General features: G+C 40.0%; 4 protein-coding genes and 1 pseudogene across 8 annotated transcripts; 2 read left to right on the forward strand and 3 right to left on the reverse strand.

Moving 5' to 3' along the window:
- Positions 1-27,845: 27,845 nt before the first annotated feature.
- On the forward strand, positions 27,846-52,833 carry KLF3 (KLF transcription factor 3). Of its 4 annotated transcripts, none has more exons than XM_080639293.1 (7): positions 27,846-28,899; positions 32,263-32,301; positions 38,673-38,766; positions 45,629-46,124; positions 46,582-46,732; positions 51,214-51,374; positions 52,534-52,833. In XM_080639293.1, the coding sequence occupies exons 1-7, from the start codon at positions 28,883-28,885 to the stop codon at positions 52,713-52,715; spliced, it is 1,140 nt and encodes a 379-aa protein (XP_080495419.1). In that variant the 5' UTR covers positions 27,846-28,882; the 3' UTR covers positions 52,716-52,833. The 4 variants fall into 4 exon arrangements, with proteins under 4 accessions (XP_080495419.1, XP_080495420.1, XP_080495421.1 ...); XM_080639294.1 differs by having other exon boundaries at positions 27,917-28,055; positions 38,673-38,769; XM_080639292.1 differs by having other exon boundaries at positions 28,762-28,899; positions 38,673-38,769.
- Positions 52,834-60,667: 7,834 nt separating this feature from the next.
- LOC308222237 (toll-like receptor 1) lies at positions 60,668-63,124 on the reverse strand (the record flags this gene model as incomplete). The annotated part of the gene is made up of 1 exon (XM_080620006.1): positions 60,668-63,124. One exon carries the CDS (start codon positions 63,122-63,124, stop codon positions 60,668-60,670), a length of 2,457 nt encoding a protein of 818 aa, XP_080476132.1.
- A 6,707-nt stretch (positions 63,125-69,831) lies between these two features.
- Positions 69,832-76,967, reverse strand: LOC308228814 (toll-like receptor 1 pseudogene; annotated as a pseudogene). Its single transcript, XR_013958979.1, has 2 exons — positions 76,866-76,967; positions 69,832-71,992 (listed from the first exon to the last, which is right to left on the reverse strand). The product of XR_013958979.1 is annotated as a toll-like receptor 1 pseudogene (transcript).
- A 911-nt stretch (positions 76,968-77,878) lies between these two features.
- FAM114A1 (family with sequence similarity 114 member A1) lies at positions 77,879-108,968 on the forward strand (the record flags this gene model as incomplete). Its single annotated transcript, XM_080634509.1, has 15 exons — positions 77,879-77,909; positions 78,734-78,819; positions 80,304-80,657; positions 81,962-82,042; positions 91,271-91,384; positions 91,545-91,651; positions 93,415-93,549; positions 95,258-95,410; positions 96,847-96,970; positions 100,173-100,258; positions 101,422-101,589; positions 102,839-102,978; positions 104,243-104,315; positions 107,242-107,295; positions 108,867-108,968. Exons 3-15 carry the CDS (start codon positions 80,312-80,314, stop codon positions 108,966-108,968), a joined length of 1,683 nt encoding a protein of 560 aa, XP_080490635.1. The 5' UTR covers positions 77,879-77,909; positions 78,734-78,819; positions 80,304-80,311.
- A 16,697-nt stretch (positions 108,969-125,665) lies between these two features.
- On the reverse strand, positions 125,666-142,957 carry TMEM156 (transmembrane protein 156; the record flags this gene model as incomplete). Its single annotated transcript, XM_080627602.1, has 6 exons — positions 125,666-125,778; positions 130,962-131,066; positions 134,104-134,211; positions 136,338-136,595; positions 138,123-138,401; positions 142,858-142,957. The coding sequence occupies 6 exons, from the start codon at positions 142,955-142,957 to the stop codon at positions 125,666-125,668; spliced, it is 963 nt and encodes a 320-aa protein (XP_080483728.1).
- Between the last annotated feature and the right edge of the window lie 1,222 nt (positions 142,958-144,179).

The following is a 144,179-nucleotide window of genomic DNA, read 5'->3' on the forward strand; positions in this document are numbered from 1 at the left end:
AAGAAAGAAGCTTTGTACTTCTGGTGGTATAATGCCACTAAAGGTCACGTTAGAAGAACCAAAGAACTCTGCATTAGAAAGTTATAAAGAACCCTGACATTTCAAACTGATGGCAGAGAAAAATTCGACTGTTTGAGGCTACCACACAGTCAGTGTATGAGGCAGCTGCAGCTTCACAGTCGGTCAGGAAAAGGTTAAGATTTTCTGGAAGTGGCGTGTCCACAGATGGCAAATTCCTCTTTCTGTTCAAATGAGACTGTCAAAACCAAAACAACCTCTTTCCCAGAGAAAGAAAACTAATTTTCCACAAATTCAACCCTTGCTTCTTCCTCCATTTCCTCTGCTGTTGGTTCACTGCCAGCTCACTGCATCCTCAGCTTCCAGTGGTTCTCAGAAAAGATCGTGCTTGCTGCTGTTTCCCAGGCCTGGTTACCTTACTCTTGTAGTGGACATTACATCCCCTTTTTCCATGTTCTCATCATTGCTTTTCCCTCTTGCCTTCATGGTTCCATTCCCAGGTTGCAATATCATGCCCTGTTTAAGCAAAAGACACTACCTCTCCCTATAAAACCTGACTCATTCACACCTCTGAACTCCTGAAGTTAATTGCCTCAGGGGTTTATTTATCTCGACAGCATCAAGTTAAGCCCATTCTCCTGATGATTAAGCTTCAGATCTGTGTATTACCAGCTGCTTTTTCAGATCTTCTCTTGGTTTTCTGTGATGGTCTTCATTTGCTTCACCGGGATCTTCTTTAACCTCAGCAGAATTCAGGCTCCAAGACTCAAAAAGCTCTTAGTTTCTCCCTGTTTTTCTTATCATGTAAGAAGAATTAACCTCACAACTGAGCTCAACCATCAGAGTTAAATGTCCTAACTAACCCCTACATACTTCTCTGAACTCTCATCTGTGAGAATGTGGATGTACAAATTTGCCATTTCTATGAACTTGAAACTTTCACAGTAGCAGGCCCATTTCTCTACGAGGTGTTCTAATTCTGTTCATATTCTTTGGTTCTGGAGCATCAATAACTTATACATTACTGCACTGCCGGTCAAAGTTTCATACTTCCACACAGCTATACAAGTAGAGGTTTTATATTCTAATGAATTATGTAAAAATCTGCCCAAGAATATAAATAGCCTTTATTAGGTGAACAAGCCAGCAGGAAAACAAAATTTTGCTTATCATAACTTAACACATTCTTATGAGAAGGCCAAATTTTCCATGAATTTCCAAGAAAATCCTGAATTTCAGACTTTTCTGCATGCAGATGGGCACTTAGCTCATATCTACATCCATGAATCACATGGCAAAACTGTAGCTGCACACTGGTGTGGCAAGGAGGGTCTACTATAGTGTTTTCATCATTTTCAAGAAATACAACCTCAAATAATTGCTTTGTTTTGAACACACACAAAAACTACAGCAGAGCTGATGAAGAAAATCCTCGGCCTCTGAACAGCCAAACAATTTGCTTCTGCAAAGCAGGCATAGCAGACAGCCACATACACAGCCTTTCAAGCCACCTCATTTCAGTCCTGTGCTAACCCACTGGATATGCCGCTTTCAAGCATTTATTCTGCCTGTAATTCCTGTGCACTACACTCACAGTGGCTCCTTTTCTAGTCTCTCTCTCCAGCTAAATACAGCCAAATAACAAAGTCAAGACAACTATACTATAGGAACCATGTAATGGTTATGCACACAAAGGCTTATTATTTGTTTTAGCTCAACATTGTACTTGTTCAGCTGATAAGTAACTTAGGGGTGGACATTTACAGAGACTATGTGTGCTTCAGAGGTCAATTAAACTGTAGGACCTCTCCAAAAAGTTATGCTTAGAGTATCAGGAAGCTAGGGCCAGCTCTGGTCTTAGAGCACCTAAGGAACTTGTAACAGAATCTTCTGTGAGAAGATCCTGCACAAGGCACCTACATCCAGGAAAAGATAAATGCTTTCCATAGGAAACTTGTGAAATCCTTCTGTGGTGAAATGTCATCACGTATTTTCTAAGTATATGGCACATGAAAATTATTCTTTCATCATGTTTTCCTGCTGCCTGTCCATGCCTTTAACTGCTCTTTCACTCCCCTCCTAATTCCCACCCTCCCTAATCAGCACCTCTCCCAAAATCAGTGATCTCTGCCAGTGCCTGACCACCCAAAGTGCCTGACCACCCGAGGTGCCCTGTGTACCATGCCTTAGCTGGCTGGTTCACTGATGTCTGTGACAACTACTCCCACTTAGCGGGCAAAAGGAAGGGAAAGTGATCTCTTGTTTTGCTAATAATGATTCCAGTTATGCAAACAGGATCCACCAGCATTTCTCTTGCGCATGTTTTCATAGTAATAGCCATGAGTTTTCACATAGCCTGTCAGAAAGCTGTGCTGGCTAGCTGTATTCTTTCATTATAAGTACCTTCTATAGCTGTTGGTACCTGGGCTTTCCCAGCAAAATCAAGGGTGAAATCTAGCTTGCTCAGTCTCAGCTAAGGAACAACCTGTTTGCCTAGCAGTCAAATGAAGTCAAGCCAGTCAGTTTTTACACCAGGAAATCCTTACAAAACATGCCTCTAGTAATTCCGAGGAGTTTCTTGGTTGTTAAATCGAACTATGCCATGACAAATTGGCACTTTTAAACAAAATGCATTCTCATAATTCTCACATTTCTGTAAGTACATGTTAAATGAGAACAATGTGGTGAAATTCCAGGTAGCTTGCTGGAAAGCAGGAAGGTTAATTAATCCTCAGTGTAGTTTCAATCATGAACAAATACAAATGTTTAAAGAACTCCAGGGTTTAGGCTTCAGCAGAGGCTGCTAGGGCACAGCAAGGCTACAGTGCTGTTCTCCAGCATCTGGCTCCCCAGAGATTTTTCTGTATAAATCTGAAAATTTAGAATTTGAGTTTTATTGACATGATGGGGCTTAAGCTGAAGGGCTGAGCCAAGCTTACCAAGATGTCAGGGCATCCTTCTAGCTTCAGCTTCTCATTTCTGCCCTCTTTCCCATCTCTCCTGCATCTGATTTCTTCTCGGTTCAGGGATCCCTGTTGTCAATCGTATGCCAGACACAGGCCATGACCCCCAACCAGCATTTCATCCCACTGCAGACCCAAGGGTGTGCTCCATGGTAGGAATTTGCCTGTTAAACAGTGTATCCAAAGAGACCTATGACATGAAGAGGCCTTACTCACTCTTCTGCCATGGTTTGCCATTCTGGGCGCTATATTTTCACAAAAATCTGATTTGTTTATAGAAAAAAATAGGCATTTTGCTCCTTATTATAATTGGGTAAACATTTAGTGAGAGATCATAATTTCTAGGAGACCCCCATATTGATAGTTCTGATCCTACATCTATCAGAGGAGCTTTTTCCTATTACTTTGATGGGAATCAAATCAGCCCCAGAACCACTCAGGCATGTCTGTACCCACTGCTGGTTGTTGAGGAGTGTGGCATATGAGAAATCAGACCCGCAGCTCCAGTACCGGAGCTCAATACTGAGTACGTGATTCAAGGACTCGTGCAGTGAGTGTGACAAGCACAATGACTTACAGGACAAGGCGGCACACCCAGTATCAGTGTTTAAAGAGCTGAAACCCGATCTGATACCTTTGCAGAAGGACAGAGAGGTAAAGGACTATTAATATGTATTAGGAGAGGGATGTAAATTAGAGCTGTGAAACCTTCCTTGTGGTATAAAACTGAGACAGCCCACAGCCAAAACCATAGAGCTGAGTTTTGCATTTCTCTGCTCTGGGAAACTAGAACCTCGGATACAACTGCTCCTAAATCCAGGAATTAGGACTTTGGACCTGGATCTAAACTCCATCTTTGTAGGTTTTTCAAAACAGTGTTTAGATGTGATCTAACATAAATTCAGACCCAGACACAAAATCTCAGTTCAGACTCAACTCTACTGAAATGAGTTACCCAACTTAACACCATTCAAATCCAAATTTGTCCAAATTCCTAGGAAGTTCAACCTCAGCTAAACTGATTTTGAAGTTCTACGGTGAAGTGCAGATTCAGATGCCTGAAATGTCTGAAGAAATTAGGATACCTCGATTAAGAGGGAACATAAGGATGGAAATAAGAAGCAAAATAGTGAGAACAGCTGACTGCCAAGAGGTGAAAGACACACTGAGAGGGGAAAGGAGACACCTGCATAGCTCTGTTCACGCTATATCATGTAGAACACAGAAGCCAGCTCTAGTGTGGAAGCCATGGCTTAGCCTAATGTCCATTTCAATAAATCTTGATTTTCAGGTAGACTTGCTGGAATGGGAACACTCCCATCCTAACCAGCAAGGCAACTCTAGGACTGGGCTGACTTGCACTTCTCTCAGAAACAATGGCACCTGACTGCTTCCACTTTGTGAGCAGGTATCTGGTATTTTAGATAGCTGACACACTGACACAATTGTGTAGATATAACACGAGTCTGGGGTAACAGGCCCAAGCAGAAGTAATTTAAATCCGTGCCGGTGACATCTCTTAAGCTGATTCTCATATCAAACAAAACTTTGGGTTAAATGTGGCACTTCTAAACTGAAATGGTAAAATACTTACTGCAGCCCTGAGGTCATTTCCATAAATGGACCCACATGTGGAATATTGCTGTTTCAGCTTTGCTATTCTTGATAAAGAAGAAAGCCACAAATCCTTGCTTGCTCTGTACTGCAGAAAGACAGAAGGAAAAACACGTGGCAATGCTAAGTGGCCACTTGATCTGCAAGCACAACCTGAGGTGCATGTAAAAGTTGGTAAGAAATAAATCTGAAGCAATGCTGTTCCATTCTTTGCAAGACCAAAGGAATAAACCTCCTCACACACAGCATCTTCTTGATCTGCAAGATCCACATGGGTTCTTGAACTCAATAGAAACTGCTTTGTGTTAATGCTCACTCTTGTCTCCCATGTACTCACCATTGAATGTAACTCCTTTTGGTGCTGCACAGAACCAAAAAGGTCATTATTCAAACAAGAGAGGTATATCAGAGACAAGTGCCAAAAGCACCTTGCCACTACCTTTACAATGGCAGTGACATTGCAGAAATTACGCAAAATTATTGTGCCAAACTCAACGTGATTTTGTGGGGCTTGTCCTTTTTCATTATCCACATTTTTGTTTACCTACTTATCATGTGCACATGTGAAAACTGCACATACAGCCACGGGTGCAGTTACAGCTCTGTGCAAAGCTTTGACACACATGGGCCAAGGACAGACTCCAGTGAGATCCACACAGAGCAGTGGTGGTTGCACTGCAGAAGCACTCAGGGGTAACAGCAGGGCCATGTGAGAAAAGGGAGCTCAGGCTACATGACAGAGATGCCTGATATAGGGTAAAGAGGTTGGAAATCGCAGGCTGGCTCTGAAGTCAGCTGAGACTTGCGTGGGGTTGCAGTGAACAGAAAATTGGACTGGATGAGGTCTCTCACAAAAGAGAAAGGAAATCCTAGCAATGTTTAAAGACTTCATGAAAAGGAGAAAGCAGGAGCAGTAGCTATAGAAGCAAATGAGATTAATGGTGGAGAATTTTTTAAAGTGGAAGATATAAAAGCTTGCTTGCATTATGGGGCAAAAAATGGCACAGCAAAAAGAAAAGAGAAAAGCAGAAGAGAGTAGGAATGGCAGGGGTTCAGGCAGAGATCTGCCTCCAGCAGGAGCATATGCCCTGCCTCTTGCCCTATGCGCCCTATTACCAGCCATAGGGTATCTGTAGCTTGTACAGCACGACCATCTTCCCTAGACAGCAGCTTAACTACTGCCTGATCATATTCCTCATTAACCATTCTGGAATGTACTTTTAGGACCTTTTGGCTGGCATGATCTACCCACATAACATCATTGCAGCGGGCCAACAAGCTATAATGACAAATCTGAGCTTGGCTCTTGCATCTGTGAGTTTAGGCACAGAAAGACTTAGGGCACGACAGCAGGCCCAGGCCTGTGCTCAATATACACTAAATTTTTAGAAGCATTTTTTCCCAAACTTCATGGCATAGCCCAGGAAATGAACACTGGTCTCCAGGGCATTGTGCTGGGACGTACAGCGCATTTTTTCTTCCCTGCCACAGGCATGGTGATTTGTAGATCTATGCATGACTGCTCACATAGTGAGCTGCACGGCTTGACATTACCCACACAGCAAATGCTGGGAAGCATATTCTGAGTTAAAACATTAACCATTCTTTGACAGGCCTGGAAGAACTTAAGGTGAAGTTTTCTTTATTTTCGCAAGACATTTAGCCCTTGGCTCAAACACAATATTATGTTAGATGTACTCGATGCTCACTTGGGTATACAAGACTTTGAGGATGTTGGGCATCCCAGAAGACTGGGAGCACAAGTCCAAGCATAGACCTTCCTTAGGAAATCATTTCATGTTACCTTTAAAATTATAGAGCAAAAGGCAACAATAAAACAGGTAATAAATTACTATCAATCAGAACCAGAGCCCCATATCTTCCTGTAAGCGAATATCTGAGTGAGAGCAAACTACCGGCAGTGCAATAAAACACAAAGGGTGTGGAGTTTGTGTAACATGAAGACATAATTTCTGCTTCATGAATCTACTTATAGAAAAGAGGAATGAATTTCTGGGAAGTAAGCAAGTTTGTTTAAACAGAAAATAAACTTCAAAGAAAATCATAAAAAGGGGAGGTTAAATGCAGAGATTACTTTGTTTTGAAATCTGTACAATTGTTCAATAAAAGTGCCTGCTATTCAAATTTCATTTTTGGTTTAAACATTATAGTTTAAACATTATAGTTTCTTTTGCTACTCTTGGCAAAATGCGGTCCATATCCTGGAGGCACTTCCATTGTTACTCTTTTCCTTAGGCTCTGAGCTTGAGGCTCCACAGGGACACCAGAGTTCATTCCCACAGATTAGCTTCCAGGACTGAGGGTTGCTTCTAGCTTATCAGAGGGTGTGGAATGATGTTTTTCAGATATGGACACCAAGGTTTTCCTGCAAAAACACTACAGGTTAGCTCAAAGCTGGAGAAACTGGCTGTGTCACTACTGCAGGATAAAAAATAAAACCTCATTCTTCATTATTTGTTCTAAAACTACAGTATAAATTTCAGCTATTTTTTTATTTAAAATTGTACATTTTTAGAGTGGCGAGGAGTAGCTGGCAAGTTCAACATTGGTTTTTCTCTGCCTCTGATTGCAATTCCTCTTTTAAAAGACTTCTTGTAATCCTCTTCAGCAAGGCGTATCAGACATTTACCAACCAAAGAGAGAGACATAGAGGCAAAAGACGCCGTTTCTATTTACTCACATCCTCTTTTTTGGGAAGGAGAAGGTGAGATTCTCTGGAAGGAGTTACGCTTCAGCAGTACATACCCTTAAGTCCTTCTTTTTAAACTGATATGATTTCAATTTTTATCAAATGCCATAGCTATATTTTACCCACAATTTCCTTATTCTCCTGAGAGCTGAACCAGCTGACATTTATGGCCTTAAGTGTTAGCATGCTGTATGTGATACATCTTAATTCACATATGTACTCTGCACACAGTGGCAAGGATTGACAGAAGGAAAAGCAATTTTTAACAATTAAATTTCTTATGGCTTTTAGTGGAACTAGCTCCCATTGGGGACCTACCTTCTTCCCCTACCTTTGAAAATCCAAACAAATATTAATATTTAACAGTTTTTATAGCAACCCTTATACTAGGCTTTTAATGTTCTTTAAGCAGATTAATGAATCAAACCTTTTAATATCCAAGAAAGACAAGTGGTATTTGCATACAACAGATCCCAAAGCCCTCAAGAAGATTAAAATCCAAAGCCCACTGGAGCCAGAGGAAAGACATGGACTGACAGCAGGGACATCAGGATCATTGTTTTGGCCAGCCACTGCACTGAAAGCTGGAAAAAAAAAGGGAAGTTCCCTATCTACCCACAGACCTCTCCTTCCCGTACGAACATCAAACTTACTTGGAGCCTGTCCTGGTTTCAGCTAGGACAGAGTTAATTTTCTTTCTAGTAGCTGGTCCAGTGCTGTGTTTTGGATTTAGTAGGAAAATAATGCTGATAACACACTCATGTTTTAGTTGTTGCTAGTAGTGCTTACCCCAGTCAAGGACTTCTCAGTTTCCCATGCTCTGTCAGTGAGGAGAGGAACAAGAAGCTGGGAAGGAGCAGACAAGACACCTGACCCAAACTAGCCAAAGAGATATTCCAGACCATACAGCATCATGCTCAGTATATAAACTGGAGGGAGGAGGGTTCCACTGATTGCTGCTCAGGGACAGGCTGGACATAGGTTAAAGGGCGGTGAGCAATTGTATTGTGCATCACTTGGGGTTTTCTTGTTTGTTTTAATTCTCTCTATTTCCTATTATTACTGTTGCTGCTGTTGTTACATTTTATTTTATCTCAAGTATTAAACTGTTCCTATCTCAACACACAGGTTTTACCTTTTTTCTGATTTCTCTCCCCATCCCACCTGGGAGGGGGACAGTGAGCAAGCATCCATGTGGTACTTAGTTGCTGGCTGGTATTAAGCCACAACAGAGCACAAAATGTTTCTGGAAACTTTCGCATTGTTTTGGTCTGGTTAATATTGCTTTTTAGAAAGCTTTTTATCATGTTTTTCAACCAGTGTTAGCACCAGAATGACCTGCCACCAAAAGGTTATTTAAAAATAACACTTATTTTTAAAGAAGTGTTAGTAGTCAGATTCCTAGGAATAACTATTAAAGCCAGAGGGCATGTGGTAGCCAAAGATCCTCTACATTTATAACCAAGTACTTCTATAAAATATTGTTTCAAGTACAGAAAATGTGGCAGATAAGGCATTGCTGGATGACAGTTACATTTTCCTCGAAGTAGGAAAAACAATGCTGTAGTTCCCAAAGGCTCTATCTCTGTAGGCTTGAAATGGGGGGGGGGGGGGGGGGGAAATGTAAGCACTATCTTCCATTTCTCAAGAGCTGCCAGTAATAGAAAGACAATGGATAAGCCTTTCTTGCACTGTATACAATGTTTTTGCATCTTCATGAATGTTATGTACACAAAGTACACATGCACACAAATACACAGAGATGTCAAAAAAGGAATGCCATAAATGCAACCACGGAGTTGAGAAATCAAGTGTTTCAAAGGCAGGAAAATGCAGTCTTAAAATAAAATGCTCTCCCTGAACTTTACTCTCCTGTATTAACTCTAAGATATTGGATTTTTTATAAAAATGAAATACTGGTGATTCCAACAGCAGGAGAAATACTGGTGATTCCAACAGCACAAACAACATAAACCCACTTTTTGTACAAGTCAGCATAATATCCTCTACCAAAAGAAATGTCCAGATCTATAGGCTGGTGAAGTTCAGCTCAGCTAGTTTTCTGCAACCTTGTCATACTTGAATTGCAAAGGTCTATTAATTCAGCTGACTTTGGTTAAACTGCCTTATTGCTCAGCTATCCTTGCACAAAAAATGTGGTTTTATCTGGGGAAAAGTTACTCAATGCATTTGGAATGAAAAATGCAGTAAATTAATGCATTCTCCTTGCTGCAATGAGAAAAACTATGAAATCAAATTAAATTTGGCAAAATTGTGCACAGCTAGCACAAGGTTTTAAAAATCTGAGCTAAAGATCTCCCTTTAGTACTCAGTATTATTACTAATATTTTCTTTAACCCACTCAAATACTAATGTACTCATAAATTAGGCAACATACACTTCAAATACATCCTATTTTTCTTTATGTGAAATACAAATAATAATAATGAATTAATTAAATCTCTGCATTGTATCAAACCCTGACATTTCATGAAATGCTTTACAAATTCACCATTGCACAAAGTGCTGCTGTAGGTTTAAATTAAATGAAAGGTAATATTAATTCCTGCATCGAGGGATTAGAAACAAGAATTTCTGCAGCATGGTGGAGGTTATCAACTGGAAACACAGAAGAGAAGACTGAGGATACTGGGATCACAGGATGCCCGTTAGACCCAAATGTAATTAAGAATTAAGTAATGTAGTCGTGGGATATTTCAGACACAACGTTTCCATTAGAAATTGAATAACATTATGGCAATGTGCAAAGCACTTCTGCACCTTCATCTGAAATATTCTGCATACAATTCTGATCACCCATTGTTCAGAAGGGATGAATTGAGGATGCAAAGACACTGCAGATGACTGGCATGAGCCAAAGAACAAATAGGCTACCATACATAAGAATACAATAGCCTCATTTGTTTAACCTAGTGAAATGAAGGTCAAATAGGGATACAGGATAAAACCCAGAAAGCTAAAACAACTTTTTCAGCTACTGGGTAATGCCGACACTTGATGGAAATTGGAATTACAAAAATTTCACAATAATCTGTATTTTTAACAAGCAAAGAAATAGAGTTCAGAAACAGATGATAGGGAAAGTGGAAATAGAAACCTGACTGGTTTTACAGGGAAACTCAATTAACTTGTGAAAGGGATTGTATAATACAATTATCTGCAACAGGTGAGACACAGACTTGATAATCCAAAAGGTCCTTTTGAATTCTATCATCCTACCTGATAGGTATTAATCCTAAGGGATAGTATACCCCACAGGTTTTCTGGGGTTCAGGCCCCCCTAGAAGACTGAGCATCACTAATGTTTCAAGGACTGCAAGAGATGACAGAACTACTACCTCAACACCACTTTTTAATTTAAATCAAGAGCTCTCAGCAGTGCCTACTCACGTTTACTATTTTCCTGAAAACACTCTGGGTTGGTACAGCTACAGACACACAGCTAGCAGTCATCACTGCTGAAAGCACCTTCGAGTTCATAGGTTATCCAAGCCCATGTCTAGTCTTGCCCTCATCCCTGCCCAGGCTCCTCTGCTGAGAGCCGCCCAGTGACACATCCCTGCTGCAAACTGCCATGTGCTGAGAACTCAGAGAGCTTTGTGCAAACCCAGAGGACTGTGCGAGGAACCAGCAGTGTTCAAGCAGACAGGATTTGGAAATCTGGCTCTCAGTAACAGGACAGTTTGTTAACATGAGCTGTGGACCCCGGTCCAAGCCCGATTCTTTGACTTCAGACTTTTCATCAAAGACCATCTTTTCAGATGGATGGGATGGTCCCACCCGGGGGTTGCCTTCAGGTCCATCTGCAACCTTGTGATCACAATGATTTGGAAAACTGTAGCTATTGCGTACTGAAAAGAAGCCTTGCCCACCTACAGCCATTGCCTGCTATTCCTCCTGCAGCCTCATTAAGCCGTGTTTTGCTTTGCTGACACCAATGCTGCCAGAGATCAGCTGGCGAAGGAAACTGTATTAGTAATGTGGCTGGCATTTTGCCTCCTGCAGCTGAGATCACTTCTGAGCACAGCCTTTCTACTGGCCTACTCAGACTGATGGCCTAAAACTCTCTCCCACTCTTTAGCTTCCCAAGATGTACTGTCCTCGCAACTGGGCTATTGCACTGGCCTTGCTCCATAGAGGTGATAATATCTATAATTACTATTTTTCTTGCCTTATGTCTTCTTTCCCTAGCCAGCTACCTGAGTTGTTGAAATACTTGGTGAGGCTGTGTACCTGTTCCATTCCTAAAGCTCCAAGCAGCCCTGTTGCCCATTCATCTTAACTCATGGCAACATCTGCACTTCATTAGAAAATTTTGACTTAAATTGTTTCTACTTTGGGTTAGAATCTTTGTTTTCCAGGCATTTCCTTGTGAAACACTAACATCTCTCAGTCACACAGACCGTTTTATCTTGGAGATCAGAGATGTGTAGTGCAAATGCTGTCTTCTTTGCACAGTGTATAAACAACCCTAACTGTAGCAACCAGGATAGGATTAATTTCACTTCATCTTAGCCACCTAAAATTCAGCCTCACTCAATCATCCAGATTCCTTATATAATGACTGGAAAGGGGAAATTCCTTTTGGAAATGAAATTTCACTCACACTGACACATGGGAAGGTCACACCCTCAGGAGAGGTCCCTCTCCCCCAAATGCAGAGCATGTCTAGGAAACCTGATACTCAGAAAACTAAAGGTAGATGAGACTGATGATGGATGTTTTACGTCTTGACAGTATTTTGTAAACAGAAACTAAATATTTCTGGCTCTTAAAAGCTAAGTAAAATTTCTAGCCCATTTCAGAGTAGGTAAATAGAAGCACAGAGAGAATATATGACCTGTCAAAAGCCAGACTGGCAATCATTGTCAAAGTCACAGGAAGAACACAGGAGATCCTCAGTCACAGTCCTGTACTAAGACCATTAAACCATGCCTCTTTCAACAAACATCTTTCTACTTGTTGCCAGCAAACATCTCAATAGCAGTTTTATATGGGTTATTAATTGCTTGCAGTGCCTTGCCTTTGAATAGCAATAAAAAGTGGTCACACACAAAGGATTCTCTGGAACTGGATGGCCGTCCCCTAACCCCTTCAAGCTGTCTTGAAGAAAGGAGCCAAATGCAGCATCCAGAGCAGTTCCAAGTGATCCTACACTCCTCTGAATTCAGTAAAATTCCCCTGGAGACACAGCTGTACCAGAAGGTTTTGGGTTTGATTTTTTTCCCCCCAGGAAAGAAGGGGTATGAGCAAACCCAGGTTTTCCTCCAATCGTAACTGTGAAAGGCTTACCAGCTCCAATAATATTTTCTAGTGTAGAGCAGACCTCCAGTCTTCACAGGTACTATGTCATCTCCTATCCATAAAAGTCAAGCCAATGAACCTTCAACTTCATAGGTTATCCAAGCAGCTACAAATATATATCTATGTGTGCATCTGTATTAATATATGGACATACGCATATTTGGGTGTACCCAGGAGTGTTTGCACGTGCATACACACAATTTTATAACTTTTAGGAATTAATTTTTGATATTTAGATATTTGCTTTTACTAATACTGTATCACCTCACCAGAAATTTGTATGTACCTATACAGGAACTCGAGAGAATTTTTTCACTTTAGGAAGCCGGACCCAGCCTTCAGAGCACTGAAGAGACCCACAAGACCAGGAAGGGAGAGGTATGGCTACAAAGCCAGGGTGAATAATTAGTGGTGCAGGGAGGTTGTAAATTCACTGGCAAATACCCACTGCCTAGTCCACTGAGCTGGTGAACTTCCCATGGGCTAGGGAGGACATGCATGGAGCAGTTCAGCTGCATCATACAAGAGGCTGCAGCCTATCAGAAACAACCCTAAGAGAAAGAGAAGGATTTGCTCTTTTTCAAACAGTTTGGTAACTGAGAGCAGAAAGTAGTGGGTTTGTCTGTGGTGAAAGTAGCCGTGTATCCTGCACTCTGCTACTGTGCAGAAAGAGAAAACAAAGCAATAGCATTTTAATTTCAGGTTGTTAATGCTATACCCTGCTCTGCACACCCCATGCTTTGTGCTGAGGAAAAGCTACAGCATGCCAGAAAGGAGCTCTTTTCAATAAGCAGAAACAAAACTGAGGAAACTGGAAATCTACATTATTTACTGCATCTAAACCTCTTTCTTATGGTAAGCAACAGCCCCGGCCAGCAAGCCGCAAACCAAAAGACACCTTAATAGTCCAGGAAGTTCAGATATCTTTGAGTTAAATATTGAGCAATGCAGGTGCAGGCTGCAGATGGGAGGTTTGGTTGTGAAAGCATGCCAAGTGCATAAACAAAACTCTATTGAAGGAAGCCAATTTTAAGGTCTCAGTCTGAATTCGTTGCACATAGATGGCAGGAATGCCACAGATACCCTGCCTGAGAAACAAGAGCTTTCAAGGTTCCTCAGGGTGCAAACCACTGGCATAAAAAGCAACCTGCTTTGCTTTCTCACAATTAGTTATCATTAGGCATGCCCAAGTATACCTTCTGTTAAATGTGCGGAGGAAAATAACTTCTTCGTGCAACTCAGCTAAAGTGAGCAACGGACTTAGTCTGTATTCAGGGAATCAATGCTTTTTCAAGATTTGTGTCTAATTATTTGAGACCTAAGAACCAAAGATTTTGCTGAAAGCAAGGAGGTAGACCATCTGTATTTGAATTATTTCCACCTTACTTCTTCCACTCAGCTTTTGTACACTTTGTGTTCCCCCATCCACCGGGATATGCAAGCCATTTTTTAAGACTGAAAGAAACCCTGGTTTAGTGCATTCTTCTCTATCTATACAGAAACAGGAGCTCTAGTCTGTAAAATGTACATGAGTTCAAGCAATAAATGAAATTACAAAAAAATGCTGGAAGGGGGGTACTTGGAGAGAAATCAGCTTAAATCTGATCTTTTCAAAGACTGGATGCTAAAGTGCAGGCAGACTTTACCATGCCTTCAAACCTTGAATTCTCCTCATTTCTGCAAAACAGCCCAATTAATAGTCCACCATCTAAGGAGAAGAAGATATCACAAAGAAAATACAAAGGTGACATAGCATCTTTTTAAAGTAAATGATCCTTGCTTGGCTACACAGCAATGTTCAAGCAATGCCTACCACAAGTCTTAAAACTGGCAACTACCCCTGAGAAATCCACCTTGCCTAACATATTCCACTGAAGGCTCAATAGCCTTGTGATGAACCTGCTGGATTAGAGTTTCCTTGAACAGGATTTTTAAAATTAATCTGGACATTTTCTTCTTCCACTGCACAATGTATCTCTATTTAACATAAATTTTAAGGGGAAAAAGCCGTAACACCAGCTTGCCTTACTAATGGCTGGCTCCATAGCTACATAAAATGACTTGTTCAATCCTCAAGTTGTTTCTCTTAGCTTTGTTGAGATATTTACTAAGATAAAAAAGAAGCCAATATCCAGTTGTTACTCCATCATGCTATAGCTGACTATAGGTAAACTACAGGTGATAACAACATAGGTGACTGCTGCATGTAAAGCTTAGTGAACAACAACCCTACCAAAGTAGCCCCTTGAATTTCCTTGGAACCACTGACATGAATATTGTCATTTTTGGATCTGGACAGTTGTTCATACACTGCTTTTGATATAGAAAGGCTTATGCATATGCTAACTATTCTGTTACTGTTGACGCACACTTAAAACGTAGATCTTCTGATGTATTCTTTATGTCTCACATTTCTTTGCTTAGGTTCCAATTCTACCTAACCTTTACATCCAGCATTTTAAGTATACACATTATTAGTTTCTGTGCCAGAAACATTTGCAGTATATTAGGTTAGGCACATACATAAGTTTTTTACAAAATCCAGGATAGTTATTAATTCACAAAGACTGAAATTTTCTCTTCTCAGGTATGCCTTTGAAATTACTCCTAAACATTTACTCCAACTTAAGGATGTAAACGGGACCTATGCAGGAAATGGGCAGTTGCTGGCTGTTTACACATGGGTGAATTTTGTCCAGTGGGTGTATATGTTGATTTTCCACTCTAGAATTTCTGTTCCTCCCAATTCTTCATTACTACCTGCCAAAATCACTGTTGTTAGTTTTGGTTTTTTGTACACTTCAAGTCAGATTTATGAACTTCACGGTCAAAACATTCCACACCTTATCCTTTTTCCATTCACCTTTAACTCTTTTCCCTAGCCCTGATCACAACTGCTTAATCAATCAGTGAATCAGTGACCTTTTTATTAATTACTCATTTAACTGAAAGCTAATTTGTTAATAGAGTAAGTCTTGGAGTACTGTGGAGTAACTTTCTAGAGTACTGTGGGAAAAGTGTGTCACTCCTCTGAGTCAATGGTGCCTGTATAAGAAGTTCTAACTTTCTCAAGTGCTTATTTCTGAGATCTTCCAACCCCAGAGGACCAATGTTTATCTCTGCAACAGTTTTCTTTGGAAAGATTTGAGGATTTAAAGACTTCAGATTTAGAGTCAAAATCTGCATGAAGTACAAAGCAATAAAACTCAATTGCTTCTGAACAGGAATGCTACTTTACCTGACATAATTTTTAAAATATTATTTCCTCAAAGCTTGACCCTTCAGTTTAAGCAGATTTTTGATTTCCACTTTACATCTTCAATAACTGGCACATTTTATTGTCCTCTCTGAAAGCCAACAAGTAAAAATCTGATTTGAGACTTCTGTATTCTGAATTTATACTTAACCTGCCATAAGCACACTCTAAATAGGGATTTAACTTTGTGCCAGAATGTAATCCTACAATTATATCACATTTTCTTTTCAAATGTCAAGCATTCAAACATGGTAGGTGAAAAAAAAAAAGAAATTAAAAATTGCAAATTGCATTGGAAGTGACATCCATTGGGGTTATCCAAGAAAAATACCTCTTTTCTGTAGAAAGCTGGAGGTTCCACAAGCCCCAAACTCTAAATTTCCGACTATTCGTGGAATACATGGCTGACCAGTAGCAGTTTATCCAGGCCTTTTATTAGAAGCATGCACAACATATTGTCCTCTCTTTATGCTCCCTGCAAAGGCTCCATGAAGAGGAGAGGTGGCAACAAACACAACAGGTACAGGCCAAAGGAAGATTTTGGATATTATATGTCCCAAAGAGACAACAGCGCAGTCTGGATGGCTGCAGAAATAAAACCAGCACAAATGCCCTTTGAAAGTATGGTCAAAGAATAAACATGAAGAAATATAAATGGACACTTATTTGTACTCAGCGATGAATACTGAGTATTTACAAGTACTGTAAATCATGGTTCAGAATTGCTAGAGCAGATTTTTATGTGGTATCTCTAAATAACTGCTCACCAAATGTTGAATGTCTCCACTGATGTGAACCTGCTTTGGCCATGCCTCACAGAAGATTTTGCTGAAGGAGCTCTTTTGAGAGATGATCACCACATGAGTAGCTTTGCTATTCATAAGGGATCCAAAGAAGCCTGAGGAAAGCATCCTTCAGTGTAGACAGAGGAGGGTACACTTGACTGAAAAGCTGTCTTCATATTCTCCTCATCTTGGTCTTCTCAGTGCCATGTAATTCAGACATCCCAGACTGACTCTTCAGCTGGCATGTGAGCAGCAGTGCTCTCCCAGCACCAATACACTTTAGATTACAGCCATTATTAATGTCGCCATGGCTCTTCCCACTCCCATCCCTAGTAAAACCTCCTACCAAGCTTCTGAAAGCATGTTTGGAAAATGGCCATCTTCCCCTGTTCCCATTCCAGATCAATTGTCTCTTCTCTGAAGACCTCTTCCTCTCTTCCATCTCTCTTGCAGACTGTGAAAGGAGACAGTAGGGATAAGGATCTCATCTATGGTTTGTATAGATCCAGCAACCCATGTTTTGCTGTCTGTGTGACACAGGAGAGGCAAGATCTCATTTCTGGATAGTTTTCAGTAACTTTTTCCTGTTTTGGGAACTGTTTTATTTCTGTTTAAATGTTACTATAGATACTGGAATTCAGCCTTGCAAAGTTACATAACCAGCCTCAGCAGACGTGAGGGCAAGGACATAAGGAGGGACATAACATCCTCCTATGTGAACCCTGTGCAGAGGAGAGCGTTCAGTGCAAGAGCACTGGGAGGGAAAGGTACCCTTCACACCTCTCTCCAGACCTGGGAGGCTGTGTGGCTGCCCTCAGCTCCATCAGGGACTGAACATGGCTGAAGCATCTGGAAGTGATTGGGTGAAACTAGTCATAGGACAGTCATTAAAAATACTGAATGGGTAACAGCAGATCTTGTTCAGACATCGAGAGATGGCAACACATACAAGCAGACGTTCCACAGCTTGGAAACAGGAATGAAGGTACACTCCATTTATCTGGACTGTTCAGGGATGTGCACAGAAACCAACCCACCTTGGAAGAAGCTAACTCCAGGCCCAGAGTGCCAGTGTGGCCACGCACCCCCTCTAACTAGCCCAAAAAGCAGAGCTAGTCAGTTGTCATGTCAACACTGTTTCCATGCCCAAGACCTACAGTGGCGGCTGGCCAAGCACAGTTCAGAAGTCACCAGCTTGCTCAGAGCAAACTCTGAGCAGTTACCTAACCATGGTAGTATGCTCGTGGTGTCAGTGCTTTTTCTGTTACTCATGAATATTTCTTTCTCATATGGAAGGGAAATAGAAGTTTCTAAACTGACTTGCAAATGTGTGAATATGTTTGGTTTTTTCACGATCATGTTCATAATTTTGGAAATTACTTAGGAAAAGTCCACTGTTCTCAAAGCCTATCTCTATTGCTCCACCAAATACAACCGAATTCCAACTGGACACCTGCATGTAATAAGGCAAAGGGTGGTTCAGTGATTTCCCAATGTTTTTGAGAAAGCTGGGTTCAGATCTTGACTCCTTGAAACATCAGTCTATGTCCATATTTTCAAAACAAAACAGGCATTTGAACATTTAACAGAGAATCTACTGATTCAGACACTGTAATTTTTACCCTTCCCTGCTAATACTACCTCAGTTTTCCATGAATGAAATGGTGATCATGCTTCCCTATTTCACAAAGATGCAACAAAGAGAAATTCCCTTACTGAATATGTGATACTTATCATCAGTTTGATGAAAAAGACAGCTGAAATGGAGATTCCCTACATCGCAGCCACATAAAATGCCCAACTGCTTTTTATTTAAACTAGTGTCAGTTGTAATCTCACCTTTCTTGACAACTACTACAAATGCTCCTATTACAGCCAGTACAGATGCTGATGCTGCTTCTTCAGTGAAACAAGGAGAGAGCTCAACAAGGCAGAGACATCAGGCAGTTATTCAGGACTAGAAGAGAGTAAGAGTTAACATCACACAGCAATATAGGAAGGGAGATTTTCTGAACAGAAGCCCTGTTTCATCTTCCCTGGTTTTTTTGCATATACCTGCCACCCCGGTTTTATATCTCACTCAAATACTGGATACTGGTGCAGGTTTTAATTAAACAAAGCCAAAAGATACTCTGATGATCCAAATATTCGCAAGCTACGTGTGCCAGTACTGTACTTGAAATAATCTCTGAGACCATTCTAAATAAGTGTACAGTTAGTCCACTTAAGTTAGTAGAGTCTTCCCAAATCATGTAAAACAGGTCAGACACAGGTCCATCGCATTTGCACACTTAAAAGACAGGGTTTATGCAAATATAGAGAGATACTAAATGATCCAGCACTGAGAAGGCAAGTAGGTGGCCATGACTCCAGTACTTGTAGTGAATAGATATATATACACATATTTCAATTCTATTTCCTCTTTCAGTTACCAGCAACAAATAAAAACAAACCCAAATCAGTTTGCCTTGAGAGATGCCAACAGAGAACAATTTCTAGGATGTACTGACTCCCACACTTTCTCACAATCTGATTCCTTCAAAATCATCCCAAGATGCACACTAACAAGCTGAAGACTTAAAAAGGACCTGGTCATTTTTGAAAATATAATGCTAACGTGAAGTGTAGATTAAGAAACAGAAATGGTTAAAACCTTAAACCTTAGACTGGAAAATGTTTTTCTGGTGCTGTTTTTATCTGATTCATGAAAGATTTCGAAGGTGTTTGGCAAAACACATTGTACAAATGCTTTTCCTATTGTATTGAAAAAACTATGAGCACAACTGGAAGACTTGCACATATTGTGAAATAGTTCCTTTGCTTTCACGTCATTTTAATGTCACTCAATGTTTCTTAATGAAATCCTGAACAATAAACTGAGCTGTAGGGAGGATATCTACGTAGTACTCCCCCTGCCTTTGGATGTTCTGAATGCCACACCCTCTTCTATCCCAGCACCTTTTCTTTTACAATCCCATAGACTTTGCTTGAATTCTAACTACTATCAGAGAATATCAAACAAATTCAGGCCACTTTAGCTGATCAGCTCAGTGTGGCTCTTTGCTCAGAAACTCAGTGTGACCTTACCATTTGCTGAATCTGTAAATAAGTAATTATTTGCCTTACTTATTAAGGTAACACACCCTAGCTAGGATGAAAAACCAGACCTACAAGATAGTCCTCATCTCAAGTTTCTGCTGGCTGTACCGTCTCAAAGTATTTATCCATATTGTAGTAGTGAAATTTCATCTACCTTTCATGCTGTAGTTGGAAGTGTGAGGCACGGGTGGTCAAAGCAATAGTCATCAACAGTTGTTTTCTCCCATTAATTTATGAGATTACAATCTTGTTCTGCAGATAGAAAGATATCTGTTCCTTACTACAGAAACTGTATTGCTAAGTTTGTAATTAAAATTTTCTGTCAAATCACTTTTCATTAAAATATGTAGATCAATAATGGTGTTACTAGGTGTCTGTGTAGAAGGCAAATAATTACATTTCACACAAGGGGACTGTATTTCACACTACAGTTGATATCACCCACAACATTCATCTTCTTGTTTATACATTGAAATTCTAAATAACATCCCTTTACAAAAGTAATTTGGGAATATCATGAAAACAACAGTTCCTTTTAAAAAAATCAGACATGTGAATATATAAAAAAATGCATTTTTGAAAGGATGTATTTTCTCAAACACTTCTTGCTTTTAATACTTAGAATAAGCAGTAAAGGAAAAAATAATAAAAATTGATGGCATTGCTGACAAAAATAGAGAACAGCACTTGTTCTCTGTTTTTAACCAACAGATATCATTCTTGCTGGAGTACACAGTACTACCTACAGGTATGCAAACGGTAGTCACCAGCCATTCCTTTGCTTTGTTGTTAATGTCTGCATTGTGGTGATTTTAACTTGCAATTTGTTTTCATTCAGGTTTTCTATTTAACAAGTACAACATTTTATAGGTAGTGGTAGCCATGAACAGCCTGATTTTAAGGCACATAATGATCCTTATCTTCCCCTAGAAGTGGTAATTAATGCAGCATCACAGAATCACAACATTGGTCAGGTTGGAAGGGACCTCAGGAGGTCATTTAGCCCGATCTGCTGTTAAGTTCAGCTCTGAATTCAGAAGAGATTTGTCTAGACTTTGTCCAGTCAGATCCTCAAAGCGTTGTTGAAAAGATTTAAGAGTCCCTGTGGACAACCAAAAACTTCATGGCAAAAGACTGTTTCTTCTTGTTTTGCTGGAACGTCCTGCCCCCTCGCCCCCTATTTCCATGGCTTTACGACCACAGTCTCCCATTCTCACACTGTACTCCCCAGATTCAGCTTCTCAGTAACCATCCTGTAGGTGCTGGAAGGTTGCTGTTAGGTTCCCCTGATGCCATTTCTTCTCCAGGCTGTCACACCATTTACTGAAATACATTTCTTAATACAGTGATATTTTTAATATAAGAAAACCACCAAACCGAAATAGCTAAAGATGGCAGCTAATCTAAACTGACCAGACTGCAAAGCTTCTTTCAAACAGCAAGGGAAGGAAACAAAATCTTACCAACTTCAGTACATCTCTTCACCAAAAGGAATTAAATTCTACACTTGGTCCAGTAAGTCATTTCAGGACCTCTCAATTTGGCAAATAAATGCGCTAACTTTTCAGTAAGTATTTAATGACATAAAAGCGTTTCAGTTCTACATTAAGTTTTCAAATTCTGCTAGTATACGTTACGTAGCAATACCAGCTTGGGTGGGGGTGAGGGGGGAAGCATGCTTTCGAAGGCTGTTTTGAATATTGAGCATTATGAGTCACTTGTGACTGTGGAAATTACAGTAAGTCAATGGAGTTATGTCAGACCTGAACTGGACCCTTGGCAGTACATCCTATCCTACACAAGCAAACAAACTCCCCAAATGTAGAAGGAGAAAAAAAATGCAAAACTGGGTGTTAGCATCTTCCATATTTTAAGACACCTCTTAATCATCCAAATTAGACCCAAAGTTGTTCCTCCATTCTAGCAGAACAACTAAAAACCTGTGATTTCAGGATATATGAGACCTCCACAGGTTAGTCTGTGTCCTAACCAAGTTATATAATACTGAAGCCATACATAATAAAACATGACAAAATGGGGAAAGAAATGCTTTAATTAAACAAAGAAAAAACCCAACAAGAAAAACCCACCCAAACCCAGAACATCTTAAAATTTATCTATTTTTCCAATCTGTCAAGCAAATAAATAAGAACTGGAGGTACAGCAACCTTAACTACTGGCTAGTATAGTTAGCCTTAACTATCTCCTGGAAGATCCAAGATCTGTTTTTCTCCTAGGAGTAACCTCACATTATATCCACTGAGTTGCCTTACTAAGCAAAGTCAAAGTGACTTTTACATTATATGGACCTTCTACAGACATAAACAGATACACCCATATTACTTTTTGCACAGCAAAGTCAACTATAATCTGTTAATGATTTGACTTTCTGTCAAGATTTTTTGGGAATAGCAAAGAGCAGAATTACTTCTCTGGACTTCCCATTGATTCAAGACATTCACGGCCTATGTTGGAACACAGATCAAATCTTTATACAGTGAAAGTCAACAGCTATATAAGCAGACTACTTTACATTTTATATCCAGTGAACTGAGATGAACAAAGTAGCTCACTTCTTAGCTACATTTCCCATTGCTTTCTGTTGGGAAGGAACAGTGGACTAAAAGCAACATAACTTTTATAACCAAACCACTGACTGCATTTATTTTGTGACAAATCACATCATCTTTCTGTTTTCTGTTCCACACTCTGAGGAGAAATTCCAGTCCCAGTACTGAGGAAAATGTCATTGTAGTAATAAAGCTCAAGAACAGTAGTAAGAGACAAAGCATCTACACAGATGGCAAGACTGTTCCCAATTACATCAACATCCACACATCCTCTCGAGTTCACATCAGTACAAATTTGATGAGAATTTGGTCTCCATACCCAACAATTTTAATACATACATATCTATACATATATACATATATATACATACATATGCTATTACTTCCAAATTTGCTGCTATTCTTTCTGCTATGGGAATCTCAAATGTCTCTCAACTACATTTGAACATCATACTTAATACAACAATCCTTCTACACAAAATTCAAGCCCAGCAGCCTTCAGTAGCAATTACACCTGCAACAGAAACATCCTTGCTCTCCAGCATATCAACTTGTAACAAGAAATTCAACACACACGCACCCCAGTCCCCAAATGTTGTCGCTGTAATTTTGATTGCTGCAGCGAACTCCAGGGCTGACTCTCAGAGGGTTGTTTTTTTATTAAAAGCAGCCATGTGTGACTCAGTGGTTTTTAAGCAGAAAGAGCAGCCGTCCATCCTTTCCTTGTGTGAGGCTGGGAACACAAGAGCCTTGTGTTGTGGCGGCTGAAATTTGTTTCTGCACAAAATGAGAATTCATTTCAGGGGTGAGGAGCTACAGCAATTGTCTTGGTCCTCGGGCCACGGGAAGGGGCAGGCAGGGAGGAGGAACATGGTCCAGGGCAGTCAGCAGGACTCATCATCCAGCGTGCGGGCAGGCGGGAGGCAGGGAGGAGCTCACGCATCCGCCTCTGCCCTAGGCCCCATGCATCTCAACACCAGCTCTGCCTAAGCTCTGCCAGTGGTTTCCTCTTGCCCGCACCTGAGCAACAGAGCTGTGGAGCCTGGCAGCTCGCCACTGCCTTGCCCTTCCTTCCAGCAAACAAGAAGGTCCCAATTATGCAAACATGCGCGTTGACTCATGGGTTGCTCATGTGCCAAGTGGCTACAAGATGAGAGCCACTGTTCAATGAGGGAAGATCCAGTGCAATAAAAACACATCTTATGTGGTACTGTAAGGTTTTGAATACCTGCAAAAGCCTTTCCTGGGGACTAGAGGGTTGATACTACCCACACAGCTCCCAGAACAGCAGGGGAATTGTCTGCCAAAAGACTGGGCTGAGTCACAGAATTCACAGGAGGGTATGTCTATGCTATAGTCACAAGTGATGGGACTGCAATACCACATAAACATAGCTGGGCAAGCTTTAAATTAACTAGCTTCGACACCAGGAGTAGTCCAGCCACTGAGTTCAGGCCAGCCTAACCACTTAAGTATTTACTCAGCTTTTTGGGCATGTTTTCCAGCCAGCCCTGAGTTCCATGCTGCCACAGCTGGATTGGTACCAGCTCCTCAGTTGACTAGTTTAAAACCAGCTCAGGTATGTCTGTGACTGCAGCATAGACATACCTAAGCTTCCAAATCATTTAAATTCCTATTTAAACTCCTACTGTCTCAACTTCCACATTTCTAGAAACTTGGAATTACAACACTGGCCTGTATCATCACTGTATTGTTGAGATTAAACATTTGGGGTGCAATAAACAAGTACCATTTGAAATGTGAAATTTATGGTTCTTCCAAGACGTGAACTGTGTTTAACAAAAATAATGAATATTGCTGGCTATGTGATGACCTCTCTCTCATTCATTCCAGAAGCAGTTCATTGAGCACCAGATGCATGAGGCGACTATCTGACCTGAAAATCTGCACAACACAGTACGTGTATACATGGATATCCAAATACCTCAAACATGTCTAGGCCTTACCCTCTATCCGTGGAGTAAGGGAAAAGCCCACTGATACCAGTGGAGATTTTCACTGCATAAATACCACTCACTAGCTATATAGTATATTTTCTAATGCAGAGCAACTTGGAAGAAATGCCAGCTTAACGCTAGCACTGCTTAGGACCAGCAAACCACCCCAACTTCACCCCATAACTTGAACTAAGGACTGAAAAAGTACACAAAATTCTGAACTACTTTAATTTTTAACTGATTTTTGAAAAGCAGAATATGTTTTTTACCTTTAAAAGCTATAAATTTGTGTACAACTTAAGTCACATTCATCACAGTGGTAGTACAGCTGATTGTTCATTTCACCATGGCTGTATTTGGTCCTTTAACAGACACCTGAATATATTAAACCTTTTCATTTACTACTTTAATACCAATTTGTTCATGCCAAAGATCTATACACTCCTCTCCACCCACTCTATGTACTGTCTCCTGTCTGCTTATACCAGAAATTTGTATGTGCCAACACACTCCCTGCCTGAGAGTGCAGATCCTCAGGGCCTCGTCACATCAAACACTCCATCTCATGGCAAGAGCTCATGCCATGTGCTACAAAACAAAGGACAGCCAAGCAATATCCTTTATTTTTTCAATACCAAGGACCTGCATACCACTTTTCTTCCTTCTGTTTTGAGAAAGAAGTCATTCAGCACAGCAATATTTGAAATACTGCAGGGATAATGGGCAGAGCAGAAATGGAGGAGGTGTTGGGCTGGAAGATGTTAAAGGCTGCCATCAGCTAGCCCTTTGATCTAGAAACACTTCCAGACCTGGTTAAAACTGCTGGGTCTGCTAACCAGATGACAAGGACTCCCTGTGTTCCCAGCTTCTCTCTCCTGGATTTTCAGTTCCCATTAAAATCAATTATATTCTGCTCCCTTCAGAATTTGAACATCCCTGCAAATATTTTACTTGTTAAAGTATGAAAACCAAGCACAGGAAGCCAACGAAACACTGAGAGGTGCACAGTCGTGCTTGGCACCGCAAAAGCATCATTCACAACCCTCCCTTTCCTCGCATTTGCCAATATGAATGCAAAGTGACTTCACAAGAAGACAGTAAAATTACACTGGATTAGAACAGGTTCATCTGAGGCCAGAACTAGGTAATAGTTAACAGGAAAACTTGGGGACTTCACCAGAAGCGGCATGATAGCTACTACTAAATATTTTGGCATTTCTCATGGTTTGACATCAAAACAGCTCTGCCTCTGACCTAAGGGTTCTAGTTAGCTGTGGAACCTCTGCTAGTTCCCAGAGTGAAAGAATGCAAAACTCGGACACAGTCACTTTATCTTGAGCATGTTCATGCAAGAAGACTACAGCATCTCCTTTTCACAGCCCCAGTGAAGTGTTTTGTGTCCGTCTGTATGTTCTAACACAGCAATTCTGTTTATTTTATAGGCTTATAATAAAAAAAATGACACTTTATGAGCTACATGATAGTATTTCAATAATACCTTGTTGTGACATGATATGGTGTAACTACTTAGCAGGAGATACTACGATTTATTGTTATGTCATTGAGTCATACCCTTCAGGGCTTCAGACTGGTGTCTTAGTTTGCTTTTTGAAGCCATACAGACTTCAGCCTACAGTCAAGGGAAGCATTAAAACATCCTAGAAATAAAGACATAGACCAAACATGCGCCTGCACACAGCACCGTGCTGGAAAGCACTTCCCTGGTCCTTTCACCTTCTCTCTTTGTTTTGCTTTAATAGCACTATTCACTGGGCTAATCATAATGAAAGAGAACATAAATTTTGACTCAAAAATGAAAAAAAGGAGAAAGGTATGTTACATTAGGGTACTATTCAGGCAGCTAAATACACAGACACATCCTATGAAGCTAGAGATGCTCTGCACCTACTACTGACTTTACCCACTGGAGGAAGCATGTAATCGAAGCCCCAAAGGATGACCTCTCCACCATCCACAAGCATCATTGCTGGCTTTTCATCTCTCCACAGTTTGTGCTGCAGGACAGGGCCTTGCCAAGCACAGCGTTATGCCTCTTCCTTGGTGTCATTTTTAGGTACCATACATCAGTCAGGAAAGGACATCACTGTATATGGCACGCTGTAACAACTGTAAGTACAATACAGTGAATTGGTGCCATCACCTTTCCCTAACCACGGGTGTTTGAGGCAGTAGGGTAGGATGTTTGGGGGTTTTTATAAAGCATTTCTCCGAGTGAATTCCCCCTGTCTAGAGTGGGTACGAAGATAAGCAGCTCCGCTTCACAGGCGGTAGAAACTCCGTGTCGAGCAGAAAGCGCAGCCTTGGACAAGCTGAGCCACACCTCCTCCACGGCGTGCCCAGAGACCCTGCGCCTCGGGAGCGCAGCGAACCGTGCCGCGGGGCCGGCCCCTGCCTCCTCGGCCCAGCCACCCCGCAAGGAGGCCGCCGCTGCCCCGCTCCTGCCCCTCCAGCTGCCAGCGGAACCCGGGGAGCGGGAGGACTGGGACGGACACACACAACACACCTGCCAAGGTGCCAGCCGCGGCGCTGGGCAGGCGGAGGAGCTGCTAGGGGCCGGCCCAGAGCCGGGGACACCGCCTCCTCCTCCGGGAGGCCGAGGCGAGCGGAGCTGACAGTGCCTCTCCCCTCCTGTCCCCTTCCCTCCCGTGCGGAGCCTGTCCCCGGCGGGAGGCGGGAGCGCACCCGGGCACGACGGACTGATCATAACCCCCCCGGCGTGGGCCTCAGGCAGCCGGCAGCCTCAGTCCCGGCGGCCGGCGCGGGCGACCCGCCAAGCTGGGGAGGAGGCGCGCAGGCACCTCTGCCCCACGCCCGCCGCGCTCCAGCCGCCGGCCCGCAGCACGGTGCCTCTCTCTCGCCCGCCGCGCCTCGCCCGGCCGAGGCCCGGCCCCGACACCTCCCCGGCGCGACGGGGCGCGGCGCGGGCAGCCCCGGGGGAACCGCCGCCCGGCTCCGCGCCGCCCCGCTCCCTTTCCCAGCCCCCGCCGGCGAAGCCAGCTCGGCGGCAGCGCCCCAGAGCGAGCACCTCCCTTCCTTCCCCCCGGGCGCTGGGTGTTGCTGTTGTTTTGCTGCCGCCGCCGCAGGTCGGCCGGGGTGGACGCGGAGGGAGGGAGGGGAAGGGGTGCGATAGGGGCCGAGTGCCAGGCGCACGCCTCTGCCTGACACACGGGAGGGGAGGAGGAGCTGGACGGGCAGGTTTGTCAGCGGGGCGGCGACGGCCCCGCTCCTCTGCCCTGCCCGCGCTGCTGGGGATAATTAGTATGTGTGCGAGTCTGTCTGCCCCCGGGAGGCAGGGCGGGCGGCGCGGAGTCAGTGCGTGCCCGGCTGTTTGTGCGCGGTGACTCGCCCCGGCCCCTCGGCGGAGCCTCCACCCTCGGGCGGGGAACCGCCCCGCCGCGCTCCCCGCCGTGACCCTCCCACCGCCACTCACCCCGCCGGCCCGGGGAGCCTGGCAAGGCGAGCGGCGCCGGCGTCATGTGACAGCGCGGCCCGGTGCCAGCAGCCCGGGGGGAAGGCAGGCGAGCGAGCGAGCGGGCGGGCGGAGGGCTGGAGGCAGGGCGGCGGGAGGGCGGCTCCTCCTCGCACACAGACCAGGAGCCACCGCGGAGGCGCTTCAGCCGCGGGGACTCGGGACACGCCGGCCTCGTGCCTCGGTGCCTCCGGAGCGCCCCCAGCCCCGCCACCCATCGCGACTCCCGGCACTGCGGGAGTCTCTGCACCGCACCACCCGCTGAGCGTAAGTGTGAGGGCGGCGAGGCGCCGGGCCGGTCTGTGCCGCCTGCGGGATGGAGGTGCCGGGGGAGGAAAGTTTCCAGGCGCTCCGAGCGGCGCGGAGCCTGGGGCAGCGGGGAGCGGGACGCAGCCGGAGGAGCGGGAGCTGCAGCCGGAGTGGGGAGCGGTGGGGACAGGGTGTCCGTCGGGCCGCAGCTGCGGGGAGCAGGACGGGTGCAGGAGCTCACAGCGGGGTTCTCTCTCCGCGGTGCCTGTGAAACTTCCTGCGTGGTCGCCGACGCGGTGAGGCGGCGGGAGCTGGGGGGGGGGGGGCAGCTGCTTTCCTGCTCCCGCTCGAGCGAGCAGCGCACCTGTGTGGCCGGCGGTGCCGCTCGGGTCCAGGGCTGCCACCCCCGCGGCGCCCTCCCCCGTCGGCCGCTCTTCCTCCCTGGCGGGGGCGCCTGGGGCCTCCCGACCGCCGGCCCCTGGCGGGAGGGCCTGCGCGCCGCCCGTCCCTCGGGGCCAGCCGAGTGCGGCCGCGGCCCCCGGCCTCCCGCCGGGTGTGACAGGCTCGTCTTCAGGTAGGGCTGAAGTGTCATCGGATCCCGCACGGGATGTCGTTCTGGACGAAACTGAGGTGGAAAGTATAGCGAGTGCCCTCGGCTCCGAGGGCGGCGAGGAGATGCCAGGGCAGGAGCTCGCCTCTTGGCCGTATCCCACCAGCGGCGCGAAGGTGTCCGGCGGCGCCGTGTCCCCGGTTTAACTCCCGGTCAAGGATGAGTCAAGTCGAGGATGAGATCGGCTCTCAAAAATCTATCCGTCGTACTGACATCTAACCTTAGAACCACTTAGATGTGGTGCAGGCGAAGGTAAAATGCATAGCTCCTAGGACAGCATGGCTAAGTCCACTCTAGTGTGGAGTTAGAAGCAACGACCGTAATTAGCTTCCTTTTTCTGGATGCTGTTTGGGCTTTTGCTTTTGGTATTTTTGGTTTTTTTGTTTTTAAGCCGAAATGGGAATAGGAGTTATTTGCTTCAGACATTTGTGAGGTGAGTGCCTGGCACTGCTAGGGGATCCCTGAAAAAGGAAGGTTCAGCAACAGGAGCCCACACTGGCAGATCACAGCACCTCACCTGAGGTTGGGAGAAAGGCGTATTTTAGAATAGCTCAAGTGGTCATTCAAGAAGTAGATTAAAAAAAATACATCACATTTGCTCACCTGGTGATTTGGCTACTGTACCTGCACTGTCTGCTGTGTTCTGTTTGCTTCCTCGCCTTTGAAAACTCAGGAACTGTCGCTGTTTGTGGAGCTGAACTCTGAAGGTTTTATTGTTGGGAAACCTGAATTTGGGTGGCTGATAGGACAGCTCTGAAGACTTGACTTTATTTGAACTAACATCCATAAATGTTCATTACTTGTATTGAAAACAAAGGATTACTTGGCTGCTCTTTGGTGACTTTTCTATAGAATACTTTCAAGATACACTCTCTTGATAATCGCATGAGGAGCTGCTGCTTGTGTGAGAGGTATCACATCTGGATTTGATATTCCTGCCTGACCCAGAAGAGACTTACTTCAAACTAACTTTCCTTTTGTATTTTTAAGAATATTTTGTCTAGTATCAAAATACAAAAAAACCTGAAGCTGACTTGAGTGGATTTTTTTTATATTTTTTCCCAAGCAGGCACGTACTTCCCTCTCCCCCACACACACCCTATTACTGCTGTGTCCTACACCTCAAGGGAGACTGGGGTTAAGGGCAAGGGAGAGAAAACAAAGATACTAAATGGTGTCTCTCACTTCCCTGAGAAATGGAGCAAAATCTCCTCTTACGTAGCAGAGCTGCAAGTGAGCCCTTAGGTACTGTGAGGATTTGACCCAGGCAGCACATGTTTAAGCCAAAACCAAGAGTCTTCAGGTAAATAACTAGGTAAATGTGAGTGAGGTTAGTCAGAGGCACAGAGATAATAGAGGTGGGAGTTACACAATCACCAAATTACTTATATTTCTAGATATTCAATGTGAAGAGAGTAAGGAACTGATACAATCAGCATAAAACCTATACCCACATGTTGCTGTGTAGATGCTGTAGTAGTCAGTTGTCACCTCATGCTCATTGTTAAACTCCAGCCATGAACCTCATAGCAATTATTAGCGTTGCTGTGGTACTTGTCTGCATAATTTGCTGTAACACATTCTCACATTGGATAATATTAGATGTCTCATCCATGGTATGTAAATAAACAATGCAAAGGATGTAAGAGAAGAGAGAGTATTTGAACTAACAGCTTTGAAGGAAAATGGATATTGAAGTTACTCTATTGTATGACATCTAGACAAGATATGCTTTTCCCCTGCCTCATGTTGACAGCTTATTTCATTTATTCACCTGTATATTTGGGTGCTTCAAAATTAAAAACATTCTGTCCATGGAAAATCAGGTCCCAAGATGAAGTCTGAGTTAGCATGAAACAGGGATGTAGAAGGCTAAGCATGCGATGGGTTAGAAAAATATTCGTGAGTGCACTGAGTGATGTTGGTCCTCAGCTACTGAGCAGTACTGAACACAAAGTGAGACATTGTCTAGGAGCAGCCCCTAGCTTTAGAGGTCACTCCTGCAGTGGTCTGATCGCCTTGGCTCTGTCTGTGAAGATGCTCGCTGTCGAGCTGTGTGCTGCCTGTTTGATGTCGTGAAGCTGTAGCTCTGTTTAGCTTCCAACATTCTGTACAACCCAGTAATAAACCAACTTGTCTTAGGGAAGGTTTCAGCTAATCGTCATGACCAGTGGTGTCTAAAAATCTCCTGCTCCTTTATGTTAAGGGAGCGTGTTTGTAAATAGGGCAGGTCCCCTGCATAAGGACAGTGTTTTTATTCACACCCAGTGAACAAACACCTCCACCCACTGTTGTTGTTTTAAAAGACTCCAGCTGCTCATGAATATAGGGTCAGGGAGGGCCGCCTAAATGTTTCTCTCTGCTTTCTCCCCAGCGCAGCCAGCAGAGCTGTTTCCTGTTCTTTGTTTCAAGGCTGGGGTTTGCGTCACACATTCCAAGTGGCATATGTGGTGCTCTTTCCTGTTTCAGGCTGTTTTCTGGCAGATCGGTAGCCTCATCCAGGCCCCTTGTCACTGCCCCTCAACTCCCAATCCCCACCCAATGAGTTATCATGTCTCTACACACTCATGATTGCTTAAGATGCCTGTGTTATGTCATAACGAGGTTTCCAAGTTAACCTTTAACGCACACCCTCGACTCCAATATAGTTATGGGGTGAACTGGAGGGCTTTGCTGAAAATTTGTACTCAAGTCCCCAGAAAGTTGTGAGCCAGTTTTATGCTCTCACTTGCTCATCAGCTGGTCTGGAATTGCTCCATTAAAGTCACGGGATTACACTGGTGTAAAAAGAGTATGAGAAGAGAATCCACATCCTTGTGTAGGCTCATACATGTAAGAGTCTTGGCTTCTGACCTTACTCAACCTGAATGGCCCACCATAAGCACTTTGTATTTCCAGATCTCAAAAGGAATAGGTATTTTCTTCTTACACAAACTAGCAGATTTACTGTCTTCCAGATGTAATACAGAAAATGAGGCACTGCTGGCTAACTTTTCTTTGGAATAAATAGGTATGATTGTCCCACGTTTTGCATTTTTGAAGGCATAAAAGTATTTTTTTTTACTCCTGTTTTTATATTTGTCTTTTCCCCTGACCCTGTTGCAGGCAGACATAAACACTGAGAGGAAATTCAGGAAGAGAGCATGAATCTCTCTGTCTCTTTGGATCTGACAGAAGAAGAGCTAGAGGACCTAAGCCAAAGCTCATTGAAATCAAGAGAAAGACTTGCATTAGCTTCAGTGGGCTTGAATTCAGCCCTGGATGAAAATGCAAGATGGAGTGTTTATTCTTCTCTGTCACTTAGGGGCTGGGATATGCATGGTTTCTGTATACACAGAAATATTTCCATACCTTCATTTTACCCATTTTTTTATTTCACTCATCTTTAAACGAGTGAAATAAAAGATTACATTTTTAAAGTAATTTTTTTTGTTCCTGCTGTTGCTTTTTTCTAATGCTAAAAGTTAGCTGTTTGTGATTATTGCAGGTATCTTTTAAGAAGTATTTGAACTACATGCTTTAAACTTCCTCTTTCAGGACTTAATTGTATGTGAAAAACAATTTTTACTGAATTATGTGCACATCCTTACATCAACTTGTTTTTTGTCTATTCAGAAATCCAGATAGCAAGAAGTATTTGGCCACACAGTTTTGGTAAGTTATTTATTGATTATTTTCATTTGTCACTCTCTTTTTTTTTTTTTTCTAATACCATGGATTAGTTTATCCATTAAAACCTGATTAAATATCTGAATTCCAGTACTGGTAATTTGCACAGGATTTCAGACATACTTGATTTTCTTTTTCTCCATGACAGAGGAAAAGTGTTGCATTTAACTGCTTTTAATATTGGAAACTGGTGTATAATAAATGCAGTGAATTTTGTGGTTCACACTTTTTTGTAGCCAGAAGTTCTACAAAATCAGGGACAGAGATTAAAGTTATAATAGTTTTGCAAACCAGCTTTTTAATATTAATTAACACTGCTAACAGGAGGCCTTTTAGAGTTCTTTTATGCTGGCAGCATTGAAGCCCTGTGTTTTCATTCTGAGGCTAGCTGCTTCCAATCCAGAATATGAAGTTTGGCAGAGCTGGTTTTACAAGAGATTTAACCCTTCCTTCTTTAGCATTCACTTGATGCCTAGGCTTCCTTTGAGGGTTTTGTAGCCACAGTTGGTATCTCCCAGGGGAAGGAAGTGTAAGTGTAGATCAGCCAAATGGAAAGATAAAACTCTATCAGGTTTTTAATAGTAAACTAAGTCAGAATGGAAAGAAGAGAACCCACCAAACGTATGGTCTGCCTATCATCCAGTCAGCATGTGTTACCTGAAGACTAACTTGATCCACAGAGGCATGACAGACTTTCCACTAAGCAGCTTTGAAGACTGCCTGATTTGTACCTACTACCCCATCCAGCTCTTCTCTGTGTTTTTATTTATTCAACTTCTATAGGTACATAGAAAGTACCTACATGTTGATGTAGGTACATCAACATTTGCCCTGTATTCAAACCCTCAGTCAAATTAATCCTTTAGGCTATTATTCATAAATGTATACTTCCTTTTTTTAGGATTAGATTTTTTTTCCTTCTTCCCCATACTATCAGAAATATTAATTCTCTGTTTTGTGGTTCATGATATAGCAGAACCCGTTACATGAGAGAACAGTATTTTCTGTCATTTTTCCTTCGTAATAAAAAGATAGGGTTTATATTTATATTTTTAAATTACCTTCAAAATTAACCTCTTGAGAGAAACACAACAAAAAATGTTCAGTTTGGAAGGGAAAGATTATCATACCATTCCACATACTTCACTTGTTTTCAAAAGTCTGATCTTTTATCCTTACTAGACTGTTTCTCCTTCTAAGAAGTAGCCTGAAACAGGAAACCAGACAGCAGTCTGCTGTGATAAGGGAGAATATTGTCTAATCGAGGTGCCTGGAGCTTTTCTTTCTCTCTCCCTTAGGTTCAGTAAATGTAGAAGTGAAGGTTGAACAGGTTTACATGGGCCCCATTTTTCCTTAACAGAGAAGACATTTTCTTAATGAGCGCTGCAAGAACGTTTTTGCCCCAAGTTTTACATACAAGAAAGCCATTTCCAGGCATGTGGCTTCAAAGAACCTGCAACAGTATTGTAAATTTAATGGACATACTGATTGGTCTGCTACACAGCTGATAAATTGTGTCAAAGCAGTTCTAGGTCAAGGTGAAGTCAGCAAAGTTACGATGCCCAAGTTGTGCAAAAAAGCCCAGATTTTTCAGCCTGCTTGCAGTTCTGAAAGGAGAAAGGTAAAAGATTTTCAAGTCAGTAAAAAGCAAAAATAGCTTCAAATACTGAATAACAGAATCCTATACAAATGTGATTTTTCTTCATGCCTATCAAGTAAAACTTTCAGCAGCAGAATTCTGCCCATGTAAAAAGTTTCTTTTTACATGATATCGTGAGTTTTTCAACCGTTATTACCGTTTCCCAGTGGAAATCCAGTGAAAAAACACAGAAGGCTGCCTATCAGTGAAACGATTTCTTGATGTACTACTTCTTCATGATTCTCCCACTGATTGGTTCTTCATGGGCTAGCTGCTGCGGTCCCTTCCCCCAGAAGCGTGTCTGGGCCTTTGCTCCTTCCCCTGCTCTTGCTTTGGCTGAGTCTGACTGCTGTGCTGAGCTGGAGAGTTTTTTTGCCGGCTGCTATTTTGGGGCCCATTGCAGTTAAGCGCTTGCTTACTTCCCATTAAAGTTAATGAAACTTTAGAAACACTTTTATGCTGACTCAGGTCTTGATGAACAACTGGTACAGTAAGTGCAAACACATCTTGTTACTCGCCCTGGAAAACACTTTTTGTGCCTTTTCCAGGGAATCCTGCTCTCAAAAACTTAGTTTTTCTCTGTCAAACTCTCTTTCAAGCTTGCACTGAAGAAGACTTTTCACTTAGGTTCAGAAAACCTCCCCACCCTCTGGATTTCATCAGTGGAGAGTCTTCTGATGTTATCATTCTCCTTATTATCAGGGGAAGTTTGACTCCAGGCTCACAGAAGTAACAGTGTTAGAGCAACAGCGTAAGTCCCAAAGGTCTTGGACTGAAGAGCTTTGGCCACATGGCTTATGTTGGCTGCTAGATACCAACAGTGCTGCAAGAGCTGCAGTGTCTTTGCAGAAGGCACTCAAGCAGTGCTAATTTAGCAGATATCATTACATTATTCTGTAATTATACCAACAATAACAATCATACTGTGAAGCTTCTAGGCAAAGCCTCACTGTACCACGAGGCAGCATTACTTGCTTCCCCCAGGCACAAAGACTGAGAAAGCAAGCCCTGTGCATGCTTTTGTGCAGAGTGAAGAGAGGCAGAATTTATGGTCACCACCCTGCTATCCGCAACAAAAGTCAGGACACTGACTACTTTTCCAGGTATTTAATGAGAGCAAAGGCTCTATGTCAGAGGGAGGCTTTGTAGTTGTTGGATGTGCACAGTGAAAACTAGCTCTCGACCCCACCCTTTCATAACAGGTTTACAGAGTTGGTGGACCTTGAAGGTAGATGTATGAAGCTGTCGGGAATAGCTGCAGTGCAGTTGCTCTTCTCCAGCTGCTCTGCAGTGTAGATGTGTAGTCTGTCTCCATTCTTTAACAGCTTTGCTTATTTCATCCAGGGTAAATAATATGTACAAGTCCTTACTGTCAGAATACACCTTGAATACTTTAAGCTTCCATTTACTCTTAATTATGTCTCTGAAACAGTAAACCATAGCTGTCAGGAAGTTAATAACACAAACTCTTCAATCCTGACAAGGCAATGAGCCCTACCGATGCTGAACTTCCCTTTTGGAAGGGATTCTTCCCTTGCATATTGGATCATAAAGGCAGAGTTCATGTTTTTTCTGGCTTGCTGTCTTCACTGGACTTAGGAAAACACTGAAGGACTTTGCCTGGACTTCACCTTGCACCTGTCCTTATTTGCATACAAAACCCAATTGCTTCATTTGTCTTTCTGAAGTACAGGGTGTGAGCAAAATTTTATCAAAAGCCATGTCCTGTTTGGACAAGTTGGGCTGACTTGGCAGAGATCCACAGGGTGGAGTGAATGGGAGGAGGCAAGAAAGTAAAACTGAGTGGCTTGTTAGCAGAAAAAGAGAGGGAGAGCAAAAAAAAAGAGGGTGGAATGTTTGCCTACCAGATTGTAGTTAATTATTTAGTTTCAGATTGCATGCATTTTAAATTCTTCTAACCCACATGAAAAAAGCCCTTTAATGCAGAACAGTTTATCTAATAACATGGAAGACAAAGGCCCTTATTTTTTCATACACTTAAAATGAATGTGGTGTTTTCCCCTCACTGTTTTTTCCAGGGTACCTCAGGAATGAGATTTGGTATTTTGATTTTCCAGAAATTAGTTGTATTTACTAAACAATTTGTGGGCTTCCAAACAAGTACATTGTGAAATCAGTGTGTAAAGTAGAACCCAACTGTTTTTTCATTCCTCTGTAGTAGAAACAGATAAGACTGTTTACTTTCTGTGTTGCCCCCTTCTCAGATGTTTAGGAGAGAGAGCTGGGAGGTTTTGAGTTAGCAGGCATGATTTTACAGATAGCCTAGGAAAAACTACTGACAACTTAGTAGAATTAGCATGCTTTATTTGTGTGTGAGTTGGGTGTGCATGTAGTTATTTGTGAGTGTGGTCCAAGCAATCAATTTGGAGCATTATTTTTAAATACAGAGAGAATTGTTTTGTGAGTTTGTTTGCAGCCTTTGGGAAGTGTATTTCTGAGCTAAACTTTAAATGCCAGACCCAAAGCTGGTTTATACTGACTTTGTAGCAACTCCACCAGTTTCCACCAGATAAGAATCTGACCCTCTGCTCTGGACCAGCATTGTATATTAATTATTTTTGCTTTCTTGAAAATCGGTTTCCAGTCTCTATCAATGGGGAAAAGAAACACTTAAAAGTAACATGATAAAGAAGTGCTTGATTTCTGTACTATGGTGCAGGGATAAAAGTTAACATTTTCTTTTGCTGTTCTTCGATGACTACACCTGAGAAAGACTGGGAATTACTTTTCACTTTTATTTCGTGCAGAACACTTTATGTTATCTATGTCAGACTAACTCCTACACAGTAATTTAGAGCTCTCTCCAGAAGCACTCAAATGTATAGCATGACAGTGAAATGTATATCAACTGTCTTTCACACACTTGCTTTGGAGTAAAAGGTGAAAAGGAGTAACTTAAACTGAAGAAAATAAATCTTAAAACAGCAATGGCAAGAAGAATAGCCTGGAGCATGACTCCTTATGTAGAACAAACTCTTTCCTTTCTTTCCTTCTCTTTCTTTCCTCTCTTTTCCTTTCTTTTCCTCTGTTCTCTCACCTCTTCCTTCACTGAAGTACAAATAATCATATCACTTTATCTATGCACATACAAACTGAAAATTGGAACTTTCTGGAAATCTGAAAGCAAGTAGTTCCAAATTCTAATCTGAGAAGCTACGTTTTACTGTAAACGTTTTTATGTCTGAAAGGATAACTTCTTTCCTGTTTTCAAAATGCATATATATATGTGTAGGAACATGTGTGAAGTGTATTTCACGCATAGATACATAGATGTATTTCTGGGAAGACAGTCTTCTGGAACATTACTTCAAGCTATGTGAAGCGTTAAAAACCTGTAAAATCACCGTTCAAAGAAGAACAGTATAATCAATGACCTTCTCTCAAACATACTTAAAGTATTAAATTAAAAATTTACAAAATTATCACAACTTTTAGCAGATAGTGCCATCTTATTCAGCTGCTTCTAAAATAAAACGGTGTGTTAAGTTTAAGCTAGAAATTGCGTTGAGCTGCTGGGTTTGTTTCACCTTTTTCCTTTTGTTGTAGTTTGGTTCTGTCAGGTCTTTGACCTTTGTAAAAAGAAGGAGGAAGATACTTTAATTTACTTGTGATACTTGTTTGTTTCAATTATTCAAAATGTACACTGTGGTAATATGTTTCCAGAAGTCTTTAAGCTTTATTCATACACCTGCATAATTAATGAGAGACTTGTAACAACTCGTGCCATCTTTCTCTGGCAGCTCTTAACAAATTCTTATCTATAAGTACACAGGATTGTTAATTGTAAGATTGTTCATTAGTGCGGGCTTATTAGAATTGTTTTAATTTGAGCAGGTACATCGTGAAATTTTCATTTAGATCTCTGGAAGAATTTTCCAGCCACAACTACAGATCCGCTGTTGAGCCTGTAGCTTGCTTCCGCAGAGTGAAATTGGATGATGTGCTCTGGCTGTATTCGTTTCTTTCCAGTGCCATCTACTGGTCAAAATTGATTTGTGTATTTCTTACTTTTTTAAATAAGCTAGAATTGGACAAGTGAGGTTGAACACAGTGTAGAGAAAACAATTAAAGCTGCACAGAATACAACCAGGTCTTTTGAAGAGCTTTTCTTTTGCACAGTGAGCACAAGTTGTTACTGAATTGTCAGTGAATCTGTCATCTCAGGGAAATAACTGATTTTTTTTTTTATGTTAAGTCATTGCGGCATGTTGAATGTACCCTCTCCAGTACATTAGTCCTGGATTTTAATCTTTCTTTTGTGTTAATTTCAATGTCACTGTATGTGGAAGTTTCGGCTTCTCTATTGGAACTCTTATCCTCTCCAGAATCGGTTCAGTTTGTTTACATAAGATAGCTCTGAAGTTGTAATGCTGATGAGAAATGCCTAGTCTAGACTGTGATGGCCTTACACGCTGATACTAGTGAAAGTGACAATTCTGTGATCTTGGTATGCTGACATGCACAATCAAAATACAAATTCACTTCCATTAAGGTGAGCAGATGTCCCTTTGTTTCAATAGCAGTTGAGAGAACAAACAACAAAAATATTTAAATGAAGCCCAGTCAAATATTTAAGATGCTATTCAGAGATGGGTAAATATTCACATTTGTCTGACAAAATAGTACTTTCTCTACAGTTCTCAAGTTGACTAGGGGATTTCCTGTAGTTTTCTAACACCTTGTCTTTCCCCTGCAGGCCAGGACATCAGAGGCATCAGAACAGGGAAATAAAAAAGATGCTAATGTTTGACCCAGTCCCTATCAAACAAGAAGCCATGGAGCCTGTTTCAGTGGTAAGACTTTTATAATACATTAGCCTTTGTAATGACTCCACAGTTTTTCCACCTTTAAATGAATCCTAAGACTTCTCTTAAGCTTTGAGTTAGCTTAGGAAAGGCTGTGAAGCTGTATTTTGCTCTTAGGGCAATGGAATTCACATTCTAGGAAGACTTTTTCTGTAGTTTTTGAGCATATTGCCCCTAAATGACGTGCCTATTACCTCTGCTGGTGTCCCCATACCCAGAGCAAAGGAGATAACATCCAAGTTATCTCAGCCATTGCAGTGCAAATATGATCTCTGTAGTTCATAGAGCTGATGGAGGTAGGTTGAAATTAAGTTACCAGACTTCACAGTGAAGTGGCAAGAGCCTGTGTTTTTAATGTTACTCCTTTGAACTAAATGAACAGCTTCTCACTGTCCCCTTTTCTGTTTCTCTCTTGGTCTTGACAGCATGCTTGGGGCTAACTCTGTGTTCTGAACAGCAGAAAATTAATCCTGACCAAAAAAAGAATGGTTTTGGTTGTTTGGTGGTTTTGGTTTTCTGGTTTGTTTTTTTTTGCTTCGCTGGGCGGGATGGGTGCATTACCTACCATGTGAACAGATGAGAGCCAGGGCAGTAGAGGAGGAATGGGGAAAAAAGGGGATGGGGGGACTTTTTAATTGGTTTAATTTTCTGTCAACTTGGTGTGTAGGGTCATCTCAGAGGAGTCTGACAAGAAGAGTAGCAGGAACATGTAGCTGGGGGTGAGACAGTGGGAATTGTGATGATTTAGTCTGCCAGGGAAATAGAGCCTCAGAAAGCAGTTTCATGTGTATTTCACCTATTCAAACTGCTGGCTGCTGCTGAAAAGCAAGGTTCAGGGTTTTTTTCCTCCTTTCCAGCTTTGTGTCTCCTTTGTATGACATGAAGCAATTGTGTGGCCACAGAGTGAGTTGGATCCTTTGGGTCAGCTCATTCAATGATCAGAATTGCTAACCCACCAAAAATACCCTTATTTTTCAGTCAGATCAGGAAGCTGATCTGACTTACTCTGTGCAGCCGCTCAGTGCTGGAGAGAGGGGAGGACAAGGGAATGGGACCTCCCCTTTCAGCAGCCCCCTGCAATAAGATCAGGTTAAGTGTAACATGAAACCACACCCCTAGAGAGGCTGATCAATTAAAAGGGTAAAGTCAGTGTGCATAAATAGAGTGCATTAAACTCATGCTCTGGATGGCATCTTCCAGTGAAGAGTTTGCTTCCTGTTTTATTTAAAATGTGGAGTAATTGTCATCAATTTAAATGCATCTGTAAGCAGTCTGTTTTCTTCAGTGCTATTAATAACACTTTTTGAGAATTAAGTATATGTGCATTTTAAAGTTACAGTGTGGCTTTCATAGGGTTTATTTACTTGAGAGACATGACAGAAAAGTAACTGATCTATCACTAGGAGCGTGTGACAGATTACAGTATATGGGTCAAGAAAGAGCCTTAGTATTGGACAGTGTGTCTGTCACTTCAATCACAATTATTGCATAACTTGATTAAGATTAGTGGTGATTACCTACAATTATCTAAGGGTATCTAATGGTATCTATCAAAGGCAGAAAATGGGCCACTTTTACAACAGTGTCATTATGCTAACAACAGGAAATCATTATAGAGACACTGCGGGCTGTCTTTTGTACACATGTGCCTTCATCTCCCAAAAAAGGTTCTGTAGTGGCTTGGATAATGCACATGAGTGACACAAGATCCTGCCCCATACAGTTCTGTGCTTCTACAAGATGGGACAGGGTTGATCCTTCAACAGGCTGACGAGGAGAGGAGTGAGCAGTCTTCCCCAGACCAGCAGATGAAGGAAGAGCTGCAGTGGGAAGAACAAAGGAACATTTCTGAGCCAAGTGCATTGCAAGGCTTATTCTATACCACATGCTTCTTTCAGAGGTGTGGTACCTTCCATGCGTTGGACCTCTGAAGTCGTCTTGTGTGTTCTTATAGCTGAGTGTCATCACTGTGACCAGCCAATGGGGGGGCTATTCAGAGCATTTTACCAAATCTGTATGCTTTCCTTTTTGTTACTGCATAATGAAAAAAAAAAAAAAGCAGGAAAGGAAAAGCAGAAATTCCAGAGGAAAGGACAGTTTTTGAGCAAGGTCCCCCTCATGGAGATTACTTGTTTCCCTTGGGCTGACAGCTTGTGTACACACACAGGCTGTTCAGCCCCAAGCCCTCAAGGTCCTGGCTTCCCCAGCAGTTCTTGGTCTTGCAGCTTCCTTGGAGCCCTTGCCATCACAGCTCCCAAGCAGAAACTACTCTGGAGACACCTTTAAAGGGAGGAATCATGGTGTGTAGAGAACATAGGAAAAGATAGGAGCCACTGAGTGTGTTATTTTTCTTGACCTTCTTTTCAAGGAGGTGGAAGGTAAGAGAAACGGTTAGTGTGATGTTTTGGAGGTGCTGAGCATAGCATTCATTTCTCTGCAGGCTGACAGAAATCTAAAATCAAGATTTATTTGTATTATATCTTTCATTCTGATAGTATCATTAGAGAACAAACAAAAAAACTAAGCCCCTTGGAATTATTCATTATATTAGCTGAGCATACCCTGACCATAGGTATAAAATCTGTCTTTAAAAAATCCTGCTGGTTGGGATGGGAGAAGGAAACAAATTATAGTTTTGACACTGCTGTATTTCAGGGTGTGTGGCTGAAAGGATTAACTATACTTCTCAGATGACTGAAGCTCGCACCCACAGTATTTCATCACTCTACCAACAGCTCATACTATTTACTGAGTTATCGAACACATCTTGTGATCGTTCTTAATGAACTAGTGACAAAATCATCTGAGCCCTACCTAAATACTTGCTGCAAGGACTTTTTAAACATTTGGACTAAAACCAGTTGCCATTAGTGAAAGAAGTTGCTTTTTGATGTGTTACTATGTCTCTTTGGATTGAAACAATCAGCCTTTCTCTGTGCTTCCATCAGTCCTGCAACTGTTTGTTTCACCTGTTTTTAAAGATAGCTGTGTGCTACATGAGGAGTTGAGCTCTTAAGTAGTGTATTGGAATACAAATTTTACGTGGTGAGAATGCTTTTTTGTGTATTAGCTACTGTTTGGATTAAATACAGTTCATCCTCTTACATGATACTGATTCAGCAAATAGTGTAAGTAGGTAAGCAGGTTCTTCACCTGTTTATGTTTTTCTAAGAGGCTGGGTAAATTTTAAAGTCAAATTCATAGGATTATGTGGTTTATAAAAGACTTGGTGAATTGCTTCAAAATCTGTTTGCCTGTACAACAGAGATGATGTTTCACTGGCCAGTATTATCGAATTTAGCAAATTATATCAGGTAAGTGCTTGATATTGTCTCCTTGTGGAAGCAGTGGTCTTCTGGGTGCTGATAGATGTGCTTGTGACATATGTGTCCAGTCATTATCATTGATAGATTGTCAAGAGAAAAAGCATGGTGATTCTCTCTTTTGGATTTATTGGTTTAATTGTATGAGCCACATGGATATGACTCAAAAATATTAGAAGTTCCTTTGATTTATTTTCCAGTTTCTGTGTGACTTCAGTACTCTGAATTTTATTATGGACAAACAGCTAGGAAAGGTAAATTAATTGCTTTGTAAGACCCAAAGAGGGAAAGTGATGATGACAAACATAAAACAAGAGCTAGATGGAGACTGTAAAGGAATGTATGTTGAAATACAGTCCTGCATTTTTGTGGTGATCTACCACAGTGACATGCCCCTCTGCACAGGGATGTTTAGGAAAGCAGAATTTACAAGGAAGAGGGAATTTATTGGGGTTTTTTTTAATCTAAGTCAGACCAAACTGCTGCATACACTGTTAGTTCCCACAGTAGAAATCCAAGGAAAATGTATGAGCTTAAATATTTTAGGTGAATAAAAGAGCTACACAAAATTTTCAATTGTTCCACCAGAATACTTCACATAAGTTCTAGGACAGGTGAGGAAAGACTGCTTCTGCAGGCTATGAACTACAGTCCTGCTTCCTACAGTTGGTGGCATTTAGAAAACCAGAGATAGTTGGGCTTTTTTTGGTTTGCAGTTGTTAATACCTCCCTATTTACATGGAAGTGTGAAGTCTTCCTTATTTTCCCATCCTATATGCCCAATGGAGTACTTCCCTGGCAAAGGAAAGGAAAGTGACTTACCAGATTTGAAAACAGTCAACCTCATGGCAATTGCTGTGTCCCAAGGATGTAGAAACAGAACCTTTGCTATGCTAAAAGATAAGGAAGCTGAGCTTCAAAACCGGGGCATAGATCTAAGTGTGACTTAACTCCAGATGAACAGGATTTCAGCCACATTTCGTTGTCAGTGAAGTGAAACCTTTCCACCAAACAGTGTCTGACTTAGAGCAGATAGTCACCTTTTCATTGTTCTAACATCCTTCTTAAGTTTTTCACCCTTTTTCTTCCCAACACAGATAATTTGTCACACTGCATTTTTTTATCACAGCTTTATCTGCAGTTCAGACAGAAACAGCAATTCAAATCACAGAAGGAGTTTAGAAAAACGATTTAGCTTCTCCAGACTGCCAGAAAAATTAGCTGAATCTGTGCCAAACTTCTTTGCAAAATAATGCAAGGCATATGGGGTAGAATACTGAGTCCCTAAAATACTCAAGTATTTCTTGCTTGTCTAAACATGCTTTACTTAACTGTTCTAGTTTACAGTTCTCTGCACAACATTTTAATAGTTTGATATTTTTTCAACACATCTGGTGTTACTTGAAGACTTGAAAGAGGATAACTTTGTATAGAAACGCTACAGCTTGGAGATGGTTCATTCTTTAATGGACGCATTGCCCAAATCCCTATGATTTAAATTGCAAAGTCTTTTTCCTTTCTAGTATTCTTACAATGGAAGAAGTGTTTGTAGGTAGTGACCTTGTGATCATCCCTGGCAAACCTGCAGCACTATAAATGCACTGATGCTGAATGGTGGAACACTTAGAGTTTGTTGAAGCTGGGTAGACTTTGTACAGTAAACCAATAAAGGCAATTTTAACAGAAGTATTTAATACCTCCTAAGTGTTTAAACTTTGATCTTTTTGCCTATGCCTGTAACTTGATCAGATTTAGTAAATATTAAATACTGTTAAATATTAAACTCTATCAATATTCAGTTGTCTTCATCACTTAGAATGCTAATAATTTCATTGCTTGCCCCAGCAGTGGTGGCATATCTGTAGAACTTACTTTAGCTGGCACAGCTTGCAATAATTGCATTTTAATAGAATTTTGAGGTATCAGTTACAATCAAAGATGAACATTTGTATAGATGGAATTTGTAAGACTAGTCAGAAAGAGAATAAATAAAAGTTTCAGAGGTTTTAATGTAATATTTACTGTTTCAAGATAAATCACCATTGTGTATGCTGCTTTACTTGAGCACTTTATGGAATAGGTGACTCAGCTTTGTTGTTTTACCATAGTGTTATGAATGCGGCAGGAAAATGTAATATTTTCCAAACTCACTGTTTCAAACAGTAACTGAGAAGAAGAAAAATGCATTTGGGTCATTTTGCAAAAATATTTTTAGTTAACATTGACATTTAAAATCAGCTGACTGGCTCTCACGGGGAAGGCAGGTGGGAAAGCAGGAAGGCGTATTTCTACAGGTTTTCATCCCAGGAAAAAATAATTGAAATGTCATGGAAATGATTGTATAAAAATATAATTGGTTTATACTTCTGATCTCTTTCACTTTCTACCATGTGAATTTATTTTTTTTCAAATCCCCTCATCAGAGTCTTTTTGGTGCCAAAGAATTCAGCAGGTTTTTGATATTAGTGCGAAACTGCTGAGCCTTCATGTGAATTCTTACTTACCTGGGATCCAAAGGCAGCATTTTATTTCAAAAAATTTACAACATCTAAAGGCTAAGAAACTGTGGATTGCATTTCCTATGGCTATCTCCTGTGTTAGGACATCACATGGGTTTCCATTGGAAGTTGCCTGTTACTAAACAACCCCAGTTTTCAGCTGAGTTTCAAATGCAAAACTGATCTGGATAGTTGTTTAATAACACTGTACTCTGCAACGAATGGGAGTACTTTTTGTTTTGCAGAAATTACTGCCACTAAAATGTGGAGATTGTCACATAGGTCAGGATTAGCTTTCCTGATTATATTATCTTGTAGAGAGAAGTGATAGCTATCACTAACAAGAATGTTCTTCAAACACACCAAATGTGTATCCTTGTAGTGGTTGCATAAAATCAGACTGGCTGGTTAGCTGCTTTCTTCCTTTAAGAAAAAAAAAAGGGGGAGCAGTGTTTAAAGTTTACCTTTTGCACTCTTGGGTTTCTCACCTATTGCTTATGTAGTGCAGCTGTGTATTTTTCATTGCTTGTAGGGTTCAGATACAAAACTTCTTGCTTTAGTGATGATTGTTTTCCAATTAAGCTGTTGATTGGGACCCATTACTTGCAATTCTGAGTCAAATTTAGCTCCTGTCTTGCTTGACTTCATGATCCTTGGGATATAGTTATATACTGACATAGCACCATGTATCTCCCTGGTCAGTTAAGTGTCAGTGTCAGTTAAGTGGTGTGCAGCTTAGTATATAAAAATCAGTTTTTAAGGGAGAAAGAGTTGAGTAAGCCTTGAGGATTTCTTTTCATCATCTGTTCTACAGTGCTTCTGAAACAGTGAATCAGTACTTGAATAACTTCCTTTGTGTGAAATCCTAGGCTTTATTTAATTCACTTTTATTTAGAAAGTACATTGAAGTGCTTCCTTGAAACTCTCTCATTTTACTCAGTTTTATTAACTGCCTTTCTTTTTCAGCAGTAATTGTGTGTGTTGATTTATTATTTTCTTTAATTCTTTTTCCACTACTTCTGACAGTCATACCCATCCAATTACATGGACCAAATGAAGCCAAACAAGTACAGCGTCATTTATTCTACACCAGGTATGTTGCACAATAAATTCTACTCAAGCCCTGAAGGACTATCAAATGGAATCCAGATGGAGCCAGTAGACCTTACGGTGAACAAACGGAGCTCACCACCTTCAACTGGAAGTTCTCCTTCACCTCTAAAATTCCAGACTGTGCATAGGAGAACTTCACCTGGATTGACTCTGTCCTCACCCAGCTCACCTCTCAGTAAATTTACACCGTCACCCCCAGGAGTACAGCCTATTTCCATGCCAATAACCATCCCACCTGTAATGGCCGCTGCTCTTTCACGCCACGGACTGAGAAGCCCTGGAATACTCCCAGTTATACAGCCTGTTGTGGTCCAGCCAGTTCCTTTTATGTATGCTCCCCATCTTCAGCAGCCCATCATGGTGTCAACAGTTCTTGCAGATGAGATGGAAACTCCAAGTAGTATGCCAGGTTGGTGCTGTCAGAGTTTTCTTCTTGCACCATTTCATCCTGGGAAAATAACTGTATATCCAAGCATTTTTTGGTGTGTTTTTCAGATTTTAGGAACTGAAACATAATTCCTGTTGTTCTAAAATATACAGGCATAGAATTTACTGTGTAAATATTTTATCAAACTTAATCAAAGTTGTATTCTGTTCTAATTTATACCTGCAAAAGCTGTTTATCTGCTGAGATTTGGACTGATAAAAATGCTGGACTGATGAAAATGAACAGAATTATTTTGAATTACAGTTCATCAGGAGATAGCCTAAAACTGGAAGATTTTGTACTTTAGTATAAATTTTTGCACTAAATATCAAGATGGGGGATTTCTTTTGTTTTAACTGTCGATTTTTACATATATTATTTCCGTAATTTTCCACGGTCTTGATGTCTTGCCTGCCTTCTCCCACCCTCCCCTATACAGTGCCTGTCATTGAGTCTTATGAGAAGCCTATGCTGAAGAAGACAATCAAAGTAGAGCCAGGAAGTGAACCACAGAAGACTGACTTCTATCCTGAACAAATGTCACCTCCAATGATGACCTCGTTGTCTCCCCAGCAAGTAATGTTGCAAGAGTAAGTAGCTAACAGTAGTCCCAACATCAGCAGAAGAATGAAAAGCAGTTCATTGCAGCAGTTACCAATTTTGAGGTGTGGGAGGAGATGTTGCTGTGCTTTAGAAAATGTGATAAAATATAGAAAAACATCCTTTGCCCACCACTGCCACTGTGAAATGTGATTTCAGCCGTTTTTTCCTCTCTTTAGCAATACAGGAGCTGATACATATTTATACATTGCAACCCCATAGATCTGCCATTTATATAATCTGTTTCTAAAGTAATGCTCGTCCCAGTCCTGCAGTTCACTGAAGGTAGGGCTCTCCAGTGATACCTGTTTATGTAAAACCAGCAGCAAACTGGAAAGAAGCTGTAAAGACATTTCCTATTGATCCTGTGTTGCCTGAAATACCTTTCTCTAAAAAGATTCTTGTGACTTTCTTTTCTTGGAGGACTTCTTTGTCTTCTAATAACTTTTGGCTGTTTGGTGGAAACAACCTGCTCAAGCCTACAGGTTCTGCATATATCCAGTGAAATTCCATGTTTACCTGAGGCCATTGTTCTGTGGGTGGGTTTTTCGGCAGCTCAAGTAGTTCCTGAAGCTTGCTTTCCTCCCAGCCACTTAGTTCCACCCCAGCACCAAGTCATTGTGCTGGTACAACTACTACTGGGGCAACTGCATGAACTGGATCACAGATCTTTAGGCATTAGAACTGTTCTGTTTGCAGAGGCGGAGCATGGGCTAGAAAGAGGTGAGGTCTGGGCAGCCACTTTGTAATTGGAAATACAAAAAAATTCTCAGGAAATACATGAGGAGCCATGGGCACCCTTCCTGTTTTCCTAGGGAAAATTCTGTCAACTTACCAAAATCATGGGATGGCCCAGAGCCCACCTCATCCTTCAGCAGGCAGTGCTCTGGGCAGGCAGGTAGGCTGCTGGCGTGGCTCTGGCAAGAGCTGAAGTTTGGAACTGAGCTGGATTAATGATACATGACCTCATAATCCATTTCTACCCTTTTTTCCTGCTCACCATCACCCTCAGAGCAGTTGTAGGAGACCTCAATGCCTAGAGTGGGGAAAAAGGGCTCCAAGTCAGACTCCCAAAACCAGCATGTGGGTGTGGAGAAAGCATGGAACAGGCGGTCTTCTGCACTTCTGTCACAAGTCAGCCAGTTCCTGCTGCTCATGACCATTGCAGGTTAGAAGGCACACCATGACTCCAGGGCTAACTACGTTCTGTACAGCCGTCTTGTGGGCACCCTTCCTTGTTTTCAGGTCTCTAATAACCAACTTAGATACAGCTTATAGAGTGCATGCTCTTTGTAGTTCAACTAGTGGCCAGCTGGCTTTTATAAACTGTATGCTGTTTATTTTAAAGTAACCTTACGTGTTTTATTACAATAAACATAAAATAGTAAGCATCCGTTTACTAGATGGTTACTTATCTTCTGTAATGGACCTGCCACACAAGGGAGTCAGGTCTGTATGCACTTGGAACTAACTTCTGGTAGGTCACGACTATCAAATAGTTCAGTTTACTTCTGTTCTTTGTTATAGGCCTCTTTAACAAGAGCAAACCAGTAAGTGCTGTTCCTTGCTGATACCACACCCTTCCTCCAGGGCTGAGACTTCTGCAGACTTCTCACCTGCGTTAGTGACTTGCATTATTTCCCAGTGAGTCCAGTTTCTACAGGAAACCCATCCGCTGAGCAAAGAATATAAAATTTGGTATAACATGTAGGTAGTGTTGAATAGTCCATGTTCCCAAAGCATCTCCTCTGCCCATGCAGAACAGTAGGTTTATGGAGACCCTGTCCTGGTTAGTGGCTTAAATTGCTTCCTAGCTGTCGGGCAGAGCTGCAGTTCTTGCTGGTTCCTAAAGTCACCTCGTTCAAGTTCATGTTCTGTATTCACAACAAGAAGTTTGTAAATAACAGGTTTTATCTTTCTATCATTTAAAAAAAAAGGCAGACAAATCACACAAGTTAAAGGCGAGACACCTAGACCTTTATAAAATTTCCTGTTGTCTCACAGCTTCATCAGCCTCTCTGCGTTCTGACCTATGATTTGGCAATGAATTTTTTAGCATTTCTCATAGGTTCCAACTGCCCAAAGTGCATAATAAGCTACAATAAAGGGACATAAGAAACTTTCAGTCTCACTTTTAAGTGACTAATCTAGCTTTAGTGTTAGTTTTAGGCATACACACACATATATGTGTTTGTGTGTGTGTGTGTATGTATGATGGTGGTAGTATTTTTGTAGGGATTGCTGGACTTTCTAGTATGTCTGATAATAGAAGTAACTATGCAGTTATTTCTGAAATCAAACTTGAGGTAGTAATCTCTGACCAGATATCAGAAGCCTCATGAATATTGTATTTTCTTGCAAGTGCAAGTGTTGAAGCCTAACTTAAGCTGACAACATAGTGTGGTCTGTTGATAAAGAAGGAGGAAATTGTAACATGATTTTTGGAAAACACTCTTACTGATTAAATAATGACTCTTAATTGGTTAGACTTACATGAATTTGTATCTGGTTGTGTAAGAGGGAATGAAAGAATTAGAGCTGTGCTTTTATTATTGGCCCTTACTTCATTTACCTCTGATTTTTGACACTGCCTTAGCCATTTTTTAGAACTGCCATGCCCTGCCTGGTTGTTGATAACACTCTGTGTCTTGCTGGCCTCCTATTCTCTAAAGGCAAAAGGAGATAGAGACAAATCCTCAGCACTTTTCTTACATACTCTTAGATTGAAAACCATCACAAATGTTGTGCAGCCAGTATCCTCTTTTCTCCCTTTCTCCAGATGTTACCCTGTCCAGGACTAGCCTCTGCACACAGGCATTTAAATCAAATCTGTTTGCTCTCCTAAGCCAGAGCTTCTTCAAAAAGACTAGTATGCAACAGTGTTAAAATGGAGTATTGCTTTAGAGAAGCATTTCTTTGGAAGCTGAAAGCTTTCCTTTCTTATGTGAGAGTACGTACATCTGTGTCTTAACATCACCGTCTGGGCTTTCCTGCCATTACAGTATTTTTAGCTAGATTTAGCATGCACTTGAAGAATGCATCACTCAACAGTCACAGAAACTCCAAAGGAAGAGGATTTGGCTCCCAATTTGAAGCTTGTAACTCTAGTAAAAGAATTAATAACAGAATTTAACTTTACCCACATCAGTAATTCCCATCCTGCTGCTGTGGAGAACAACAGAATTTTTTTTCTTGTTAAACCATGCACAGATTTTCTGTCTTTAGCACATGCCTTTCATTTTGATGAGAGAAGTAGGTATTCAGCGTTTCTGAAAATGAGGCCCTAAAGGAACTTGGTTTAAGTAACTGATACAACCTAGTGCATTATATTGTTATAAAATGTAATTTGATCAGCAAAGAAATGTGAAATACAGCAACTGGGGGAAAGATGGGAATTCTAGAAAGCTTATTTCTGTCATATGGAGGAGCTAGTTTTGCAATAAGGATGGTAATACCTGCACATCATATACTAAGTTTCAATTAAAAGCTAAAAAATACATTAAAAGCGCCGATACAGATCTGCTAATGGGTAGAAAAGTGCAGGTTTGTAAGGCTGCAAGATTTGTAATGCCATGTACCATTTTGATGAACTTACTTACTTAAGGTCCTTTCCAACCCTAACTATTCTATGATTCTATGATTTCCTTCTGTAACGTTGACATGGAAGAAAGGACCAAGGTTGTCGCTGGTTCTACAGTAGGGGTGTTGTTCAAACCTGAATATCCATAACAACACCTGTTGAGAAGCTGGATGGGTTTTCACATGCGTGAATGTGTATAGTTTTGTCTGTTACAGGAGTCCATGTGTAGTTGGTACATGTCTTCCCTGCAGCATACCTGTGGGCTTCAAAAGCAAAAAATGATGTTTGTGAAGGTGGAGGGACAACTGCAGACATCCTGTGGGTGTGCCACTCAGGCTGAACTCTACTTTTAGGAATTGACGTCAGTGGTACAGGGAGGCCGCACCCTCCTGCCAGCACCAAACAGGAAACTCTTAATTACTCTCTAAAGGAGTGGCTGGAACAATAAAGACTGAGTTCTGCTTTGAAACCCTAAAGATACAATTTCTTTAATAATATGGAATAGCTGTTTCCAATTGCAAGTGAATTAGTTGCATTGGAAGGAAGAGGAAAAATTGTGAACAAATACAAGAAAAGTTCGCTATGAACTCTGAGTAATTTGACTGAAAAACAGGAATTTGAAGGGGTTTTTCCTTTATAAGTTCAGAAAAAAGCTAGGAAGTAGTAAAAATGGCTACATCATGCCATAAAGTGAGTAAACATTTTGAAACATTGCTGCTAGAATACACAAAATTTGCTAAACCCTCTTGAATTTTTCGACATGCATGTAATGTTGTTCTTTCTGCCAAGAGACAGAGGGGTAGTGAATAGAAAGCTCTGTCATGAATCATCTGAGCTGAGGTTTGCTGTGCTGAATGTTTCTCATTTTTAACATTCAGTTTGCCTTTGCAGGAATCACCCTTCAGTTATAGTTCAGCCAGGAAAGAGACCTTTACCTGTGGAATCTCCAGACACACAGAGAAAACGCAGAATACATCGATGTGATTATGAAGGCTGCAACAAAGTCTACACTAAAAGCTCCCATCTGAAAGCTCACAGAAGAACCCATACAGGTTTGAGCATTGCTATGCTTTCCTTTCATCGAGTCTATGGTAAAACAGCAGACTAAACTTTTGGTTTGTGCTAATGGCCAAGTGTAAATAAAATGACAGAAGTTGGATTTGGCATTGTTTTGAATGTAATTGTAGGCTGAGCAAAAGATGGAGGATGTAGCAGGAAAAATCTACAACAAGAGACTGTAAAGCCAAAGCAGGATCATGGTGTATGAGGGTATGCTTTACATTCACTGGCTGTTTGCTCATTTTTTGTCCAGTTGCTTGCAAATTGCTCAGTCTGCACACCTTGTAAACACCCTGTAAACACCAAATCAGTTCAAATTGCAGTACCTCACCTCTTACATGACTGTTAAATTTGACTGAGACTTCCATGGGAGTAACCCATTTACAAAAGTTCAGACCATGTGCCAAATACAAACACATCTGTTTCACATGGACGTGCTAGCGCCTGGTTCAACAGTGCTTTTTCTGCATGAGTGTTCCAGTAAACATATCCCCGTCTCTGTTCTCTGTAGAAATACTCATCTTGGCATTGCTGAATACATCGAAGTTTTTTACAAAGATACAGGACACTTTTAGGTGAAATGGAGCCCCATTCATGTCTGTCTTACATCAAGACAGCCCTTTAGCTGTTGGACAGCATGATGGTATTAAGGAGAAGGATCACATATTACAAAATAATGGTTGAGAGAGGCTTTAAGTTGAGCTACTTGGTATAGTGGTGCCAGTTACTTACACTACAGTAACTTTAAGAGGTCACAACAAGTTCTTTGTCTGCTGTGCTGAATGGTAGCACCAGTCCTTTCCCCCAACTAATCTAGAATATGGGGTCCTGGTTTTGAAAATCCTTGAACAAATGCTTAAACCTTCACGCTTCTGGGCTTGGTGAGATGAAACAAGTGCTAATATGGCAAGGAGGGGAGCAGAGAGACAATAAAACAATCAGTTGTGGCAGGAAGCAATTTTTGATCTGTTGCTTTCAACTAGACAGTTCCTAGCCCTGTGTGCTCTGCAGCCTGGTGCTGTTTGGAGGGAAGCGTTTTGAGTAAGCATTAAAGTACTTGCTGAAATTTGACAAGGCAAGAGGATAAACTTGTCAGATATTTAACTGCTGTGTTTGTGTCTTAAATCCCCACTTCTGTGTTTCTTTCTCCAGGTGAAAAACCATACAAATGCACCTGGGAGGGCTGCACGTGGAAGTTTGCCCGTTCTGATGAACTAACGCGGCATTTCCGCAAGCATACTGGCATCAAACCTTTTCAGTGCCCAGACTGTGACCGTAGCTTTTCACGTTCGGACCACCTTGCTCTCCACAGAAAACGCCACATGCTAGTCTGAATGTCTTCTGTCCCTGACTCCTCTCACACTTCTTTTTTGTACACATGCATTTTGTTTTGGATTCAGCTGGACTGAATCTCTGAGTTTATACCATTAAAAGCTTACCTATGGTCAGTAACAGATGTTATCTAACCCTTCTATGTTCTTGCCACGGGTCAGACCTAAAGAATGTGAAGACTTTTTGTTTTCTTTCTCCTGGGGGTGCTAAGCAAACCCTTTCTGCAGACAGTATGTTAATGTATTCCATTGTGAATAAGGGAATTTGTAAACTAACAGCTTTTGTTGGTTTCTTCATATAATCAACCCAGCATATACTGATAAAGTAGTAAATATTATTGAATATTCAAAATGCTAGTCCTTGCCAGAGACTTATTTATGTGCCCTGTAAGGAATACAATCATTTTATGTTTAACAATGCAATGAATGGACTCTCCCAGCCATGTTGAGTTCTGCAATATGGTTGATGGAACAGTTCTAGAAAGAAACCTGATTTAGAAGTCCCCTCTGCCCAAACAGTGAATAACATGATAGAAATAAATTTAAGCAATGAAATGACTTTACAGACAGATTGAGTCATAGCATCATTTACCTCAATGAAGAAGAAAAATTGGCAGGAATTGCTCCATACATAATATTGTGCATCTAAACCAATGTCCTCTGTCCTCTGTATTATAGTGTAGTATATATCCTTGTTTTTATTGCATCATGCCCTGGTGGATTTGTTAAATGAAGACCTTGTGTGACATTGTATGTCTGGTTTCTGTGCAAGTGTATGGATGCAACACACACGGTACTCTTCTATGACATGGCATTAAATGATACTCATAGAAACCTATCACACCTCATTTCAGGGATATAGACTATCCCTGTGCAATCACTCACCTACATTTCCTCTAAATAATATTTTCTCTTTGCTGTACCTCAGAAAATAGCAATCGTTGCATCCAAAGTGCTCTGAACTGTATTGTTGCGAGTGCCACTTTAATACACCCAGTATGTAAAATTAGTAATCTACAATACTTTTATGAGAAGATGGCATCAGATATGAAGTGCTTCTGATGATAAACTGGGCCATGTATCTGTTTTGGATAAAAACATGCACCAGATCATCCATTTGATAACTCTGATTTGTGACTCTGGTAGTCTCTCAATGGTAGGTAGACAAAGCTTCCCTGTGGATGTGTCTATTGCATTAAAATATCACATCAGCAAATCTTAACTCCCAGGTCAGTTAGCAAATGCAACTTGACAGATAAACAAGTCCAACAGCCTGCAGTTCACCTTAGAAATGTTCCTGTCTTTTGGAGCCCGCTGAAAGAAGGTTTCTGTTTTTATTAGCCGGCAGGCTTTATGGCACTGCAAGGAAATGGGATGTATTTCTCTAGGGTCTTGCACACCAGTGCGTTTTTCTTCTTTCCCCAACGTAAGATAAACCGTGTTCCCTGCAAATTAAATATACTGAAGTCAGATTTCTGTTTCTCTTGGAAAAATCTGATGGAAAATGGAGGGGTAAAGGAAAGAGGACTTTCATAAGACTTTCCAGGAGGAGACAGGTGGAGTGTTAATCTGTGGTGGGTGTGTTGGAACAGGTATATATACATCCCATGGAGTTCAATGGCAAACTGAGATAATCCCACAGATGGAACAGTGTGAGTGCAGGGAGCCTTCCCTTGCTGATGGGAGTTTACCAAGTGTTCTGCTGACATCAACGTGCCTGTAGAATTGAGAAGGAGAGGATCTGTACTTCCAGAGAGGAACACTCCCACAGCGAATGCTGTGACACACAAAGTATTGCTCCGGTTTAACAAATCTTACTTGTGGGAACATGGAACTGGCAATTCTACTTAATGCGTAGAACGTGTGCTCTGTGAAGGGGAGAACAGGGGTTTGCAAAGCGGAGCTGGGAACATCGCTGCAAAGGTTTTATGAGGAAGATCTGTTACAGCACTGTACAATCTCACCGCTTCACTAGGACTGAAGGGAGTTGCACCAGATTGATCTTGTAACTGGCCCTCATCTGCTTGGCTATGGAGCTGAACAACCTGGCAGATGAATTGGTCTGGTTTGGGTAGGCCCGGTCGCTGCTAACACTGAGGAGTTTGCAGGGAAGAGAGCGACATTAGTGAGTGGCTGTTCTAGAGCAGGGGGGATTGTTGGACATGTCTGGTGTCAGCAGTAGCAGACTCAGCCTCCTTCCATAGGTACTGAATGTTGTTGGAGTTGTCAGTGCCAACATGTCACTGACAGGCTGCTTGGAGCCGCTGTAGCACCAGGCAGAAGCCTACAGACATCGAGTATCCTGGGATGAAAACAATTCTCTATTATGTTCTAGGGAGAAAAGCAGACGAGATCCTATCAAAAATAAGCAGCTTAATGGCAACTGGTCCTGGTTTTAGCATAACAACTGCAAATGCTTATGATTTGGGATGTTTAAGGAACATTTCTTTCCAATGCTCTGTTTGTCTTTTAAGGCATTCACAAAATGTTTTCTTTAGTATTTTTTTCTTTTAAAAAAATTAGAAATCTAAAATCAAGTACCCTAAAAGCAGAACTTCTCTGTAACTGAGAGTTACTTTGCAGAATTTAGTCTAGGTTGTTTCCCGTATCCATTCATTAGCCTGTCTACCTTTTTCCTGACAATATTTATGCTAACGATGGGGACAAATACAGTGGCAATTCAATAGAACTATGAAATATCTTTATCCATGTGCCTTGTGATTCAGGACAACAGAAATTTAAATATTAAATACAAATATTTGAGATTATTTCATGTAATTGCCTTGCTTGTGGGATTTTTCTCTTGTGTCTGTGGGGCCTCTTTGGGGTGTTGAAGTCACAAACAAGTATGCTTTCATCTTTCTGTTGAAAATGTGAACTTACATCTTAACTGGCTCATTGATTCATTTTAGCAAACTCTGATTCGAGGGGTATCTTAAAGTATACACAATTAAACACTTTTAAAAGCCAGTCCTTCTGTCTTTGCCCTGAAGAGAAACCAGTTTAGATACAAAGATAGAAAACCCTAATCCTGCAGAACATGCACATTTAAAAAAACCCACTTTTTTCCCTAGCAGCATGGCCGTGTGTGACAGGTAACACTGCTTTACTAAAACATACCTGTTTAAGCCATATCACTATAATAATTTGCTAAGTTTCTAAGACAATCAGAAAAAGCTCAGCAGGTATTAATGTTTGTGGGTTTATTTAAATATACACCACTATTCTGCAGCAATACTTGTAATGCCACATCTTGTCCAAGTATGTTGTTGTCTCTGTCAAGGTTAGCAACATGTAGATGAATACAAATACTTTCTATAACAAAATTGCAATGCATTTTGCATTACCTTAAGAGGGCTACACCAGTTTTCATTGCATTTTACAGATACTAGCACTTTTTAAAAAATGTACTTTTAATATTAGAGGATCAAAATAATCTTTCTACTTAGCATCTCTCACCTGCAGCAACTGCAGGGGTGTTCTATTTACCTTAATACTTGTATTAGCTATGCAGACATTTTTAAATAAAGTGTAATATATTTTATAAGCTAATAAGACTGAATGGGTAATTAAAGGTTCCTAGTATGCATTACTATCACTTGCAAATACAGGACATTTTGGTAATTTTTCTTACTAAAGATGTGAATGTTTAATATACTTTCACTGTTTCTACTTTGGTAATCCAATGGGAATTCAGTAATGACATTTTGTCATGGCGAACTGTGAACATAAATTTGTACTGTACAGGCCTCATACCCTATTTAGTATACAGTGCATATGTATTATACTTGTTAATAAAACCCTCAGAGTATCACCTGTGGTGCTGTCGTCATACGCTGTGTGACAGAGAGCCACGGCACAGGGCAAGGCCAGAGGGATGCCCAGGGATTCCTGTCTGCTCGAGGCAGCCCTGGCTTTTCAGGAGGCCCTTCTGCAGTGCCCCACACACCATCAAGGGCAGGAGCAGGCAGGGCAGGAGCACAAGGTGTTGCAGGCACTGCCTATGAGCACGTAACAAGCGATAGGACAAGAGGTAACAGCCTCAAGCTGCGCCAGGGGATGTTTAGATTGGATATTAGGAAAAATTTCTTCACCAAAAGGTTAGTCAGGCATTGGAACAGGCTGCCCAGGGAAGCGGTGGAATCACCGTCCCTGGAAATGTTCAAAAACCATGTGGATGAGGACCTTAGTGACGTGGCTTAGTGATGGACTTCACAGTCCTTGGGTAATGGTTGGACTTGATCTGATAGGTTTTACCCTAGTTGATTCTATGATCCTAGCTCCTGTGCTCAGCAGTGCACTTAGTGGCAAACTCACAAAAGTAGTTTAGTTGCTTCTAATCACAGCATTCTGATCAGCCCATTGGCAGGGCTGGAGCACCAAACCCACAAGTCTGCATTTTTTAGCACTTTCAACATGCAGCCTCCTCCTTTAGCCATGCTCTTCCCACAGCACTTGCCAAGGCCAGGGTGCCAGAGCTAACACAGGCCACAAGCACATTGATGTGCGTGAATCCTGCTCACCTCCAGGCACCCCTGTGGGCTTTGCTGGGAAATGATGATGTAGAGAGCTGGCAAAACAAGTTCATTTATTTATTCACACCTTTCCAGCTGCCTGAAAGGAGTGAGCCCACTATGCATCTCTTAACACCTTCCATTCCTGCATCAGGGTGTTGGTCTGTTGCTGCCTAGGACCCAGCAGATCAGCCCAGTCTGCACCTACACTCTCATGGTGCCATACAGAAGGGAAAGCAGGTACAGCAGAAGTGAGGCAATAAAAACAAACCCCTGCAAACAGAAATCAGAATGCGAGAAAATGGCTGGAGTGAATTTCTTGGCATCCTGCTTGAAAATAAGGATTGCTTCCTGTAAAGCAAGAGTCTCTGTTCACATCATGCTGTTGATATCCAAGGTTCATTTGCTAGTGAACCAGTCAGTATCTGTGCTCCAGAGCATACTCGCCCGGCAGGACAGATGAAGTGTGGGACTGAGCCACTGACCCAGCATGGAACTGCTGTGAGGAAGGGCTTATCCTGCCCTGTCTTCCTCAGCCCGCACACACCTACCAGGGGCTCTTGCATCTGCCGGGCTGGTAAGATCAGCTGTTTCATTTTTCCCCCTAGGCAAAACGCGATGGATGTGCGTGTGCCGGCATGAGCGATCATTTCCAGGAAACAGCGGTATTTCAATCGGCCACTGGGCGTCAGCCTTAGCCTGAGAAAAAGGCAAAAAAGGAGCTTTCCAGACACGAATAAAACGGAAATATTTCTTTTCTCGTAGTTAAGAAATAAAGCCATTCCTCTGCCTGACCTTCTGTCACTGAGTCAGATCCTCGTCCTGCACGGAAATCTGCTCAAGGGTTCACAACCGTTCTTTGTGTCTTTACTGCGATTTGTAGCCATAAACACACTTTTAACATAGCCTCTAGAATTAAAACTCTGGCCTGGCCAAACACTAACAATGTAAATGCACAGTGTGTGCTTCCAGGCCTGTGAGCTCAGCAAGAGCAGCACTTCACACCGTTCTTACAAGTATGGACATTAGTATGACAGTGTTTCAAGAGTTCAGCCGGACGCTCCTGTCCTGTAACTCCTGCAAGCTGCTTCCCAAGAAGCAGCTCTGTAAACACGCTTTTTAAAGACCCTTTAACAGCACATTGCTTCATAGAAAACAGCAAAGAAAAGCATTTGCTATGTTCAGCCACAACAAAAATAATCAACAACTTCTGTATCCTGTGAACAGAAAGCTTCAGGGAAGGAGAAACAGGAAGTTCCAACAGAGAACTCAGGAGAAAAATAACAAAACAACAACAACCAACAGATTGAATCTGCTTTATCAGATGAATTCAGAAGTGTATTTTAAGCAGCTGCAGCATACAGTGCAGTATGTAAATGACTGAAATACTTGGCACGTGCATGAAAGACTTGTGAAGACATAGGAAGGACAGTGTATAAAGGAGTGTTACAGGGTTAATGACCTAAAACAATATAGGTGGCAGACCTGAGAAACTATTCCTTTCACACCTACCTACAACGTAGGTTTCAGAACAGTCTTAAAGATGAGGGACTCTTCCACACTTCCACAGCCCAGACCCTGTACATTATTTAGGACATAAAACCCTGTTTGCTGATGCATTACATTTACAGAGACTGGAAAGCCCGATTTGAGATATTTTACTTCCTCTTTTCTCATCTGGTAAACAGGACAGAATGTGTTCCCATTAACACATTGCCACTAAGTGTGAATGCTGAACATATCCTTGGGAGAGGAGGAGTCTTTCAGAAAGGAGGGGAACAGGTTTTCTGGTAGCACTGTCACTGTAAAGAGCAGAGGAGCCCTGAAGAGATAAAGACTACAAAACTCCTAATGAGCCTAATGGGCACTGGCCTCTGTGACTGAACTAACTGTTTCTTGAGTACCTGAGAGACGTACAGCACACAAGCCTTAAATTACAGACGTCACTCTGGCTGTAGCTGAAATAAAGAAGCCACCAGAGCTTACCCAGGCAACTGCCTAAGAGCAGACAGCCGTGTTACAGAGATAGTGAAGAACCTGTATCCAGAAAGAAAAACCTGTTAAGAAGGAAATATTGAAGCTTCAGCAGCACATTCAGGCCTCAGCCCCAGGTTTAACATTACTACATCTTGGAAAGAGCCTTGCAGCCTGCTATAACTGGCTGGCTGGCTACGAGGTGTGCAATGCACTTTCAGCAGCACTCCACAGTGTCCACTGGCCCTGGCCACCATATTGGGCTGCCATGAAGCACAAGTGACCCTCAGGGTAGGGTAAAGCCTTCCTGAATTGAACTCCTACAGAGCACTAGGTTTATCTGTGTCTTTGAACATATCCCCTCATCATAAGTAAGCTGCTTTTCAAGCATGCCTCATCCACCAGCTCCCACTGAAGTACTGAGGGCTTAGCAGCCCTTTTTAAAGTACACCAACAAAGCTTGGTCCTGGCTTTGGGAAGGGGGAGATCCCAGTTATATGTTATCACAGAGGTCAGTAGCTAACTTCCCTTCACCTGAAATTAGGACTTAATAGATAATTTTATCCCTTCTTTCCAAAGCTCTATATTGAGATAAAGGCACCTGGAATCATACTGCAACAGCCAGTTAACCTGAGCTGGTTGGTGGGTGCACAGCAGCTTCACAGCACCTCTGTACACAAGGAAGCTCTCTCATAGCTTCCTGTCCACTGCTTCATCTAGCTACCACGACACACACCTGGCAGGTGCTTAGTCAGCTGCCTCGGCCAGTGGTAAGGAACACACCTTCTTGCTCACCACATGTGCTGCTCATGGTTGTGATCAGAGGGCTTTGCATTTCCATTGAGCCATAATTACACAACTCCACCACAGAAATGAAACCACCAAATTCAATAAAAGAGAAACAATGAGAGGTTTATTAGACTGTCAAATTAAACCCAAGTGCAATTATTAGATGTTGCCTATCAACAAATACCATTAGTTTAATCAGATTTTAGCAGAGAAGTCACTTACCAATGAAAACTGCTTTTTCTGACATGCATGATGATTGGAAGTGCAAGGCAAAAGAGTTCAGTGAAAGTAAAAGGGGATTCATCTCCAAACATCAAGCTTCTATCTTTCAGAAAACAGGAAAAATGAGCTCCCCATATAGGTTGATAAGATCATGGCAAAAAGCAGCAGTATTACACTATAAAAATTTCCTAAATTCAGATATTATTATTTTGAATACAATGAATAGTGAATTCTATGAAATCATGACTTGGTAGGTATATCTAGGTAAATGAGAATGATTAGTACAGTGAAGGAAGAATAACGTTAAACAACGATTAATGGCTCTGACTTTCAATCCTTAACCAGGAATAAGCAATAGCAATTTCTGTATCTATCACAATTACATTTTGCTACTAACTAGGAACTGTAACAGACTACAAAAAATTCATTAACACAATTTAATGCAAGAGAGTCAAGTCAATTATTCACATACTGACTTATACTACTGGTAGAAGTAACATCACTCTGCTCCTCATCTGCTTCAAAAGATATTGGCAGGTTAATGTTAATAGCTGCCCTCAGGTTAGCCCAGAAAAGGGCACGCTTGCTCCTCTCCTTCGGCCACTCCAGGTAGGTTCGCTTTGCCATCAGAGCCTTCAGCTTGTGATACCTGACAGGGATAATGTAGGGAGGGATCGGCTCCAGTAAAATGAGGATTAAGCTGTTGGAATTCTCGCTGAACAACTTGTGATGGGCAAAGTACAGCTCATAGTGACACCACTCACTCTGCACAAAGTTGGGAGACAGCACGAAGATCGATTTATAGCTCTTCTCAATGCAGTTAATGATGTTCTCCACGATGCTCTTGCCAGGGATGAAGTTTCTCTCATGCTGGCACAGTTGTACGCAGCCCTCGCCCTTCTCCAGGTTCGGGATCAGCTCATCCTTCACCCACAACGCGTCACGCTCGCTGTATGAAATGAAGGCGTGAAACTGCAGAACGGTCTCCTGCTCTGCAGGGTGGTTGTGCCAAGCTCTCCGCTTCGTCTGCGTCCACTGCCACGTCATCCGCACGTACCATGGCACGTCCAGGTAGATGCACGGGAAGGCCACGACAGCCACCAGCACCAGCGTCAGCAGCAGAGCTGTCACAAGGAGCAGCACTGTGTTGCAAGCCAGCTCGCTCAGGTGGAAGTCCTTCAGCTGCGTCCCTCGCAAGTCCTCCGGGTACTCGCACATGTACGTCGCCGGCCAGCCAAACAGCCTCCCCCCGGACTGCCTTTCCCCACGGATAAAGCCTCGCAGTTCACACGAGCACTTGAACGGGTTCTTTCCAGCTTGGAGCTTCCTGACCCTTGGGCAGCTCTGGAAGAAGTCGGCAGACGGGGTGAGGATCAAATTCATCTCTACGTTCAGGAACTCCAGGGACATAAAGCCGCCGCACCCTGGCAGGTCAGCCAGATGGTTCGATGCCAAGTTCAGCTCTTTCAAGCCTTTCAGCTCAGCCATTCCGCTGGGGACACTGCTGATCTGATTGTTTTGGAGGTTGAGATTTTGGATGTTGACTGGCAAGCACTCGAACACAGCATCCGTCAACTGATTTGAGGACAGGTCCAGCTCTGTCAGAGACTCAGCCCATTGGCATTGTGCATCAGCTCCCTCGTGATGCAGCAAGTTGCTGCTCATGTCCAGGTATTTCAGTGATTTCATACGGCTGGTCATAAAGCTAACCTTGGGAAGGCTCTCAAATTTATTCCTCTGCAAAATAAGTAATTTCAAATCTGTCAGAGTGCCACAATTCTGGAACAGCTCATCCGTCAGGGTATTGCGAGAAAAATTTAAATACTGAAATGAGCTTGTTCTGTTGGGGCAAAGCATGTGTGGCATATATGCATCATATATCGTCAAACTGGCAATATTCATCTCTGAAAACTGTCTGTATAGTATCGCCTGGTTGAAATAATAAACCTTATTACGAACATGCTCCAAGGTTAGTACTTTCATGGAGCCACCCAAAGAGATTAATTGTTCCATAGAGCTTAATAAGGGTAGAAAGTCATATTCAGTCAGCTCTCCCAGTGGTCCCCGAAAAGTCAAATTTCTCACAGTCAAATGCTCCACAGGTGAATACCAAATAAGCAGGAAAATCTGCAAAATTATAGCCCACTGTAAATCCACAGTGTCAAGCATGAGAGCTGTTGTCTTGATTTCCTTCAGAAGAGCTAAAGAAGGAGAGGGGAAATCTTTATAGCTCAAGGTATATCTTAAATTAACTATTTTTAAGTTTTCTGAAGTGCTCATTCCATCATACAATAGGGGAAAACTGAAGTTTCGGTTTGCTGCAAACACAATGTGGAGGCTCCTTGTGTTCAAGGCTGTCAGACTCTGAGGCTCATACAGGGAAAAGTCTTCTAATGTTAGAAAGACAGTGTGCAGCTGCAAATGCGTTATATACCTGAAGTCTGACCTTTGTATCATTGTGGCACTTAATCCTAGGTACTCCAAACAAACTATGTTCCCGAATTCCTGACAGATGGGCAGGGCAGTAAACTTATTGAAAGAAAGATCTAAATGCTTAAGATACACAAGAGTTTCACAGTAAACTTTCAAAATGTTATTATGGGATAAATCTAAGTATTCTAAATTTTCATTAAAAATGAAGACACTAAAGTTAAGCTCTGTAACTAGATTATAAGAAAGATTTAATACCTGAAGATCAGAAAGAGAAATAAAATCTGAGATACCAAGTCCAGAGATTCTGTTATGTGACAAATCTAATACATGAGTATGGACTGGAATGTTTTCTGGAACATTAGTTAGCAAACTGCTTGAATAATTTGCAACAAATTCATTTTCCACAGTTGGATGGATATTATTCCATAGCATGAATGTAAAGACACAAGCAAAGACATAGATATTTGTAAGAGGTCCCATTACGCTTTCCAGGTTTATCTGGGATTTTTACACAGCAGCATATCCTTGTTTTCTATTCAATATGTCTCAGTGATGAGTCCAGCCCTGTGAAAAAAAACCACACCGAATTTGCTGAAATAGTTGAATCATTGAATTTTGCTTTTTATTGCTAAATTAAAATTCAGTATAAAATTAGGCAAGCAATAAGATTTTCATTTTTACATATTATTAAGTTCTTAATCTTTACATCTTAGTAAGTTCTTATCAATCCTCCTCATCCCCATTCTTTAATGCCAATTATTGATTATCTCAGTAGAAATTAACTCCCTTATAATGGGAGGTATACAATCAGTGGTATGTTAAGCAACAAAAATTTCTCAACAATCTTGAAAAATCTAAAACCAGTACAAACAGACATTAATGCATTTAGGAGTAAAGGAGAACACAACAAGTCTCCAATCTGCTCTTTCTGAACACCCCATATCCCCACACGTTAGGGGACAGAACTTCAAAAGCCCCATGGACCCTCACAGGAACTGGTCCAAAAGCAACCTCTTCAGTCAGAAGAGCCAAAGAATGTTGCTCTTCACACCCCAAAGACTCAATGACCATGCACCTCCTGAGGGTCAGCTGATCAAAGAAGCTGATCAGCTTTGTCTTTGTTATAGCACAAAGGGGTCCATTTTTCAGTAAGCCAAGAATCTTGAGGAGGAATTACACTCTTACTGCAAGCAAGGTTTGTGTGCAAGGCTTTGGTAGCTAGAGGGGGCTACAGTGGTGGCTTCTGTGAGAAGCTGCTAGAAGTTTCCCCCAAGGCAAAGCCAGTGTCAGCCAGCTCTAAGACAGACCCGTAATACGAAAACTGGTATCAAATCTGTACTCAAAGTCTCCTTATCCTTCAAGTCTCCTATCGAGCTTAATCAACTTTTAATTAAGTAAAGCAAGAACATGTGTAATTAACATCACCAAAAGCAATAAAAGAATGAATCAGTAAAGTATAAATTTCTACCTCAGTAGAATCCAACTGAGAGTTCAAATTCTGTCTTCAAAAAGAGATGATTTTTGGAAAAAAAAAAAAAAAAAAAGGCATTTTGTTATATCTGAGCACAGAATAACAGTGCAGCTGGGATGGTTGGTCAAAGTACAGTATCACACACAAGCACAAGGAAAAAGACCCAGCTTCCTTCAAAGAGCAGTTGACCCTGTTCTTCAGACTCCAGGTTGGTGAAAAACCTCTGGAATCAAATAAACTTTGATCTGGAACTATGTGGAGGAACTTCCACTTGGACAAAAGGGACATCAGGAACAAAGTAAGAAATGTTGTGAAGGAAATAAAAACCAGAAAGATATTCTCTCTCTGTGCTCCAGTGCCAGATGAGTTTCAATTTACCACGCATGCTATGCTATACAGTGCGGCAAGGGATCATCCACACTATATAGCACTGAAGAGTGCCACTGTCAAAGAATAAAGCAGATATGTCTGGCAAAGCAATATTAAGGATCAATGGTTACCCTGCCAACACTATTTTATGATGGTATGAAATTAGAGTTGGCTGAGAATAAAAATTGTCATGCCAACAATTTGTTCCCCTTTCTTCTTTGCTGAAATCCAACATACAGATGAGCATTTTCACTGAAATTTCAAAATGCAAGAATATCCTCCAAAAGTAAAGAAACACCAGCACCTGAGATCTGATGGAGTCCAAAATACAAAAAGAAACAAAAAGATGTAAACAATGGAGCAAATATAACCCACCTTTTGTGCATGAAATTAATCTCCGAGCGAAGAACCAGCAAAAGTCCTCTGCATGCTTGGTTAGCTTCCTCGAAACAGAGTTTCAAACATACATAATCTTCCAGCTGGGGAATCTCACATGAAATGCTAATTCCTTAATAATTTCTACCTCAGGAAGTAGAAAGAACAGGGTTTTCTCATGTAGACTATACAATTCTAAGAATTAATGAAATTTCCTTCCCATGCAGGTATTAAGAGCATAATGAAAGGAAACTTTTAACAGTCCAGACTCTAAATACATTTACTTCTGTAATATTTACATAATTGTAAGTTTAGGATGAAATAAACCTATCTGCAGCACAGAACATTCACCAAAGCAAGACCGTTTGAATAATTCTACATTTCTAATTTCATTTCTGCTTCTGATAGTTATGCAGATATTCTAGAAATTCATCAACTGTATCTCCTCTTTTGCACACACAGAAAAGAGGAAGCAGAACTCACTGCTCTACCCTGCCAAGTTATTTTCCTCAGCTAAACACACTAATTAATGTAGCGCACTAAAGGATGGCAAAAGCTTGGATCGCAAAAGGTTGGATCACAAAAGCTAGTAACAGGAGCAAAACAGCACAGTTCAAAACCTTTACAGGTCTGACACCTTTACACTAGAGATGTCTTGGATGGTTATCAGGGATTCCCCACATTGTAGCTTCCTTCAAAAATCATAGAAAATTAACTATAGAGAGTATTTTCTATGATATGAAAGCTGCAAGGAAGCCATGAAGAATAGAGCAATACAGGGTAATCTGAGCACGGAGGAATCCAATAAAGCAGGCATTCAATTAGTGTTTTGAACAGCGGCATGAGCCTAGGGAACAAATCAACAGAGCAGAGAGTGAGTGCATTGCAAAGGCAGATATAAATAACCAAAACCAACACCTCACTCCCATAAGCCTCCAAGCTAATACACCATGCTTCAGAAGGATTAATTAGCAAGGAAGAAAGAAGCAGAGATGAAAAAATGAATGAAGATTACATAAACCTGAATGAATTTTAAGATTAAATTAATTATGTCATGAATTCTTCAGGCCTGAGCAAGCTGGGGGAAAGTGGGGGAGCACCTGGGCTCATCTGGGCTCAGACTAGCACTTACTCCACCCTGTAAAACAGCGCCTTGCAGAAGAGTTGAAGACAAGAAGGGATTCATCAGCTAAAGAAGCTGAGAAGTATGAAAATTTATCCTTGATTGCAGTGTCAGCTATATTTCAAGCTTACATTAGATTCCTTTGAAGCTTTTTATTTTTTTATTATGTTTTCAATTTTGTAAAGAAGAATTTAACCTTTTGCTTTGCTGAAAGAAGATTTCCATTTTTCATTTTGAGACTGATGACTAAGATAGTCTGAACTGAAACAGAACTGAAACCATTCAGCTTTCCTCAGTGCAGTGAATCAGAGCAAAACATTACAGAAAACTCCAAGACATCTGTAACCCAAGACAAGGCCAGTGATTGTGAATGTTTCTCAAGAAGCAGCAAAAGTCTGCTTGTCAGCTGATACCATCTTGTCTTCAAGCTAAAGGAGAAGTTCCCACTCCTGGGAACTTCTGTAATCCATGAAAAAACTTTGCCATATGGACAAAATCAAATACAAATCAGCTTTCACCAGAACTGACTCCAGTGCACACACACCTGTAAAACACAGAAGTATCTACACATTTAATCATAGTATGTTTAATTTCTTTACCACCCTTCTTTATGAGACTTCAAAATACATTCAAATAAACAGTTTGACATAGCAAAAAATTTGCAACTGGGTAAAATAAAACTCATACTCCTGAATACCTCTGTTAAATCATTAGAAACATTGCATAATGTTATGTTTACGAATCAATTCAGCAAAGCTGTTTGGGGCTGCTTGCAGTTTATCGATTAAGTCATTTTGTATGATAGGCAAAACCTAAAAAGTGGTGTATTTCTGTTTGTGCATCCTGAAATGTACCAGCTAAGTATCATCCTTCCCACAGTTGGTATACATATGCTTGTGCAGAGACCTTGTTCCATTTCTGAAGTTTATACTGCTTGAGGGTTTGCAACTGATTCTATCAGTGAGCACCTATCTTCACAAACAGCTTTTCCTCAGGGTACATTTCATACTTCAGCCTGTATGTTGGGATTACCCACCCAGAGAGAAACCGCAGCTACATTTGGCTGGGTATCAGAAACTATTCGGAACCATGACTATGCCCAAAGGTGTAAAGAATCTCTCCAACTGGAACTGCAGAAGAGAACTTACATGTACAAAACACTGAGTTAAAACATAGCCAGAGCACTCATGAAAAGTTAATAAAATTATTAAATGTTGCAAAACCAGTGTTTGGTCATATCAAGGACCTTATCTTCAACTTCAACTCTCACTATCACAACTTCACCCTGTGTGTCAAGGGCTAAACGCCGCCACAAGTCAAAGTGAGCAGAAACTGTACCGCATTCATGTCCAAGCCTATTTTGCTTGAGTGTAAATAGACACAAGGATCAAAGCTGTGGAAATCAGACTGGTAATATGGAGCGACCATGCAGAATACAGAACTTTCTTGCTTATTGGCTTATTGATACTGCTTCCTCTTGACCAAACAGTGACTACAAATGAGTTTTAGAATCAAACTCGGTAAACGTTTCTGAAAGAAACAATCAGACAAACTGAAGCCCTGCGTGCAAACACAGGTTTCACAGAGATTTTGAATCTTCCCCTCAATAGAATGCCTTCACCTCCCACAGGGTGCCTTTCTTTCCCCTCATGCACCTTTCCCTGCTCTAACCCTTTGTAAATAACTTCAGTGCCAATGCTTTGTAACATTTCTGAAGCTAAAAAAGAGCCAAGTTCTAAGCAGGGCAAGCCACAGTGTGTTTCCTTTTTACTACACACTAATTAAATATGCATACGAGCATTTACTTTCACTTAATTCTTCACATTTTATAGGTTTTGGAGGGTATTTAACCCCTATGCTATCAGTCTTAGATTAACCATGCATGTAAAAATAGCATTCCTGCTAGTCACTGAGATGACTAGTCAAATGTCAAGAATCTGCTCCGATACAGTATCTGACACCTGAACATATTTACACACTCCCTTTTCCTGATAACTGGCATGCATTACCAGTTATAAATTTCAGTGCAGAACTAGTTGCACATTCACATCAGCAGGGTGCACAGAAATGGGCAGCTACTTTTCAAAATGTGCAGATAAAGTGGCTGACATGGGCTGTGAGACTACACATAGCCTCACCTATGGGGAAAATTTCTTTGTGGACCGGCACTGGTTTTATCAAAAGTGTTCAGAGTATAGAGAGGCTAAAATAATTCTTTGAAATACTCTGATATGTATAAGTTGAGAAACTCATTCTCTCCTGTGGAATCAAAGAAAACTACATGTAGTACTTCACTGCCTTGTTTTATCAATTATTTGGCATGTATTATGGACAAAAATCGAATACTATGTGGGCTTCTGGTTCCAAACTACAAGTTTTAATTGCTCCCCATGTTCATTATAAACCTCCCTTTCCAACATTATTCACTGAAGGATTTTGGACATATACCAGAAACCTGTAATTCTGTAGCTCTGCTTATGATCACATCAGCTACATAGCCAGAGGTCACAGAGTTCCCAAGTTCCTTCCAAAAAGTAAAACCCTGCCACAACCTTCCACTCCTGAAATAAATAATTAATTTCTGGCAACAGCTATGTGCTCCCACCTGAGTAACAGGAAGGATTCCTGGTGCACCTTCAGACTTTCAGAGGGTTTCTGTCCTTCAGCCAACAGAAGAAGCCATAGGATCTCTTGAAGCTTCACATACAAGAGGGGATGTTAACTGTATTACAGAAGTTTCAACTATGATGCTTTTAAAGAACATTTTCAAGTGAGCCACCATGTAACAACCCAGGTGTCCCTGGTTGTGTGAAAGGGATAAGCAAACCAAGCTAGCTCTGTTCTTCTTCAGTTTTCTAGGGGTTAAATAAGTCATACACTGAAGCATTAGTTGGAGAGGAAGGAAGAAGCACAGAAAATATTTGTTTCCACAGCACTGAATGAAATGCCTGGTTATTGCCTTTCTAATCACAACTGGTAGCTGGGCTGCAAAAAGTAATGTTTCAGCTGAAAAGGCAAAATTCTTTTAAAAAACAGCATAATGTAAGACACCTGGGTGAGGATTAAAAAAGTAGAAAGCTAAAAAAAAGCATTATTAGAGAAGTCAAGAGTTTCTCAAGATACAGCCAATGGTGATAAAGGCAGTTCTGTTACTGTACATATCCTCTCAGTCCCTTTAGTCAGGGTATCACTCAGAATCAAAACGGTACCAGGACTCTATCAGAGGATGGGAATTAGAACTCCTACTGCCAATTCACTCCTTCTCCCTCACAGCAGTACCAAACTATGAGCACCAAAAGGTGAAGTAGCTCATCTTCCCTTTTTATTTCTATTCTGCCTTCTTGGGGGGGGGGAAAAAAAAAAAAAAAAAAAAAAAATCCCAAACCTTTTTTCTTCACTCAGTCCTCTTTGGTAGCATGGCCAGTTTTGACCACCTGTGCTGGATGTTCACAGAGTCCTGTATCTTGGTCCTATGCTTTTAAGCTTCACTGAATCTCAGAAAACACTACTCAGGCACCATCTCAACCTCTGGACTCCTAGACATCTTAGGATGCATCATTTTCTTTCTTGCAAACTCATTTTAGCAAAATTGGTCCTGTGACCAAACTGCCTAAGTTTTGTTATTAATGCAGCTCTGCAAACTCTCCAGCAACTCAAGCACTCTTCAACTGCTCTAGATTTTATTACGCTGAGGAAAAATTCACTACAGTTTTTCAAGCTGTATTTCAAAATCCACATCCAAACTCATTTGTGATTTGCTATCTCTATATCAATCCCAAGAGACTTCCAGTAAGGTGAGTTGATTTTGCGTACAGTTAGGAGGCAAAAATTCAACTCACTCAAAAATAGCATAGACAACTATGTAGAAACAATGTTCTGTAACAAAAAGTTAAACACATTGACATACAATACATACAGAATGGAAATCATAAGGTATTTATTGCTTCACCAAGAAAAATCAGAAGAAACTGCATTAGGAAGATTCTTAATCTGCTTCCTCACACCTCCTTCCATCAGATATTGGCAGGTTAATGTTAATAGCTGCCCTCAGGTTAGCCCAGAAAAGGGCACGCTTGCTCCTCTCCTTCGGCCACTCCAGGTAGGTTCGCTTTGCCATCAGAGCCTTCAGCTTGTGATACCTGACAGGGATAATGTAGGGAGGGATCGGCTCCAGTAAAATGAGGATTAAGCTGTTGGAATTCTCGCTGAACAACTTGTGATGGGCAAAGTACAGCTCATAGTGACACCACTCACTCTGCACAAAGTTGGGAGACAGCACGAAGATCGATTTATAGCTCTTCTCAATGCAGTTAATGATGTTCTCCACGATGCTCTTGCCAGGGATGAAGTTTCTCTCATGCTGGCACAGTTGTACGCAGCCCTCGCCCTTCTCCAGGTTCGGGATCAGCTCATCCTTCACCCACAACGCGTCACGCTCGCTGTATGAAATGAAGGCGTGAAACTGCAGAACGGTCTCCTGCTCTGCAGGGTGGTTGTGCCAAGCTCTCCGCTTCGTCTGCGTCCACTGCCACGTCATCCGCACGTACCATGGCACGTCCAGGTAGATGCACAGGAAGGCCACGACAGCCACCAGCACCAGCGTCAGCAGCAGAGCTGTCACAAGGAGCAGCACTGTGTTGCAAGCCAGCTCGCTCAGGTGGAAGTCCTTCAGCTGCGTCCCTCGCAAGTCCTCCGGGTACTCGCACATGTACGTCGCCGGCCAGCCAAACAGCCTCCCCCCGGACTGCCTTTCCCCACGGATAAAGTCTTGCAGTTCACACGAGCACTTGAACGGGTTCTTTCCAGCTTGGAGCTTCCTGACCCTTGGGCAGCTCTGGAAGAAGTCGGCAGACGGGGTGAGGATCAAATTCATCTCTACGTTCAGGAACTCCAGGGACATAAAGCCGCCGCACCCTGGCAGGTCAGCCAGATGGTTCGATGCCAAGTTCAGCTCTTTCAAGCCTTTCAGCTCAGCCATTCCGCTGGGGACACTGCTGATCTGATTGTTTTGGAGGTTGAGATTTTGGATGTTGACTGGCAAGCACTCGAACACAGCATCCGTCAACTGATTTGAGGACAGGTCCAGCTCTGTCAGAGACTCAGCCCATTGGCATTGCGTGTCAGCTCCCTCGTGATGCAGCAAGTTGCTGCTCATGTCCAGGTATTTCAGTGATTTCATACGGCTGGTCATAAAGCTAACCTTGGGAAGGCTCTCAAATTTATTCTTCTGCAAGATTAATGTCCCCAGTTGATCTAATTTGTCGCATTTTTCAAAAAGAAGATCTGTTAAATCATTCTTTAAAAAATTCAAGTATCTTAAGGGGCTGTCAGAAGAAGGACACAGCATATGTAACATCTTCGAGTCAGTTATCGTCAAGGCTGCAATATTCATGTCTGCAAATATTTTGTATAGGTCATCCTGTGAGAAGTACAGATCTGTGATTACAACTTTATCCATTATCAGTGCCTTCATGGAGGTACCTGAATAGTCAAAGTCACATCTTTCAATGTCTGACAACTGTGTTACACTGTTAACACTTAAGTATTGAACGGATGAGTGCCATACAGTCTGAAGAATTTGAATGAGAGCATTCCAGTTCACTGACACATCTGTCAGTGTCAGATTCTGTAACCTGGAGCCTTGTCTGAAATTAGATAATAAAGCCACTAATTTTTTTACATTTTTATTTGTGATTTCTGACAATGACAAACTTTCTGTAGTATTTTGTATCACAACCCAGTCAAAATTAGCTTTGGACTGATGACTATTTGCATACAGGAGTGGCAGGCTATTGAATTTTTTGTCTGAACCATCTTCTGGAGAATTGTTGGAAACAGATGTAAAAAGCTCATTTTCCACAGACAGCCTGACATGGTTCCAAAATGTTAATGCAAACAAACACTTGTAAAGAAAAAAGTTTCTGAGAGATCTCATCTTTTCTGTCACATTGGCTTCTTCTTCCTTGGAGATGCTCAGTAACTTTCTTATCTGTCCATCTTTGTTCTAAGCCTGTAGCAAAACAAACAAACAAAACCCAGATTGTATCATGAAGTGGCTATGCAGGGGCCATCATAGAGAACGATTTTTTAAGGTTTCAATTTCTCATCTCATCTCTCCCTTCAACTCAAAAAGCAATGAAGGCACCTATTATCATTCAGGAGAAGCATTCTTTACTAAGAGAACACCACTGATGTTTTTATTTGGTAAATATGCTGTATTTAATATATAATGAGTCTGTCTCTTACAAAACATGTCTGATTTCATAGGTGACTAGCATTTGCTGCTTATTTAGCAGCAATTACTGCTTTTAACAGAATTACTGCTGTGATTCAATGTATTATGAAGGCTTCCCACAACTGTGTAATACACTTTATCAGAAAGTACAGTATTTGAGGTCAGTATGGTTATCCTTAGATTCTCTACTGAAGCATATGAACTAGACTCAGAGATATTTTTTTAAATGGACTTGTGACTATAAAACCTGGACTGAAACATAAGATGGAATTTCAAGAGAATGAATCAAAATCTGCATATCTTTAAGCAGCTGAGATTGGTCATTAGAGCTTATTGTAACTGGGCAGACCGGGGCAGGGTTCTATATTTATGCTATGGGAAATTCCACAAATCACTTCTTGTCTGGGCTTGAGCACCTCATGAATTTAGAATCTGAAAGTGGGGTGTCCCCATGTCTGATTTGTTAGGTGTACACAGAGGACACCAAATACACACTGAAAATACTTGCATGCTACACAAAAAAATACCAGTTGTAGAATCTGGGCACAGAAAATCCTGCCCTGATCTAAGGAAGCTGACCTCAAATGTCTCCGTTGTGAAAAAGAGGCTTATCTAAACACAGTTTAAGAAAAATGGCCTTGCTTTGATTTTTCCTAATGGAGGACACTTTGCCTTTCTGAATGTAGGATTTCGGGCTAGCCAGCCTCCCTTTATTTAAGTCAGCCATTGTGAATACTGCCTTAAATCTCCTTTTAGATATTGCCATAAATCCATTAGATCGCTCTTCTGAAAGAGGAACTGGTAAGAACTTAAAGGGGCAAATCTTGATTTAAAGTTGCCTTCCAGATTTCAGAAAACTTTTTGTATCCTCAGAACATTCTTCCCTCTTCCTCCCATTACCTGTAAATTGTAGCTGTTGCTTGAAGCTTTCCATAGTGCTTATTCATGACTGCACTGGCTTTCAACTTTCCCTTGATATTGAAATGGATAAATTCTGTGTTGATATTTCTATTGACTCTACAATGATTTCTGTTGGCTTTACAAAGAGACAGTAATAGCTGTCACTTGTTGGACTAAGGCTACAACCTCGAGGACTACATCCTCTGTACCATTAACCATTGCACAAGCTTTCTCAGAATTATATTCTCCCTGATCTAACACAACCTATATTATGAAATCTCAACAGTACAACAAAAAACAGTCCACTGAGTTCTTCTTTTGTCAAGAATGCATGAAACTAGGCTTGGAAATCATTTGGAAATGGGGGGGGCAATATGGCAAAACCTTTCCACCCTTTTTCCAGATTTTCATTTGTAAAGATTATCCACTGTTTACCATCATAGCACCCAAAAGAAATTTAGGCATGTACAGAGAAGAAAAGATAATTAGCATCAGCTATCCTGTTCTTCTTACTACTAATGTGTATGTAATCAAACAAAATATGTAGCTTCAAGAGAAATCTGAAAAAGCAAACAAAAAATCTACCTTCCAATCATTGTTTCTTCTTAGAAGAAAATTACAGCAATATTCAGGGACTAGATGGAAGAAGGATATGATTCTTCCACATGTGCTTAATTTTCTTTCTCATTCCTATATCCTGGCATTCAGTCAAATTATTTACGAGTACCTTCAACTTTTATTTAGAATATCCTATGAAATAGCAAAATTAGCAACTGTTACAACACATGACCCCAACTTGGGGTCTAACACTGGGGAAATCATCCTTTATAGTGATATCCCTTTTAATTCAGAAGTATTGCCAAGTCTTCAAACTTGAGAAAAAGCGAAAAGAGCATTATCAAATATAAGCAAAGCAAGATCATAACAAGAAGTTGTCCTATTGTATGAAGAGCAAGAAAAAATATCAAAATTTAGGTTTTAAAAGCTTTTCCAATATAAACTCAGATTAAACTGACTAAACTTCCACTTAGGAACTGTACAGAATATATTGAGGGTCCAGTATTAAGGTATTCACAAGTTATCAGTATAATACAAAGCCCAAATGTTAAAAATATGTCTTCCACGTGAATGAAACATATCAAGTTAGACCCATTCCTGAACTGTAAAAAATCTATTTCCATTAAACTACTGTGACCACCTTAACTGTGGATGCAGTGCTAATACAAAGAGCTGCTATTTGGCCAGCTTCTTTGGATAAATTTACTGAACATAAGCAACTTTACTCTCACTTCTTACCCACATATTTGAAAGTACATCATACATTGCCTAATAACCCTCTATGGAAAACATGGCTCATTTTCAAATAAGATGCAGAATATAAATCAGTCTTACCTACCTAGCAACTGATTATAATCAGTAAAATGAAGAGCTTCTCACCAGAAATCCCCGTTTCCCAAAAAAGCTGAAAATGCACTCGAGAAAAGACAAACCCAAAACTTCCTGTAACTCTATCCTAGTGTGTGACAATACCTAGGAACGCCCAAACTTTTTATATAAATACTTGTGCCATCTACTGACAATTTAGGAAATAGCATTTGCTTTCCTCCAGATGTATTTTCCACATATAACATTACTGTAATTTCCCCGTTATTTAATTATTATTGAACGATGTGTTTCCACGCTTTGCAATAGATTAAGCAGGGTTAAAAAAAAAAAAAAATCTTTTTACCAACTTTCTGTCTTCATCAAATTCATATGAAAGTAAGTACTTCTTTCGAGCAAGATTTACACTGGAATTGATACATCTTCCTCTCTGAACTTAATAATGATCTAAGTCTATATGCATTATTCTGATTATTTTTCCCATTTAGCTATACCAAGTTAGTTGTCAAGTAGTTATCAAGGCTGGTTTATAAAAGTACTGTTTGTTTTATTTTAATTTCCATTTAATTGGAAAGGAAAAATACTATCACTGTCCTGCTCCAGCAGTGTTGTGATTGGGTAAAATAATGGACATAGAAACAATGGGTGGGGTCCTCTTTTTTTTTTTAATTAAAACAGAGCAGCAACTTCAGAACTGAATGCCCAAACACTTGAGTTAGTGTCCTGGCAAAGACATAAACCAGTATCTCTCTTTATTTCTGTATAATATCGGTCAGAAATTCCATCTTAGCTGAGATCTAAATACAAAACTGCCACACTACAACCTACCTTTCTGGGTTTGCATACCATAACCCATTCATTATTTAAGATTTCAATGCTTAAGGAAGCAAAGGAAATAGTCTTAAAATTACTTTTTCGCTTTAAAGCTTATTCTGTATATCATATTTCATTTCTCAGATTCAAGGGAAAAGAGGTCATCCAAAAACCAGAAGGGAAAGATGGGATGCGTAGTAAGCAACAGAATATGGATAACTGACACTCTCTGCTGTTATGCCAATGAGCCTTTTAGTGGCACTCCATGATTCTATGATTCTTTCTTCATTTCTGTCAATACAGGCAAGTGTATTCACAGCTGGTTTCCAAATGACACCTTATAATTTTGGTATATACAAACCTCACCATTGTCTGCCCTTAGCTATAAAGATTTTGCTATCCATCCTTAGGATGAGATAAAATCCAAAGATAAGAGCTTCCTTCCTCCCAGCATTCATTCCTGTTTTGGAATGCAACAGTTTAACTGCCTGAATATAACCTATCTATACTCTAATGAACACAGAATCAGGTGTACATTTGCTTAACATGCAATAACTGCAGTAAATTAGAGACTCTTATTCAAGAGAATCTCTTCAATTAAGTGGCAGTACGAGCTGGTCACTGGCATAAAGTTCTCCAGCTCTGCCTACATGCTATAAAGATGGAGAAAACATATGCTAAAAAGCAAAATAAGCATATTACCATTAATTGCACTTAGATTTACCAGTGCAATCACTGGAAGAAAATTTAATATATTCCTCACATGTTTATGCATACTTTGTTTGGTTTAAAGTAGCCAAATATAGTTGTTTCCTTCCATGTTTCCTTTATATTTATCTATTTATTTAAAGGCAAGTATCTTTTCTGAAACCCATTAGGCTGATGATGACACAGTAAATAACAAACTTCAGGGAAATCTGAGATGTGTCAAAGTGTTCAATCTCTATTGCTCACTTATTTCAAAACTCTTGCAATACTACCATAGTGAGCAAATACAAGTGAAATTAATTACTGAAAAGTGAAAGAGAAAGAAAATTAGAAAATAAAAGTGCTAAATTCAAGAAAGTAATTTGGGAACTTAGGAAACAAATACATCCTTCTGCTCCAATAGACTACATATTTACACAATTGACAATGTTAATTTCACCCTGAAGAAATAACTTTAGATTACAATAGTGATTAATACTGTCTTGCAGGTCTAAAACATGCATGGTCTTGAACAGAATCTGCAAAATTGGCAGTGTATGACCTAACTTACAGTCAAAATTACTGTTCATCATGGGTAAAAACAATCTCCAGCTATTGAGCTTTATCTATCGTGATTCCTACTCAGACTACTCAGACTACTCAGACTCCCTTACTCTTCCAGAAGCTCCACTGAAAAGCAGAGGGAAATCCTCAGGGCCACTCTAGATTTCATTTTCAGTAAACACATCTAAACATTAATAAATTAACCTAGAACCACCAGCATGCCCAGATACTTAAATTCTCATTGAAACACCTTCAAAATAAACTTATTAGTGATACAAACATTTGTTGTACTACCACATACCTTCATGGGAAACTTCAGAGACTTCCCTGGTAAGTGTGTAAGTCACGTAGCATGATCCGTGTTTGTGAAGCTCGCTTTTGAGAATTGGGGCTTTGTTTTGTGACCTCCCATAGCAGCTCTCCTCAAAGATTCACAACATGTATTATTTTGCTTCCTGTAGCAACAGTATTTCTTCAGCCAAGGAAGATGAGTGACAGGATGCTATGGTAAATGGTGGAACTGCCTTTTATCACAAAGGGCATGCTTTGCCTTGAAATGAAGCAGCAAAAGGAGTAACGGGTATGGGGAATTAGAGGCAAGAACCACAGGTTGTTGGGCAAGAGCCTGCAATCCTTGTTTAACCATGTATTTCTCACACGGCTGTGGGCACCCAGTGCTGACAATAACTTACTGGCAATATGTGTACACATCTCCCGCTTTCTTTCAGCCGCAATTCCTGTGAACACAGATATAACAAAGGTGCAAAGTGGCATTTAAAAAGCTAAATCTCAGTTTTTTAACTCCTCAACCCCGCACTTCAGTAGGTGGTTAGCTGCAGCTCGCTTCGAGAAAGCATTAAACTTTCTAGCACAGAAAACGCCAGCTCCGTGACTCGATACTTAAAACGCCTCAGTATGAACGTTACCACACCAGCGCTGACAAGCCCACCCCTTTTTGCTCCCCAGACTCAGCCCCGCTCCGCCCGCGCCCGCCGCTGTTAGCCGGCGCTTCCGGCGGGTCCCCACCGCGGGCCCGCTTGCCCTCGACGCGTGACCCCCTGTCCCACAGGAAGCCGGGGGCCGTGAGGGGCAATAATGGCGGCCGGTCAGTGCTGCCACCCAGCCCGCAGCCTGGAGCCGGCCGGGTACAACCCCTTCGCAACAGGCGGCCGTCTCGGGAAGCGAGCGAAGCCGAAGCAGACAACCCGCCCTCCGCCCTCCTCCCTCCTCCCTGCTGCCCGGCCGGCTGCCCGGCCTGCTCTGCCTCCTCCCCCCGCTGCTGCCGACGTGGCGGGGCGGGGAAGGGGAAGGAGCCGGGGGTACGCCGGCCGGGCACTGCTGAGCGGTAAGGAGCACGGCGATTTCTTCTTTTCCTGCCGCTTTTGAAACTGGCTGCGGGCTCCTCGCTAGCAACTGCCCCAGAGGGGATCTCGAAAGGAGAAGTTAAACAAAAGGAAAGGGGAAGCCGTGGCAGCTGCGGGTTGAAGGAGTGGCTACTCCTGCTCTGCCCTGGGCGCGGTGGGGGGCGACCTAGGGGCATCACCTCAGCTCCGCGCCCTCAGCGCCCCGCGGGAGGGAGAAGTGTCGGCGGACGTCGAGCGGCAGGGGAGCGCGGAGCTAACAGCCAGGGAGAGGTGTTCCTCACGGAGGCGTTGAGTTGCGCCTGCCGGTGCCCGTTGGGTCCGGGTTTTGTTCCGAGGCGGGATTATACTCCTCGGGCGGCGAGTCGGCAGGTGCCACCGAGGCCATGAGGGGCCGCCAACCCCGCGGCAGGGCGACTGCGGGCGGGGTGCTCGCCTGGCGCCAGCTCTGGAGCTGGCCTCGGCATCTCCGTCATGAGCTATCTGTAGAGTCATTCCCCTTGGTAAGGAGTTGTCCGGGTTGGTTTAGATCAGAATAGCCTCACGGATGACAACTTGAGTGGCGCCTTACCCCCGGGTCAGGCACGGCGCGTTTCCTGACAGATGCGGGAGTTTGCTGTTAGGCGCTTTGCTCTTAAGGAAGGTTTAGCAGAGAGCTGCAGGAACCCTGGCCTGAGTGGTTCCCCAAAGATGACTCAGGCCTGCACGGTATATGTGATCTTTTAAAAGCTGTACCAGTGTTGGACATTGTTTTATTCTGATCCAATACCTGTCAAAATTATGATGCATGTGTGTACTGATATTACAGGTTTCGGAAAAGGATCCTCTTATCTGACGGTGGAATTTGTTTTACAAACACGAAACCTTTCTTTAGGTGATGTTGCCCATCACACAGTGAGTACTGTTGAAACAATGGTAATATTTACCCACTCTAAAGCATTTTATGGTATTTGCTACATTTGTAATGGAAAACTGCAAATACTTGTGGCATATGCAAAAGTTCTGACTTGTAAATTTGTGTTTTCTAGAGGTAATTAAGTTACAGCGTAAGCTAAAGTAATATGAGTGGTACCAAGTGCCTATTTGTTTATGTTTGTTGTTCACTGATCCCAAATGCTATTCTTGAACCTGTTCAAACAGATGATCTACATCAGTTAGATAAACAGGCTGCTAAAGCTACAGATATACATAATTCTATAGACTTTAATAAAATACAACTAAGGGCAGATTTCTCTTGAATCCCAGTTATACGTTGCTTTTTACCTTTCTTTTTCCTGTTCCTCAGTTTCTCCTAGAACCTCAGTCCTTCCTAAAAGTACAAAGCTTTGAACCATATTTAATATGGGAGACAATGAAAAGACAACATCTGCAGAGAGGGTTGTGTGAGTTTATTTAATGCTGTGCAACTCGGCATATAGTCAAGAGCTAGCAATAACAACTCTTTGTCAAGGACTGTCCTCACGCTGGCAGGCATGCTGTTGATGCCAACAAGTAAGTGGTAGTAATCACTGTAGAGTAACCCTTGTGGACTCTGTCAGTGCCACTCCTTAATCGGCTGCTCAATGGCCATTTCTTTCCCTTTCCTGAATCCTCAGCCTGCTGACTGCACAGTGGTGGAAAATACTTAGAAAAAATAAGTTACATGGGAAGATAGGGAGTAAATAAGAGAAAACTGTGTAATGTACTAGAAAAAATCAAAATCAATAACTGTACCTTGTGCAAGCTGCCCTTGGATTCAAAACTGAAGTTTAATCACACAGATGGAACTTTAAGAGCAGGTGAGAAGCATTGCACTCCCCAAACAGTAAGCCTTTGAGACAAGTGGTACAGAAATGGTGTAAGCAACAAATGCTTCCTGTCTGTAAAATGGCTGCAGGGACCACAGCCTGTCATGTTCTCAAATTATGCCCTTTCTCCAACACATAAGTATCACATCTGTGTTTGTCATCCTCCTCTCCATCAGTCAGTAGGCTATAGGAACATGTTTATGTGGAAATGATGACAAGGAGAGCAAGAGGTTCTTGGCTATTGCAGTTCAGATTCCTGTTCACCAGTGGCCTTTCGTGCGTAATAGGGAACATCTAATAGAGAACATAGGAATTAACCATGTGGAAGCTCTTACCTTTGACTTCTCCAGATAAATGAGCATCCTTTCTCCTTCACCAAAGCATATTTTGGAGAACAGTAATGCTGCTCTTCATACTTGAGTGAGATCCTGCAAGGTGAATAGTGCTGTATGTGCCACAGGGCTCCATGCTTCAGGAGGCCTTCCATCAAGGCTGTAGTGGTTTTCATCAATAGTTTATGAATGCTGCATATTTTGTAGTCATTCAAATGTTTATGGAACCTAAAAGATGTAATCTGTTTTCTATATTCAGAATTGAAAATGTCTGAAGATGTATGTGATGGCATCCTAGCTGAAGAAAAAACTGAAGTAATGGAAATACCCAGCAATAAGGTATTGCCTCACGAGTCAGTACCACACCTTGTGGAAGCTGAGATCTTGCATGAGTCTTCACAAGATGAACATGGACAGGCTGCTCAGAGTTCCAGTAATAGACAGGAAGGAGAAATATTTATTAATGAAAACCCTTTGACTGAAAAATTAATTGAAAGTCTGCCTTCCAATGGAGAGGCAACTGAAGACATGCCAGCTGAGTGCAGTGAGACCGTAAGCCTTGATGCAGAACCTGAATCTGAAGAAACACTGAATGAACAAAGCAGTCCAGTAAGTAATACCTTTTTTCCATAAAAGCCCTCCCCTCCCTGCATTGTAAGGACAGAATGTTGAACAGTGCACATACTGTTTTTCACAAAAGCCTAAGGAGTTATATTCAAAAAACCTTCATGGAAACTAGGAATAGTTGTATTTCTCTTTGCCAGAATGATATTAATTTGGTCTTTCTTACTTGGTTGCAATAAAACTATACCAAGAGTCAGATTTTGTGTAGAAATAGAACTACTATGGTTTTGTTATCTGGTTTTCTGTACAAATCTGCTTCATTCAGTTCACAGAATTAACCTAGAAGAGAACAGAATTTAAGTTGCATATGAAGCACTGAATCTTGTGCATGCTAATTTTCAAGTCACTGACTTTACAAAAACTTTGTATGATTTACAAGGCTTGGTGAAATGGCCAGTGGTTTTTGATTTGTTCTAGGTCAGTAGGTTTTGATCTGTGATCCACAGACCTTCAGGAGCAATCTGAGTAACTGCAAGAAGTTAATAAAAGAAAACAAACAAGAAACAAAACCAAAGCTTTTTTAGTCTGTGCAGCATCCAAATCCAATACACATGACATAGCTGAAGATACTCTCATCTCCACTGAAAAATTTTCAGGCATCCACAAACTGGACAAGTTTTAGTCCTTCCGCCAATGGTCCCACTTTCATAGGGGGAGATCATTGGTGTACGCTATATGCTGCACAATGCAGAGCTGTCTTGGTATGCTTCAGCTTTTGGTTTTGAGTTGATTGTGTAGGGATGATATGTTACTGGAGACTTCCCTGAGACAACAGTTTCTTAGTATGATTTAAATACGGAATACTGGTAACCACTTAATACCACACATTAATGCAAAACATGGGCAGCACCTCCTATGTCTGTGTTTTTATTGAACTCAGTTGATGGGAGTTCCGGATGCACATCTACTGGCTTACACCTCTGAGACTCAGGCAGAGGAGCCTTCAACTCTGGCTCCTGGTAGAACTCAAGGAAGGAGATGGGTTCCTGCCTCTCCCTAATAATAGCTCTAATAAACTATATGGCTTTATAGAATCAGGTACCTGAAGAAATATTAAGATGTCTGTAAAGACATCTCCAGTGTTTTAGGTGTTTTTAAGAACAGGTGATCTGAGCTAAGCTTCCCATTCTGCTTTCTTGTGCACAGAAGTTTAAACTCCACATAACACCGAATCTGTCATCACTTATTAGATGCTGGACTTCGTTACCTGACAGGTTATTTGTGTTTCCTCCTGTCTTTGGAAAACATGAGCTTTAGACAGTGGAGTAATATTTTTGTTCTTATAGGCCACAGACTCTTCATCTAAAGCAAGTAGATGGGGAGCTTTGGGTACCTGGGGAAAGTCTCTCCTGTCATCAGCTTCTGCCACAGTGGGTAAGTGTTCAATCAGTAAAGTTCATGGAAATAAACAATAATCTTACACATTACTCTTGTATCTTCAAGATTCATAAACAGTTTTGTCTTGATATGCTTGGCAAGCATCATTTTTTTTTTGAATGGGAAGAAGGACCTTTCTAAACTGTCAACAGCATAAATATTTCTTGGTGTCAGATTACGGAAAAGTTACTAGGGTTGTTTCTAAAATTAGTGAATGAGCTCACTGTAGCTTCTTCACAGGAAGGATACATAATTTGATACAGTTACTATCAACCAAAGGCTTATAGGTTTTGAAGGCAGAGCACCCCAACTCAGACTCAAGTGTGTAGCTGTTTGTGGTTTATGCACCATGATTTCTATCTCTACAATATGAATTCACCTCTCATAAATCATTCCAGCTTTCAGTGACACCCAGTGAAACTGTTAAGCTATTACACCAGACTTCAGAGAGTAGAACAACATACTGAAAAATGGATCCTATACTCCCTCTTCCTATACTCATTTCCAATAGTATGTCTGTTCAGTATGTCCTTGCGAAAACTTTTGGTAGAACTTGATCATTACACATTGAAACTCACGGACAAAAAGTGAAGCATGCAAATACCTAGTTAGCAATGGGAAATCATTCCTTACAAAAAAGCTACTAAGCTGTTAACTAACCCGTTCTCATGAAGGATCAGCGATACACTTTTAAAAGATGAAATTAGGAATTAAAATGAATTGCCAATTACTAAAAGTAACAGATTCAACAGAGATACTGGTTTTATAATCCCATATAAGGTTAAATAATTCTCCTTCTTATTGTCCTCTGTTCCATGGGCAATAAATTATTCCTCTGTCTTTCTCGGAGAAGGAGGGAGCTTCCCCTCTCTTCTCTTTTTTTTTCAGTAATACTCACACTCAAGAGTTCATAGCTACCTTTTCTTTCAGACAGTCCAGCAGATGAATGTATCTAATTAAATGCAGAATTGGCTTCTAAGATGTCTTTAAATTGACGTAAGTGATGGTTGCTGCTGAAAGGAGCAGGCTTGTCCTGCCCCAGCAATGTATTTCTTCCTTCTCGTATGCTAACAGTAGTGTTCATGTAGTGATGTGGGGAGCTGGTTTATGGGACTGATTTTTGAAAAGTACAGATGAAGTAAGAGCTGGATCTTCAGCTGGATCAGTTGTAAACTCCCTAATCTGGTTTACCATTTGATGACCCAAATGCTACTGAAGGGGAAATGATAGGAACACAGTGAACATGCCGATGGGGACAAGGACAACTTAGCTAGCTGTGGAACTGCTTGAGCGTTCTCAACTTGTATTTAACCTTAAAGCTAGCACTTCTTTTTCAAAAGTGAAGAAGGGTTCTTCTGTTGAAGATTTTACCCACTTTTTTTCTAGCACTATCTGTAGGTCTAATAAAAGGTACTGCTTTCACAGACATCCACAAGCCTTGCCTCTCTTACATTCTCAGACCATCTAATAACAGCATTCTAAAAAGAATCCGGCTTAGTGTAAATAGCTAAAGAAGCAAATTTATGTGCATAAAAGTAACTTTACTGTTGAGCAGTTGGAATTGTAATGCTGATGAATTATTCAGTTTATTTTTATAGTTGCAGCAGTGGTTTTCTCAGAACAGAGCTTTTTCAGGTCATTCAGTTTCTGCCTGTGAGATAGCCATATTTATATTCTGTTTAGCTTTTGCAATAAATAGTATTTCATCAAATGGCCATTCTAATATTGTTTGTGAGTAATAAGATTATTTGTCATGAAACAGTAACTATGCTTGCAGGCTTGCAGCAGCAATCTGCCTTACAGTCTTCTGTTGCTTTGAAGTCTCAGCCTCACTGAGCAATAAGTTTAATGTCACATAGTGCATACATTTTCTGCGGACAGTATGGCCACAGATATTTTTTTTGCCCAAATGACCTGAGCTTGCCTGAAAACGATAGAAAAGGTTTGGGAGACAAATGTTAACATACCGTCTGACTGTATTTGCATCATAACTATCTTCACAGAGTGCAAATATGTGAACAAGTTTGTTGTCTAGGCAGCCTGACTTGATAAGGTTGTGCAATGATGACTATTCTGAATATATATATTGTATATATATTTTTAGAATTATTTAATGAGCACAGTTGGAACAGGTCAGGTTGCGTTGGCAAAGAGGCATCTGAAACATGCAGGAAAGGAGAAAGAAAATTTAAAAATCATTTTAATTTTACATGAGAATGGTTGCACTGTGTCACACTGAAGACCCATCTGTTATCTAGCTTCTGGCAGTGGCCAAGAGCAACTGGGAAAGAGCCTAAACTCAGATGTATGTGAAGCAGCACTTCCTCCGTTTTCTGTTCCCATTTCCTGGAATCTCAACCTAGACTTTCTGACCCTGGGATCAGGGTAGGGTTGAGTTCAGATATTGCTATCTAATAATTTCAAATCTATTTTTTCTCTGTGGGTTTATTAAATGAAATAGACTTTGAATTAAGCAGAAATCAAATGTACATTATTCACTGTTCCGAGGTAACTTGAGAGACCACATAGATAAACTCAGATTTGTTGCAGAAAATCAATGCAGCAGGTAATAGTTTGTATTCCTGATATAGAGGGCTTATTTCCTCGTTGCTTGCTATGGAAGTTCATGCTTGATCCTGTGAAGTATCTGTCTGTCACTGTCATAGGCAGGATGTGGAATGGCATATACCATTTATCTGCTTCAGTATGATAATTCCTAGTGAAAGACAGAGAGAGGAAATAAAAAAAAAGCTATTTTGAATTTCTATAAGCTTTCTTCTTATTATGAAATATTTATTATTCCCCTTCAAGTTATTCTATTTAATATCTGAGCAGTACAACCAACACTTCATCTCCTATTCTTCATCAGAAAATAGGTTTGCCACAATCCAGTCCATTTTAATGTTGCTTATTCCTTCAGTGTAATAAATGGTATAAATAAAGCTGCTTTCTTGGAATTAGGCTTATCAGCAACACCTTCAGTATGTGATTTTTGTGTTGCTCTGTCATTATCTTTGTACAACAGAGCTGCTTGTCTGATTAAGTATGACAAATACTTACTATTCCTTATATTTTTCTTCAAAATTGTACTCTGTCAAAATAGCAGAAACAGTTTGAGGTAGACTAGATAACATCTTAAAGGCCTAAGCAAATACATTCAGCTTTTAATAAATAGTATCATAGAACAGCCTAGGTTGGAAGGGACCTTGAAAGATCATTGACTTGATTGACAAAGGGTAACAGGTTAAAACTTAAACAGGGGAAGTTTAGATTGGATATAAGAAGGAAGTTCTTTAAGGGTGGTGAGGCACTGGAATGGGTTGTCCAGGGAAGCTGTGAATGCTCCATCCCTGGCAGTGTTCAGGTTGGACAGAGCCTTCCATGACATGGTCTAGTGCGAGGTGTCCCTGCGCATGGCAGGGGGTTGGAACTAGATGGTCTTAAGGTCCTTTCTAACTCTGACCATTCTGATTCTATGATCATCTAGTCCAGGCATTTGTGGCAAAGGGTGCCTAGATGAGATTATCTAGCATCTTGTCCAGTCACATCTTGAAAACCTCCAGCAGTGGGGAATCTACCACGTTCCTGGGGAGGTTGTTCCAGTCATCATTCTTACTGTAAAAGATTTCTTTCTTATATTCCTTTCTGTTTAAGACTGGCCTGAAATGGTTGTTTCAAGGATTTTGGTTTCATAGAATCATCACAGAATGGTTTGGGTTGGAAAGGGCCTTAAGATCATGTAGTTCCAGCCCCTCTGCTATGGGCAGGGATGCCTCTCACTAGACCAGGTTGCTTTAATGGAAGGTGTCATTATGTTATTTCATTATTCTTCTGTCCTGGATTCAGCAGTAGCAGTCATTTTTTCTCCTTCTTAGTAGCTGGTTCAGTGCTGTGTTTTTGACTTTCGGCTGGGAACAGCGCTGATAACACCGATGTTTTTATTTACTGCTCAAATGTTTAGTCTAACCAAGGACTTTGTGAGTCTCATGCTCTGCCAGGGAGGAGGGGAAGCCAGGAGGAAGCAGAGACAGGACACCTGACCTAAACTAGCCAAAGAGGTATTCCATACCACAGCACATCATGCCCAGGATGTAACTGGGAGTTACCCGGAAGGGCTGGTTCACTGCTTGGTTGGGCTGGGTATCGATGGGTGATATTGTATTCTCTTGCCTTGTTATTTGCCTTATCATTATTATTATTGGTGGTAGCAGTAGTGATTTGTGTTATACCTTAGTTACTGGATGTTCTTATCTCAACCTGTGGGAGTTACATTCTTTTGATTCTCCTCCCCTTCCCTCCGGGAGCAGGGGTGAGGGGAAGAAAGGGGGGTAGTGAGCGAGAGGGCTGCGTGGCTGACTTACAGCCTGGGCTTAAACCACAATATCTTCAAAGCCTGATTTATTGTTCCCAAACAGATTAGCATTTTTACTGCATGGCTGTACTTTGTTTAGCATAGCTGATTTTAGCTTCTAATATTATTATTAGGTAGTTTCCATATAATTTGTATCTTATTTCTCTTTAGCTAACTCTGCACATACAGCCAATGATTGTTCTGGAGATGGTTTTGGATTCTAAAGAAAAGATCTGTTGTCTTTGAACTGATTTTGACATTACTTGGATCAAGGTCCTGGCCACAAGGCAGGTGTGATACTCCCCTACACAACAGAATCTGTAATGCCTTTGGATTAGTAGTCACTGCCTGAACCATGCTTAGTGTCTGACACTAGATGTCACACTAAGAAAGTTATTGAATCTGTCTCATTAATAAGGTGAAGTTGTCTTTTGTTTTTAGAAGGTACAAGAAGTCTGGTTTCCCTCCTTGTGGAACCACAGTAGAGTAGATCCACTGAAATAGTTGCTGGGATGATGAGATGGGAGAAACAGCGTCACTGTGATCTGGAGACACAACTTCTTGTACTTACCATTACCATTTTACTCTCTTTCTTTTAAACGGAATCTTTTAGTTAATTGGCAATTACACCATCCAGTCTTTTAGTAAGAGTGTTGATAAAACTCTGCTGTAACAGTGGGTTACCATTGCAGCTAAGCCAATCTAATGGGTAGCAGCCACTGAAATGTGCAGTCCTGCACTTCTTTTCCTGGCATATTTCTTCCTCCTTCTTGTGCCAGCTTTCATGCTCCTCTGAGCTCCTGGTAATCCGGTCAGGAAGCTAAACTGACATAAGAATAACTCTAGAGAAAAGAAAAATCCATTTTCTGCCTCTTCAGTTCATTGAACTAACTCACTGAGATAAGTGCCAGGGCAAGCAGAAGGGATAAACATGGAAAATGGAAGGAGCAGAACTTCCCATACCAGCACCAAGAAGCCGTTAGGTCATGGTAGCTGTAACAGCAAACCTTTTATCCCCAGGTGATAAAAAAGTGAGGAATAATATATTCTCACTCTGCACTTGAAGCTCATCACTTCCATTTTTAAAAACAGCTTCTATACTTGTAGCAATAGTACAGTTACATACAATAGTCTATTGCTATTATTAAAACATTTACTGTTGCATTAAGGAGATCTGAAACTAGTCTCATTTACTAGCTGAATTGGAGTTACTCCTGATTTACAGACTGGATAGCATATGAATAATCAGAATTTAGTCTCTGGTTTTGTTTTAACTACAAGGAAGAGAATTTTTCTAAAGCCTTGAGGTGAATGGTGTGCCAATAGGATAGCCTCAAAGTGAGCATAATGGGGTCCCACTTTTTAGTGTACAAAACTAGAACACAGCTGGCTTTTCCACATATGTATGCTTCATATGGTGGAGTGATTCCCTCCCACCAGCCATCTTTCACGTTCATCAGTTTCTCAGTGTCAGATGCTAATTTAAGGCCTCCATCTTCATCTTTAGCTAAAACCAGCTGAAGCTTCATTGATATTACTTGACTAAAGTTTGATCACTTGCTCATCAGAAGTGCCCTTGTGGTGCGAGACAGGTTGTGAAGACTGTGTGGTAGCCAGGGCCAAAATCTCAAAGTCTTCTTCTCCATCTCTACCATTGAAGCAGGGCATCCAATAGCCTGGGAGTACTGGATTAACAAGGGACAGCAATTCCTTCCAAGAATGGTTTAGATTTCAGACATGCTGAACTGCCTCCGAGGTGCCTGTTGGCCTCTTTCAGCTCTGCAGGGAATCCAAAGCTACTAAGCTTGAAGGTGGAAGATAAAAGAACCTAAAGTGGGACGTATCTGACTAAAGCATTTGTGAGTGCTGTAATCTAGCCTTGGGCAGATCAGGCAAACTCAAAAGCAGGCTACATTTTTAGGCTTATAAAATCTTCCCTTTCAAGTGAAAGATTCCAACTAGCAAGGTGAACAACATCATTCTGCTGAAATCACCAGCCAATAGAAGGAAAAGAAATCATGTAGGCAAGAAAAACAAAAGCAGCAACACAGGGAAAAAGGCATGCTTTCTTCAAAAAGTATGCAGGTAATATCCACTGCATAGCTCTTCTGTCCCCACTGCCGCAGATGAGTAAATGGAGGTGTTGGAGGTGTTCCTAAGTCTACAATATCAGCTCTGTTGTGTTGCCACACCCAGTGTAACAAAACCAGTGCACTTTCATTTCAAAAATGTAGCTTCATCTCCCATAACCTCTTCTATTTCTGTGCCTTTTTAAATTACAAATAATAATCTTAATTTCTAAAACAACATGAGCTTCTGCTGTGTTTGTGCATGTACATGTATCTAACACTGCTGATATGCTTCAGTTGTGGTCTCCTGATCTCATCTAGTTTTGTTGTTGTTATCAAACATATGTGCCATCCAGCTTACTCCAGCAAAACTAGTCCTAGTTGACCTGAGGTATTTTGTTATCATTCTAGTGCATGTAACCACAGCCCTGAAAACGCTACCTATTGTAAGTCTGTAAATATCAGTACAGCAACCGTGTGCCTCCTTTTCTTGGAAGTATGAGCTTGTCTGCAGAACGATGAGAGTCAAATTATAGAATATTAAAAAAAAAAAATTTAGGTACAGGAAAAAAAAAGGAAATTAATCTGAAAATCCATAACTTTCATACACAGTTAAAAACAAATTTTTGCTTAATGTTCATAGTTATTTTTTTGTATAATTACAGGACAGTAGTATTTTATTAGCAAGTCAAGACCTCAAGAAAAATTAAGTCAATGGAAAGAATAGAACTCTTTTGCTCATTTAAAAAGTTGTGAGCAAGAGAAATGGAAAGGAATGTGATAATGGAGCATCTATTACGTGAGTTTAAAAGCACAATTAATAATTATTTAAGTGAGTCTCGAGAATATGTAGAGTAAATAAATGGCTCGATCTATTCATGCTAATATTTTCACTTAATCAATTAAAATGTGCAGAAGATTTGGATTAGATAAAGTACTACTCTGCTCTCCCGTATCTGCATTGGAACAGATTTTGCAAAAAGCCAGAAGTTATCCAGCAAAGAGTTAAATTGCTGTAGTACATAACCTGTATGTCCTGTACAATTGGACGGACTGCTACATTTTGTAAGACATGAGATAATATAGGCAAAGGTCATATTTTCTTTAAACAGGTAAAAGCACTTACCTGCCTAGTCTTTCTGTTTCAGTGTAAAACATCAGGACCCCATTTCTGTTGTACAGAAAATTACTTGTTTCTGCTTGTGTGTTCCTTAGGGGACATCTTCTTTGTTCTTTGTATTTACCTCCAGATACCCCAGTTTTCTTGTATGTGATCTTTCAGTAGTGTTGCTTCACGTATGTTTTCTGGAGTATATTTATTACTGAATTCATAGAGCACCTGATGTGCAATCCATCTGGAAATCATATAATCATAAACCTAAGCTTTCCTTCTTCCTACTCCATTTCAAATAATTTTGCTGCATTTTTCTTTGATCAGATGTTCAAAAGCATATTTGTATGTTTATGTGTATGTTTATTAGAACACTGCAGAGCACTGGCAAATGATAGCTTATTTTGCTGTAGTTAATATAACTCAGAAAAATGCTTTGAATTTTCCTAACAGAAAGTGTCCCCAGTTGTGGGAAAGTATGGACAACATTTAATTAGTTGCTGTGCTTGACTTTGTGCCTTAGATGTCTAGGTATCTGCATGAGCATCTGTATTAATGCCTTTTCTGAAATCATTTCTCTGTTAACAGTTCAGCTTAAGGTAACAAAGCAAAGAAGTATGAAATTGTCATTAATGCTTCTTACAAGTATTTAGGCAGATAGTTATTGCCCTGCTGCTAGAAGTGATAAGCTTTACATGTGATGCAGTAATAGCGTACCGAGCAAGAAAAAATCACGTAGGGTAGCTGAAGCCATTTCATTTTGTGTTGGAAAGAAATATTGCTTGCTTGGTTGGTTGTTTACTCCTTGCATCTCAGCTGATGTGCAGAAACTTACAACTAAGGAAGATGTACTAGCTGGATCATTTGTAATGAGAAAAGCATATCAGGAACATACTTGTAGACATACCCAGAGGCAATTTGAGGGTAGCAAAGCAATCCTATTCTGTCAAAACTATTCAGATATTCAGATAGAAACCCTAATAATATATATTCTATATATTGAACTAGACCATTTTAATAGAACAGAGACTTAGGGAGTTGCTATGTTAGGTAAAGGTCAGGTAAAATCTCCATGGGACATCAGCTGCCACTGGAACAGTAATTCTGTCATCTGACACCAGCAGTTTAGGAAGTATATTAAAGTAGCAGCTTTGAGGTGAGACACTTTAGAATTTGACTTCATGTGAGCAACTGAGGAGCTTAAATACTGAAATAACTTTGAGGACCTGGGTCAGTATTCCTAAAACACTTACCTAATGTAGCACCTACGCAGCAGACTGAAGAACAGATTCCTTACCTCAGCTCTGCAGTCACCCACAGACCATTAATTGTGGATTAATTGTTCCAGAGTTCTGAAAACTAAATGAGGCCAAAACTATGGCATTAGGAGGACCATCAATTTCTGTTTAAACTGCTTGCAATAGAATATTTAGCATTTTGAAAAGCAGAGAACTAAACTTACATGTGCCACTGAAACAAGTTTTGCATTTCAGATTCAGTGTCATCTGTAGGATATTTCAGCTTTATCATTTCTAGTCAGAAGAACAAGTGAATTATTAATCTATTAAAAAATTAAGCAATGGGGTAAGTTTAATAGTTACTCTGATTGTCATCATTCATGTGATATAAAAATACTAGGCACTGTTAGTAAAAAGTTTTCAAACAATATAATCTATAATATGCTTCTGCTGCAGGTCATGGGATAACAGCAGTAAAGGAAAAAGCAGGATCTACCCTAGGAATTCGTAATACAAGTTCAGCATCTTCAGAAACAGCAGAGTCTCCTGCAGCTGAAACACCGATTACACGTAAGTTCAAGTTCACTGAAATTTGACAAAACTCTTTGACATTGCCAAATTAGTGCAATTGACAGAATTTTAATGTTTTGCCCACAGAATCTAGTTTACTGTAATTTGTGACTTGTAGAGTTGAAAGTATGCTGTATGCTTGCTCTTTTCCTTTTGTTAGAAGCAGAAGATACTCTGGACCAAAGCTTTTCTGAGAATATTCCTTCTTCTCCTTCATCTGGATCTCGTGGCATGTTGTCAGCTATCACTAATGCTGTTCAGAACACAGTGAGTCGTTTTAGCTGGCCTCTCTGTTCTAGTTATTCTTCACCATTTTTCGATGCAACTTCACTGTAGATCACATTGGTTAAGTTGTAGGTCTTTGTAAAAGCAGTTGTGTTGTAAGTCTGTTTAGAGTCTCTTCCATGGCAAAATAACTGTATCAAATAATAATAAAAAACCCCATTCAGAGCAATTAAGTGTAAATTAAAAACAGAACTGAACTGTTCTACTGAAAAAAACTACTGAAAGTACAGAAGAAGTCTCAGTAAAAATATGGTCTTCTCCTAAACTATGTCAGTTTTTTCCAGTCCTTTATAAATCATTTTTGTAGTTGTGGTACCATCATCTGATTTTCTTTTACAGTTAAGTCCTTCCAGAGAAAGTTACCAGGAGATTTGCTATCATTTCTGAAGGCAGATCAAATAAGAAAATACTCTATTTGCTTATTTTAAGGCTTTTACTAAAATCTACTGTTAGTCTCTGGTCCTTACCTTCACCTCTCTCTCTAGTGCCTCATTTCATATTAGTCTTCACAGGTGGTCTGATTGTGGCCTCAGTGAGGCAAAATCTTTTGTCCATGGTTCTTCCCTATTGCACTCTCCATACATCTTCTGTGTGTTGCACTTCATCCTTTTGTGATTTTCTGTGTTGCAGCTTTTGCAAAATCCTGTACCATACTGTTTCCAAATCAATTTTTGATTTGTCATTTTCTTCCCCAACATTTTTGCACACATTATCACAGCAAATGTTTCCCTCTGACCTTTCCCGTATGGTGTTTCCCTTGAAATTTTAAGAGACTTTAAGCATTGGCTAAAAAAGCATAGAAGACTAACTCCCTATTGAGCATGTTTTACTAAGTGCAATTCCTTTATTAGTGCATATCCGCTTCACTCTGAGTGCCTCATCACTCTAATATCAAAGATTGTGGGAGCAGAGAGGGATTCCTATAGATTATTCCAAAGACTGTTGCTACATAGTCTGGAGCATTGTAGGGCTTGTGAGGGCTGAACACCAGTAAGATTACCTGAGCATTGTAGAAGATTGGAAAATAAGAGAAATGAGCTGTTATGCAGTAGCCTCTTAGAGAGGTTCCTGTACCACAGTGATGAATGTCACCAAAAAAAAAAGATAACTTAAGGTCTCAGTAAGTTGCCTGTAATGCCATTTGAGACTTTGGTAGGGTTTTCCATAATATATCAGGAGCATCTGACAGATGTATAATCAGATTGAGGTTGAAATCTTTGGCCAGTGAAAATTCTTCAGTGTACATGAAGGATTGTGAGTGAGGGCTAATGCTCATATGAAGACACAGGAAAAATTACTGTATTTCAGTAGACAGTTGCAGAGTCATTACAAACGACAAAATTTTAGAAAGCAGTTAGGTATGGCAGGATCATTCTGTTCCTGATAGACTTTGGCTCCATGTTATTCATATGTAAAATATGTTCACAAGGACTAGATGCCACTTCAGATGAAAATTAAAGTGGTATTATTCATGATTATTTTATTGGCAACAGGTGTTACATTTTCTCCAATATGAGTCTTTTAATTAACCAGAAATATTTGCATAGTTCATTTATTGAAAATGTATTCAGAACAAAAAAACCCCATAATTTAATAAATGTGTTGATCCTATTGTAAGTTAAAGCATAGAAAATCTAGGAACCTGAATGTTCAAAAACAGTGTTGGCAAAAACAATACTCTTACAGTTCATATTAGCATAAAGTGGAAAGAAAATAATTTAACCACATTCTGTTATTTTGTACAGGGGAAAAGTGTTTTATCTGGAGGCTTAGATGCTTTGGAATTTATTGGGAAGACAACTATGAATGTCCTTGCAGAAAGCGATCCTGGATTTAAGAGAACCAAAACACTAATGGCAAGAACAGTTTCTCTCTCTCAGGTTGGATGTATTTAAATGCAGCTCTGTCAATTCTTCTTCCATAATTTTAGATGCCTAAGGGAGAGGCTTTATTTATTGCAGTAGATACTGGCTAAGCTTATGGAAATAAGTATTATGCTTTATATTTGCTTCACTTTAGTTTTCTTCACAGAATCACAAAAGATAATGTAAAATCGTCTTTTCTGCATAATCACATGTGCAATAGCAGATTTTAATAAGATAGTATATGTGGTGATAAATCATTACACTCTGGAGACAGAAACAAATTGTTCATGTTTTTGTATCAGCTCTAGACAGATACCTTCCAGCATAAACATCAGTATAGTACTGTCCTTGGAAATGAGTAATACTGGAATATGATGTATGTTTCATTATGAATGAAAGCTGTGAAAAGTTATATCTTAATGTTCATCTGAACTAACAGTACCCTTACACAGTTGTGGGCATGGTAAAAACAGAATAGAAGCATAAGTGCTGTCAGTACAAAATTATTTTAGCTCTCCAGACACTGAGAGGAGGGAGGCTGTGGGAATCAATAGACATTGAAAAAACCTGTAATTTTACTACATGTTTACTTCCTTGTAGGGAGGAGTAAGATATTTTTCTTTTAATAAGATGTTTCATCTTTAGTGTTTATCATTCTGAGTGTGAACAGACTGATACTATTGTAGTAGGCCAAAAGCAAGTAACTCTTGTTAAGGCCTACAGGGTTAAAATGAACTTTTAAGGATGCCTTCCTAAACAATGTGCATGAATTCATGCATAAAATCTGAGCCAGAAAGTGACATGAATCAGTTCTCATGGAGAACGTAACACAGTGCTTCCTTCCGAGTGATTTGTACATAAAACTTTGTGAGTGATCTTTTGAAGGTGGAGACTGAAATATCTGCTATCATACCTCTTTTGTAACAAATTAATAACCGAAAACAATATCTTAGAAATTCTGAATTGCGGACTAGTGTAAGTGGAAGGAGTTTACCTGCACTCAGAGGCTTACATGTGACTTAAGATGCAGTTCAGACGTATTTACCAGCTTTACTGTAGCAAATTCATACAAGAGGCCATTTCTTACTGGGACTAGAAGGAAGGAACAGGAGATCCTATTCTGTACAGTAGTCTATCCTTCCTATACACTAATAGCAGTATATAAGAAGACCACTCTAATAAAACATCCCCCTTTGGTAGAAGTCAGACTTTACTAGGCCAATCTCTTTTGTCAGTCCTGCTGTCACATAAAACTGACTTTAGTATCTGCTAAAAATATTTTATAGGAAATATTTATGTAGGTGCGTTATTTATGCAAGTAGGTCCTAAAAATAATATTCTTCCCATTTTGTGGCCTGTGAAATGGACTACATGACTGTTTAAGGCTGTGTATGGAATTGTCCTTCTTATTTTTCTTTTGTTGTAATTGGTGGCAAAATTCATTATATGTATTGGTATCTGATGTTGCTTTTGAGGACATAAGCAAGATTATTTGATGATTAGCAATTACCACTGAGAAAAACACACAATACTACTGAAATATTTTATTAGAGAATTTCATCAAAAACGAAGTAGATATTTCAACTCTAAAATTTCACCTCTGCACGTGTGATGGAGTCCCAAATTTTATTACTTCCTAGACGTGCAGAACCAGAAAGTAATAAAACCTGTCATGCGTACAGCACTACCCATAAAACAACAGAAATTACGTGTATTTTTGCAGCTGTTGCGCGAAGCTAAAGAAAAAGAGAAACAGAGGAGGGCCCAGCAAGTTACAGTTGAAAGAACAGCCCATTATGGACTACTGTTTGATGAATTCCAAGGTTTGTCTCATCTTGAAGCTCTGGAAATCCTGTCAAATGAAAGTGAAGCTCAGGTACAGTATGCAGACAGCATAAATCAAAATGGTTGGGGAAAAAATAGATCTTTACATTAGTTTTACTCTGCAGCTGCATGTGAAATGAACAGTAAGTTTTCCATCAACTTCACAGAAAGTTGGATTGGTCCCACGGGCCAGTTTTTGGCTTCAGGAAATCAATCTAAATGCATCTAAAGTTTAACTCCAAGATTAACTCAAACAGCTTCCTAACTTAAAATCATTTTTGTTAGGATCATATTTAATGTGTATCAGCTTGGGACATTATGCAGATGTTTTCAGAATTTGCAAGGAGGTTGAAGTCTTTTGGTTTTGTATCAGGCAGGAATTGCAGACCTACTACACAAGTCCAATTCTCTGATAAATATTCCAAAAATCATACACACATGCACACATGCACGAAATACAGTACTGTAAGCTTGAGACCTATACTGACAGCCCGAAAGCCACAGGAGGAGTGCAAGGGGCTGAAGGCACCACTAATGTCCTATGTGTTTCTAATAGCAGGGACTTAAAAATATTTTTAAGCTTTTATTTTTAAAGTTTCCATTTAAAAAAGTTCCCAATGAACTCTGTAAAATGGGTAATGTTATAGGGAGGGACCAAAAAGTCCTTCACAATCTGAATCAGGTCTTCCAGCTTTGCCTTGCGTTTAACCCTGAGCATGGGCTGGACACATGAAGGAGCAGTAAGAAGTTAACGTAAGAAAATAATATCTTCCTCCAGTCTCTCTCCTGAGCCAGTCTGCACGTCTATCAAGCAAGGTCTAAAAAGAAAACCCTTGAAACAAACCCAAAAGTAACATTCTATATCAAAGGGGAGAAGGCATTTCTGTTGGCTTCCATAGGCAGAGACTGTGATCATGGGATTAACACCATGTAACTGTAGTGCAAACATACAGTGATTCAAAGAATCTCTTTCCATCCCTCTTAGGCATGCTTACCTATTAGATTTGCAGGAACTTGCAGGTCCCTGAGACATGCAAAGACCTGTCAGTACATTCTTCAGAACTGGTAGACTGTCAATAATTTTGGTTGCATTTTGAAGGAGGGGAGACAGGTTTCTTTTTCCAGCCCTTCCTGCGACTGCTCAGACTAACTGTGTACTCTGCCTGTGCTGCTTTTGCTTGCTGTCTTCATCCAAGCAATCCCCAAGTGCTTACTGCAGTTTGCAGTTACACCATAGATTTATAGTTCGAAACTAATGTTCTGGGAGAAGAGACCTGATGATCTTGCAAGGCTGGTGTAGTTTTTGTGATACTCAACAAATCTTGTAGATGAGAACTAAAAATGTGTCTACAGTGGCAGGTTTGAGCATAGTGGAAGTTTCTGTTTCCTAGCCTGTTTTGGTATCAGGCTCCAAATTAGCACTTAAGAAATGCTCTGTTTTGATGGGGAATGCTTACTTTTTCTTTCAAAATGTCCTTTCATTTACAGATTCAGTCATATTTAGCAACACTTGATGGAGAGCAGTTGGAGACTGTGAAAACTGATTTAATTGCTATAAAAGAGATCTTTGTTCCAAAGGAATCAGATGATGAAGTGGTGCAGGCACAGAAAGGTAATTAGAAATACAGAGACTTAACCATATGGATAATTGTTACTTCTGTATATAGTAATTTAAAATGCTACAATCCAGAATGTAATTTCTGATATCTAATACTCTTCATAAGGTAGTCACTAAAATTAGTATACCAGAAGTTCTGGGAGCTAATCAATGCTTCATTTTGAATTTATATGGTAATTGAACTGTGAGATGTAGAAAATATAATGTGAGGAAGTATGATATTACTTTGCTTTGTTGTCAGTGAAAGCAAAGCAAAAATAAGAAGGGAAAATAATAACCTTTTGGATAACTGAGCTTTTCTTACAGAATCCGTTTATGAAATTGTGTAATCTGAAAGTTTTTTAGCAATGCTTTTCTGTTTAGCAACTTCATCCTCACTTTGCACCCTCCCTTGCTAGATAGGGAAAAAATTAGAGTGTAATAAGGAGACTTAATAATCCTGAACTTTTTGAGGGGAAGTCACTTTGAAACATAGTGGCAACACTGCTTTCTAGGTATTGTTTGGCAAGAAATGGGGTGTGGAGTGTGAAAAATAAGTTAAGGCAACAGAAGCATGCTGTAACTATGACCTAGTGCACAGCATTGAAGGGAACAGGACTGGCATGACTGTCTGTAGATCAGCTTACAAAGGTTACAATAAAATCAGTTAGGAGCAAAATAGGTGTCTTAAACAGGTCAGGAATGTTGGCATTCCCCAGAACAGAAGGATAAAAAGTTAGCTTAAAGTCACCATAGTTCAAGTCTACAGGCCCGTGAGATCCATACCAAACCTCTTCTAGCTGATAGAAACAACCCCTTTGATCTGGTTGAGGACAGGTTTATGCCATTGAACACTATATTGTTGTGTTTCAGAAACAAAAAGATACCTCTTCTGCATTTTCATGATCTTCTCAGGGGTCCTTTGCCATTAAAACCCCCATTTTGCAAGATGGGGAGGTGTGGTTCCTCTAGCCTTCAGAAAAGTTAGAAAAGATGGAGATTAACTAATAGTGTTTGAAAATGTTGAATCTTATTTAGCCACTGAGCAGTATTTGAAAACAAGTTAATTACCACTTATTGCTAATTTATTACCAGTTTCTCATCACCCACATAATGTTATTTGTATGGCGTCAATTGCCAGTGCTATACATATTCATTTGAGAGGAAGACCGGTACTTTTGCATTCCCGTGTTTGGAAAGGGTACCCTAGACTCTCAGAATCTCATTCAGAGATGGTAGTGCTGCTTTTAGTTGCTACTCTAAACTCTTTCAGTCCTGCAGAAAGAGAAATAACTGCAGCAATCTTTAGAGGAATGTTTTGCAAAAGGATTTGGGCTTGTTCTTGGCAACCTTGAAACAGGAATTTTGAGGGTTTTTTCTTTTTGCATCTTTGCTTAACAGCCAGACAGGTACTAAATCAATATGAAAAGACAGAAAGGAAAAGACGTTTTCTGACACAAGCAGGAGAAAACCACATGCATACCCTTCTCTCTAATGTTTCCTCTTTGATTATGCAACCCTTTCATGTATTTTTCAATGCAGCTTCTTTTCCTTTCAGTTGTTTATGAAATAACGAGTGGAGAATATCTGAAAAAGTAGTTTTTCCTACACACTGAAAGCCATTAACACCAAAAATTTCATATGTGAGGTTGAGGGAGATAGGAACCAAAGTGAGTATTAAATTGAATATGCCAGTTATCAAAAATTTGGGTAAGTTATATTGATCCAGTGAACTGCTTACCAGTTTTCATCATGCTGCATTTTATAAAATGATTTGGCATTGCTTTAAGAACAAGTGAGTTCAGGGTATCCAAGAGGTGCTGTGTTGCATAACCTGAAAAATCATGTTGCCAAAATTTACTGATAAGGGCAACGAACTCTGTGCTTCTCTTTGGCCTGCCAGAATACAATCTTCTTGGCCTGTTCCCCTGTTGTTAAGAGGAAAGCTCAGTCTCTTGGTCATTGCAGGTGAGCAGTTCTTCATGCTAAATACTGATTTATTTTCTAGCACCAAAGATGTCGCTGTCCATGGCAGGGGGGTTGGAACTAGATGATCTTAAGGTCCTTTCCAACCCTAACCATTTTGTGATTTTATAGGCACTCTCTTTACAAGTAAGGGTGAGATGTCCTTTGTTCCAACAGAGTATGATCTGAGCATCAGATTCCACCACCTTTCCACGTGTTGCAAGGTATTGTGGATTGTAGACAGTTCTACCAAAATCCCTAAACTCTTTGGAGAGTAATGGCCTTCCACTTTTAAGCCCAATACTGATGACTTGCATAAATCAAATGGAATTTGCATGCCAGTTGGAAAAACTGGCCCTACCTGATAAATAAACAAAAAATAGTCAGAATACGGCAAGACATGAAATTAATTTTTGAAATAGCTAGACTTTTACGAGGCTCAGTATGGGGACTTCGACCTTTTAGTGTCATCAGACTAAAAAAATGGATTTTATATATTCCTTCAGGAAATGTTAATTAAGAATCCAAACTTAGTAAGTGCTACTGAACAGAACCAACTAAAATCCCAACTTTTAGGAACTTTGAGTGTGTTGAAATATGGCAACTGTAAGTTGTCAAAGGGATATATGTAATAATGATGAAATTCAAATACTAATGATATTTATTTTTGCTCAAAAATCTTGTGAAATAAAAGTGCAGATACTTTAAGGCTCATTACTCCAAAGCAGAACAGAAAACATTCTTCATTGAAGCAAATATCAATCTTAAAATAGAAAGAAAAGACATATCTAGGTGTGGTTTGCAGGCAGAGCAAGACAGAAGGTGTTTTCCAGTATGTTTCCTCTGAAACTTACTTGTATCTGGCTCTGCTGCAGTTTTTATTCCTTGGTTTGAAAGAATAGGTTAGTATCTTCAGTTATTTTGTGAGTCATGTATTGTCAGATAGCTAGAGATCATGCAGCTTCTTCTCCTCTTACCTGTTTTTGTGAAACTTAGTGGAATTTAGAATGGGATAGAAAGAGTAGCGGAAGAGCCGGGCTAGCATACCAGGTTTTGCAGGTATCTCTCTTGCTTGTTCTCTTCTTTGTTTGAGCATACGCATGCACACACCCACACATCCCTTTCTTTCACCACAGTCACTGTTTTTCAAGTGCCAGAGTGCCTGGGGAAACTATTTGACTTGATGTATTTGATTGTGTAAAATATTATAGTGATAACACCCTAACAGAAATTGTCTTGTTTTTTCTTGCAGCAGATATGGGGGAAGAGTTTGTCAGCATGCTCACTGAACTGCTCTTTGAATTGCACGTTGCTGCTACTCCTGACAAACTCAATAAGGTTAGCACCTGTTAAGTGAGCTGCCCTCTGTTTCTTCAACAAAGAGAGAAGGCTTTGTTCTCAAATCTGACACAGAGCAGTACCTAGCTCAGTGCAGACAGTTCAGAAAGAAAAGTACAGGAGGGTGGGACTAAAATGATGAATACGGAAAAGCTTTCAGAGGAGAAGAGATATTAGTAAGGCAATACAGTCACAGTGACTAGCTAGCACAATGGTCCCTGTTAGAAAGCCTTGACCTAGGGATATCTCAGCAGAACAGAGTTCATGAGCATGGCAGATTTGGTCTTACATACTGGGAACAAAGGTCAGGTTCAGAATTATTTTTCTTGCTCATCATGTTTATTCTTCTGAGGGACTTCTCCAGACCTTCTTAGCTGGAAGCAAAGTCTTGGCTTTATCCCATCTAGCTTCGATCATCTAGAAGTTAGACAGCTAGAAGCTAGTCACATCTCTAGTCACATTTGTACTATCAGGCCCCTTTAAAGGTGATTCACCTGCTTATCTTAGGCTCAGATGAATCTTTGTCTCTCTAGCTGCATATATAGACTGTGGATAACTAGTTTAGGCTTAAGGCATAACATATTTTAATTTAACTTCATGTTAAAAAAAAGACATCATAAATATCCTACTAACCTGAACAGTAGCCTGAAGTTGTGCAGAACTTCAAGGCTTTTTCACTTTGATCTACTTTCATGCCTGGCAAGGCAGCTGAAGATACAGTGGTTTTCTATTTCTTTTTCCTTTAAGAATTTAGTACATCTCTCTTACCTCTCCAGTATCTTTTTTTTTTTTTTTTTTCTTTTTTTATACCACCTTCTTATTTTCATTATTTTGGAAAATTATTCCTATGTAAATTCCTTTGAAAGATGCCTCCTAAAGCTGAAATATTAGTAACTTTGTTTTTAATGCCAGCTCTATGTGCTACTTAGGAGTATCGTACCTGTAGAGGACTTATCCCTGACTGATCCATCTTTAAACAGTCAGAAATGCTCCCCTCAGTTTCTTAAATATACACTTAACTGAATTCCACACAGAGGTTTGATATGTTTAAACTTCTAAATGTAAAAAGGAAGTATTAAATATATTGTAAGTTAATGTTCAGGACCATAATTTGATATTCCATATTTGAACTGAACTTTGGGGTTGGGTTCTTTGCTTGGCAGGCTAGGAAAAAAGCTCATGAGTGGCTAGAAGAAGCCACTTTTTCCACACCAGTAGACATAGAAGAGAAGCTAAAAGAAAAACCTGGAGAACCGGGTGAAGAGAGCACAGAAAAAGAAGAAAAAACTGACAGCGATAAACCAGAAATAAATAAAAACAAAACTGTGGAGGTAATTAGCTTTCAGAGGATAAGATTTATTAAGCAAATTGTTATACTTTGATAAGATTATTTATGTATCTTTGTGTGTCAGTGTTATGTGTTGTCCTTATTTTTTAAACTCATGGAAGTATTAAGAAATATTAACATATAACTACTCACTGTAAACCCAATAGGAAACTAACTTACATTAGTATTTTTACTCTTAGTCTATTCCTATAAGAAAATATCAAAGTAGCAGGTCCTCTGCTTAATGCATTGGTTTTATTTTTTTTATATCTGTGCTTTTATGTGTATGCATGTGTATGCACAACATAAAGCACAGCAAGCTGAGAGATTCTGTGGTGTAACGATGACAGCATATTGCGTTCTTTGGCACCTCTTTGTCCCAGTGACAGTACATGGAAGAAGTTCTCCAACTATTTAAACTCTTGAGCAGTTTAAATAACAAACAAACAAACCAGAAATATTCCTTAGGCAATTCACAGATGTTCATTCTCTTTAGGAAAGATAACTCTTAAGGCTAAAAGCATTGTGTCCATTTAGGTAACCCCTCTTGTTGATAAGGTTGATTTTGATTGAATATTTTACACCAAGTTACAGCAATATTAAATGTGGTTGGTATCTTTGTCAAGATTTTTTTGAATGAATTCTAATAAAGAAATTATCTCTTATGTTTTCTTACATAAAAGGCCCAAAGAAGGAGGCAGAGTTACACTCTATATGTGACTGATTTTTACGTGATTGCAAATTTCCAACTGGCATCATCTTGTGTATGCTGTAGTGCTGGGTAGAATTTTCATCATTGAGGAAAAAAGCCACTTTTTAACTGGGAATATTATCCATTTCTACTCTGAAGAGTGATATGAGGGAGGACTCAGTACTTTTCACTCCAGATGAAATTAATTAGATTAATTAGACTTAAGGGATCTTTGTATTTGTTATGACTAAGTTTAAAAGTGATATGTTAGAAAATCTGAGAGCCTGACCTAGTTCCCATTCAAATAAATAGTAGACTTGTTCTTGCTAGTTTTCAGGATGAGTATAAGGTCTGTGTTTTATAATGTGTGGATATTTAATTTTCCAGTATTGTTTGTGAGGATGACATTATAGCCGATATTATTTCACTGTGTTTGTGGCGGCATTTCCAACTGGGGCAGGGAGGGCTCCGATGTTTCAAATTCTTTCCTAGGTATATATCTATACATATAATTGTCAGTGTTGTTATTATTGGTTATATTATTTCCTGGTTTTAATTTAAGGAAATCTACATGCTGTCCATTGAAAGTCTGGCTGAGGTAACTGCTCGTTGTATTGAACAGCTTCATAAAGTAGCAGAATTAATTCTGCATGGGCAGGAAGTAGAAAAAACAGCTCAAGATCAAGCAAAAGTACTGACAAAGTGAGTAATATAAACATTTGCTTAAAACTCATGAAGGTCTGTTAAGTTTTTGGCACCTGAGGCACACTAAGTTCATGGATCAACAAACAGCACTGGCTTTAGGGGTCCTGGTGGTACATTTTCTCATGTAATCAAGTTATGTAGGCTACCTATCATTTTCTGACATGGCCAACATATGTATGTTTACAAAAACATGTCTTGTTCACAGTTTGAAAGTTGTTTCTGCTCCAGCAAGTGAAAGTACGTGCTAATTTGGGTTGCATTTCCTATTCTCTGTGCTAGCATACAGTTTGCTTTTAGAGTGTACAATGCAGTCATCTTATTTGCCAATAGAGTTTCATTATCTACGGTTTATCTGCCAAAAAATACAGAAAAGTCAGTCTGCAGCTCTAATCAAGACCACATTTGTCAGCAACTTTGCAGAAACCATGGCGAAACATACATAAATTGAAGAAGCTGGTTTATCTAGTGGGACTCAAAATTCAGATCTCAAGCTCTCTGTAGTAATCAATTCTACTGATTTCAGTGGGGTTTGACATTAAGGTGTGGTAAGCACTTGAGTTTAATAATTTAAGTAAGTAAATTATTTAAGCAAGTGTTTATCCTCAGGAATTCTAGTAACAATAGCAAAGGCCATAAGAAACACTTCAGTTTAAAACAATGTACTTGAGCAAGTATGTTTCCAAATTAGAGCTAAGGTATGGTGCACTTTGCAGGATGAAGTTCTAGGTGATTCGTTTTGTGACTGTTTAACAAAACAGTGAAAGGTCTAGGAACAGAACTACATCTCCCTGTTTGCTTATATTTTAACCGCAAGGATACTTCCTTTTTAGTACATTTAGAGTAGATACTTTATTGCTTAGATAGGAAACTTCTCACTGCTCTCATTAAAGTTTGATTTATTTCCAGTAGAATTTCTAGGAGTTGTATTGCTGCAATCATCAGGAAAACAATAGACTAGAAGTTTGGGCTTTAACAAATGGAAACATTGCCTTATCAAAAAAGACCAGCATTTGAGCCAACATGACACCAGTTTGCTGCTGTAGTCAGCCATGGATTTTTCAGCAAAGGAATATAAAAACTATATCATGACAAAGTCTACCCCAAAATATTTAAAAACTTACCAGAAGCAAAATTGCCCCTAACGTTCTTGGCTTCTAAGATGAAGTGTGTGCCTGGGACAGTCATAGGGGTTTTATCTAATGGATATTTATCTAACTGGACAAGGATATATTTTTATATCTGTCTCTCTTTTTTAAACCAGCTTAACAAATGCCATGTGCAATGAAGTTTCATCTTTATCCAAGAAGTTTTCTGATTCTGTAACAGCAGCTGGGGTAAGATAAAAGCAATTTTTTGTAGCATTTGGGCTTTTTTTAGCATAGTTCACTTCTTGAAACAGAAATTATTACCTGGGCCTGGTGGCTTTACCTGTGGTACCAGCAAAATGGGCACTTCTTTCCTCAGATCAAGAACACAGAGCATTTTTACAGCAAATTCCCAGTTGCAGAGAGTTTATAAGCCTCAATAGACTGCAGTGTGTCCTCTGCCTTCTAAAAACTCTCATTTTTCCTGATTACCACTCAGAAACTCTTACCTTCTTGTACTGGAAGGGCCCCACATTTGAAGTCCCACAGCTTGATGATATTTTCTTCTCCTACTCAGCCTATCACTTTTGAATACATTTGTGTAATAGTCATTAACAGATTCCAGCACCTTAAGATGGCTTCATTAGCCTTTGCTAATTCCCCTGTACTAGGGCCGCTTGTTTTCAAATGGTTTAAGAGATTAGAAAATCTCTTTGATTGCCCATCTTAAAAAAACAAAACCAAACCACTCCGTCTTATATCTCAAGATACTTCATTTAGGAACATCCATTTATATGTGAACAGCTTTGCTAGAAATAGTATCCTGCCTTTCAAGACGTTTCAAAGATGAGTGACGGATATCTGGGTATTTTAGCAGGATCCAGAGGGAAAAACTATGCTGTTGCTGAAATTGTTCTGTAAACATCGGAGAAAAACAAACTCTGGCTCTTCTGATTACTCCATGAAAATGTGAAAGTACATCAAAGGAAATTTTCCCAGCTCTCCCATAAACTCTTCCAGCACATCTCTGAGCATTTTTTTCAGAGTTATTTGTGGAGAATATGATTTATTGGGTTGCTTTTATTCTGAATAATTTACATTCCTTCCCATTACTCTGGAAGAAACTGCTTATTTTGCATTTTAGGATTGTATTTTAGCATATCTTTCTGTGACAGTTGCAATAAGTACATGCATAGACATATAAAAATAAATTGCTTATGAAATATTAAGCTGGTCTAGCTCAGAAAATTGGAGCCTAAAGCTTTTGCTAGCATTGCACTGGGGTTTGTTCTTGTCAACTCTGTACTGAATTTTCAGTTTTAGGACCAGATGGTTTTTGTGGACATCTGTGTGAACACAAAATAGATTGAGCACAAAGACATTTTCCACTGCTAAAATACTCTCTAGAAGATACTTTTAGAAGGGCAGTCTGGTGATCTTCATGTGCTGTCCCATCCCTGTAAGCTTTTGGAGGAAGATATGGGCCTTCTGCTCATCAGGATCAGTAGGAAAGCAAGGAGCACCTGTCACACTGTAGGACTGTAGAAAACCCACTTCTTCCTGCATGTCCCAGGGTTTCAACTTCCTCCTTAGCCTGCCAACAGCACCCAGGTTTCCAAACACATTCCAGTATCCTGCAAAGTGCAGTGACTTGTGAGAAACTGAGAAATGGCTTAGAATGGGAAGTACTGTTTTTTTCAAACATAATGCCATCCTTATGGCTGTGTAATAGAGGCAGTAGCTGTAGTGGTGGTTGTACACATAATCTATAGTGTTGGCAATATTGCTGAGTGAGTAGTAATGCAGAAGTAAGAAATAACAGCTTTGCTTGCTACGCAAGATTTCTTTCAAACTTCAACTTATTGATTCATACAATCAATAGTATTTAATTGATGCTGCTCTCTATCTGTTTCAGTTTATTGACAATCAACTAAACAGTGCACTTCATAATGGATTTTCTAATAACTGAAATTAGAATTGCTCTTTTTTTCTCTAACCATCTTCCCTTTGATTCTGCAATCTTTCTCCAAGCTAAAATTAAGGTGTTTCATGTTTCTTTAGATCTGTAATATGAAACCTACAAGGTTGTAAGGAAATCCTTCAGTTAAATTAATTAGCATTGTGTTTCCTTTGCTCTAGTAAAGCCCACTGTTTGGTATTGAAAGAAAGCAGATCTTGCTGGAGCTGGAGGTTACTGTCTTTCAAAAAAAAAAACAGTGGAAATAAAGAAAGGAACAAACTTTTGCCATTTAAAAAAGCTGAGAAGTTGATGAATCCTGGTTTCCTAGCCTCTAATAGTATTACTGCTCATTCTACATACATTGTACATACCTTACAGGCAGGTGTCAAGAGGATGGGGCTGGACTCTATTCTATGGTTCCCAGCGACAGGATAAGGGGCAACAGGCACAACCTGAAACACAGGAAGTTTCATCTGAATATAAGGAAAACCTTCTTTATGTTGAGGGTGGCATAGCCCTGGAACAGGCTGCCCAGAGAGGTTGTAGAGTCTCCTCTGTAGATACTCAGATCCCTCCTGAACAAGATCCTGTGTAATCTGTTTTAGCAGGGGGTTGGACTCCCCAGACATTCTGTGATTCTGTGTACCCATTGTTATTCCTATCTGGTGGTTGAGAAAAAGGCTATGTTTACTGGCCAGCCTGCACTGTCCAGCTCAACATACACTGCTTCCAGTTTGGGGATCTGAGTTCCACATGTTTTTCCTCCTGTAAGGGAGCTGCTCTGGGCCTTTCATTTCCTCCTAACCACAGATATTTGTGAAACTCCTGACCTGGATTTTTCCTTCTTGTTTCCTTGAAAATTAAAAAATTTTGGGGGAGTTGAAAAGGTCACTGGCAGACACATGGACAGATAATGTCACATAAATCTCACATCCATAAGAAACCAGGCAATTTCAAACTCCATGAATTAATAAAAAAGTAAACCCCTCAGCCTGTTTTAGTTCATTGTACTCAGTGATAGAAATATGCAGGGACTACTGAATTGTGTATGAAATGTAGATGTGGTTATCAGGAATACTATGATAAACAGCATGAATAAGAATCAAGGTGAAGCAAGACCTCTATAGAATTCATAAAACCACTACTCAGATATCAGTATATTTCTGTTAAATGTATTTTGTTTCCTGGCATTTCATTCTATTTTCCGGTTTACAGAGCAGTATGAAGGCAGAGGTTCTTAACCCCATCATCAACAGTGTGCTATTAGAGGTAAGCCTTCACTTATTTCATGTTGGGAAATGTTCTAGTAATATGATTTTGAAATGAAACAGTCACATTTGTATCTGAAGAAAGAACTATATAAACAGTAATGACAATATAATTCTGGCTGTTCAGTGCTAGCTCATACAGCTCTTGATTTTGTGTTTAGCCTCTCCCACAAATACTATAGTAGTAATATTGGAGATATTTCATTTAGGAACATCATTTTAGTGAGGATTCTAACGAACTGTATGACTAAAGTGAGACTGGCCAGCTCTGAAATTCTGCTGCTGTCAGAGCTCAGCAGATACTTCGTGATGTGCTGTTTAGCCCTTTTCTAACCTATTCACAAGTTGCCTGGAATAAGTGTGTTCTTACTGTTCTATTACCTACTTCAAGTATTGCAAAGTATTTCTGATTCACAGATAGTTTCAGGCTATTCTTTTGTTTAAAATTTGTGTTGCAGGTGTGCTACAGTGCTTCCCATCCACGGGTATTTAGATTTCTACAGAGTCACAATCTAGCAGCAGAGCAGGCTTTGGTCAGCACAGGGATAACCATGTGTCAGACATCACCACAGTGTTCATGAGTGATTTAGTTTATTAGATGCCATGATCTATGAGTGACCTCTTCTATTAGACACATCAGAAAAGCACAGTGAGTAAAATGTGCCTCAGTTTTACTGAGAAGAGAGGTCAAGAGAGAGTAATATGCCCTTGAAGTGCTAAAATGTGTATTATCTGCAGCACAAATTCTTTTAACTCTGCTAATTAGATCACACTTCTCTTCAAACATAAATAAACATGAAGTAGTGACTACAGATTGTCATTCTGTATCTAATAGCTGTGTTCCCTTAACAATGAGGATAAGATTGTTCTACAATAAGCGATTTTGCATTGAATTAACATTACCTTTAAGAAAAAACATGGAAAGTTGAATAGAGCTGTAGCAAGGATTACTATGGGGTTCTTGTTACAGGGTAAATTTGCTGTTGCAGCTGACATATTTTTCTGCAAAATCTTGGAGTGTCCAGAATTGTGGGATATGATGTTTTGTGCTTCTTACATCTCATATTTGTATACAAATGTGTATTAGTACAGCCTGGGGTCATGGGAAATTACAAATGGCTAAACTGCTATGTTCAGTAGTAGAAATGCCAAAAATAGCACTATGTGTTAAAACCAGTACAATAATTCAAACTTAATTTTAGTAATACTTCTTCCACCTACAGGAAATTCAAACCTAGTTCTGTTGATGGAGAGACTAACTGGTTTGTGTTTAAAAAATCAAATCTACTTCTGAACACTGGCATTTTATTCTCCTCACATTGCAAACAAAACTGTCCAAGAGTTCAAACTGAGGGGAAATCAGATTTTTATGTAGTGATTCAGACTATCCTTTATAGCTGTAAATTGTTGTAGTTTATCAGTTTTGTTATCTGAAGAGTCTAAAATCTTGTGTGAATCCATATGCTAATGTGGCATGATGCTGATGTAAAACAAAAAACAATGTAATTTAAAACGTGATTCCTGAAGTACATGACAACTCTGCTGATGAACCACATTTTCTCTCCCCATTAGGGCTGCAACAGTACTACTTATATTCAGGATGCTTTCCAGCTATTGCTTCCAGTTCTGCAAATTTCCCATATCCAGACAAGTTGTTTGAAAGCACACGAGTGACAGTTTCCCAGCAGCTGTCACCATTGGGCTTAACAGAAACCACAGACCTGATGCCTTTTAATGTATGCAGGTAGAAGAGATGGTACAGGAGATGTCTGGCCGCTTCGAGTCCTTTGAAGACCCTAAATGCAATTTTGCACATACAGTATTGAGCAACACTTTAAAACTCGTCAGACTTTTAAACTTCAGAAGTAGTTAGTAAAGTGAGTAATTTCTTTTCCATTAGAGTATATCCTTTGCAGGAATTTAAAATTGAGTTTTTTGATATTAGCATTGACATAAACACAGTTTCTAAAAGTTGACCCTTTCAGTTGTGTTCCATGTATGAAGTGACTTGGAATGTAAAGTTGTTTAAAACATTTCAGCCCAAATGACCATTTCTGTTGTTTGCATCCTGTCAGATAGAATAGAACAGAATCATAGAATCATAGAACAGTTAGGGTTGGAAAGGACCTTAAGATCATCTAGTTCCAACCCCCCTGCCAGGGGCAGGGACACCTCATGCTAAACCATGCCACCCAAGGCCTCATCCAACCTGGCCTTGAAGACCACCAAGGATGAAGCATTCACAACCTCCCTGGGCAACCCATTCCAGTGCCTCACCACCCTCACAGTAAAGAATTTCTTCCTTATATCCAATCTAAACTTCCCCTGTTTAAGTTTTAACCCGTTACCACTTGTCCTGTCACTACAGTCCCTGATGAAGAGTCCATCCCCAGCATCCTTGTAGGCCCCCTTCAGATACTGGAAGGCTGCTATGAGGTCTCCACGCAGCCTTCTCTTCTCCAGGCTGAACAGCCCCAACTTTCTCAGCCTGTTTTCATACAGGAGGTGCTCCAGTCCCCTGATCATCCTCGTGGCCCTCCTCTGGACTTGTTCCAACAGTTCCATGTCCTTTTTATGTTGAGGACACCAGAACTGCACACAATACTCCAAGTGAGGTGTCAGGAGAGCAGAGTAGAGGGGCAGGATCACCTCCTTCGACTTCCTGGTCACGCTCTTCTTGATGCAGCCCAGGATACGGTTGGCTTTCTGGGCTGTGAGCGCACACTGAAGCCGGCTCATGTTCATTTTCTCATCGACCAACACCCCCAAGTCCTTCTCCTCAGGGCTGCTCTGAATCTCTTCTCTGCCCAACCTGTAGCTGTGCTTGGGATTGCTCTGACCCAGGTGTAGGACCTTGCACTTGGCATGGTTAAACTTCATAAGGTTGGCATCAGCCCACCTCACAAGCGTGTCGAGGTCCCTCTGGATGGCATTCCCTTCCCTCCAGCGTATCAACCGAACCACACAGCTTGGTGTCATCGGCAAACTTGCTGAGGGCACACTCAATCCCACTGTCCATATCACCAACAAAGACGTTGAACAAGACCGGTCCCAACACCAATCCCTGAGGGACACCACTTGTTACCGGTCTCTGGCCGGACATTGAGCCATTGACCACAACTCTTTGTGTGTGGCCATCCAGCCAGTTCTTTATCCACCGAGTGGTTCACCCATCAAATTGGTGTCTCTCCAATTTAGAGACAAGGATGTCGTGTGGGACAGTGTCGAAGGCTTTGCACAAGTCCAGGTAGATGACGTCAACTGTTGTGCCCCTGTCCATCAGTTCCGTAGCCCCATCATAGAAGGCCACCAAATTGGTCAGGCAGGATTTCCCCTTAGTGAAGCCATGCTGGCTGTCACCAACCACCTCCTTGTTTTTCATGTGCCATAGCAAAAAAATGTTAAAAGTATATATTTCAAAAGTTGGTTTCATTATTTAATTTGAGGCAACATGAACAAATTATCATAGTGCTGTGCTCATGAAATATTGCTTACAGTAGCAAACAGTAACATCATAATAATATGTACCACCTACATAGCACTTTGTGTTGAAAAAGTTGTACAGTAATAGGTATGAACTTTGCTAAATGAAAATTATGGAGGATCTGCGTAAAGAATTATAGTGAAAAGAAATGTTCTGAGCCAGTTAAGAGTGCTAAGCTCTATATTCGCTGACCCATAATTTTTTGTTTATGTCTGTTTCTTCATTCCAACAGCTGAACAACAATGCAGTCTGAAGTAATCTTTTTAATATGCAAGGGATAGAAAATTTCCCTTTGGTTTGGCAATTGAAACACCCCCAAAATAATCTCCTCTCAGGTGCATCACCAGGTTAGCACTTTGGGGTTGAATTAGGTTTTAAACATTGTGAACCTTTTATCAAATGGAGTTACTAATACCAACAATTCAGCTGTACATGTTTTGGGCACAGAAGAGAAGTTGTGAAAACAAGTTAAGAGAGAATTGCTTTGGGTGGGGAGGTCGTAAGTCAGCTTTTCTCTGGGGCAGTAGTTACACAGAGCATAAATGAGCAGCAAGAATGATGTTTCATGATAACACCAGTAACTGTGATAATTTGTCTATAACCTTAGCTTAAAATCCGGAGCTAGGAACCTCAGAATTTGTTCAGGTTAGTTTACCTCGTAGACAGGAAGAACATCCGAGTATTTTACATAGCCTCTTCTCCTGGATTGTGATTGTTTATTATGATTCTTTCAGCTATTTTGTATTTTTTTTCCACTTGATACACTCATGGGTTGTATTTAAATGCTATTTAATTGTAGTTAACATCTGAATATTTTTTACTATAGAAGTAAGTTCATACATCATAAAAATAATGAAATTGAGAATAAGGAAATACTATGCTGGTTTTTAGGAGAGAGAAACCATGTTTCTGCTTTGCACATGATAACTTTTTTGAGACCAAGTAAGAGAGGACAGAAAGGTCTCTGTGTGTCTTACAGTATTGTGGTTCCTGTTCTGCTGTCACACACATTGTGACTTTTCCTTCTTTTATTACTTAGAGATGGAATTTTCACTATCCCTGAAGTAAGGTTTGTTACATAGAATCTATTTTCTGCCACACAGATTGAATTGAACAGATTTGAGATATCTTTCTGGGTAGGTAGAAGGGGTGCAGGCTTCAAATCCACTTCCACAAAATGTAAAAAAACCACCTTACAGCAAAGTCAACAAAAATAAGAAAAAGCCCCTTGGCAGCTGCAAAGGCAAAAAAAGCTTGACATTCATTGGTATTTATGCCATATTGAACAACTAACATTACCTTAACATGGGAGGAAGTGGATCGCAGGACAATGAGACCAGTCAGCAGACTCACTAGCCCAGAGGTAGGATTCAGCTCCCACCAACTGTCACACCCACCACACTTGTATCTGGCATCACTTTATTTCTGAAAGCATCACTTCAAAAGTGTATTACAAAATAATGTTTAGTTGATACAAAACATTTCACCTCTGACTTCTACACTTTGAGGGGAATAAGTGGACTCTTCCCTAGTCATCCTGCCTGGCAGCTGCAGACACATGCACTTGTGCTTGCTTGGCCAGAGGTCATTCTTCTATACACACTGTGACCCAGGAGAACAGCTCCTCAGTGCTGTTAGTGAGGTTATTGTATATGAGGCAATACATTGCTCCATATACAGGATCGTGAACAGTTTCCAGTCTTAAAGATCTAGACACCAGTGGAAGCATTCAGTAGCTCGTAAAAAGGCCTTGTTTAAGGTGTGTGTTTCTGTTGTTCTGTACTGGCAAGCAGAATATAATACCTGGTTAAAGCTTGTTTATTTTTTCAAAGACAGTAAAAAGTCTGATGTTTTTACCTATCAATCATTACAACCTGGATTTATTTTTACTTTAATTTGATCATTATTTTTCATCAAGAATCCTTTCTGTTCACTTTGGAGTACTGCTCTGCATTAGGTATCTGTAAAGATCATATTACTGCCAAATGAGTCACAGAACATGGCAGTAGCTATTCTGTATCAGTCCTAATCTGAGTTAGTGTTTTCTGACATAAATTGATCTAGTTACTTTTTATATGGATCTTTTTTTTTCTCTGAACTGCAGTGCAGAATATATAGTGTTAAACGTATCAGAAAAATGTGTTGACTAATGGTGATGCCTTTTAGCAAAGCCTGAATAATACAGTATTAGAAGCCTCAGGGAATAATGTTTGCAGTGGTTGAGGGGCATTCGTAAGACAAAGATTGCTTGTCTGAGATACTGCTTACTAGAAGCTTCACTGTCTTTCTTAAATTATGTATGTATTGAATAAAGTACCTTACCCTGAAGTAAAAGAAGCCATAAAAAATAACATGGAGACTTAAAGTGTTTACATCCATACAATGTACAAAGGAAAATAGGGCAGAGTATGAGCAAAGGGTTACTGCATCTGATCTCAGATGCAGTCATCTTGCCTTAAGAAAACTGAATGTTGTATCTTTACATCAATTTTAGGTAAATTACATTTCAGTAGAAAAGTACTATGTGGATGTAACCAGAATTTTTTGTTTACACAGATTTGTATTTTTCCATTGGTCAAATAAATTATTTTAGAGGCTGAACTGAGACAGTATGCCAAAAAAAGAATGTTTTGAAGAAGAACGTGGAGGAAGGATGCACTCAGTGAAGTTTTTCACTTTGTGATTTACCTTTGGAATGATGAGTGATTTTCCTGAGAATCTGGCAAAACCAGATGTTGCCTTAAGCTGTTAAGGGGCAGTGTTCTTTCTCTCATCACCACCTTTTTCCAGGTCAGTATGCTGAGTGTGCCTTGGCACTTGTCAAACTACGAGGTTTTAGATAGTTATTTAAGAAATAACCTAGACTGTGAAGATCACCTGCTCTTTTGAGCAGCTCTGGGGTTTGTGGCATTCCATTCACTTTTGAGCACTCCTTTTGATGCAGAGACAAAGGAAGCAGGCTTTTGCACTCACTAAGCTGAGAAATTTATCAAGATGAAACTTAAACCAGTGTTTGCAGACCTACAGCCTTGCAAATGATCCACTGTTATAGTCATCACTGGAAGATGACCTAGAAGTAAACTGTTAGACAAGTAATTTGCTCTATTTATATATTAGAGGTATTTGCTATTTTATATTTTTTTAGGCAAACCAAAGCACGCTGTAAGTTGTTTGCTGCTTTTTAGGGTATGGTCTATTCATGTGTAAACATCTCTTCCCCATGATTTGCTCCTCCACCACAGCATCCATTGCTTGTGACAGCTAAACAAAGGAGCTGTCTCTTCCACTTTTTTCATGCTGCTTAGATCATTCACTGAAGCCATTAATATCTTCCTTTAAAATGTGCCTCAATCTTATAGTACAACATCACAATCATTACAAGCTGAGATGCTTTTTAATGATGTTTCCAGAGTCACCCACCAGTCAGGATTCATAAATACTTTAATGAGGCTGAAATGCCACAGTGTTTGGAGTGATACAGATTTCCTCCATTTTTCTGACTCCCAGAAGTATTTTTATCATGCAGGCAGTCACCCAGTGCATAGGATTATCTTTGAGACATTGCAGTTCTATTTCAAATGACAGCCCTGTCCTTACTGTTAGTCTCAAAAGAATGTAGACAGTAGAAAACGACTTTCCTAAGATCTTTATAAAACCTCTCAGAGCAAGGCTTAGCATAACACCATCAGCCTGTCTGACCTACTTTGGAATTCTTACGGCCTGACTGGAAAACTCCCTGGACATACCAACACTCTTTTTCTGTCTCTGGTCAACCTGTGTTGCTGAAGCTGGTTTTAGTGTGTGACCTGTATATTTTCCATGCTCTGACTCCTACTTCAGCATTCAGTATTGACTATGGGGTGTAGTTATAGAATTAAAAAAATGGAAATAAAATGTCAAAATGGAGGTGTTAAAAAGATGGGGGAAGGAAAATGATTTTCAAAGGAAAAGAAAGAAAAAAGGATGTGTTTCCTGGAAATAGAAACAAATTTCAAGGTTGGATTAGAGAAAAGGCTCTCTCACAGAATTTTTCAGCATTGTTCAGGATAAACAAGAGATGGCACATGATTAGTTCCAGGGCACTTCTGCAGTAAAATGAAAATCTGCATGAACTTGAAGGAAATAAGTCAAAGATCAGAACATTCAGAAAGACTCAAAGGAAAGGTGATGGCTAATTGGATCACTGTGGACCTGGAGTGTCCATTCTTCTTCTGCCTGCACCCTACCAGTCCCTGGGCACACATCTGCTAAGAACTCCCATCAGTCTCTTTCTCTTTGCAGTCTTTTTGAGGAGGAGCTGTGCATTCTGTCTTTTGAACATTTTACCCAAGGAGTGAAAGAATATTTCTTATGTAACACAGTAATGTGCAAAAACACTGCAGTGAGGACTACTCATAATTCTTAGTGAACTGAAATTGCTGCTGCTGTAAAGAGGAAGATGTGAGGATGTTGCTCACACAAATGTGTGCTATTTCTTTCCCTCACCACAGGGTGGAGGCTGAAAGGCATTTGACAAAAGGATGCAGTTCTGGAGTCAGACTGTGCCACCTAGATGAAAGCCAGAACATAGTGTTAACTTTTTAAACACCTTTAGAAGCCTCTCAGCCCACTTACCAGGCTTCAAAACATGCAGTCCCACTCTTCCTGCCCTTGCTTATCCCAGACACTGTCAGCAGCTGATATGATGTTGGCATTTAAGATGCTCTTTCCTCCAGCCCCTTTACCAGGTCTGCCCCACAGCCATGTTACATGTTTCCAGAGGCCACCAGTTCTGCCTTTTCCAACAGTTTTGTTCACCCCACCCTTTTCCACCTTCATGTCTGCTTCTTGCTGCTGGCTTCTGAGGTTCTTCCCTCCTTCCTGTCCATCATCTTGTGCTTGAGAGGCTGCACCAGGACATCCTTTCTCTCACATCTTCAGTTTTGAACAGGCCAGAGGTGAAGACAAGGGGCTAAGACAACATGGGAGGAGAGAAACCAACTGGATCTCAGGAGAAAATGGGAAGACACTACACTGGTTGCTTTTTTAGCCTGCTCATTCCTTCCCAGTGTAAGGAGGTTGGACTAGAGACTGCCCAAGGTCCACTTCAACCTGACTATGTTTTTTTCTCACCATTCTTGCTAATATATCCCCATTCTCCCACTGCTTCCTGTAGTTTGGGTCATACTTGCAAGACACAGTGTGTTCTATCCAACAGAGATTAAAAGCTTGTAGGAACATTTTGGGCTTACTTATTCTTGGTGTTTTTAAAGGTAACTTGGAAGATGGAACCTGCCAGGGTAGTAAAACCAAACACTTATAGAACTGTAGGATAACTGTGGGTAATACACTAGTAAGTCACAGTTTAGCTACCCAAGGAAAAGGATCGAGAGAGGTTATAGTCACCAAGAATAATAGAGTTAAATTATAGGAGAAAGGGAATTAAATTGGGGTCACAAGAGCAGGGCTGTCTCTATCAACAAGGTCTCTGGGTTACCAAAGGGGCAGGCTGATAGATAGTGCCATGCTTTGACATATTCAAACGGCGACTAAAGTAGCCTTAGCAGTTCTGCAGTGTTCTGAGGTAGATATGTCTCTTCATCTGTAAACTCCTGTTTCATAGTTAGAAAGGAAGGAAAAAAAAAATAAAAACAAACCAGAAACAAATTGTGAGGTTTATTTTATAGACTGTATTAAAAAATCCATTTCTGAAAAGGTTTAAGTTATCCCCACATATAAGCAATAAAGCCTCAAAAGCCCCCAAATCAAAGAAGTCAGTATTTTTCTCTGATGTTTTTATGAGATGGTAACAAACAGTAGAAATGAATGTTTCAGACTTATCCAACCAAATAGAAAAAATTCCATATGGCCTCAAATCACTCAGAAGCTAATGTTCACAACTATTCCTATTAAATCAGAGCGGTTTGGTGTGGTACATTGATGGGAGAAGCAATTTCAGAAAGCTTCAGGAGGGAAAAAGCTATATAAATGTAAGGGATGGAGGTTATGAAGTATTAACATGGTGCTAAATTGCTGCATATCATATTTGCAATGGGCAGTTTACAATCTGTTCATCCTGATGGATTTAGCTCAGGGGAGTCTCAAATCTTGGCTCTGCAATTTCTGTCTCTGCCTTGTAATTGATGTACCCACAAATTGTACCCACAAATAATGCATGTGTGTGTGTGAGCACCAAATGAGTCTGGACGCTGTGCATCCCAAACAGATCTGTCGCACTCAGAGGAGCAGGAATAAATGGAAAGGAAGGAAAAGTTCCAGGAGATAATGAGTCTGAATACTAATGACCTCAGCCAGTACAAAAGATAGAAATGTAATTTATCAAAAAGTACAAAACCCATTTGTGTCTTAATGTGTTGTTAAAAACAATAACAATTTTGTTGTTTGAAGCCACATTAATGTTTTTCTGCGTTTATTTCTTTATCATCTAAGATGTTGCAGAATTTCCAAAGGTCTCCTGGTGTACAGGAGAAATTAAAATGTAGTGCTCAATACTCTCCTTCTGTGATCTTTCAGCCACTTTCCTCAACAGCCAGAAATTGTATCTTTTTAAGCATGTTAATCACCTAGAGTACTGATTATGCTGAAAACTGTGCTTGTTTCATGAAAGTAGAGGATAATTTCTGTCTTTAAACAGACTTTCTTACCCTATGGAGAATATAAAATATTCTTCTCTGATAAAAAATGAAATAATGGCAGGGTTTCTCTCACAGCTGTATGATTTAAGTATAAATCCTGAATGAACTGAAAATAGATGTAAAATCTATACTCTCCTACTGAAGTTGTTTCTACAGCAAAATGTGTTTGTCCCTCATTTTTTTTAATACCAAATAGTTTTGGTGATGAACAAAATAGAGCTTCTCAACTAAAATGCACAGTTGGCATTCTCATGAAAAGGCAGGTAACAGCTCCCCAGACTGAAAATAGAGATGCTTTCCTCTGTGGTACGTGTATGATGTGTCTTCTTTCATCACACAGTAATGATACTTCACATGATGATATCTGAAGCTAAGGAAAACAGTATCAGAAAAAAAGAGGATGTTAATCAGGTCTTTCCTAATTTATCCTAAATGTTATTCTTTTGACTTTCACAGCAATGAATTCCCCTTTTTCTTAATAAACAAAACAACATTGTAATTAAGAGGCAGACAGAATAGATGATACACACCAGATTGGAACAGAAGACCAAGGAATGATACCTGCCAGCAGAACAGTGCATTGGGTAGCTGCCCCAAGAGGGCATAATAGTGGAATCGGAGTGAGAAGCACTGGATTGTACTCACTTCCAGGGAAGTGTGGCAATGTTGGAGCAGCAGAGCCAAAAGCTGCCCTAGAGAGCACCCATCCCATCCACCTGGTTGGAGTGCTCCAGAAGGATGTCTGTCCCTCAAGCGTCTCAGGCTGGCTTTCTGCAGCACATCCCCATCTACACACAGCTCAGTCTGGAACTGTCTTTTAAAGGTAGGTGGTGACTGGTTTCATTCCTTCAAATAACTGAGCAGGCTTCACTCTTTTCCTCCCTCCAGGCAGCTAAATGAGGGAAGAAGTTTTGTGTGAGATCTGCCTCCACTCCCAAATCTCTTGCTCAGTGTCAGCTCCTGGGCATCTCTTCATGAGCTGCTCTTCCTGCAGCTGAGTGTTCAGAAGTGAATCTGGGATATTAACAAGATCTACTGCATCTGATCCAAAATAAGCTAAACTGTCCTGATGAAGGAAAAAAAAATAGACCAATGCAAATCACCAGCTGGACAAAAGAACTTGCAAACCTGTGCCCAGCTCCATTTCCCATATTATACTTGTATACAGTGGGACAAATTTGGAAATAAGGAAATAAGAGCAGCTTTCTCCACATTCCTAAGTGAAAAATACTCCTCAGTAATCATCAATGAGACCTGGGAAATTTAGACTACAGCTCCCACAGTAACATGTGATGAGGAACCTTGACATATGAAAATGTCCAGATCCCAGTTAAGCTCATCTTGGTTTTTAAGGAATTATGCAATGCCAGGCGGTGTGGGGGGAAGTACAGGATTTCGTTACTTCTTACTCTCACACTGAGTGAAAAAGCAAATGTAGCTTGTCACCCATTCTGGTAGTTCATGTAGCTGCAAGCCCAATAACATCTGTCTCCCTTTTCCTTTACATCATAAGAACTGGGATAAGAAGGGTTCCTTGGCTGTAAAATCATACTGGAGGCAGCAGCTGCTGAAGTGAGCTAGAAAATGATAAGCGTAGGCAGGATACAATGCAGCAAAAACTGATGCTGGCTGATGGAACAGTGGGTTTAAACAGCCTGCACAGTGCCCATTTACAGCTCAGTTCTGTGAGGAAGCCAGAGTGCTTCCCTTGAAAACCTCCCGGTGTCTCTTCTGGAGAGAAACACAACCTGGCGTGCATTTCATGCAGAGCCCAACAACTGTGCCAACTGCCCTAGAATACGCTCAGCAGTCTGATTCTGTGAGCTTTTGAGCACTGAGAGGAGTTTTCATTTTAGTGCATGATTAAGACTTGAATCTAATGGAAGCAGAAACAGAAGAGGAAGTATCTTTCATAGCATTAAAAAAATAAACATGTAATTGAGTGACTGCATACAGTCCTGAAAACAATTTAAAGCTGCATATGGACATAAATCTTTTTTCACAGTTATCTACAGGAATCCATGAAAGCGTAAAAAATGATGTCTTACTGTAATGGCCAACTGGCAAACCCAGTACCTCAGTACTAGCAGGATCTTCTGCCTGCAGCTGCATCCCTCCCCATCCATTTCCTGATGATTTTAAACACAGTACTATCACTTCTGAGCACTGAACTGATGCACTTCAGAAGAAGTGTCAAAAGCGTAATTGGAAGGGTCCCAGCAATTTCAAAGAACACCTACTGTTCTTCACAAATCCATGCATGATTTATAAACACAGCTTAACTGTAATCTTTCTCTTGCTCCTGAGTACACTTGGCATGTGCCTCTGCTAGAATGTTTTGAACTGTGAGTTCCACTGTTTCCCTTGCGCAATTTGTTTTTTCTGCTGTTTCTGTGGGCGTTTTGCTTGAAGACAGATGAGAGAGGGATTATTTTAAATACAAAACAATTTTTGTAAAGCCACAATCACACAAGGAAAAGCAGGCAGAGAATATTTCTAGTTGCCTTTTCTCTTTGTGCTGCTAAGTTCTGCAATGATGGCATTTAAAGACGTCTGCAGGAAGGCTACAGGGCCTGAGTCAAAGCCCAGACAATATCCCAGGTGGACCTGCATTGAATTTTCATATAGTCATAGAACAGTTTGGGTTGGAAGGGACCTTAAAGATCATCTAATTCCAACCCCCTGCCACACAGAGGGATGCCTTCCCCTAGACCAGGTTGCTCAAAGCCCCATCCAATCTGGCCTTGAACATTGCCAGGGATGGGGCAGCCACAACTTCCTTGAGCAGCTGGTTCCAGTGTCTCACCACTCTCACAGGGAAGAGCTACTTCCTAATGCCTAATCTGAATCTACCCTTCTCTAGTTTAAAACCATTCTTCCTTGTCGTATCACTACATGTCCTTATCAAAAGTCTCTCTCCAGATTTCTTGGAGTCTCCCTTCAGATACTGGAAGCTGCTCTAAGATCTCCCCTGAGCCCTCTCTTCTCCAGACTGAACAAGCCCAACTCTCTCAGCCTGTCTTCATAGGAGAGATGCTGCAGACCTCTGATCATCAATTTTCCTGATATTAGACTGGCATCTGCACAATTAAATTTCTAAATTCTAGGAGAGGGTATCCTCAGAAAATGACAGCAGTGATGTCCCTCTGTGAATGTAGCTAGATATGAATCAGCCCCTCATACACTTACTGATGTCTTGTGTCAACCACCCCACATGGGACATTTTATGTCCATGGGCTTTTAGGTTGTAAGAGAGGAAAAGGACCCATCAACTTCTTTTATTTGACAATTTCTGTGAAAGAGGTTTTCACCTTTTCAGCCATACACATGCTTCCCCTGTGCATCACCCCTGTGCATCATATGTCAGTTACCTGTCATATGCCTTATGTTCCAATTTTGTGATCCATTTCACCTAAAGATAAGATTGTGCCTTAAATTCTGTATTCAGTGGGAGATTAACTTGACTTATCTAACTATGCCACTACACTGTCATTCAGGAAGAAATGCAGAGATGTGAAGCGCCTTACATGTTCAAGGATCTCAAAGCTCATCACAAAGAGAGAAGGAAGGGCCAATGGCGAAAGGCTAAAAATCATTGTCAGTTGCTGATGTGGAACTTTCATTAGCTTTTATGCAGCCTTTGACACATCCACCAATTTTATTAAGAGAATTAATGGGGGGCAGGACACTAAGATTTTGCCATCTTGTCCTTGGGGCATCCACTGTCATAGAGATTGATGCAGTAAATAAGGGGTTGAGTCTAATAGAGAGCAATTTGTGTGAATTTGATCCTGCAACAGCTCAGAGCAGGATACTGGAAGCTTTTCACTACAACAAAAAAAGTCCACAACAGTTGGCTTTAAGATACTGAGTTTTCCTTCTTTCTTTCCTTCCTCATAAAATGACAGCACTTCATCCAGAAACTGTCAGGTCTGTATGTGTCTCTAATTCCTGCAAATAAGAGAATACTGCTTTGTCCCCAGTCATTCATGAAATCTATTAACTCTCCTTTTGATTCAGAGAATACAACATGCTTCTCCCCAAATGGGCAGAGCACAGAAGTACTGCAGGAGAAAACTCACAGTCACTCTGCGTGCCATACACATGATGTTCTGAACTGAACACTCTAAGAGGAAGTGCACCTCTGGTGCGTTAGAAGCCTCAAGACCTGCACAGCCAGCCTGCCTAGACTCCACTTGGCCACACCCCTGGGAAAGATGGAGTGCCACAAAGGCAGGACACAGTCATGGAGGGAAGTCACTCCTTAGGACGGGCTTTCTTAAGCCTCCAAGGGCAAGTTTAGCCAAAACCATTCCAACATAACGATGATTTCAGGGCTAACCATCAGCAAAATCATTTCACTGAATGCTCCAACACCTTCAGATAGGCTGTTCGTCATACACGGGAGTGTTTTAATGGGCATGGTGATTTGAGTCTTACTTGTCCACTTTTATTTCTTACTCCCCACTTACCCTTTGTTCTCACTGTTTTAGGGAACAGCCATTGAAATGTGTTCAGAAATGCTAGTCCTCTTGCAGTTTCTCATGCTGCATTTTTTGAAGTAAAGGTATCTAGTAGCCTCCTTTCAATAGACAAATTCAGTATTTATCCTTCTGATCTGCTCTCCCAGATTTCTTACTATCAGTCCCGCTTCCTTTTTCTGTCTTTTCATCTGTCACAGAAGACAGTGTTCACTGCTGGCACACCAGACCCAGATATACCTCCCATAGCATTTTAGAGATGCTAAAAATAATAGCTGATGCAAGTAGTGCTCAGAAAGTTGTAAATACCAGTTGATGCAAGTAGTGCAAGTAGTGAGTAATAAGCACTACACAATGTCTGTTTTAGCTGAGGAGAAACAGTTCTTACCATGGGGCAAATATGTAATGACGTGTCATTGGCAGAGACAGAAAAGTCTGATTCTAGCAGGCTGTCCCCAGACAGCATTGCCTCCGAATGCAAATATTTGCCCTGAATAAAATGTTTGTGCTCCCTATCTTCCTAAGAGCAGCCTCATGGTAATTAATGTCACCTTTTGACAGCACTAAAGAAATACGTCTACAGCTGTAATATGTAAAGAGAGGACTGTCTTAAAGCTCTTGAGAGACTTGGCTCATTCCTTTTTTCCAGGACAGTTGCTAATATTTGCTCGTTGGCAAAGGTACAGGTCCAGAAGTTGGTGAATTTTTTACTAGCTGAATTAACTGTCACTGTGATAGTAACCAATGGACAGGAAGTAACAGAGCACATGCATGCATCTCTGTGACCACAAACACAAATACATGCACAGATAGATGTACAGATACACACACATGTAAGCTATAACATTACACACAGAGGAACATGGCCACATGTGTGTGGCCCTATGTATATCAATATACTTACACTCTGTAATCAACAATATTTTCTTCAATATGAAGACATAAACAAGATATTTTTAGAAAGAAACATGTCTTTTTCTGACATAAAGAGAACCATTCAGCAGAAAGTAGCAATCTGTGATGGATTATTGATCTCTCTCCATCTCTTAGCAAGATAAATATTTCCCTATTGCAGTCTGAAGCAATAAGCAAATAATATGCCTTATACTTTGCTCTCCTGCCTGATCTGGATTTTTAACTTACAATATTCCTGTGGCTGAAACCAACATTGTCAAATCTTTCACCTATCAATGTGTTGGGTTAAGGGCCATTTCTGAGGCCATCACTGACTTCTCCATCCAGCTCAGTAGCAACAATGATGGTGGCAGGAATGATCCTTGCTTTTCCATTTCCTCCTCTCTACAGCTGCTGTTAGACATGCCACGCCTGCTGTGTGGTGAGCCTCCTCACACAGAAGTCAAATAAACACTCTGTGCTGTGATTAATGCTTTCTCTGAGTGCAGCTTCAGCTACCTGGAAATGAGAAAAGCATAACTCAAAAGTGGCTTGCCTGTCCCTGTCTTGCCTGTTTGATGCAGGGCAGGCACTGAGGTAACTCTTACCAATCAGTCTGAAGTCAGATTTGCAGCAGAAAAGGGCAGATATTAGCACTATCTGCAGTGGAGCACTCCCAGGTTTCTAACTCTGTCTCCAGCCCTTCCTTGTTTAAAGCTTTTGTCTCTGTGATCTGAAAGGCTTGTGCTTCGTGGAGGCAACTGGTAGTGTGATGCAAACATGATGCTTTTTGATCAAGGAGCTCCTGATACATACTTCTTATCTACATCCCATCTCCTTCTTGGGTAAAAAAACCCAGGTTTTATCAAGTTGATATAATCTGTAACTGTCATTGTCAGTTCTGGGAATTTAATCATCTTAGTGTTTTTCAGTCTCAGTACTAAGCTGTCCGTGTGTGGTACTTCTCACACAGTCAGCTCCTCCCTGCTGAGCAAGCTAGTCTTTAGTAGCACTCTAGAGATTTCATACAGACAACCTTCACATTTGTGAGAAAAGTAGACTACAATCTCCTCTCACAGCCTTAGTAACCAAAAGGACTTGTAGTTAGCAAGTTTTCTTGTAACTGCAGTGTCAGTTACAGTGTTAGCGACAGAGCCATCCACGAACACCCGTAGTAACGAGTTGAATCCAACCTTAGCAGATGGAGGGGGAAGTGTTTATTTGCAGGAAGTGAAGCAAAAATAAAGCAGAAAGTGCTTTTATTATTTTCACACAGTGGCTTTGAGACATTATTCCTTTGAGAAATGTTATTCAAGATCTAACATGGTGAAACGCAGGATCTAGATCTAAGTTCCTGCCTCTCCAGCCACATCTTTTGACAATCTTTCACAATGTCACATAATATTACAATTTCAGGTATTCGGCATTAATCCCATGTACTACATCCAGTTTTCACCTTATTGCTGGCAGTCATTCTGGCAGGAAGACTGTGTTATGACCTGGAAAGCAAGCCTGCTTCTATACAGCTCATCACTGGGACGAAGTGTTTGGGGGTTCTCAAGATACCTAATTGTCTTTCAGTCACTGACCCAGAGATTAAGGAAATGGATAATGCCAGCCCAAGGTGCCCTGGATCTCATGTTTTGTCTCACAGAGCAACTAAAGAATCTGCAAAGCTGTTCCATCTTTTCTTTCTACTCCTTAATACATAACACTTAAGATAATGAAACCAATATGAGTGCTGGCAGATCGATTCCAATGGATACTCCCAACTCTAGGAACACAAAAGTCAAATTTTCATGGGAATGGGACATGACTTTTTTTCCCTCTTTCTAAAAAGATCACTTTTGGTGAATCCAACATCCAGGAAGAACAAAGCATGCTAGTGATCAGCCATAGTACTGTATAAATGAAAGCAGTGGATACTAATGCGAACCCCCTTAGCAACACATCCCATTACAACCTTAGAAATATCTGGGGTTTAACCCCTGGGCAAATGTTCTCAAAGGAAACAATGAAGGTGGGCAGGTACGGTGGCAGACAGGGATGTGGTTTGACTGAGAGACAGCGGACATTGAGTTTGATACTGAGTTTCCAATAAAACTCCATCTGATTTAAACAGATGTAAAGAAGGAGCTTCTTAGCTTTTAACCTAAAAATTCCCCGTTAACAGTAATATAATCTGTGCAAAGAGTCCTAAGCTTGTCAATGCAACTAATATGTTAGTCTCTATTATTTATTCAAGTAGCATCTGTTTGTTTCTAGGCATTACAAGCATTGCCAGGAAGCGCTATCACTTACTGCACATTACTTTTCAGACTTGTTTCGTTACATCTGGACTTCCTGAAACAATTACTGGAGTAAAAGGGCTGGAGAAACTTAGAGTTGGGAGGCTAGTTTTAGGTCCAAGATGAAACCAACTTCTTGTCTATCCTTCTGACTGGCATAAAAACAACAGAGCAATAGATGTCTTTTGTCTGGGGAATTTGATGAGCAAACTATTAATTTAAAACATGTTTTCCTTGAGAGATCATTTGCAAATCACTTCTTTCCTCTGCACTTGTCAGAAACAAATGTCAACATAATGCTGAAGTGCAGGAAACAATATTCTACACCAGGAAAATAATGTCAGAATTTGCACCAGGGCCTTCAGGCACACAGGTTTAAAAAGCTAACACATTAGATTATAGATGACTCTTGGTACCAGAAAGAAAATTGATTTTGTTTCCCCGCCTCCTAGTTCTCACAAAACACATTTTCCAGTTTGTCATCTAGCATACTTGGCTAGAAGAAGTAGTAAGTTATTACGAGCAGATATTACATACTACTAATTCTAAAAATACAAGGAAAAACAGAGTAATTGGAGTTGTAAGGTATTTACTTGTCTTCTACAGTCGATGCAGCCACATGATAGTGCTCTCTTTCAGGAATTATGGGCAGTATCTTTGTGGTCTGTGCAGTGAGTGGAATTTGTTGTTTGCTGGGTTTCACTATTGAAAGTTAAAATAATTTTTAGACATATTATTAAACAGCAAATACATCTTCAGAGTGTTAAACACTGAATCTACAAGTCTGAAAATAACTGAGACCTATCTGCACAAGAGGTAGAGCCAGGTTTTCAGTGGGATTTCATTGCCTAGAGATGCAGACACATGACTTTTGGGAACTCCCAAAAGCCCTAACCATGTTTTGAATTTATGGTGGGACTACACCATAGTGATCCTAAGTCTCTCTGGGAAGCAGCTTGAGGTAATTTGCTCTTGGAAGTTTTACTGGTACTGAAAATACAAAAGCATGCAAATTTGGGGTTATATAAGAGTATTCCAAAATACAAAACCCTACAAGTGGCCAGTTAAGCAGAAACAACTAGAATTTAGAGTGTGAACTTTCAGATACATTTTCACATATGTGCAGCACAGATTGCTGTTCAGAAACACAATTTAACTTTGCGACCCTAACCCTAAATTGTACATACAGGGAGAGCTACTGGGTGTCATCCAGTTGCTAACAAAGATGACAGCATGCATCTTAGAAGCAGGGAAAGGCAGAGTGACACCTTTAGCATGCCGGCAACACAGATCCTGATATGATAACTTACTGGGATGCAGATATAGAAAGGAAGAAATAGCATTGTTGAGCAAATGAACTCAGAGCTGTTGATCCAATGCATTTTTCAAAGAACTACTGTAGAACACAAATAAGATTTTAACTCCACCTTGTCCATCCTGTCTCTGACCATCCATAACTTCTGTAAACCTACAAATGGGTTTCTACTGAGTTTATAACAAGAGGATGATCTGTGCCACTTATATTTAGCTACCTCCCTTCTCCATTGACTTTATCATTTGGGCTTCTCCCTTTATAAATGCAATTGAAAAGTAGAGTTTGGATCTTGGTAATTAAACCAACAGAATATGAAAAACAAAGTTAAAATAAAACTGGTGTAGTTTTAAAAATAACAGTGGGTCTTGTTTTACCCTCAGGATGAACCTGGAGAGAGTGGAAATGTAGGCTGATAGCCGCTTCAGAGCCTGTGTGTAGCACTGTTCTGCATTCATGCAAACTGAGCAGAGAAGAGGCCCCTTGTGCATCAGTGCTCTACAGGAAGCTTGCAGGGACTATAAAAAGCTCCCTAAAATTACCTGCATCCTATATAATTTATGCTCCCATCTGAAAAATAAAAAAAGCCCCAAGGCCTTATTAGCTTCACATTTTTCTCTGGAAATGTTGCATCTCAGAAACACACAAATCTGCGTTAAATACTGAATATTATGACAAGCTTTGTTTTTCCCAGCATTATTCATCTAAGTTGCAGAGGAAGAGACAATTAGTCATCTATGTCAAGAGCTGAGAAGGATCAGAATCAAGCAAGTGATGCTTCACTTGGCCAAGATTAAACAAATTTCTCCTTTCTTGGCTTTGCATCTATTTGCTGCTGTAAAAGCAAGGAGAAGTGAATCTGAACTCACTGGGTGCCAGCCCTGACACTACTGAGCCTGTGTTTGCTTCTGTTTTTAACTTGTCAACTAACCTGAAGCTGTAGAAACACATCTGAGAGCTGGCAGAATTTTGCCTATTTCCTCTAATCTTACAGGAGAGGAACTATTATTTTAATACGATAGCACAAAAAATAATACAGGGACTCAAATGACTGGGAGAAAATTTGTCTTATTGTTTCTTATGTGCAAATTACAGCTATCAAGCCCACTTATATCAAATTCTATGAAAGTCACAAACTCTGAACAGTCCAGAAAACAATCGCAGGCCAGAATCCCTGAGGTTTTATTCTCTGAGTCCTAGTTGTCACCATGATCCTGCAATGTCCTTCTTTCAGGATAAGTTATAAAATTGCCATCCATCAGAATTAACTTTGCATTACTGTGAGCCAGATAAATGATTCAAGGAATCCTGTATTGGTACCCTAAAATGTAATGAACCAAACTGTGAGTCCTTGAGCCTAAAAATGAGAATACTATTCCATTTGAGCAACATAGAATAAGGCATTGTGTTTGAACTAATATTGCCCACACAGACTGTAAATAACAGTATGAATAAATAAATAACAATATGATTTCCTGTCTGCACAGTCCCATTCTAACATAGGAATGGGAACAGGCCTTTTTTCTAATGTACCTTATGCTGCTTTCAAAATAGGATAAACATAAACAAGGAATGTCCTTCTTATGCTAGAAAAAGAAGGTCTAAATGGGAGTTTATATTGACAGACTTCTAGTAATATAAATTCAAACTTAAGTATAACCCATAGAATTATATGAATGAAACTTTCAGCTTCCAGTGTGAAGAGGTCCTACTAGGCAAGTTCAGTCTAGGTATTAAAACACCCTGATTTATGCGATGTTTCCTGTGCAAATTCTCTTGGGTATTTTTTCACAGTTCATACATGCTGGCCTGCTGCCAACAAGTAGTTCTGTGCCATTTTTTCAGGTTACAGCTATTTGAGAATAGCTATTATCACTTACTAGTAGTGGAAAAGGTACTACGGTGGTTCAAGAAAAGTGGGCTAAGGAAAACATATAACAATAGCGTAAGTATAGCTGCCTTCCCTTTCTCTGGAACTGAGGCTGATTTAAGCAGTAAACTGTGCATGACAGTTTAGCAGCTTCTGAGTTCTTTTAAAACACTGTGGGGAATACTGTCTGGTCCTTATAATTGCTAATAGTAATTTATTAAGTTGTTCTGAAACCTCTTCTACTGCCTCTTCAATTTTAGAAAGCTCCTCAAAGAAGTTCTTGCCAGAAAAGTTTCTTATGTGGGAATCTCTCTCTAAGAGTCTGGGTCATGAACACGAAGCGAAGAATTGACTTTTCTTCTTGGATTATTTTCCATGTGCTACTACTGTCAAGTTCTATTTGGTATGAAAATGCTCTGTGTTTGGAAATACAGATCAGTTGCTTAAAGAATATTTACTTCTTGGGATGAAGAAAAAGCACCCTCTACTCTTTCATTTCTCTTGTGGCTGCATTTAAGAGAAACTGTGTTTTGTCAGATCATACAATTCAAGAGACTGATTTACACAAATGCAATGACAGAACCAGATCCTAAGGCATGCTCTGTACATGCTCTGTACAGCCCACATTGCAGTGCATTCATTTTTGGCTTAACAGCACAGACAATGTTTAGTCAAATTCATGACCACAATGCTTCCAAGCTCCCCTATCATCACTATATGTGCATAATCCTTTGTAGTACCATGAATTCAGAAGGCTGAAACTTTAATCCTACCTTAGAGAATATACTATAGTTTTCCTCCTTCCACTGGCCATCAGACTTAATGGCTATGATTCATGGCCACAGAGCCACTAACAGTTTCACAATACTTGCATCCATGCTGTAAATTACCTTTTTGTAGGACTACAGTGATATTAAGACATTAATTTCCTGAGCCTACTTAGGAAATCATTCTCATTCAAGTATAGGCTTCCTTCTTTTATTTCCCTTAGCCATCTTGAACTTTGAATAACCCTTTGTGGGATCTATACATCTTTTCCTCTATATGATACATTGTCACATCCTCTCAGATACATAGTTATTTAGTCTCATCATGGTGTTTCCAGGGTACTGTCTTCAGTGGGTCTCAATGTTTTCATTTCACGATTCTAAGCTATGCGTTAGCGATAGTGAAAATATTATCAAGGGCTGTCAAAGAAGTCATCTATGGCTATTTATAACCCATTATAACAGTAGTAAATCTTGAATTTAGCAACTGTGAACAGAATAAACTCTTTTCACATGGTCTTAATTCCACTTTAAATTATACTGGTATAAACTGGGAAATTGACTGGATTGTCTGGAATTATGGTGTGTGAAAGCAAAGATTTTAATATTAAAATAAATTCCATTGTAGCAGTTCATACAACTAAGCATCTCTCTGGGTTAAACGGATAAATTTCAGTGAGAGGCATATAGAAGTAAGAATGACAGAGTAGTAAGGGATTCCTATTCTTTTCAGTAAGATCTAGTAAAACTGGATTTGAATTTTCATAAAACTTCATAATCAAAAATGCCTTTGGATATACAACATTAAAAATGCCATTGTGAACATGCTGATAAAACAGACATGGTGCCAGTGAAGCTACCTGAGACAAAAGATGTTGGAAAGATAATTCTTTTCCTGCTGGATAAAAATAATGAGCTCATAAATATATCTTAGAGGTAGCCAGTGCTGTAAGAGGAGAGGCATAAACTGTACTCGCACGAGAATTCAAAGAGCTATTCACTCTTTTCTAGGTGAAATTGAAATGCCACGAGTTACTGAGTTGCAGAGAGAAATTACTGGGTCTCTTCTTTCTTTTCAAGAGCTTAGAAGATAAACAGCGAAATACCCAAGCCTAACCAAATTCAAAACATGTTTTCATTTGCTGGCTTGGTGTTTGTTTTCGTTTGGAGTAGGGCTGGTTTGCTATTCAGAGCTATAATTCTATAGGTTCATGTTAATCTTTTTAAAGATAGAACTCTCTTTATGAAACTCGAATCCATGGAATTTATTAAAGCATATGACTCTGAGCAATATCAGTAACACTCAGAGCTACAGCTATTAATTTCCTCTCACACAGAGACTTGCCACCAAATCATAATTTCTGGAACCAAAACTTAGAGTTTAGCCATGCCATTTAATTTACCTGTGCTAAACATACTACATTCTTAGAAGACCACATTTTAATTTCTATCTGAAACTAGAAAATTGTAGTCTGGGGGAAATTTTACCTAGAAATAGGCTACATAGTGCCAGCAGAGCCACTCCCTGAGTCCTCCCACAGCCATCCGTTCCATCTTTTGGCAGTATATTTTATCAAGAGTCATAAATCCACAGCACACACATACATATACGTGTCTATACTTCTCATACAAACACAAAGCACTCAGCTGCCAAACCTCAAAGGTGGCACACAACAGGACGTATAATTAAAAGGCAGTAAAAACCCAAAAGTCATTAATGCAACACATTCAAGACTGGGAGAAGCATTCCCACATGATATACGTAAGTCTTTTTACAGTTTTATTGTTGGAATTATTTCTTTATCTTTTGTGTAGGATCAAGGTTACTCTGAAACAACCTGAAGCATTCCTTTGTAGGAAAGACTTAAAAGGTCTTTCTTGACCTTCTTATGCCTCAAGATTTGTTAGGGTTTTATTATACTTTTATATCACTTACCAGGAAAAGGATGAATTCTAGTAGCAGGTATGGTTCTTCTTGCATGTCTGGAACCATTTCTTCTTAGAATAGTAGAAACTGATGCTGTTACTCTCTGTTTACAATCTGTTTTAAACAAAATGTGTTAGCTATAGAATTACATTCAGCTCTGATTGGAAGGAAAGCTAGTAAAGCCCTTATTCTTAAACAGTTGAACACCTTCCATGAAGAAGCAGGAAGGTTTTGAAATAAGGTGATTAGGAAAAGCAAGGGCCAGATGGTTTATATTATTCTGAATGAAATTTTCTGGAAATCCCATTCAGGTTTGCCCCTTTCAAATTATTCTTTCCCAAATGGTACTGGGTACCTTGGAGAAATTTTGGAAGTTTATAAAAATGTACATGTTCCAGCACAAATTCGGACTCACACTGTTGATAGTGGAACGGTAAGGATGGAGAGCACTGGCATCCTAGGAAGCTGACTGATTCCTTTTAAGTGTGGGGTGCTTATCTTAGGAAGCATGGTTTGAGAGCAAGCTCTATAGCACTCAGAGAGATAGAGCTGAGTTGAGCAGCTCTGATTGCTCCTCAGTACCAAGTTATGGTTAACCCTGTTCTACCATGGCAGCAGTTCAGGGCTCAGCAAGCTTCTGATGACATATTCACTCCAGTTCTACAGAACTGATGTTTATCTTTTTCTTTTGAGAACACTGGAACACTTCAACTTTAAGAAATTCATTAAATTAGCATTATTTAGGTCATGATTTTTTTATGAATAGCCACTGGAGATCTAGCGCACTGAAACCCAAAGCATGCACTGTAACAATTAATGTAAAGGAAGCTCTGGAAATGGTTGTAAGACGAGTGGAAGAGAAAAAGCAAAAAAACTGCTTCTAATTTAGCTCTTTTGTCATTGACTAGTTGTAACCTCCACCAAGTTTATTTGGATATTTTATGCCCTCATGGAAGCAGTGTTTCAGAGAGTCTCAGAGCCTGCCCCACAGAACGTCTTGCAAGGCCTAAAGACCTTGCATATTTCTTAACATCTTTCAGTGGTGCTTGGAAAAGAGGAAAAATGCTAATCAAATTATAACCAGAAAAAATCTTAGCAGCTGTTTTAGTCACATAGTAATATTCTGCTGTGTTCTTTGGACACCACTGAAAAAAACAGTGTGTAGACTTGCAATTAAATGTGGCATCAAAACATACATAAAAGGAATACAACCCTTAAATCTGCTTGGTTTTTTATCGGTAACAATTTGACGTTGCTTATAATGTTATATATGATAAATTTAACCAATAAAACCACATTATTCTTCTATCAGCAGAAAATGTATTCTAGAAGCAAGTCAGTGATTAGAAGCCTCAAAAGGGCATCTTTCCTCCCTGCTTGTCTCCATGATGATTCTGAAAAACCGGCATTTAATAGAAAACTGATGTTTTAAGAATAAAGGCAGTAAATCATTAATCATCATTACTAATAGTTCTGCATTTAAAATAGGATGTTATGACTCAAAGAACAGAAAATCATATTCATGACACTTACAGGTAGCTTTCAAATTACAAATAAAAGTCCTTTAAATTGGATCATTTAATAGCCCACTTATAGAGACCTAATTTATGCTTTATGGGAATTTATATACATAAAAGAGATCTCAGAATTTGGCTCTAGCAATAAGTAAAAGATGATGTATTTTAACCAAGATAGCCTGGTAAGGCATTTCTTTCACAATTTGAAGGGGTGAGTAGAAGGGGGGCTCACAGATCTGCCATTTTAAGCAACTGTTTTGCTTATTCCTTTAAAATATATGCATAAAATATTTACATTATGCTAAAATAATCATAGAAACATTTTGTGGGGGTGCACTCTTCTTCCTTCTGTTATGATTAAATCTATGCTCCTATTGCTCTTTCATTACAAAACTGCCTGTCGCTACAGGGAGGATGATCAGGGGACTGGATATGGCTTATCATTTTGTTATTACCACTGCAACCAAGGTCTCCGTTCAGCAGCTCTGGACTACAAGGGGAATGGACATCTGCCTGGTAATAGCAACTAAATGCTGGTTGTCTAGAGGCATTCTGTGCACTCAGGGCTGACGGAGCCCAGAAAGTCTCAGGAAAGTGCTATGAAGAGCATCAAAGAGCTGTTATCTCAGGTACCAGGTTAAATAACATTCTTTTCACACTGACGAAAGGAAGCGTGCTCTCTGTGCCACCTATCTCTGACTTTGGATGAAAACCAAAGACCAGCAGCTGACAAGCCTTCCATTTTCTGTGCTGGTTTTGTGCAGAAGACTTTCCTTGGATTTCTCTGAAGTCTCATGTTCAGAGTACTGCAACACTTTTATTCTTGCTTTCTTCAATGTATATTGCTAGCAGAAATACTGTAAATCTGGTTTCAGCCTGTAACCCAAGCGTATTGCATAGGTAGAGCCTGTCGTGGCTGTTGAAAACATTACAGAATGAAACAGTTGCTTCAGTCTCTGAACTAATGACAAGTTCTTTTGCAGGAAAGTTTTAATCACTTGGAATAGTCAATACGGCTGATTCAGAAATCACAGCACAATAATTTCTTTGCTGAAATAACAGCAAAGATAAGAAATGCTATCTGGGCTTAATTCAGCTCTGGGTTTAAGAGGGCAGAGTTTGGTTCACCTGTATGGGATTACACCACTGCTGAATTTAGACAACCAGTTTTTAGGACAGACAATGGAGTGCATATCACCTCACACCTAATTTTTCTTGGCCGTGACCTAGATGAATCATCTTCAGGAAGGAAAGGGTATTTCCATCTGCTTATATTTGCCATTGGCATTTCTGCTTAAGACCTTCAACAAGATTCAACTGTAATTGTTTTACCTACTGGAATCAGGCTGAAACCAGTTCATATTATTAAGGATCAGAGGCCACCAAGTGTCTGTCAAAACCCTATATTTTATTCACCATCAATAAGCTTGAGTTTGGATCCACAGTTCAGAGGTGGGAGGTGATAGTATCAATCATCTGAGTATTTCAGTCCCCCTATAAGAAGCTTTTACTATATTGCAATTCAAATATTGGTGTCTAAGGCTCATTAGTAATCAACATTTTGTTATTGTAAATTAACACATTTTCATTGCATACATATTTAAATTCATGCAGATTAACTTTTTGTTACTTACAGTTTTGTTCATTTTCTTGGACTATTTTGTAGATGACAATTGAAACAGTAAACACAAGAGCTACTACAATCATGGTGAGCCAAATGATCTTCATCATGCACATTGGATCTGTCCATAAAATGTAAAAGAGACAAATTGAAGCAGCAAATCACTGGCAAAAAAAAGCAGATCATTCATTCTTGGTAGGGTTTTGGACCATGCCTATCTGCACAAGTAAAGCTTTAAAAAGATAAAATTATGCCTTTTTTTTTTTTTTCTGCCTTCTTTGTTGTTTGACATTAAGTTTCCATCTGGAATTTAGCTTAATTTTCACATCTATCTATCTCCCCATGTCTAAACTAATTATAGGTAGCTAAGTCAATGAAAACCTTTCCTATTTGTATAAACTATTATATGCAACTCAGCCAGCAAAAAAAAAAAATGCTTCAAAGATCAACATTTATATTTAAGGTAGATCAAGGGTAATACATATCCGATTTGTGTTTGGATGGAGCAAAGAAGGAACTGGTCCACTGTCCAACACTGGCCTTCACTGGCATTCGCAACTTCCTGGTCCCTCTTCATATATGAGAGAAAGTAAGATTCTCCATATGGAAATTTTCTTATCAGGGAGTGAGGAAATGCCACTAACAGGACCTCTCTGGAAAGTTTTTTAACTAGGGCTGCCTTAAGGGAAAATCAGCATGGGACTGGATGTAGGAGCTAGGCTGCTCTTTTGGACAACAGCTGCTGCAGAATGCACTCACATTCCATAGGTAATTAGCTCAGTAACTAGAGCAAACCAGGACTATATACCACAGAGAAAGGATGTGGGGAACTTTCCTCCCTCGTGATTCAAAAGACCTTTCAAACTTCTTTGGCAGCTGCATGTTAATGCATACCTTTGCACTGTCAAATAACTATTAGAAAAAACCAACTATATTACTATGACTCATATACAATCAAATTACAGACTATAGCCAAACCGCTGTTTTCCTTTCCTTGACTTAGAATAGCATAATTAGACCTACATCAACTTTCCCTCTGTATCTTCTCCATTGAGAAGTCATGAGGTAACTGCCAATAACCCCGTGGCACTTGGAGGCAAGCAAAGCTCATCTCTCCTAATTCAGAACTAAAAATATCTTTTATATTGTTCTCCAGGCTCCTTCCAAGACAGTACTCTACCCTATCTTGCAGTGACTTGTAATGACTTGAATGTCAGCCTTGCTTAGCAAAAGCCATGAGCACCTCTTTAGCTTTGTTTTAAAGTAAATAGAAAAGAGATGTGTTGTTAATTTTTATTGTTAATTTGAGATAACCACTTCCCAGAAAAAACACTATTAGCAAAGGGTGGTTAGCTTATAGTTTTAACACAAGTTAGACAGGCAAGTTACAAACTATACTCCTCTTGTAGCTACACCTACATATCTTTTTAAAAAGCAACTAAGCTGCCCTCTCTTTTCTAAGATCTTACCTGTTTTTATTTAACGCAGGTTTAGTCAACTCCAAAATGTGTATTTTTTTCCACCAAAAGTACAGTATAAAATGCATTTGCCATACAAACCAAAATGAATGTAGTAATTCATCAGTTCCCAGGTGGCAAGTGTTGCATATAGACAGGCTGGAAGCCACAGTCAGAGAACCTGCCAAAAAACTCCTGCAGCATAAAGAGAAATTTAAAAAGCTGACAGGCTGTCCTCCGGGAAAAGTAAGTCTAGTTCAGCTGAAGGTTTCTCTTTTAAGTGTGCTATAGTAAGGCCTTACTAAGTATACTACGGGAGGATGTTGCAGTACAATGGTAAGAAAAGTTAAAACCATCTACTGGTTCTACTGCAACGGAAGTTAATAGGAATTTTTCCATTTACCTCCAGGACAACAGGGTTATGCCATTATCAGGGAGAGGTGAGGAGAAAATGTAATTCCAGGTTTTGTGATACGTGCAATTTGTGAGTCTGTCACCGCTAAGCAAAAAACTGTGCAGACACTTCCTTTGCCGTGCTGCTTCAAGGGGGGAAAAAACCCCACAACAAAAAACCACAGCTAAACCTGCTTTAAATCACTATAGAAACCTTCAGTTGGCTACAAAAGATGATCTTTTACTAACGGATGATCAAAACTGTATTATCTTCTTGTGAAATACCTAAATACTTTCAAACAGTTGCTGAAAGCAGAGAACTACCTACTGCAGATTTTTTGCAAGAGTGGTATTGTTTCTGGTTTGATTTCTCTTGTGACTCTCCTTTGTAACTTACATTCCGCATAAGTCTTCAGTTGCATTGAAATATTTATACAGTCATTTTGGTCTTCCATCATTGCCACCAGACAGGAATGATTTAGGTATTCTTCGGCTACATTTCCTCCTCCGACTGTAGAATTGTTAATGTGGATTTCCAGAAGGTAGTAACTATTATGCTCTACTTCTTTCTCAGAAACCATAGTGAAATTAAAATATTTATACAAATAAATAACATCTTCTGTTTTCACTTCAAGCGAGCCTTTTGCTTTTGGAAATAAAAATTAAAACTGTTATGTAGCATGTGGTAGACAAAGAGACAACTCTCAGAAAGAACAATAAATTGAGTTTTCCATCTCATCTGCAAAACATACGGTAGGCTTTTACATTACTGACTTTGATAAAATGGACAAAAGAATACCATGTAAAGTTATTCTGAACAGATCTGAAAAGTATTGATTTGCTATACAAAGTCTGTTTCCCCTACAAATTATAGCCCCTTTTTTGCTTTACTACCAGCTTCTGAGCTTTTCATTTTTGTGTGGTTGTCACAGGTAACAGACAAAAATCAGGCTATGAAAAAAATAAAAACCAAGTAGAAGCCATATGATGATGAAGATTTGAAGTGTATATCAGGTCTATCTGCTACCAGTTGCAGAAGGTCCTTGTTTCATTTGACGCAAGCTGTGAGACTTGCAGAATGTTAACAAGAAGCATAGGTAGGTGAGACATTGTCAGAAGTCGTGAGTCATGTAGGTATGACTGAGAACAGAGTTTATCCACACATTTTGTTTTGCAGTTCTCCATACTTGCTAAGACAGCTATTTTGTAATAAGAAAATGAACTGCATTTCTTATATTCAGGACTTGGCCTGTGACCAACAATGTTAAGACAGAAAAATTCAGAGGCATTCTCTTCCCCAGAAGTTTCCATATACTTTGCAAGTATCTGTATACGGCACAGAAGGAATATGCTGCTACTGAAAAGAATGTGGTTGTTGCTGAACTCTTCCCTGGATTGCTGTGCCAGACCTTATTCAGTGCTGCCTTCTTTGAAACATGCAAGGCCATTTCTGATACTACACAGTTGTGGCCTATTGTAGACTGCAAGCACAAAAATGGTTATTTCTTGTATAGCTGACATAAGAATAGTTACTATCTTTGAATTAGTTCTTCAGATACTTGCTCACAACCTATCTTCATATAAGGTCTAGTGTGAGGTGTCCCTGCCCATGGCAGGGGGTTGGAACTAAATGATCTTTAAGGTCCCTTCCAACCTAAACCATTCTATGATTTTATGATTCTGTTATAATATCAGCACGCATAATAATATCTACATGTAGAGTTCCACAGTGACATTTAAAAGCAAATTCAGTGTGAAAACTGATCAGAAACTACAACTCCTTAAAAAGAAATGAAACATTTTAGAAAATTTAGCAAGTTCAAAAGAGTAAAGATGGGACTATCAGAGCATTCGTAAAAGCCAGATGGCAGAGGTCAAATTTACAACAGAAATATTCTGGGTGGATGTGATTTTATACAAGATCCTCCAAGAAAATAAATCAGCGTTTTGCTATGGGCATGTTTCACTGACAGCGAGGAATGAATGCCACTGAGAATTTGACATAAAATATGCATCTTCTAGCCATGCAAAGCCAAGCTAAAAACCCCTATTGTTCATAGATGTGCAAAGACCATAGAGAATCAGCAGCATATTAAATTTCTTTTTAACTACCACATAAAACCATGTCTTTAATGTTGTAATTAGCTACTGCAAAATTAAGTATTTCTCTTCCCCTACTTACGTTTTTCAGCTCCTAACCCTGATCCTTGATGATCAACATTCACGTCTCCCTTGGATTCACACTCTCTGTGTTTAGTATGGGACTGTTCCATCCTGGAAGATTGGCAAATACATGGAATATTTTGGAAATTTGAATTATTAACAATGGCCTTCAGTAAAATAGGCTTGTTTTCTCTTCTTTGTTGCATTGATGCTTTGCAAGAATTGTTAAATGTACAAAGTGGAAAAGTGGTGTTATTTGATGAGCAGATGTCCATGCATGACACAACTACAGTGTTAACTGTGGAAAAAAAAAAAAAGAGCACTGTATTAGAAAGACGGTCATATAGGTCACATGAACAAATATGTGCATGGAAGCATCATGTAACAGACCTTTTAACCATTTTATGATGCAATGCGCTTTCTTTTTTGAGGGTAATGGCAGCACGTTGAATGCATCAAGTGAGAGAAAGCAAGCACAGTGTCCCAAAACCTAGATACTGGATTTTGTTGCTGAATTGTATAAAATCTCTTGTAATACTAACTTGAATTGGTGGTGGTATCTAGTTGCATTCTTGTTTCAAATCTGCCTCAATTTGATTGTACTTGAAAAGAAGATGAAAGCACTCATGTTTGGAGGCGGGACTTAGCCCTGGAACTGTGCAGCTGCAATGCACCAGTGCTATTATGTTGTAAAATAGCTATCAGAACAAAATCTTTCTTTCCAGTGATATTGAAACCACACAGTGAAAATACACAGAAATGCTGCTGAATCCTCCAACCACATCCTTCATGTTCTCTTATATTCAGTCAACAAATACGAATCTTAATTAGGACATTGGTTTTGTAGTCATAGTCAAATTTCAGTATCAAATTACTGTAGCTAAGAGTACATTAATGCAGTTTTGGTTAAGTAGCAAAAAAACCACATAGAATTAATTATTAATGAGTGTTATTCTAGCTCTCTTCCACATTAAAGTAGGGCTTTATTGTAAAAATCTTCCATTTTTACTTGAGTTAATGTTGAACTGTTTTTTTCAGTATGAAAAAACTCTAAGAACAAAAACTTCTGGGACCCCAACATGGATGACGTGTTTATGAATAGAAATAACCACATCCTGGAGTTGGTGCAGCACTAATCTACAGTTTTGTAGCTGAACTTCCACTTCTAGTAGTATGCTTGCATCTCTATGAAGAGAAAATTTTCCGTCTAACTCCCATTATGAGTAATTGGATGAGTATGCTCCTAAATCCTCATGTATACAGAGAAAAACACAGCCTTTGTTTGCTGCAGTGCTGAGCTGCAATCTGACAGCTTCAACAGACCACCTGTACTCACATAGCAGCAGGATGACCTCAGAAACCATTCAGTGAAGGATTTCAGACAGGATGCAGAAATGAAATCCCAAATCCAATGCCAAAATCAATTATCTTCACTAACACTACATCAGAGAGTCATAAACTCCATATAAAACATAATAAATTGAAATGCAAAATACACATCCTATGCAGGCAAAAGAAGAATTCATTTTAATAAAAAAAGGAAAACCATCAGGCAAAATTTAGGGCTTGATCTTTCTCTGAGGCAAGACACAACATTTTCTCTAAACGCTTATGATCTGACCAATGCAACCTGAAGTGGAGCAGGCTCCTGAGGTCAAATTCTTCCAGCTGAAGGAGGCATTTTGTGTAGAGCTTCTCTCTGGAGGTGAGTCAGGAGCAGGAACTGAATGCTTACTCTGCTCTCACAGCAAGGTGTGCGTGCATCAATTTAAAGGTACTGCTGCAGCTTTCAAGGTCAGCTAATGGTAATTCACTATCATACCCCTTCACCAAGGAATCTGTAAGCAGACTTGGGAATCCACACGCTGTGCTGTGACAGCAGTCTATCTTCAGCACTATGAAGTCCATTTTGGACTTCATACCACACCTAACCAGGCTCCAGAACTGCCTGTGAGCTGTGTTATAGATAAAGTAAATCCATGTTATCTGGGTGAGAAAAGTTTGATTGCTGTCCTGTTAGGGAGGGTCCTTACCTCCTGATCCTCTTGAAAGAACTCTACTGAGAAATTTAACCAAATTGCAACCCAGCATCTGCATTTATGTTCTTCCAACTCACAAGATTATGGACTTTCTAAGAAGTGATATATATTATTGATAAAGACTGTAACCTGGGCCGAAAGAGTAGACTTTCCCAGAGGATCACATGGCAGACAGATTGCTGTACCCACAAGAGGCTTGCTCCTTACTTCAGGACTGGAGAGCACCCTCCCATGTAAACATTACTAGAAATGTGGAAGGGGTCTTGTGAAATCTGAATGCAGACAACCAGAAGAGTTAAGAGGGTAAGTGAGATGAAACCATGCAAAGTATCTCTAGGAAACGGGTTTGTATTCAAAGATCTCTAACCCGCATGCCTAATATTAAGAAGTACTGTGATTATGAAATTCTTTTAGTAAGCCTCATTTTACAGGGTGTTCTTCCACAGAAAATCCAGTTCCATTGAAAGGAAATTATTCACAGGGAAGATATGAATTTGTAAAAAACTTGCTTCCCATTAAAATGAAGATCATAAATATTTCATTTTGGCTTGACTTTTTTTTTTTTTATTCGATCTATGATATTCTGTTTTGAACCAATTCAGCAGTATATGAAATTGTCATTTTTATCACCTCTTCATGGAAATTATTGTCATCACATAATATTGTAGAGATACAAGGCCTACAGTACAAGTTGGGGAACACACAACTGATAGATTTAAAGAGATACACTTCATCAAGTAGCTGGACCCGAAGGACAGGACTGGAATTGAGAGCACCACACTCCAAAACTACAACCTCCTGCTCTAAAGCAATCTAGTTTAAAGGTTCAATACCTTGTGTCCAAACAAGTGGGTTGCATTACAAATATAAAGGAAACATTTCACTTTTGGCAATGCTGAACTGTATTCTTTTGATAAATTTTTAGAAGTTTATTATTTTTGTAAATCGATTTCTCCCTACATTTCTTTTTCATGAGAGATTTCCATTCTTATTCCCTCTGCAGAATGAAAATAAATGCTGGAGCATCCCCTGGGATAAAACCTCCAAGTTTCAGTTCTATCTGTATACTTTGCTTGCCTGCAATTTCACAGGTTATATTAAAAACCTGAAGTATGCACATCGTTAATGTGATCCTGGAAAAGCCTGTGGAATTAGGAGGTCTCTGAAGCTCATTTAAGAACCCTTCACAGAGGAAGATACAGTGACTATGTTTCACATCTCAAAGATGTCCAACAACAGCTCTGTGTGGTGAAGCCTCATGGGATAAACAGCAATTTGAAACACCTACAGCAACTTCTGCACATTTTGTGTTTGCCACAAAATCTGACATAAAACCAGTTTTCAACAGAAGGTTTTCAATGAACCAGAGACCCAAGTTCCTTGGAATTTTCAAAATGAATAGCTCAATATATTTACCTTCTCACGTAATTCGGACGTTGTTATACCATCTGCTATACAGACATACAGCTTTTAGGACATTCAAAATATGACAATGATTCTAATTTTCCAAACATAATTCTGTGCTGTATTCTGCTCATATACTTCACAATCGTAATTTAGACACTCTGTGATTAAGATCATATGCAGATATCATAATTGCAGCAATCATGCTATTGCAGCATAACAGATCTCCAATAAGAGCAATCTCGGAAAGCAATCATGGAAAATCTCAATAATTCTTTGATGTTTGACAGTAGGATCAATGTTTTCTTCTGGTAATAATCATGTCATTGTTTAATTGCATGGTTTGTGTTAGCAAATACTTTTGATTACTTCTGTGTGGAGATAGAACATTAATTATTTCAATATCTGAAACTGATTCATCAATTTTATATTCGAAACTTCTGACAGCTTATCAAGTTTATTCATTTATAAACTATAAAAATCTATTAAAATATTCTAGTTACTGTCATGTTTATCCTTTGTGGTTAATAGAGATATAAATGTAAATATAAATAACCCAATCTGGACTTTTTTTTTCCCCCCCCAGAATATTATGCTTCATAAATAATTAATTGCACAATGCCTGGGAACACATGCCATTTGTCAAAGGAATGCTTTTTATTAAAACATTTATGTTTTCAAAAACTTAATTGGGAATGGATGTGACAGAACTATTTTAATATTAATTTATTTATGGATTTTTAAGAAAGCGGTGAATGTAAAGCTTATACACATGTATTTTGCATTCATCCTAAATCCAGGGTTGACCTTTAGGATCACCAAGATGTACCTGGCATTTATGTTACACGATTTGCTTCACTCAGTTACATTTATGCCACTCTACTTTTTGTCAGGTCAGCACCGCATGCCTCTTTCACAGACAACACCTCATGCCAGACAGAAATTGTACAATGTATTATAGGCATTTAAGTGTAGGAACTTAAAAAACAGTTATTTTTTAAGACATGAGTGCCTGCTATTAAAGAACATACATGCTTTAACTACTCTCTTCATGAGGAAGATAGTAAAAGCACAGTTGCATGGAACTAGTTACCAAGAATTTTGCAGTGTAGATAAATGAATTACAAACTCCTTTCAAATTGCCACAAATAACTAATGCTCTTGGTTAAAAATCTAACAAAAAACAATCTACATGCTTTGCCTATGAGCACAGCATTCTGACGGTAGCTTTTAGGAAAGCATGTACCAACTTTTCAATTGCAATCAGAGTTTCAAAAAAAGAAAAGGCTATTTTAAAAGCTGTTCACTCACCTTCATGGATTTTAAAAAATTCAGGTAAACATAAAATGAACATGGTAATTATTCCTAGGACTAATCTGAAGAGTTCTGATTTTCCCAAAAGCAAGCACATGTCACTGAAGCACTCCCATCTAGCATAGTGGTGGTAACTTCCTTCCTGGTTTAGCTTTTAACTTAGTGCAGACTTTATGCAAAATAGCGTCTATTAATTTCGTTTTCCCAATATGAGCTTTCTTTTTGCTTCTGGTGACATTAAGTTGTAGAAAGCCAAGTTTTGTTCTTACAGTGACATAGATGAGGATGACTCAAATGACTATACTGAAGATAAAACTCATGTACCAGGATGAAAATAGAAGAAAAAACAAACATAGGAACTATTTTATTCATTTGGGGTAGCTTTGTTTTAGGAACATCACCCCCTAATGGCTACTTTCATATACCTTCTGAACAGTGAATGAATCATCTCTGCGAAGGAATTTTGTACTCATTTGGCTAAGCAGGTTTTAAAAAAATTACTCAGACCCTCATTATAAAGATGAGTCAGAACCGTATGAGTCAGATACGGAGATTTTATTGGTTTATTTATATACATATGCGTTGGGGCTAGGGGAAAGATAATTTTATCTAATACAGAGTCTTCAAGACTTTAATAGACTATGAATTTGTTCATTATGACATAAAGTTTCTGATCTGGCAAATACGTGATGTACTAAGTACAATGAGATGTTCATACTATCATTGCTGCTGTATTCTTAAAAGACAACAGATGTCTTGTCAATCTGTAGAGTGTCTTCAGTGTGCATATTACTATCCTTTACATCACAAGACTGCATAGAGCCACTGCTATTTCTATACCTTTATTCCAATCATTCAGCTAAACTTCCTAGTTAAAAGAGTGAAGTCTTTCATTCTGACAACCACCATATTCCATGAATTTTTCTTACTGATAAGATTGCGAAGAACATTTCTGAAATGTTCCAAATAAAAGTACTCTGAATAATGAATATATAAAAACAAATCATTTGACTCAAATATAGAGTATATGCAGTATGAAAGATCTGATTAATTCAGAAAGCTCTCTTCTGATGTAGTATTTTTCACACAATGCATTAAATATTAAGTACTACCAAAATGAAGCAATGCTGTTGAAAAGAAGAAATGTCCTATAAACCTGAAATGCCCTTCTTGTCACCTAGTTATCTCAGAAGATCACTAAGCCAGGTGGAAGCAAATACAGCATTCACTTTGTAGAAAGACTGTTTATGGAGCTGTAGTGGATGTAAAATTGCTAATATGATATTTTAAATGTAGCAGGTGACAATGACAGGACAAGG

This window comes from Psittacula echo, assembly GCF_963264785.1.
Source record: "Psittacula echo genome assembly, chromosome: 1".
In the NCBI taxonomy this organism is placed as follows: domain Eukaryota; kingdom Metazoa; phylum Chordata; class Aves; order Psittaciformes; family Psittacidae; genus Psittacula; species Psittacula echo.

What these genes read in the sequence shown, in the direction of transcription:
- KLF3 (XM_080639292.1), top strand. An exon ending in CCATGGAGCCTGTTTCAGTG is followed by an intron (nt 38,770 to 45,628) that starts GTAAGACTTTTA and finishes TACTTCTGACAG; the next exon opens with TCATACCCATCCAATTACAT. An exon ending in AACTCCAAGTAGTATGCCAG is followed by an intron (nt 46,125 to 46,581) that starts GTTGGTGCTGTC and finishes TCCCCTATACAG; the next exon opens with TGCCTGTCATTGAGTCTTAT.